At 37.6% G+C, this 121,896-nt stretch overlaps 1 protein-coding gene and 1 long non-coding RNA gene across 3 annotated transcripts; one reads left to right on the top strand and one right to left on the bottom strand.

The window, feature by feature from the left end:
* The first annotated feature begins 4,172 nt into the window (after positions 1-4,172).
* ATP6V1G3 (ATPase H+ transporting V1 subunit G3) lies at positions 4,173-24,415 on the top strand. Its single transcript, XM_077899735.1, has 3 exons — positions 4,173-4,386; positions 17,525-17,625; positions 24,202-24,415. Exons 1-3 carry the CDS (start codon positions 4,305-4,307, stop codon positions 24,373-24,375), a joined length of 357 nt encoding a protein of 118 aa, XP_077755861.1. The 5' UTR covers positions 4,173-4,304; the 3' UTR covers positions 24,376-24,415.
* Positions 24,416-49,576: 25,161 nt separating this feature from the next.
* On the bottom strand, positions 49,577-114,186 carry LOC144315286 (uncharacterized). 2 transcript variants are annotated; one of them, XR_013381031.1, is made up of 5 exons: positions 113,932-114,186; positions 92,612-92,737; positions 91,770-91,859; positions 52,816-52,894; positions 49,577-50,930 (listed from the first exon to the last, which is right to left on the bottom strand). It is a non-coding gene; the product is annotated as an uncharacterized LOC144315286 (long non-coding RNA). The 2 variants fall into 2 exon arrangements; XR_013381030.1 differs by lacking the exon at positions 92,612-92,737 and having other exon boundaries at positions 113,932-114,183.
* Between the last annotated feature and the right edge of the window lie 7,710 nt (positions 114,187-121,896).

The raw sequence follows: 121,896 nt of genomic DNA, 5'->3' as shown, positions 1-121,896 counted from the left end.
CTGTCTCTTTACTGATAAAGTCAATGTGATATGTGATAACCATACCTATGTGCAGTGCTACCATGAGAATCGAATGAGTTAACGTATTGAAATATGAAGTATAAATTGTTTACAATCAGACCCAGTTTTGAAACATAGTTGGCATTTTACTAGTGAATAGAAAAAGAATTGCTTGTCTATTGACACTTTAATGCTAGAAAATATCAAAAGCACAACTCAAAATCTAGGTTATCAGCAGATAAAGTTCTTCAAAATATGATTATCCTTAAAGTGTAAATTTTATAAATAAATAGTCACATCAGGCATTAGCCTGATAAAAGGAATAACTCAGTAATAGTAAGTTAAGATATAGGAATAATACACTAATAATATAATAAATAAATAAATATGATAAAAATAATCCATTGCTTGTGTGATAAAGTCCAAATTCCACTGCCAGGCATCTGGCTCTATCTACCACCATATGGCCCACTTCTCCTTGACTTTACCTTCTTGTTTGTTTTGCAATTTAGATCATAAGCTTCTGTTCAGCATAGTTTTATCTCTATGGAAGACCCTGTTAATATAATTTCAAACCAACACAAGTATATACTTATTTTCACTTTTTTTTTCACCCATAGCCCAGACTAAGATGAATACCTTCTTTGCTGTTTTTCTCTTTGGGGTGGTTTTTCCATCCCTCCTTTTCACTGGGAGGGTAATCCTTTGTGGGTCAGGAGAAAACAGAATCCATTTCCCAATCAGCAATTTGAGAAAAGTCAATTTATTAAGTTATGCCCAAGGTCTTTATCTCCTAAGTAGAGACTTCTCCCAATTTACATCTTTTTGTCAAGAAAAATTATGCAATGTCCTGTCTATATTTTTGTGCCGAGATCTTTCCATTAAATAAAAGAAAAAAAAGGCTTCTGCCATAAAATTAAAAATTACATGTTGTGATCGTAAAGAAAATATGATTAAGATTTTCTACCATTGATGTGTTCCCTGAATGTTACAGATATTTAGAAAGGGTCTAGCAACACATGAAAAAAATGCTCCACATCACTCTGCATCAGGGAAAAAAAAATCAAAAGCACAACGAGACACCACCTCACACCAGTTAGAATAGCTAAAATAAACAAGTCATGAAATGACAGATGTTGGTGGGGATGTGGAGAAAGGGGAACCCTCTCACACTGGTGGTGGGAATGCAAGCTGGTGCAGCCACTCTAGAAAATATGGAGGTTCCTCAAAAAGTTAAAAATAGAGCTACCTTATGATCCAGCAATTGCACTACTTGGGATTTACCCAAAGGATACAAACATAGTGATCTGAAGGGGCACCTGCACCCCAATGTTTATAGCAGCAATGACCACAATAGCAAAACTATGGAAAGAGCCCAGATGTTCCTTGACAGATGAATGGATAAAGATGTGGAATAGTACTCAGCCATCAAAATAAATGAAATCTTATCATTTGAAACCACATGGATGGAACTAGAGGGTATTATACTAAACGAATAAGTCAATCAGAGTAAGACAATTATCATACCATCTCACTCATATATGGAATTTAAGAAACAAAACAGAAGATCATAGGGGAAGGGAGGGGAAAATAAAATAAGATGAAATCAGAGAGGGAAACAAACCATAAGAGACTCTTAATTAGAGGAAACAAACTGAGGGTTGCTGGAGGGGTGGGGGGTTAGGGGTGGGGTAATTGGGTGAGGGACATTAAGGAAGGAATTTGATGTAATGAGCACAGGGTTTTATATGTAACTGATGAGTCACTGAACTCTACCTCTGAAACTAGTAATATACTATATGTTAATTAATTGAACTTAAATACAACTAAATAAATAAAGGGTCCAACAATATGATTGTATCAGCAGCAACTAACAATGGGTAATTCTTTAGTTTCATTGAACATCTAGGTTATTGAGAAGCTGTCATGACTACTACCCAACGTTACATGCAGGATTCTGATAGGAGTAGGAGAATATTGTCAGACTAAAATTTAACCAAGGCATTGCTGAGTTCCAAATGTTTGAATTTGCTAACAGTACAGTTGGCCCCAATGTGAATCATCAATATACATTACCAGGTGGTAGTGGCAGGAAGTGATGTCAAGCATTTTACACATTTCACATAATATATATTTTCTGTTCTAAATAGATGTCTGAAAGTATTACGTCCTCTAAAATGACTTGAGTTACATGCAGATTCATGTTATACTATTTCTGTAAACCGGTTTTAATGAAAAAAAATAAAGCACACAGGAGAGGATGAGAATTAGGCCACAAAGGTGTTCCTTGTGGACTAGAGCAGCCTTTGCTGGTGAGCGATTAAGTACTTTGTTCAAATTATGACAAAATCATATCTGTCTCTTCAAGCTTTTAGGAGACATTGAATTTTCCTATATCAGTGTGAAGGATTATCTTTCTCACAAAGTCCTTCCTATTTAAGTCCACTCCAGCAATCTCATTCTACCTGAATTATCCTTTCTTGATAATTCAAGATTGGCCCTCATTCAGGGAAATGCATGCAGGAGATAGTCGATAAATACTGTTGGTACAAAATTAAAGCAAGTTTCTTCTCATAATCGTTAACTTAACCATTCAGAGAAATCATTGATGGTCTCCATCCCTCTGTGACTATAAAAATACTAACTGATGCCTAAAACAAGCTCATCCTGATGCTAATGAACTAATCTCCAGTTTGCCTTCACTTCTCTCCCTATGGGTTGAAGTATCTGTTTACCAGAGCCATATCTGTTCACATATCTGTCTATTCCAATTACACTAATTATTGTAATTATGCAATAAAAATTAAATTTTATAAACTGATTAAATATGAATGCAAAAAGAAAGAAAGGTTTTCCTATGAAAAAGAGCTGTTCCTTTGAGAAAGATTTACTAAAGACAATGTACACATAACGCTGTGCCACAGGCATGGGTGATGGGATAACTCTAAACTATTAGGGGAAAGTTATTAAAATCTTAAAGAGGGGCACCTGGGTTAAACACCTGGGTTAAGGCAGTTAAGCATCTGCCTTCAGCTCAGGTCATGTTGCCAACGTCCTGGGATGGAGCCCAACTTCGGGTTCCTCTCTCAGCAGAGTCTGCTTCTCCCTCTGCACCGCCCCCCACCCTCCACTTGTGCTCCTCCTCTCATTCGGCATGCTCTCCCTCTCCCTCTCTCTCTCAAATAAATAAATAGAATCTTAAAAAAAAAAAAAAAAAAAAGCTTTAAAAGATTTAGCTCTCAGATTATTTTACAGTTATCTTGAAATCCAGACACCTATAGAATTCAACCTGGTGTTTATAGCTAAGGCAATTAAAGTGTAGTGAATGGAAGCAATAATACAGTCCTAAATCCCAATTTGCAGACCATTTCAGGAAAAAAAGAAAAAAAAAAAAAAACATCGATGATAAGTTAAAAGATTAACCTTTCATTGCACATAACAATTTTAGGTGCATATAAATGAGATTTTACGATTCTCGACTGTGATCAACATTCTCCTTTGTCCCAATCACTATTGGATTGAATCAAATCAAGCGAGATGGACTTCACTGTACTATCTTAGGACAACACCCAGTATAAGCAGTGAGTAATATAAAATGCATGCTTAGATTATTTTAATTTAACCTCAAAACCTACAGTTATCATTTCCCTTCATGTTGATTTTGTCACCGTACTAAGATCTCCCTGGAACTCCAGCATCCAGCGTTACTAAAAAAGCAAAACAATGCCCTGAAGAAATCTTTTCATTCCTATCACCTGAGGCCTACAGAAAGAAAAAAATAGATTCCTAGCCTACCTTCTGTGTACAAAGCCAGGAAATCTCCTTCCTAGCAAAAGGTTAATAAAATTTGCCCTCAGCAGATAAATGAATCTCTAGAAACAAATAAAGAAAAAACACTAAAATCAGAACTGTACGGACAAGGAACAGAGAAATGTCTTGCAGCTTGAAAGAAAAATTTGGTAAACAGGTCAATATTTGCTGGAAGAAGAAGGAACCTAATTTTCCAAAAGGTATCTTACTCATTTTTTATTTATCTCTCTTATTTCATAGCAAAGACTGAAATTGGCTGAAAGGACAAGTTCGTAGCTTCCTCATTTTGACTTAACTTGTTTTTCTGGATTCCGCCCTTGGGCTCTCCTTGGGGCCCAGCTCTCCAGCCCAGTCAGGCCATTTTGAAACAAACACCCATGTTTAGAACTCACCGTTGACACAACAACTGGAATTATGTGGTGATTTCTAAAAGGATAAATAGATCAACCACTTTCCAGATTTCACAGAAGCTACCTAACTCGAAGCAAGCTGCCATGACCAGCCAGTCCCAGGGGATCCACCAGCTTCTTCAGGCAGAAAAAAGGGCCAAGGACAAGCTAGAGGAAGCCAAGAAGAGTAAGTCTCCATGCTGTCTGACCCATGAGGGATTTGTCCCAAAAGGGATGAGGTGGGTGCTGTGAAATGAGCATGGACCTTCGAGGCAGGCCGACTCTGGTTCAAACCCTGGCATTTCCACACTCCCTCAGAAACTTTGGCAAGTTCATTGAAACTATGCAGTTGGGACTTCTGGCGGGGCTCGATGGTTGAGCCTCTGCCTTCGGCTCAGGTCATGATCCCAGGGTCCTGGGATCGAGTCCCACATTGGGCTCCCCATGGGCAGCCTGCTTCTCCCTCTGCCTGTGTCTCTGACTCTCTCTATCTGTGTCTCTCATGAGTAAATAAATAAAATCTTTTAAAAAGAAAGAAAGAAGCTATGCAGTCATATGTCCCTACGGCCAGAGTAGGCACAAAATTCTCTAACTCAGAGCCTTTGGCGAGGTCATGAGCTAAATGAAATCATAATGGAGATTGAAGTTATAGGGAGATATGACCTTAAGCCTTGTCTCTGCAACTTCCTTAATGTTGCCACGCCTCAGTTTCTCAATATTGTGAAATGGTTAAGAGATAGACATCTTTCAGACTGAATCTACTTACTAGTGAGAGAACTTGAGCAAGTTTCTTACCCTCTGTAAACTTTAGTTTCTGTTTCTGTAAAATTGTGATAATTAACAGTTATCGGGCTCATTCCCATCCCTCTCTTCATGGCTTTTAATATCCAATATTTTAATAATGTTTCCACTTTATTCTCATTTTCTAACTTTCTTTGTATTTACTCATGCATCTATATATTAGTACAGAATGTTCTCAATAAATGTCAACCCATTTCCTACTCCCTTTGATATTCACCACAACCATATGAATGAGATGTTACTATTATTTCCATTTTATGTATGCAGAAACTGAAGTTCATTATTTGTCAAAGGTCATATTTAAAAATAGAAAACACCATGCAGGCACCACATTTAATGCTTATCTTATTTATTCCTCATACCAATTCTTTCTGCAGAGATGAAAAGTGTTGCTTAGATAAATTATGCAATTTGCCCAAGGTCACCCAGAGAGTAAGTGGTATAGACAAGATTTGGACAGAGTCTGACCCTCAAGCAGAGATCTTAACTGTACTGTAAAAAATTTACATAATTTTTGTTATGAATAAACTAACATGTTGTAGATCAACGACTCAAATTCAAGTTCCCTGGGACAAGACCTATGTTTTTTCCACTCTCTCATACCACATCATAACTTAATCTATAATAACTTGTGCCATTTATCTTCCTCCTAATTGTATGTTTTGCATCTGCAATTTATTTATTTATTTATTTTTATTTTATTTTTATAATAACTTTAGTTTTTATTGGTGTTCAATTTGCCAACATACAGAATAACACCCAGTGCTCATCCCGTCAAGTACTCCCCTCAGTGCCCGCCACCCAGTCACCCCCACCCCCCACCCTCCTCCCCTTCCACCACCCCTAGTTCGTTTCCCAGAGTTAGGAGTCTTTATGTTCTGTCTCCCTTTCTGATATTTCCTACCCATTTCTTCTCCCTTCCCTTCTATTCCCTTTCACTATTATTTATATTCCCCAAATGAATGAGAACATATCTGCAATTTAATTCAAAGTTCAGCAAGATAGCGGCCATGTCTTAAAAACATTGTTTATGTGACTCTTTGGGTGCATATAGTGACAGGAATAGAGTAGGTGGGGACAAAAGCTTGTTCAAATGGATCGGATGAGGTGTGGGAACGGTACATCAGAATGCTCGGGAAGAAGCCAGGAGTGAGGCAGTGCTTAGTCCATGGGGGTTTTTTGACCAGGAGTAAAATCATTTTTCTTTCTTAAGTTGATTTCCCAAGTGGTCAGCAATGTAGGCACCAACAGCAAAAGGAAGACTCCATGTAGAAGGTGCTAGAAGAGAAAAAGGAAGGAGAAAAAAGTTAAGCCAAACTTTACCTACTTCTCCATTTCTTTTTCTATAACAAACCATGCAAATGACTGAAACGGTATGAATGCAGAGTAATTTTATAGAAAAGAAAGCAGTCCGGGACCTGCTGGTTGAAGTAGTGTAGAAAACTTCCTTATCTTTTATTCAAATTTCTTTTACCACATTTAAACCTTCCAGAACAGAAGAGCAACTTATTTGAAGGTGTTTTAATCATATTACCTTTGCTTCCTTGTTATGGAAGAAACACAATGACAATATCGGGCACATTGATCAATACTGTCCTATGATCCATGTGATGTTGACCAACTGTGGGTCTTTTCTCAAAGCCGTTGGAGAAAACAGGCTCTGTGGATCATGCAAGTTGTTTGGAGGAGAAGACCACTCAAAACCATCTAGACACAGATTTCACAGTAAAGAGAAAAGCCAAACTTGTTTTCCTTCTCACAAGCGAAAACACCATCCTTGGACAACCTCTCCTCAGAAGTCAGTATTGGAAAATTTGTATTGTCTTATTTTTATACAAAATGTTCATATTATTTGCCAATGACTTAAAGTCATTGTGGACATTTCCCCTGGTCTTCAGTCATAAATAGTCAAAGCAAACATTCGATCAGCAAGCGTAAATACCTAGGCCTTAAAAACATTCCAGAAAATATTTTTCCAAACGTTATTCCCACAACCAACCTCTACTCTCAGTTTTACAGAGCACGTCAGTCTACCTTCTTGGCCTCCCGCAGCACGGGCTTTGAGAACAGTTTTCACCAGATAGAAGCTGTTTTCTTACATAACTATCAGCAGGTAGCAGTTTGGGGTTACAACTTCAACTATTGCACCAATCATATTTACTTCTTAAGCATTCTACAGCGAAACAAAATACTCTTTGTGCCTGGTATTTTGTAACTTCTCTCATTTCGCTAGCTTTGTCCTTTATTAATTTATTTAATTTAGTAAGTATTTACTGAGTGCCTGCTTTTTCCAAGCCACTTCGGTATAGACACCAATGAGTAGACCTAGACTCTTCCTTAAACAGTTCCAGCGTGAGAAATACATAAAGGAGCAGAAAGGGGAGAACAGAATCATGATGTGAGAGGTACATATAGCCATCATTTTTATAGACCCATATATTTCACCTTTTTTTTTTCACAAGGTGATTCATTTGAAACTCTGACATACGAAGGCAGAATAATTTCAGATGAGAGCCAATAAATCACAGTACTGAACGCCATCGTGGGAAGTCTGTGTTCACTTTCTCTTTCTTAGATCCATTTACTTGAAAGCACATCAGAAATCTGCACATAAGAGTCCCTGCTAGAGAGGTCTCCTGAATATATATCTAAAAGAAAGGAAGAAAGAGGGAGACGGAGAGAAGGAATGACACGGGGTGGGGGGGGAGGACAGCAATTCACATGGTAATCATTTTAGAAAAATGCAAGATTCATAAGGTGGCATATTTATATATTATGCTGCAAAAATATTAATATATTCCATTAAAGAAGACGGCCTCAGATCTCAGCCAGGTTGTTACATAATACAATATAGGGTATAAATGCTTTGCCTTAAGGGATACAGATAAGGTTTTATAGACCCGACGTATCAGGAATTCTCCTGAAGGCTGCTACGTCTGCAGAAATTAATCATACAAGTCCCTACCCTCACGACACTCAGTCACTCACCTGCTACGAGGGAACATTGTGGCCGGGGTGGGGCGTGGGGAGGTTGTGAACAGACTCAAAAAGTTGGGATGTGAGGCAACAGAGTAGCAGAGCATTGGCTTTTTCTTATATTTCTGTGTGTAAGTCAGTTATCTTCTCTGAGTTTCATACTCTCTTTTTTAAATAAAAATGTAAGATATATATGATATATATAAATATCAGATATATATATATATATGACCATGATGTTTTAAAGATTAAAAAACTATACCTAAGATAGAATGCAATCAAAATAATAATAAATATTATTATTTAAAAATTTTATTTATACATGAGAGACACAGAGAGAGAGAGAGACAGAGAGAGAGAGAGGCAGAGACACAGGCAGAGGGAGAAGCAGGCTCCCTGCAGAGAGCCGGATGCGGGACTTGATCCCAGGACCTGGGATCACACCTTGAGCTGAAGGCAGACACTCAACTGCTGAGCCACCCAGACGTCCCAAAATAATTATTTTTATTTTTAACTCCTTAATATGTATACTTCTATATTACTATAAGCAATACAAATAAAGGAATGGAATAAAAGAACAAGACAAACAAGTTTCATTTCTTTTTACAACAGACTCGAGTTCTGGGTCAGCTTTTCCTGTAAGGAGGAAGACGTGGGCTTCTTCTAGTAGACACCTAGAAAAGCTGGGATGTCTGCCTCTGTTCACGGATTACAGATTAAATTATGATTATTAATTAAGGCAAAAATGTTTTATGGGCAAAATAGCCTTGCTCTTTGGTTAGATTTAGGTGGAATCACAGTAGCTTGACCCTATTTTAAATTATTTTAGTTGAAGTTAACACTTTTTGCCTTAAAAATTGTTCATTATTCAAAACATAAAAGTGAGTGTGTTGGTCCAAGACAAGTCACATTTTTACAGCAAAACATCAGACCTGCCCTGGAGCTCCAGGTGTGGGGAACTAAACAACTCCCGTCCAAATTAGAATAGAAATTCAAGATTCCATCATCAAGAGGAGGAACGGAGACTTGTGTTTCTCTCAAATATATGGTATTTTTACTTGTAGTCATGACCTTTTACGAGATCAGTATTTATTCCACTTAACCCGTTGCAAACTTGGAACACTCAACAGTTCTTTCGAATCAGGGCTCAAATGCGCCTGACTCCACAACACATAAAGAACCCCTTTTCTCCAGTTATTTGCAAAGGTGAACCATAGCCTTTCCCATAAACAGATGCTCCAACTGTCTCCTTTGGCAGCTGCCGAAAATAGTGTTTGTGTTGAACTCAAAATTACAACTTGCATTACAGGATATAGATCAAATGATGGAGTAAACAGTGTAAACATTCAAATCCGAAAATGAGAAAAACTGAACAAGCTGGGATATTTAAATTTTTCTAAAAACAACAATCTTCATAAAAGTGAAGAACACACCCAGAATTTCCTGCTGAGCTAGAAAATGGTCAGTGCTATCTTCCTGGAGCTGCTACGCGTGGTCGCGAATCCAGCTTTTGCCTCCTACTTGGTGGGTGAATTGGCCAGATTACCTTCCAACCTCACTGTGACTCAGTTTCCTCAGCCTCAAAATGGAGATAATAGTATCTACCCGAAGGAGTTGTCATGACTCCTTGAGTTAATACCTCTAAAGGACTTAAAACGCCACTTGGCACATAGCAGGTGCTCGATACATGTGAGCTATGAATACTCTTCCATTACTTACTAAAAAGAATTCTGTTGAAAAGTACAGCAAAATAAGAGTCCTACTGATCTCTTAAGCACAGCCTTCTAGGAGGACCTCATTGAATTATACACAAATGCAAAATAAACGCTTAAGACGCTATTTTGACTACTTCAATAATAGGTCAGCTAATACAGTGGGGCAGATTCGTTTGTGTGGGTCTATAAGATGCCAGCCACCAATATTTTTTAAATCAGCGAGTTGCCTATTTGTTTCCGAATATGCAGATATTCCAAATTGCTTAAACAAGCACCTTGATTTGATTTAATAAATTATCCTCTATGCAAGGGAATGCTTTGGTTCATGAAGACATGACTTTTAATAAACTAATAAAATAAAAGTTGCCATATTAGAATTTCATGGCCCTGTCTTGTGTGTTTTGTAGGCTTGTAAATTTTTTCTCTTTCTTTGCAGTCCGCAGACTAATGGGGTATTTGTAAGTATACTGGACTTTCAATTCTTCAAGTGGGTCGTATTAAAATAATAGCCACAGAACATTTTCATCTCATAATAGCATTTGATTATATCCAATCCAGGACCTACACAAAACTACCTATGATTTTTTTTTGAATAAGGAAAATACAAATACAAAGAATAGCACGGGAAACACCTAGAGAGCAAAGATAGGAAACGAGAGATTAGGGTCAGCAGAGAAGCTCTGTAACAATCACCAAAAGAGAGGTCGCTTTTCTGGTGACATTACTTTTTCCAAGGTTTGTAGTGGGTGAGCAAAACAGTCAATCATTGAACCACATTGGTTTTATCATAGTATTAATAGTTCCCCAAAGCCAAGAAAAGCTATTGTTACTCTTCTGCGTGGTGTAACAGACCAAAAATGAGGGTTAGTCCCAAATAGAAATCTCCAGACACTCCCACAAAGTCTTGTCTTTGTTTTCAAAACCAAGTCAAGGTCTCCTCTGTCCTGGCTATGCCTATTTTTGTCAGGTGGCTCCTGCACTTGGGTCCCCACTCTGCCTCGCACCCTCGGGTATCTGGCTTTGCTTCCAGTGCTCAGGTGACACTGTTGTCGGCCTCAGTCAGCCTCCGTATTGGGTTCAGAAGGCTTCTGTAACAATTATCACAGATACAACAATTATCACAGATTTTAAGATGGCTTAAAATAATGGAAGGGTATTATCTCACAGTTGTGGAGGCCCGAAGTCCCAACCAAGGGGCCGACAGGATTGGTCGCTGGCTGGAGGCACTCAGGGGGAACCTGTCTCACGCCCCTTTCCTGGCTTCCCATGATGGCTAGCAAGCCTTGGCATTCCTTGGTTTGCAGCTGCATCATTGGAATCTTTGTCTCTGTCACTACAGACCTTCTTCCTTACGTGTCTTCTCCATGCCTCTTTGTCCAAATCTCCCTCTTGATAAGGACACGAGGCAGCAGATGTAGGCCCCACCTTAATTCAGGGTGACCTCCTCTTAACTGGATTACTCCTCCAAACACCTGATTTCCAAGTAAGGTCACATTCACAGGGACCAGGGGTCAAGACTTAAACAGATCCTTTTGAAGGATGCAGTTCGACTCACAACATTTACTAATTGTCAGATCCACGTCACAGTCTTGAAGCTTTACCTTCTCTGTCCCCCTGTATAAGTGAAAACTTCTCACTGAAGTTGCCTGTACTCCCTGTGTTTATGTTTTTTTTATTCCATTTTTCATTGAATTTCTTTTATTTGAGTGTCATTACCACCCAATGTTACATTAGTTTCAGGTGAGAATATAGTGATTCAACTTCTCTATACGTTATGCTGTGCTCACACGTAGAGCTACCGTCTGTCCCCGCACAGTGCTATCACGTATTATTGACTAGATTCTTTACACTGTGCCTTTTATTCTTGGGACATATTCAGTCTGTAGCTGGGAACCTGTATGTCTCCTTCCCCTTCACCCATTTTGCCCATCCACCTACCCCACCCACCTCTCTGGCCACCATCATTTTGTTCCTTGTAGGTCTAATTCTGCTTTTTGTTAATTTATTCATTTATGTGTTTTTTTAGATTCCATATCTGAGTGAAATCATATGGTTTTTGTCTTTCTCTGTTCGACTGATTTCACTTAGCGTAATACCCTCTTTAATCAGACTTTTGCCCCTATGACTCCACCAAAGCTGCCTTTACCGAGACCACAAACATTGCTAGTGCTTTTATTAATTGAATATCTCAGTCACAACTGGACCCCTCTTTTATCTTTGAAACTCTTCCTTCATTTGACTTTGGGACACCACTCTCATGGTCGGCTTCCTGTCATCTTTCCAATCTCTACAGTTGAGATCCCAACTCGGACCTGTTTTCTTCTATATCTGGAGATATCTGTGATCACATCTCATCCCATGGCTCAAAACACCAGCTGCATGAATGATGATTCCTAAACGTGCTATTTCCAGCCCTCATTGCTTCCTTAATCTCCAGATTTGTGTAAACATCAGCCCCCTCACCATTGCCACAAGAAGTTCAATAGGCATCTCAGTTAAACTGCATTCTTGACTCTACTCCCAAAATAAGATGTTGGAGTCACCATTTTCTCTGCCTCTCATGTTTATGCATTGATTCTGCCTTCGAAATATATACAAGTTCTCACAAATTCCTCTGCTATTTACTATTTCCAGCAATCATTAACATTTATCTGAACTATTGCAATGGATTTATTTTTTTTTAATTTTTATTTATTTATGATAGTCACACAGGGAGAGAGAGAGGCAGAGACATAGGCAGAGGGAGAAGCAGGCTCCATGCACCGGGAGCCTGACGTGGGATTCGATCCTGGGTCTCCAGGATCGTGCCCTGGGCCAAAGGCAGGCGCCAAACCGCTGCGCCACCCAGGGATCCCTGCAATGGATTTCTAACTGGTGTTCCCTCTCTTTCTCCTTTGCCCTTAACAATCTATTCTCACCATGCCGGTCAAAGAAATCCTTTTCAATCACATAAAGTATCATGCCACAGCTTTGCTAAGACCCTTTCATGAATTTAGCATTTCAAGGAACAAAAGCTTTATCGTGCCCCATGAGCTCTGTTGACCGTGTCCCACTGCTACCCCTCTGATATCATCTCCTAACATTCAATCATCTTGTTCGCTTTGTTCCAGCCACTATAGAGTGTTTCCTGTTTCTTGAGCGTGTCAAAGGTTTTTGCATCTGCTGTTGGCCCTGATTGGAATGTTCTTCCCCTTTAGATACTCGCATGGTTAATTGTCTTATTCCTTCAGGTCTCTGCTCATATATCACTTCATCCAAAAGACATGACTTACCTAGATTAGCACCCACAGTCTATCTCTCCTTCTTTCTTCTTCATAGTACTTGTTATCTATACCATATCATCTACTACTTGTTTCTTATCTCCCTTTAATATGTTCAGAATACAAGCTCCATGAGAAAAGAAAGTTTGCCCGTTTATGGTTTTCACTGATGTATTTATAGATCTAGAAACAGTGTGTGGCACATAGAGGATATTCATAATATTGGTTGTTTAAATGTCTCTTTTTTCCATTCTCTGTAGCATTTGACACTGTTGGCCACATCCTTCTTGAAAACTCTTTTGGTTTCCCCTACTTCTCTGACCACTAACTCTCAGGCTCTTCCTGAGGGTCCTCCTCGACATTCTCATCTCTCGAATGTTGGCATCTCCCCAGATTGAGACCCTAGCTCTTTTTTCCTCTTCCTTCAGTACACTCTCTTTTGGTTTCAGTACAAATCCCACTGATATGACGAGCACATTCACAAACCCAGAGGACTGACATGCAGATCTCTGTCTTGATTTCAGAACTTGCTTCCGAATCCAAACTTGTCTGTCCAGATGCTCTCAATACCTCTATTTAGACGTCCTCAGGGAAGCCTAAAAAGGCTTTTCTAGTGACAGTCTGAGCTCCATTCCTCCAACTCACGGTGTATTCATTGTCTTTGTCCCTAACAAAGGTCCCTGGAAACTGGGCTTATTTTCCTAATAATGATTAAAAATAATCAAATAGATGTTCCTTGTCAAGCGTTTTATTTACATTTTTTTTCCTAATACGTGTAATGCTTCATTGCAACAGATTATTAAATCTGTTTTATAAACGAGAAAACTCAGGCTCAGAGTTATAAGACTTCTAATGTCTCACTGTAGTTGTGCCTCGTGTATAATTTTGATTCTCTTTTAAAATGAGAGATGAAACTCATCTTTCTTGTCACAAAAAGATTCCAGAACCAGTTGAACAATTCAGTCAACAGAAAAGGGTTCTCTGTGTCTCAAGGGCTCATTTGTATTTGGGACATTCAATTCACTTGGCCTCTCCTAACCAAAAAGCCAAGAAGAGTCCATACTTGTGCATCAACACCTTCTTCCTATTTTCACAGAAAGTTTGGTTTTAACCTGAAATTTTTTCATCCTTTTCCCACAAATCACCTGGAAATCAAACATCTTTCCTTCTCTCTCCTTCCCACAAAGTTTCCTGTAAAATATCTCAATAAGGGTATGCTGAGCATTAGAAATATTTGTATGACAAGATAATGTGTAAAAATGAATGGTGTTATTAAGGTGCAGGTGTTTGCAAAGAGTGTCCAAAATTGTCTTAGAAAGGGTCTCCCTTCCTTGCTTTAATCTCCAAAGTGGACTATTTGTCCTCATTGCTGTCCTGCCTAAAAAGTCCATTCATCTCTATCCTTCCTTCCTTCTTGAGAAGTCTTCCCTGACCTCCCTTGACAGCCTCCTCTGAGCCTCACTCTACATATCTGGTTCCAGTTTATATTTTTGATTTACCATAAAAACATAAGCCATAACATGACTATTGAGATGAACGGCAAGCACAGGTTGTCTAGAATTTAAGTAATGCAAATTTCCATAAATTTGTGATTTTTAACTGCCATGGAAAAAGTAGAACCAAAATATGTGTTCCGTTGTTTTCATACTTGATTAAATGTATTCTTCACAATTTTATGTATTTTATATTTTCCTTTTGGAAAGCCAGAGTATCGTGTACACATTTCCAAATTACACTGTATTTATGCCAACTGGAGGAAAGGACCATATCATATGCATTTCTCTATCCTCTGTTGGTAGCCCCATGCTGAATACAGTAGATGTTCAATAAACATTGAATGAATGATGGATGGACAAATCAAAACTGTCCTTTCCTGCACTGCTCTGGAGCACCTGCTTTAGTAGTATTTAAAATCACGATGCATAAGATAACCGCATTTTCTAAACCAAACATTAGAACATTTGGTCTGATAAACATCTAGGACCTTGTAGGAACTTTGGGACCAAATATTTGATTGTCATATTTAATATCTGGACTGTTCCATATGGTCCCCCCATGTTTGATACAGAAAGTATTGAGAAATAAGAATATAAGCCTAAATGCTTTTTGGGTCACAGCAGCCATATTTTTAATGCTCTTTTAATTTTAAAAGAGGAAAGAGGTATAATATTAAAATTTAGAAATCTTCATACAGAGACAGAGAAGCAAGCTAGAGGTTAATATGAGCCGATTTGATGCATGCATTTTGCTTCACCTCCAGTGAAACAGCAGGCTTTAGGCTCCCGTTTCTTCCACTGGATTAAATCAGGTGTAGCATATGCAGGCTCTCACACAGTGGCAGCTGCTGAGTCTGTCCAGAAAATGGCTGTGCCAGCAGCGATTTCCCTGTGGCTCTCCTATTTAATTGAATGAGAACCAGCAGGTGACTGGTGCCATGACGGGGGAATCACAGACATACTCTGAGCCTGTCACTGTGGGATGGAGCCGATATACAGCCTTTTGAGTGGAGCATGGATTCTGCTCAGGGATGGGGCACACAGAGGTTTTCCTGTTATTATTGTTATTATTTTTAACGTAGTAGAGTTGTGATTTTGAAACCATTATTTTTACATGTTATGTAATTAACATGGAGAGTTGTTAAACTAAACTAATTTATAAAGTGATTATGTATCTTACAACCCATTATTACTAGGAAAATGTCAATACATCTTAAGTATATTTTTGTCCGAATGTTAATGACAAGCAGTGGTAAGAGAGAGAGCTGGGGATCAAGGAATAGTTTCCCCTCCTATCATATGATGTATTTGTGTGAATAGAATGTGTTTGGTTGACACAAAATAGTTAGAAATATAGAGCATGAAGGAATCTGTATATATAAAATGCTAATGAGCATTAATTAAGTAGGAAAAAAGTAAGCATTGCTGTTAATGTTCCATTAAGCCTCAAGCACCACAAGAGCACTAATTTTCAGCAGATCTTGGATTTTACGGGGAGTAAATACAAAGCTAAACATCTGTTCTTTTTTTTTTTTTTTAATTTTATTTTTATTTTTTTATTTATTTATGATAGTCACACACAGAGAGAGAGAGAGAGAGAGAGGCAGAGACATAGGCAGAGGGAGAAGCAGGCTCCATGCACCGGGAGCCCGATGTGGGATTCGATCCCGGGTCTCCAGGATCACGCCCCTGGCCAAAGGCAGGCGCTAAACCGCTGCGCCACCCAGGGATCCCTAAATATCTGTTCTGAATGAGATTTACTCGGTTATGTTCAAGGACAATAGGTATTAAAAAAGACACATGCCAATTTATAACTCAGTGAATCTATCTTTACTAGATGATAGATGATAGATAATAGATAGATAGATAGATAGATAGGTGATAGATACAGCAACTAGCAAAGCAACTCATGCCTAGCAGGAAAAGAAATTTAGGAACCATTTACATTCAAATACTACAAAGATCTATAAAAATAAAGGCATATTAAAACATGTATGTGGAAAACAGAAGTTTATGTTAAGGTTTCCTTTTATGCTACTCAATGAGAACACATTTATTTAGTTCAAAGTCTACACAACATAACAGTTGACCAAAGTTATAAACAAAAGCTTGAGACATTATCAGAGAATGTTAAACAAGCAAAAGAATAAAGGCATTTAACTGAAACTGAAGGACAATAGATTCAGATAAAAATTTTTTTAATACAGTTTAGAGTTTCTTTAAAGTTTTAATGATCACAAAGCATTAGTACCTAACCCCCTGAATGTGGTGGGTGGTGGGGGCATAGCAGCAATTAATATCAGTCTATAAGCCCCCAAATTTATTCTGGTTGTCAGGAAAAAAAAACGTCATGTGCTTAGTTAATGATCCCCGCAGCATTGTATTTGTCTGAAACTTTCATCTGCATTGCTGTCTGCTGGCTTAAGGCTTACACCTTTGCTATTAATAAAAGAAAAGAGAGCTATTTAACTAAATCTCCCAACCATTAAAAACAATTGGTTTTACAGCCACTTTCAAGTCCCCCTCTGAGAAAGCTACTACAAAAAAATGCCTACTTTGATGTGCTGTGGGGCTTAATCAGACATTCTAGAGTCAACAAAATGCTAAGAAAAAAAATCCCAATAAAACGCTTTAAAAAATTGTAAGTCAGTTTGATAGAGTCTGAGTTGCATGTTTGCAGTGCTTTTGGAGATCTGCCAGTGTTAAATAGGATCCAGTTGGTGTGGACTGAAGGATTCCTGGCAGCAAATCAGGACAGAAAATCTGACCAAATAATGTCTTTTCGAATAAGTGACAGCTAAAATCTGTTATCTGGCTGTGACTGCTGTGAGTAAACGCGCAGATATTTTACTTAAACATGCAAGCGCGAAAGAAAGTTGTCAGTTCCACGTTCTAGAAAACCCAATTGACAAACTAAGCTATTTTTCAATATTGTTTTTTAATGAAGTTGGCCATTTTAGAAAAATTTATCAATAATGTACCTCACCTTTTTTTTTTTTTTTTTTACAAATCAAGTTTGAAATTCGATGTCTATTTTTTAAAAAATACATTCCTTCTATGCCACTGTTAATGTTCAGGAAAAGAGAAGCGACTGAAGCAAGCTAAAGAAGAAGCCATGGCAGAAATCGACCAGTACAGAATGCAGAGAGATAAGGAGTTTAGACTGAAACAATCCAAGGTAAGTAAGAAAGTAAGCACAGCTTTTTTTATGCGGCATAGATTATAATATCAAGGGGGGGGGAATATACTGGATTGAGCAGGTGCAATTCAACGAAGCCTCAACATCAAACTAAATCTAACACATTACAGAATTACTGATTTTACATTTCCATTTTCAAGGCCTTGGGATTTGCATAGAAAGTGTCCATCAACAGTTAATATCTAATATACAACACACATTAAAAATCATATTTTCAAATATCCAAATGGAAGGGCCTACTTAAAGTATTATTCCCGCCACAGATGATTGGCTAACACATTTTATTAAGGAAAACACTTCAGAAAACATATTTTTTGTTGTTGTTTATTAGTGTTTATACTACAATCAATAAAAAGTACTGCTCACCGTTCTAGAATGAGTTCTTCAGGACAGATCTTCGCTGGTGAATCCAAGATTTACACATGACCGAAGTAGTACTGTTGCATGGTGCTGAAAAGTCTTCTGTTATTTTTTTTTAATTTTATTTTCAATTGTCTGGCTTCTTTCAACAAATCATTCATGAAAATATTTTTAGGGACACCTAAATGGCTCAGTGGCTGAGTGTCTGCCTTCAGCTCAGGGCATGACCCCGGGGTCCTGGGATGGAGTCCCACATTGGGCTTCCTGCATGGAGCCTGCTTCTCCCTCTGCCTGTGTCTCTGCCTCTCTCTCTCTGTGTCTCTCATGAATAAATACATAAAAATCTTTTTTATTAAAAAAAGAACATATTTTAAAAGGATTTTCCCCCAGTAGCATTTTAAAAATATCTACAGTTTACAGTTAAAAATAATAATAAATGTATGAAATTTTCAGAACCAACATCCTTCTGTGTTGCAACATGCAATGGACTAAAAAAAATTATTAAATTCCATGTGTTACAAACTAAAGGTCATTTGATATGGTTTTTTTTTTCCCCTCAGTAGAAACATAAATAAAGCCTGACACTGTAAGGTGAACCACGAGCACTTTGGAAATCCCCTTATTTACAACTTTTATTTCAGTGGGAGTGGATCCAGGGCTGGTGGAGGTAAATTGAACCCCACGGCAGGAAAAACTTTTCCTGTGGGCTCTTTCTTAACATAAAAAGTCCTTCCTAGAACAAAGTGGACCACTCAGCTAAAATAAATTCTTCTTATCAGTGTTTTTACAAAGGAATCATAAACTCCTAAGTCTATACATGTGCATTCAGCCCTCCATGATCGGCCCTTGTCACTTCTGGAAATGTCATGCACTTACTTTTTACTATGAACCACAGATATTTTTTAAATGCTAATGTAGGGAAAAGGCATTTCTTTATATTCATATGAAAGATTTATTGAAAGAAGTCAGCCAATTGAAAAGGAAATCATAAGGAAATACAAGAACACTTTTCAGCAATGTGCAACAAGATCTACTTTGGTCATTTGTAACATTTTCTATTACTTTTGTCTCTACCTGCTCTATTCCAGCCATCTCTATCTTCCTTCTTCCTCAAACAGACTGAGCACACCACTGCCAACTGCACCTTTGCACATGTGATATTTGCTCCCTGGAATCATCTTCTTTTAGACATAGTCATCTTTTCATCTCTGTTCCTTTGTTAACTCTCCTTTCTGAACACCTTACTTAAGGCTGTGTCTTTCATTAAGAAAGGAATTCCCCATTATAATCCTATCATGTATCACTACTAGATATATTATATATTTACATTTTTTACTTATTGCCTATCTTTCCTTCTGAACTATAAGCACCAAAATGGCAGGTTCTACGTTTTGTTCTGTTACTTTCCCCAGCTGTGTCTGCTCCATAGTAAGTACACAATAAATATTCATTAAGAGTATAGGGTAACTAACATTTCTTCTGTGCCATTATCTTTCGTATTGAGTCCTGTCATGACCCATGACATATTGGGACCTGAGGAAACAGTCATCCTTAATACCAACCAGCATTTATTTTTCTATGCCAAATATTTCTGATGTACCCATTTCTATTTTTAAGTAATAACAAAACCGATCGTAATTTTAGAAAGTAGCTGGGTCAAATCTCTTGAAATATCATTTCTCCAGAAGGATCTCATAAGATGTAAATCTGGTTCAGGATATTTGTTCTCTGCTTTGGAAAATAATTAAAACTCTTCATTGCTCCCATAATTGGAGCTCTAAGCCAATTTTCCAGCTAGTTGATCAAAAGCTCACATAGAAAGGTCAACATGTTTAGGCCTCTGCTACTTCAAGCATATTGTAAAACCATTAGTACAAGATACTCTTTCCTTGGCATGACCTCCATATGTCAGACATATTGCTGTTCCTGTTAAATCCCATCATCATTAACCCAGGGCAAGGAGGAGGTCTGGGAGGAGACCCAAGAAGCCAGTTTTCTGCCTGCTGTGGGTGAGACACCTCGATGTTACTTTTTTAAGTTGTGTCTTAGCACTTGTTAATGTATGTGTTCTTTCAATTCCCCTGACATATCAACAGAAGCAGGTATCCCAAAGTGGGTTGTATAACAACAAATATTGTTTTAAGGATTTACTTATCACTTGCTTATCATTGCTACCACATTTCTTCTACTAAAGAAGATATTACACTGCTACAAGGAAATCTGGACAACAGTGGAAACACAAAATCTATTGTTAATGTAAGTAGAAGTTAGATGAACCATGAGTCTAAACAGAAGACATGAAAACGGTTGCCTGGGGCATACTGAAGATTTTTGTATCTTTAGTCTTTCTTCCTGAATTCATATCATGAAAACATTTTGTTTCCTCGAAGCAACCATAGACTGAGAATGCAAAACTGTGTTCTGCTTATGATAATTGGACCTGAACCTGAATCTCTGTTTTCTCTTTCTTTAAAAAAAAGGGGGGGTATTTATTTTATTTTAGAGAGAGAAAGAGAATGTATGAGAGAGAGACAGAGAGTGGGGAGAGGGGCAGAGGGAGAGAATCTCTAACCAAACTCCCCACTGAGTGGGAAGCCCAATGTAGGACCCATGAGATCATGACTTGAGCCAAACCAAGGGTCAGAAAGCTTAACCGATTGAGCCACCCAAGTGCCTCTCTCTGTTTTCTCTTGAACAGGAACATTTGAACAATTTGTAAAGTAACATATTGAATGTTGAAAGATTTTGCCAATTCCATAAGTCATTTAGCTTTAAATCTATATGCATCAATCTCAACATTGCAGTTTTGACAATTAACAGGGAGAAGTCCTTAAAGGGTACCCTTTGACAAAATGTACCACCCCGTGTCACACAATTCTCAATTGCTAATTTATTTCATGTCCCAAACATTCAGATAGCAGGCTTCTGCCAACAAGAGCAACAGAACATAGGTAATAAGTTCTCTATGATGCCTAGAGTTTTGATCAGTCTATTCAGTTCTACAAACAAGCATTGAGCATCTATGATGCTTCAGGCAGCATTTGCAACACTTACAACAGTGGACAAGGCGATTGACCCTTTATGCAGGTTATGTTCATTCCTTTACTTTCCTGTATGGCTTAAATCAACGCTATCTACATATATCAAGGTATGGAATTCTTCCTGAGGAATGCCATTTAAAATAGTATATGAAAAAAAAATAAATAAAATAAAATAGTATATGGAAAAAAATAAAATAATAAAATAAAATAGTATACAGTACCAGAGGACGGGTGGGTGGATGGATGAGTGAAATAGTGAAGGGTGTTAAGAGTACAATTATCTTAATGAGCACTGAGTAATATACAGAATTGGAGAATCACTGTAGAGTACACCTGAAATTAATGTTAATTAATATAACACTGTATGTGAACTATACTGGAGCTAAAATTTAAAATTAAAGTAAAAAAATAAAATAAAACAGTATATGGTTGGTCCCTGATATTGTAATGTCTAGGAAACACTGTAGAAAATCAAATTACTGCGCATCAAATGAACTCAAAAATAATATTATATTTAATTAATCAGGATGAGACATGAACTTTGGGCTACTTTTTCCAGTATTTCTGAAAGTGTAAAATGGATTAAAAATTAAAAAGCAGAAGCAACACAAGCAGTGAAAACTCAAAACAATAATCACTGACATTTACTGATTAGTTGTTCAGTGCCAAGTTCCTCGAAATGTACCATCTTGACTACAATCCTTTCAGAAAATCATGAATGAAGAATACCACTAATAGCAGTAGCTACCATCTTTGCATTAGAGCTATACTGTCAAAAAAGGTGGCCATTTCACATATTGCTGAAGAACTTTCAAAGTGTAGCTAGTCCATGGGGGTGGGATGACTGGGTGATGGGCATCAAGGAGGGCACATGATGTGATGAGAACTGGGTGTCATATATAACTGCTGAATCACTGACCTCTACCCTCTGAAACTAATAATATATGTGAGTTAATTGAATTTAAATTAAATTAAATTTAAAAAAAAGAAATGTAGCTACTCCCCATGAAGATGTTCTGTAAGTGTAAAATCATACCAGATTACAAAAATTTGGAATGAAAAACAATAATGCAATAATTTTATGTTTATTGTACATCAAAATAATAATAGTAAGAATATATCAGGTTAAATAAAATATATTATTAAAATTAATTTACCAACTTCCTTTTACCTTTCTAACGTGGCTGTGTAATTTAAAATTAGTTATATGACCTGTTGGGGCACCTGGGTGACTCAGGTGACTGAGTCTTTGATTTCAACTCAGGTCATGTTCTCAGGATCATGAGGCAGGCTCCTCGATCAGCAGCGCATGCTCTCTTTCTCTCTTTCTCTCTCTCTCTCCCTCTCTTTCTCTCAAATAAATAAAATATTTTTTAAAATTACTTCTAGGGCTTGCTTTGTAGGTCATATCACATTTCTAGTGGACAATGCTGAGATAAAGAACCTAAGGCTGAAATGAACTTTTCCAAGGTCCTACAGGATAGTTGCAGCAATCTAGCCTAATAATGGCTATTTTTAACACTGCTATAATAACTTTATAATAGCTTGTCTTCTAAATTGTTCAACACTAAAGACATTGGGTTTAAGACTTCTTTTTTTTTTTGAGTTTGGTAGAATCTCATTTAAGATAGTGAATTCAGAAGAAAAAAAATAGATTTTGGTAAGATTATTTTGGTAAGTAGTTCTCTTCCATTTTTAAACTTCTTCCTAACGAGGGAAATTCAGTCCATATGTCTCTGCTCCTTGTATTCTCACTTATCAAAATGTTATTTTATAAAAGTTATTTGATGTCTTAGAAGCTCTATTTCCTTAAGTGATTTTCTTTGAACTGGAAAGCCCTTATTGCATGGAGCATAAACAGAAGAGAACTTGAACCTGATGGCCTCAATTGTATTTGATTTCAAGTTTAGGACCCAGAAAGATAATGTGAATTCTAGAATTTAGAATAGTCTAACGACCCTGAAATAGAAGTCAATGTTAGTGGAGTCTCAGGGATAGAACTAAATGCATACCTTCCTTGTGTGTAAACACTCACAGAAGAGAAAAACAAACAAAAACCAGCTGTATCGCCTTAACAATACCATGTTTAAGAAAGGCTGAGTTTACAGAGGAGATAAATTAGGAGCTGATTATTTGCTTTAGCAAAGGATAGCTTTACAAAAGGCTTCACTGCAGAGTCCCTTTAAATTGGTAATTCCCTTTTGAAATTGTATTTTGGGCGAATCTCTTGGAGATAATGGGAAATACTGGGAATCCCTGCTGATGAAAGAGCAACCAGAAAGATACATTAAACTGCACCTAAAAATATAATGTCACCAAATGGACAAGTATATCTTAAGTTGAAAGAAAATCAATTTATATTAAAAATTTCTAAATTATACCTATTACCCCAAAAGAGATACCTATGCACGTCGAAGTGTCTTCCTGGACATGCTATGACCTTATTTTCCTGAAAGACAATACTCAGTTTAGATGATATATTTTGAAAATTGGCAAACCAGTTATTTGCTCTTTAAAAACCAGCAAAATGGGTTTAATGGTGTCTTTCAACTTTATTTTCCAGACTTTTAATTCAGAAAAATAAGCAATGGGGAACATACAGGAACCAAATTGCCACTATTTCAAATAATGAAAAATGTAATACATGAAAACACTTCCAAGTAGGGTATAATGAATGTGAATGTGCCTTCCATTTGTGCTGTGTGGAGACCAGCCTCAAAGCACAAGGAACTGGGATCCCTGGGTGGCACAGCGGTTTGGCGCCTGCCTTTGGCCCGGGGCGCGATCCTGGAGACCCGGGATCGAATCCCATGTCGGGCTCCCTGCATGGAGCCTGCTTCTCCCTCTGCCTGTGTCTCTGCCTCTCTGTCTCTCTCTGTGTGGCTATCATGAATAAATAAATAAAATCTTTAAAAAAAAAAAAAAAAAGCACAAGGAACTGACCATGGTTATCTTTCATTTTTGGGAACGTTTATCCATCCCACTTAGGATATTTGTGACTATATCCATTCTCTAAGAAAGTTCTGGAAAAATAATACACAATGTGTACCCCAAAGAAAAAGCATTAATAAATAAGCCAAAACAAGTTTAGTAAAGCAATTATACTTCAGTAGGATGTGTAGTGTGGTGAATTCTGTGTGTTTTATTTTGTTAGATAATGGGCTCTCAAAGTAATGTCTCAGAAGAAATAGAAGAGCAAACACTAGGGAAGATAAAAGAACTGAATGGAAGCTACAACAAATACATGGAAAGTGTGTTGAAACACCTTTTGAACAGTGTTTGTGATGTGAACCCGGAGATCCATGTAAACTACAGAGCCACCAACTAAACATGCGCCCTACTCTTCAATAAAGGGTATATGCATGCCACCTGGTTACTTGTGGTTCCGTGTTTATATTAAGAAATTTGAAATGTAAATCTTAAATTTCCATTTACATCTACAGATTGCAGTGTGACATAATTCACACATGAGCACTGAATTTAAAAGCAAACAAACAAAAAGTTGTTATATCTTTCTTGGTAACAGGCATGACTTGTCATTTGACTTGGAGTAAATCAAGCATGCAGAGTAACATATTTTTCTGACACTTGGCAGAAAAACATGAACCTAGCCACTTTTTAGTGAGTATGAGGTTTAAAAAATGCTTCTTTTTAGCAATTTACAGAATGTTTTCTTTGTTGTAGTTGTTAAAAGATCATTTTTAAAAGATTTATATCTCATACAGGTATAAGATGAACAGAGGTCAAAGATTTTATTTAAGTCACTAATCAATAGGAAACCAGCAAGATGCTACCACCAGTTCAAAGAAGAATAGCAAAAATGTCACAGATAAATGATAGATATTAGATAGATGATAGATAGATGATAGATAGATAGATAGATAGATAGATAGATAGATAGATAGATATAGATGATAGAGAAAGATTAATAGGTTGGTTATATAACCATCCTTTCTGCCTACCTTCAATTAATCATATATTCTTCTCTTTCAACTATTATTTTTTAAAAGAAAAAAGTAAATGATAATTAAATGAGCTGCTGGCATAAATGTTTAGGTTTGAAAACAAACAAACAGAAAAAAATTTAAAAACTCCCAGATGGTATGTGTTATGAATAGAACATTTGTGTCTCCCCAAAATTTATATGTTGAAACATAATCCCCAGGGTCACGGTATTTGGAAGTGGGCATTTTGGTAGGTGGTTAAGTCATGAGAGCAGAGCCCTCATGTTTGAAATTAGTGCCTCTATAAGAAGAGGACAGAGAGCTAGTTCACTCACTCTCTATCATGTGAGGATAGGAGAAGCTGGCAGTCTGCAACCTGGAAGAGGGTTCTCACAAGAACCTGACCATTCTCACACCCTGATCTCAGACTTCCAGGCTCTAGAACAAAGAAAAATAATTTTTTTTCTGTTATTTATAAGCTATCCAGTCTGTGTGGTACTTGATTATATCAGCTCCCCAAACTGATGCAGCTGTTTAGATTAGCCTAGCCATCTAAACAGTAATAGCTAAATTCTCATTAAATACCAGGCATTTTAGGTACGATGTCTAATTATCTCGATCCCATTGTGGTGGGTAGTGTTAGCACCCCAGTTTTACAAAATGGGAAATAGAAATTAAGGAACTTGCTTGGATTGCTTGAGTAACAGTGACAGGGGACTTCCTATCAGTCCAATGACTCCAATGTCCCCACCCTTCATTACTTACCATGTTACCTCCCCGAAAAGTTTTACAATATTTACATATTTACATCATTAAGAATCCTGAATACTCTGATCTTCCAATAACATATGCAGATACATTTTATCTCCAGTCTAAATAAAACTTAACTGGCAAATTTTAATTGTTACTAAACTATTCATATATTCAATTCCAAATATAAACTGAAATTATTCTAACTGATCATTGTTTTAGATTACTCTAAATTGGAGTTAGGTTTCCCTCTCTAGACAAAATTAAAACTTTACTATATAGTTTTGAATCTGAGAAATATTCAATTCCATATTGACATTAGATAAATAGAAGAAAAATTTTATTTCATTGGTTTTTCCCAGCCTTTTGAGCAAGGAAAACCGAACAGGTTAGGTTTTTATTAATTATTATTATTATTATTATTATTATTATTATTATTATTATTATTTCATGTGATGGATTTCCCTATTTGCCAGAAAGAGAACTGATTCCCCAATAAATGACTAAAAGGTATCAACCTTTCTTAAGAACAATGTCCTTTATTTTGGGGGGGAAAATGGAGGTAAGGCATCAAGTAAAGTTTCCTCCTTAAAATGAGGATAAAAACACTGATTTGAAGAGGTATATGCACCCTGATGTTTATAGCAGCATTATCAACAATAGCCAAATTATGGAACAAACCCAAATGTTTACCAACTGATGAATGGATAAGAAGAGGTGGTGTGTGTGTGTGTGTGTCTGTGTATGTGTGTGTGTGTGTGTATAAATATATACATATATATACATATAGAGAGAGAGAATATTACTCAGCCATCAAAAGGAATGAAATCTTGCCATTTGCAATGACATGGATGGAGCTAGAGTGTATTATACTAAGTGAAATAAGTCAGAGTTAGACAATGATTTCACTTACATGTGGAATTTAAGAAACAAAACAGATGAACATTGGGTAAGGGAATAAAAAGAGACAGGGATGCAAACCTTAAGAGACTCTTTACTATAGAGAACAAAGTGAGGGTTGAAGAAGGGAGGCAGGTGGGGCATTGCTAAGTGGGTGATGGGTATTAAGGAGAGCACTTGTGCTGAACACTGGGTATTATATGGAAATGATGAATCACTAAAAGCTACTCTTAAAACCAGTATCACACTATATGTTAACTAAATAGAATTTAAATAAAAAATTGAAAAAGAAGACTAAGGAGGAAATCAAGAGAGCCTCAGATAAAGGAAAACTAGAAGAATTTGCTGCCAACCGATCTACACTAAAAGTCATTTGGTCATTTGGATTTAACTAAGAAATAACTCATTAAACTAAGTTTGTGACAATATCAGGGGAAAATAAATGTTTTCTGGTACACAGGGTGAAAAAAAATAAATAATGAAATAAATAAAATAATAAAATAAAATATAAAATAAAATAAAATAAAGGGCAACCATGAAGGATATCCATTTCAACACAGATTTGGAGAATTTGACTACCCCTACAGAGGTAAGATACATAAAACAATGAGCAAAACTGCGCATTTTAGAAATTATCACATGAAAAGATAATTCTAAAACACACAGCCTTGTGATTTGCCTTAAATATCTCATGAAAAATGTCTTAAATATTTTGTCTCATGAAAATAGTCAAGATGTCAATTTTCTGGATAGGAAAAGCTTGAATATACATTTGGAACACATAAGTTAATAATACATTCCTGAGCCTACACAGGAGACAGGATGATAGTTTAGGTATAAATGCAATATAAAAACACTAAAATAGTATAGGATTTCTCTCACCAGTAAAGAGGCTACCACAGCCAGAAGACAGCGATGAAGACTGGGGGGGTCACTATCCTGTATGTCTGGTCCCGGCTGTGTCCCATACTCTCTATTTCCCGTTGGCAACTTGCTTCAATCTCTCTTGAGTCTCAGGTTCTTTTTTAATGTTTTAATACACAAAATGGCATTCAACTAAATGATCTGTATTGGGCCTTCAATATTCAATTTTACATACTAAATCAGACCATTTGTAAAAAACAGTATTCATGACTTGTATTTTTCTCATGGACTTCTGTAGTATTTGTTAATTTTTTTCATGACCCCACATCTATTCTGAACACTTGGAGCATTTCAGAACATCTGCCCAAAGTGTGCCTCTCTGGCCTGTGGACTATTTTAAGCTGAGGGCAATCAAGACCCAGCACACTCAAGAAAAACTTTTACCATTCCCTCAAGTCACCTGAAAGAATCTCGATAGGGGACCAAGCCCAGAAAGAGAGCTATTACCAAGAGGTAACTTCTGTACCTGAATGACCTGTGTGACAGGACAAACATCAAATTACTAAACATCTGCTCTTTTTTATTATGCTGTGAGTCAGGGATCCCTGGGTGGCGCAGCGGTTTAGCGCCTGCCTTCAGCCCAGGGCGTGATCCTGGAGACCCGGGATCGAATCCCACGTCGGGCTCCCGGTGCATGGAGCCTGCTTCTCCCTCTGCCTATGTCTCTGCCTCTCTCTCTCTCTGTGACTATCATAAATAAATAAAAATTAAAAAAAAAAAGAAATATCCTGTGAGTCACTGTCCTTCCTTTTTGAAGACCCAGGTTCTTATCTCATTCCTTAGTTCATGATGGCATTTAAAGAGCACCTGGGTGCCTCAGTTGGTTACACATCCAACCGACTCTTGATCTCAGCTCAGGTCTTGATCTCAAGGTCATGAACAGTTCAAGCCTGGCATTGGGCTCCAAACTGGGTGTGGAGCCTACTTTAAAAAAAAAAAAAAAAAAAAGATGGCATTTAAGCCTCAAATGTCCCACTGCCCCTGGGTCTTCTATTCTTAAGGGCCTCCTCTATGTGTGTAATTAAATTTGTTTTCCTTCCATTAATCTGTCCTATGTTAATTTGATTACTAGACCAGCCCAAGAATCAAAAACAATGGAAAAACTCAACACATTATGTTGGCAAAAAGATATGCTGATCTTCAGCATTCTAGATTCTCTGTAACTCACATAGTTTTGCATTCAGATACGGTTTCATATCTTTGCCTAACTGAATGAGTCATTTTTCAAGAGCTCTCACACTCACAGATGGCTGAGCTGCCAGGTTTTACTTTACATATGTAGAAGTTTTTACATATTTCAGAGGCAACTCGCTTATCTATGACAGCTCTCTCAGTCACAAAAAAATGTTGATTTTTTTGCATGTGTACTTATCCTAAAATAATTTTCCTGTTCATACAGGTCTTCACACAGAAATGGAATAATGTGGATGTATTTAATCCTCCGCTGTCCTTGTTTTGATCCTTGGCACAATCAGAAAGTACAAAGTGAAAAATGACTCCATTAACTTCTCACTCATTTCTATTGTATCCGAAAACAAAGCCATGCAGTTTACAGAAATGTAGAAGGGAAAAATGTTTCTTATTTTTTTTCTCTATATTAGCACACAAACACACACAAGTTCAAGAACTGCCCCAATAATTCAGCACTATTACTTTCTAGATGAGCAGAACTAGTAGGATAGAGTTGGCAAGAGGATGAAAACCTGCCAATTTTGAAATGTCTGTCCCTAGAATCAGGCAATCCTCATCATCCAGCCTAAATCAACAGAGCCCCATTGCCTGCAGTGGCCCAAAAACACATGAGAAGAGTGAAGACCATATAAACCACCCAGAAGACCCATAGACTCAAGAGCCATAATAAATTATTTTAAGCCACAGAGTTTTAGCGTGATGTGTTATGAAGCAAGAGTTAACTGATACACCCATTAGCTCTTGCTATAAAAAGGAGAGGGTAACAACTGTCTTGAAGGCTGCTGAGAGTTCAAGTGAAATCACGGATATGAGAATGTTTGACTGAGATCTGTGAAGGAGGACTTGGGGGAGGAAATGCATGGTAAGCAAAGGAGAGATACCACCGCAGGTTAACTATAACACTATGAAAGTAGTCAGAAAAATGGGGCTTCCACTCAAGGGAGGTATGCATCAAACATTTTTTTTTTCTTTCTTGGAATAGGAAGTGTTAGAGCATATTCATAGGCCAACTGAAGTTCTATCAGAGAAGAAAATATTTCTATGAAGAATAGAAGAAAATGATTGCAGAAGCAAAGTCCTCAAGAAGGCAATAAGCAGAGGATTCTCATCCCAAGTAAAAGAGGGCCTTGGATAAAAGTAGGGACACTTACATCAATAGGACAATGACAGTGGGGTTGACCTACAAGTAGGTAGGTAGATTTAGCAGGAGGAAGATGAGACAGTTCCTGTCTGATTTCCTGGGGTTCTCAAAATAAATATGAGGGAATTTATTGGCTGAGAATGAAGAGAAATTTTAGGATTGGCTGAGAGTGAACAGATATTTTAGGAGACTTATCAAGACAAGAGAAGGAGTGCATGACTGTTGTAGAAAGTGAGAAGATGGCTGTGTCGGGGAACTGTAACAAGACTGTCAAGCAGTGTTGCGTGTCCAGCTATGTTGTCACCCTTATAAAATGAAATAAAGTGAGCTGTGTGTTTTTCTCTGGTGTTGGTGAGCTGCTCAGGTGCAGGCTTGGGGAAGGCAGATAATCTGCTTCCACCTCTAACCATAGCAGAGACCTGACATCAGCTGCCTTGTCCTGCTTCTTTCAGCTCTAAAATTGAACTGGGATAAATCTCCTCCAAATGGACACAGCATTCAAAAACTTAAAGAGAGCAAGATTAATGGAAGGAGAGCATGAAAAGAAGAAATATGGGAGCCTAAGCACAGAGGTCACTCAAAATTTAACGATTCTCTTTTATCAAGGGGAAGAAATGTAACCGCTGCTGTTTCTACATGGTTCTCTCCTTTCCCATTTCTCCTCCATCCATCTCTTGGGACCGTTGGATATTGACACCACAGGGAGTTGCTAGTGTTGTGAGTTTCTTTTCTCACTTCAAGGAGTAGCCTGAAGGAGCTACTTACCAATGACATAACTGCGAGATCTTATATCCTGCACAATAGTAGTCATTCGTTCACTCTTTCATTTATTCAACTAAAATTGTTGAATCCTACTATATATCACACTTTGAGATTGGTACTGGAAATCCATCCATGGATGTTAGTTAGCAGGTTTGACAAGTCCCATATTCTTACTCCTACTTGCTCCTCTTGTGACTCAAGTCCTTACTTCCAGTTTAAGACTAGGTAAACGTTGAGTGCATGAGTTTCCCTGTGTCTAATTGTTTCAACCAATCAACCCCCTCCATGACATTGTGAATAAAAGCATATTTATTATGACTACCATAAAAAGAGGTAGCATCCTTAAGCACACCATCCCTGGGATGAGGCTGTCTGGATTCATATCCCAGCCCCATCAGTTACTAACTCTGTGACCCTGAGCATATTACTAACCTGTCCTGGTTAATTTTCTCATCTGTAAAATGGAATCGTAATAGGGTCACCAGAGAGTTACCCTAAGTATGAAGAATTAGATACCCACAAAATGCTCCGAATGTTACCTGGCACATAATGAGTGATACACGTGTTCATAATAATAATGTTAGTTATTATTGCTGCAGTTGAAAAAGAATTGCACCAATAAGCTTATTTAAGGATCGAATGCACGAGGAAAGAGGTAGTGGGGTGAGGAATGGCAGAAAATTACCTTAACTTACTTTTACAGCCACTTTACACAGACCATTGCCTCATTTTTAAAGTAGAGCAAGTCTAAACCATTTCTATTTGGGTAAGTAGAGTTCAATGGAACAGAAGTTTAACAAAGCCTGTTTTATCATGCTAGCATTTCCATTGAAAAATCATCTACAACTGTTAATTTGCTATCATTTTTATTAATGTGTAATCAATTAATAAGAACATATGTGCCACAGACAAACCCCGAGGATATTCAAATAGAGCTTACAGTGAACATGAGAACCTTGCCAATATTATAAAGATCTGTTGCCTAGTGGTATTCACAGTTTCTAGTCACAGTTCAGAAAGATGCTTTCCTAAGCAAAAATGTAAATATGTCTAAACACCCCAAATAAACCACCAGCACCGAATATAATATACATTTCAGTCTACACGGGAGGCAAAAAGTTTCCCACGGTGACAATATAGGAGTCAGCAAGCTTTGAAAGAGCTGTGATTTTGCTGATTAAAACTTGCATAGGCCACCATCTATGAAACGACTTCCAAAAGTGTCTGTGACCACACAGAAAGGAACAAGGAACTCTCAGGCAGTGAATATCCACCAACACAAGACCACTCCCTACCCTAGCTGTGAAGTAGGTAAATGTGTCGAGGAAAAATTAAACAGTGCCACTTTCTGTAACTCAAGTGAAGGCCTTGCAAATGGTGAGAAAGCCAAGGCAGCAGCGGCAGCAGCAGTGTTAGCAAGTGAAATAAAAATGTTAAGGCCAGTTACTATAATAATATGATATTCCCTTTACCTAGTTTCTCCTCTTTCCTTCTCTGCCTGGCCAATCCTGCTACTTTTGTCTTCTTTTGTTTTTTAAGTAGGGCTTAAGATTTGTGTGATTTGTGAAGTCTCACCCAGCTTCCCTAGGAAAGGGGGCTGTGACTTTCTCGGTGATGTTATAGTTCTATTAGAACACTTTCCGTATTGTGATATAGTCACGTTTGTCCTCCCTGAACTGTGCAGGGGCTATGTCTTATTCATCTTATCTCCTAAGGCCTAACTCAGTGCTTGGCACATTGTCTGTTAACAAGTTAAATTCTCGGGCAGCCCCGGTGGCGCAGCGGTTTAGCGCCGCCTGCGGCCCAAGGTGTGATCCTGGAGACCCGGGATCAAGTCCCATGTCAGGCTTCCTGTGTGGAGCCTGCTTCTCCCTCTGCCTGTGCCTCTGCATCTCTCTCTCTCTCTCTCTCTCTCTCTCTCTCTCTCTCTGTGTCTCTCATGAACAAATAAATAAAATCTTAAAAAAAAAAAAAAAAAAAAAAAAAAAAAAAAACAAGTTAAATTCTCGTACTAATCGTATTATTAAGACAGGAGAGCCCCTCGTGAACATTACAACAGGGATCTCACAGACTTAGAAGAGTTTTCAGAATCTCTTATTGGTCTGCCAAAAACATGAGGTTGCTTATGAGCTACCCTGGTGAAAGTGGGGAGGTGCAGGGGGTAGGGGTGCTACAACGGGGGAGCAGAACATGAGCCAAAGCCCAGAGGTGGAGAGAATGTGATGCAGGTGTAGAAAGCTAGCGTTTAGGGAGAAGGAGACTTAAATTGCGCTTGAAGAGGTTACAGGAGTGACTTTTGAAGGGTCTTTAAGGCCACATGGAAGTTTGTTCTTTACCTGAAATGGATGGGGAGACTTCAGGCAGCTGTAAACAGCAGAGTAACATGATGAGAATTGGCTGTGCATTGAGCAGAGTGCATCCGGTGGATTGGAAACAGGGACAAGCCTGGAGACCAAGGCTATTGTAGGGATCCAAGTGGGTGATAAGTAGTTGGTCCTTATCTACAGCAGGAATGGACATAAGAGGATAAAGAGGTAATAAAGAGGTAGGATCAACCTGATGAGAAATGGCTGGATATGGAAAAAAAAAAAAAAAAGAGAGAGAGAAAGAGAGAGAACATGACAGAAAGCTAAAGACTATAAAATATTTTTTAATTCAATTAATTAACATATAGTCTATTATTAGTTTCAGAGGTAGAGGTCGGTGACTCATCAGTTACATATAATTCCCAGTGCTCATCACATCACGTGTCCTCTTTAATGCCCATCACCCAGTTACCCCATCCCCCCACTCCCCTCCCTTCCAGCAATCCTCAGTTTGTTTCCTATGATAAAGAGTCTCTTATGGTTTGTCTCCTTCTCTAATTTCATCTTATTTTTCCCTCCCTTCCTCTATGCTTCTCTGTTTCCTTAATTCCACATGAGTGAGATCATGTCTTTCTCTAATTGACTTATTTCATTTAGCCTAATACCCTCTAGTTCCATCCACACCATTGCAAATGACAAGATTTCAATTTTTTGATGGCTGAGTAGTATTCCATTGTGTATATAGACCACATCTTCTTTATCCATTCATCTGTCATTGGACATTTGGGCTCTTTTCATAGTTTGGCTATTGTGGACGTTGCTGCTATAAGCATTGGGGTACAGGTGTCCTTTTGGATCAGCACTTTTGTATCTTTGGGGTAAATATCTGGTAATGCAATTGCTGGGTCACAGGGTAGCTCTATTTTTAACTTTTGAGGAACCTCCACACAGTTTTCCAGAGTGGCTGCACCAGCTTGCATTCCCACCAACAGTGTAAGAGGGTTCCCCTTTCTCCACATCCTCACCAACATCTGTCATTTCCTGATTTGTTCATTTTAGCCATTCTGACTGGTGTGAGGTGGGATCTCATTGTGGTTTTGATTTGTATTTCCCTGATGCCGAGTGATGTGGAGCATTTCTTCACATGTCTGTTGGCCATTTCTTCACATGTCTTCTTTGGAGAAATGTCTGTTCATGTCTTCCGCCCATTTCTTGATTGAATTATTTGTTCTTTGGATGTTGGTCTTGGTTTCTGCACAGGATGAAAAAAAAAGTTCTTTATAGATTTTGGATACTAGCCCTAAAATATCTATGCCACATAGAGCGATCTATATATTCAATACAATCCCTAACAAGATACCATCAGCATTTTCACAAAGCTGGAACACATAATCCTAAAATTTGTATGGATTCAGAAAAAAACCCGAATAGCCAAAGGAATGTTGAAAAACAAAACCAAAGCTGGTGGCACCACCATTCCAGACTTCAAGCTATATTGCAAAGCTGTGATCATCAAGATAGTATGGTACTGGCACCGAAACAGACACATAGATCAATGGTACAGAATAGAGAACCCAGAAATGGACTGTCAATTCTATGGTCAACTAATCTTCGACAAAGCAGGAAAGAATATCCAATGGAAAAAAGACAGTTTCTTCAACAAATGGTGTTTGGAAATTGGACAGCTACACACAGAAGAATGGAACTGGACCATTTTCTTGCACTATCCACAAAATAGACTCAAAATGGATGAAAGACCTAAATGTGAGACAGGAATCCATCAAAATCCTAGAGGAGAACATATGCAGTAACCTCTTTGACCTCAGCCGCAGCAACTTCTTGCTGGACACATCTCCAAAGGCAAGGGAAATAAAAGCAAAAATGAACTATGAGGACATCATCAAGATAAAAAGCTTTTGCACAACAAAGGAAACAATCGACAGACCAAAGGACAACCTATGGAATGGGAGAAGATATTTGCAATGATCTTCTAAGACCATGAAATTTTAAGAATTCAAGGGTTAAAAAACTGTGAGCATTGACAAGAGACAGTCCCTGAGGACAAAGGGGACTAAACTATTAACAGCCCCCTCTTCCACTCAGGGATGTCACCCTGCAAAGAAACCGAGACTAAGTGGAGATGTCACTAATTTACTGTGTACGAAATCCTATTGAATTTAAAATGGTCTGCTCTTACCCACCACAGCTGTCACCCCATCTTCCACCAGAATCTCGACTCCTAGTTTTTTTCTAAGCTCTCTTCATCTCAATCCCTGTTCACCTCCCAGTCTAGGCCATTACCTCTTTCCCCAGCCCCCAAACGATACAAAACAACACAGGTGGCCTGGAGACCTGGGAGGGTTGGTGGATGTACCAAATAGCTTTGCAGGTACTATCCACACATCATTCCACAGGACGTCTAGCTGCCTTCTCGCATATGTGGGTGGACTCTGCTCTGACCTGTGATAACCTGGAGGCAACTCACACCATCATCAGCTTTCTCAAGAGATCCCACAGCTCCAAGCATCTTATGGTTTTTATACTTTTCCTGATGATTGATGGAGTCAAAGAGATCCTTCATGCCCTTAAATGTAATATTTCCTTTGAAAAATTCCCTTTGCACATGCCTCTCCCCCCAGGTCTCTCTAGCCATTCCTTCAAGCTGTCATAGTTGGCCATCCTCAGTAGCACAGAGACCAGCCACCTAGCTTTCCTTCTTGTATTTCCTTTCTTCAATTGTCTTCCTTTCCTTGCCTCTTGCATATTCCTTGCCTCGCCCTTGTATATTCCCTGTACAACAAGGATAACTAAACATAGCATCAGCTTTTATTTCCAAAAAGCTTTTATTTCCAAAAGTAATATTCCCACATCCATCACTTCGCTTAGCAAAGAATCATCCAGCTACCAGGAACCAATCTCCACTAAGGCAGTGAGGAGATTTCAAATGACAAAACCCCTAACCTTCAAATGGTTACAATATACAAGTTCCCAGGATCATCCATAAAACGCTCTTTCTGCAGGATGCAATAAATCTTAAATTCCAGGAAGGAATGGTAACACTGGGTTTTAAATTTTTCTTCTTAAAAATGTGGATTTGGGGACACCATCATAGAGATTTTGATTCAGTAGGTCTGAGGGGAGGTCCATGAATCTCCTTAACAGGTACTGTTGGTGATTCTGATGCAGGAGTCTCTGCGTTGAGAAATGCTTGCAAGACTCAATAATTTAGCAATCATGTAAGTGAAAAGTTTGATTTCCAACTCCAGATGCTAGGAACAATCTGAGGAAATTCAACCCCCAGGTGTGTCAATGGCTTTTTCCCTTTTCTTTCCTTATGATGACGGCAGGACTTCTGAGCATTGGAGGAAGGAGAGAAAGGAAAAAGCTAGAAACATTTCTAATCTCATTGGGGTGGACATAGAGTTAAAAGCGTGGGCGGTAGAAAGGAACAATGGAAAGGGAATAAACAGCTTCAGTCAAAAAGCATAGAGGAGGAGATTTCCACACATAGAGTTTACATACACCGAGCATTCTTAATTCAGAGAATATGTATATTGGAATTAATTTTTTACTTCACCACACTAGAAGTTGTCATTTTAAGAAGATGAATAGAATTCAAGTCAAAATAGAGAGCACATGATGATGGCAGAGTAAAAATCAGATGCAAAATCTTATGAAAATGCACTGGAAAAGACATCAAGTTTGTTGAGTTTGTCTAAGCTGGGGAAGAAAAATTCTCCATAATATCTAAATACACGATATCTAAATAAAGGCAGTATGAGACAGTGCTGGGCATGTAGACTCGAGCTGGACAGTCTGAGTCAACTCCCAGATTCAATACTTGTATCTGTGAGAATGTAATACTTTGGATTTCTTTTTTTTTATTTCTTTCTTTATAAAATAAGGCTGGTGATAATGTATCTTATAAGACTGTTGCAATGAGTTGATACGTGTAAAATACTTAGATAGTGCCTGAAACACAAAAATGCACTTTAATACAATACGTGAAAGATATTGCTATTAAACAGTTTCATATTTGGCAGGATTTTATTTCCTTTGAATTTCTCCAAGCATGAGCTTGTGATGCCAGGGAAAAGAGTAGACAGAAAGAAGGAAGGAAGAAAGAGAAAAAAGGTTAAAGATAAGTTTGAGATTATGAAAATGAGGTTTAAAAACATGAATAATCTGAATCTGGTGTTAACTATGGTGAGAAGTGGCTAAAGATGTTTCATATAGTGTCCCCGTGTAGCATGAAATCTTCATTCACCAGGGACTTCCAGAGTCAGAAGTCTGATAGTTTATCTGATTAGCAGAAGCATGAAAAAAAAATTTTTTTTTAAGATTTTGAAGTGGGTTGTGCCCCGTAGCTGAGTAAAGGGCCCTTTCAACAGGATGGGAGGAGAATGCTTTAGAATTTGGAAAACTAAGAAGAGCTGCTTTTCCTCCAACTTTTTTTTAAAAACCAAATATCATCATCTTGGAATTGTCAAGAAAATAATAAGAGAAAAAGGATAGAAAAGAAGAAGAAGAAATGAGGGGTCCCTAGTGGCTCAGTCAGTCAAGCATCCAGTTTTGGCTCAGGTCATGGTCTCAGGGTCATAAGTTCAAGCCCTGTGTCGAGCCCTATGTCCAGTATGCTGGGCATGGAGCCTGCTTGAGATTCTCTCTCCCTCTCCCTCTGCCCCTCCCCACCCTGCTCTTGCTCTGTCTTGAAGAAGAAGAAGAAGAAGAAGAAGAAGAAGAAGAAGAAGAAGAAGAAGAAGAGATAAAATAAAACTTAGATAGTAGCATAATCTGTGTTTCTCTATTCTTGCTCACCTCCTAGTGGGCTACTTCACTGGACAACTATTTGGACTTATATTTTAGATGTGCTATCATATCTTGCTCTTTCCCAGTCCTAGTCTTCAGTATAATTCCTTTTCTCTTATTTACTTGTCTGTTTTTCTTCAACATACTACAAGCTCTGTGAGGACAAGAACCATGTTGAGTTTGGTGATAATTATGCAGTAGAATACGGTCCTGATTATAGTGACAGAGTTGAAGACTATTGGTTATCATGCTTTTGCTTTGGGCTGCAGTAAATTCCATTCAAACTGGTTCAAATAAAAAAGGAGATTTTTTTTTTTGGCTTAAGACAACTAAAACTTCCAATGACAGAACTTAATTCAGATAAGTCTTGATCAAATGAGGACATAAGGGCCTGGTTTCGTCATGGCATGATGATTTTCATTTTCCTCTGCTTGAACTGTTGTAGGGAGGGTTTCATCCTAGGGGTGAGTGCTGTCTGTTTACAGATGATGTGATCTTATATGTAAAAAACCCAAGGATTACCCGCAAAATAGCTTAGATCTAATAAATGAATTCAGTAAAGTTGCAGGACACAACATCAACTGTATTTCTCCATTAATAATGAGCAATCCAAAAAGGAAATTAAGAAAACAATCCCAGTTATAATAGCATCAAAAATAATAAAATACTTAGGGATTAACTAATGAGGTGAAAGGCGTGTACAATGGAAACAAGAAACATTTATGAAAGCAATTTAAAAAGACAAATGAACGAAAAGACATTCTGTGTTTATAAAGTAGAAGACCATATTGTTAAAATGTTAAAGTAACCAAGGTGATCTGCAGATTTCATGAAATTCCTATCCAAATTCAAATGAAATCTTTTGCAAAAATAGAAAAATCCATCCTAAAATTTGTAGGAAATCTCATGGGACCTTGAATAGCCAAATCAAAACTGAAAAAGAAGAACAATGTTGGAGGACTTACAATTCCTAATTTTAAAACTACTGATTTCAAAACAACACAGTAATCAAAACAATGCGGAACTGGCAAAAGAAACATACGTATACACCAGTGAAATATACAGACACTCTCTAATATATGGATTCTCTCTATTTAAAAAAAGAAGAAAATAGACAAATTGATCTTCATTAAAATTTTAGAAACTTGTGCATCAAAAGACACTAGCCATGAAGTGAAAAGGCAACCTGCAGAATGGGAGAAAATATTTGCAAATCATATATGTAATAGAAAAAAAAAGTAATACCCAGAATATGTAGAAAACTTCTAAACCCCAAAAGCAAAAAAAAAAAAAAAAAAAAAAAAAAAAAAAAAAAAAAAACCTAACAACTCAATCTAAAAATGGGCAAAGGACTTGAATAGACATTCCTCTTAAGAAAACCTACAAATGGCCAACGGGAATATGCAAAGACATTCTACGTCACCCATCAGGAAAATGCAAAATAAAACCACAGCGCGTTTTCACCTCACACCTGTTAGTATGGCCATTATCAAAAATCAAACAAAAAACATCAGAAAAGGCAGTAACAAGTGTTGACAAGGTCTGTAGAGAAATTAGAATCTTTAGGCACTGTTAGTAGAAATGCAAAGTGGTGCCGGTAACATGAAAAACAGCATGGAGTTCCCTCAAAGCATTAAAAATAGGACTACTATATAATCAGCAACCCCATTTTCTGAGTATTTATCCCAAAGAGTTGGAAATGGGATTTCAAAAAGATATTTGCACTCCCATGTTCATTGCAGCATTATTCAAATAGCCAAGAGGTAGAAATCACCTCCATGTCCTCTGAGAGATAAATGGGTGGAGAAAGTGTGGTGCCCACCACAGTGAAATACTGCTCAGCCTTTAAAAAAGAAGGAAATTCTGTCATGGGCTACAACATAGATAAATCTTGAGGAAATTATGTTAAGTGAAATAAGCCAGTCGTGGAAAAACAAATAACCGCCTGATTTCCCTTATATAAGATATCTAAAGTGTCAAACTCCTAGAAGCAGAGAGTAGAAAGCATTTGCCAGGGGCCACCGATTGGAGAATGGAGAACTGCTCTCCAATGGCTGTGGGGTTTTAGTCTCTAAAATTAAATGAAAAAGTTCTAGAAATCTGGCATACAACAATATATGTATAGGTAATAATACCGTACCGTACGCTTAAAATTCATTGAGGGTAGATTTTATCTTACATGTATGTTTACCAGAGGGAAAAAAAAAAAAAAACAAGCAAAAAAAAACCTAAGACACTTTGTGAAGAATAATCTTTTTGTAAATTTAGAGACAGAAAAAAAAAAATGCGTGAGATGCAAGCCCCGTGTGAATGTGTTCAATGTGAGACACTGAGAAGAGAAAGTTAAATAAGAAAGAAATTAAGAAAATTTATATTCTGCTGAATTATTCCTTATAAAATAGATAGCACATGTTTTACATTTTAGAGCTTGAACTTTTGTTTAAAAAAAATTCCTACCAGGATTTATACTTATTTGTATGAACAAAAGCAATTGGTACAAATGAAACCATCAAACAAAACCCATAAAGTGGTCATGGGACTTGCCTACTATTTAATTCTTCTTCTTCCACAATAAGTTTTTATCTTTTGGCCTGTTATCCCTGTGTGTGTGCATGTGTGTGAGCACATGTGTGTGAGTGCGACTAATTTCTTTATTCTTCTTCTTCTTATTATTATTATTTATTCTTATTCTTAAGATTCCATCTTGGTCACTTTCTCCCCCTTCACATCCTTTCCTTGTGCTATGGTGGCCAACTCCTCTTCTTTCCAGCCTCAGTGGTTCCCAAAGCCTCTGCCAGAGACCCTTATGGGGTCATGGTGGGGTCGGGGGAGGCAAAGCTATGGTTAAGGTGGACACCTCGTAGTTGAAACCCTGGCTCTTCAACCCGCACAGGTTCACCCCCAGCAACCCACAGCACCTCTCCAAGGCTTGGTCTGTCCATTTTGAAAAACAAACCACATAACACCCAACTTACAAATCTGTTGGGACCATCAGACAAGGTACAAAATAAGTATCCTTTCCTGATTTCACCTTCTGCTGAGAAGACAGCACCTCTCCGACCGCAGAGCTTAGATGGTCCACAAGACACCTCTGACTTCCATTTCCTTTCAAATACCTTCTAAGTGCCCTTATTGAGTCCTACATACATTAATTTTTAAAGTACCGAGTTCCTCGGTCACCCTTTGTAGCCTTCCAGAGTTTCCTTCTCCAGGTAAGTTGGTAACTTACCCTGCACCCTGCCTCCCTCTTCGCCGTGTCCTGGGTCACCAGATGCCCCCTTCTTTTCAAAACTTCCTTTTCAACAAAGTTCTCCATTTCTCCTGGTCTTGTTACCTGGGACAGGGAATGCAAAATTTGACCGTGGGTTGTTGGAAGCCTCTCCTTTTTGCAAAGGTGAATCACATCATATTATGAAGCCATTGTTAGTTAGGCTTAGTATTCCCACCAGGTGTGTCCTCCGACCAAGACGTGCTTACACCTGGGCAGGACAACCGAATTGTCTCCTGTACCCCCTCCCTCACACAGAATTATCGTAGAAGCCAGCCTCCGAGGAACGTACAGGAAAATTAGCTTGATTTTTCTTTTTTTTTTTTTAAGAAGAGCAGTCTTTTTATTTTCTCTAATGACAAATGAAATTCTTTTCCTTTTTCTTCCTTTTTTTTACTGTAGTCATTTGAACATTGTTTTTCAATCTCTGTTTGCAGAAGTAATGTTCTTCCTTTATTCTAATTTACTAACTTCCTTTTGCATGGCATTGCTCCTTAATTCAAAGAGTAAAATGTCTCATTAAAAAACCTTCCACCGGGCAGCCCCAGTGGCGCAGCGGTTTAGCGCCGCCTGCAGACCAGATCGTGATCCTGGAGACCCTGGATCGAGTCCCACGTCAGGCTCTTTGTATGATGCCTGCTTCTTCCTCTGCCTGTGTCTCTCCCTCTCCCTCTCTCTGTCTCTATGAATAAATAAATAAAATCTTAAAAAAAAAAGCTTCCACTGATCTCTTTAATAGCATCACATTTTCATTTCTTCCCATCTCTGTGGCTTTAAGAGCGTAATCTATAACTTTACTAGCCAACTATTGCTGAATAATGTTTTCATTTTTTATCATTCACTTTAGCTTTATGCTTTTACTACATTGTATTTATTCCCCAGAATGGTTTTACATGTTTGCTCTTCATTTCCTATTCTAATGAAGAAATGCTATTCTTTATTTGGGAGATTATTATTCTCTCTATTTCACAGGTGAAAAAAAAAAGGCTCCAAAAAGTTAAATATTTTGCAGAAGATGACCTAGCTATTCAACTTGCCGAGCTAAGATTTAAACTCATGCCTACTGAAATGTAGGCCAAACTGGAGGCATAATGCTACAGCAGAGGACAGGTGGTGACACCCCCCGCAAGGAAGGAAAGACACTTCAGGGAAGGTAGTAGCATTAATCCTCAAAGATTAAGAAGGAATTTGCTGCTGTAAGTGGGAAAGGTATGTCCAACAGAGAAGGTAGGCCTTGTCATCACAGTAGCTCTACTTCGTACAGATTTTATAAGCAGGATCCAACAGAAAATCAAAAAATGAATACTTTGTCATCTCATCAACATTCAATCTTTCTATTCTCTATATTTCCTTTTAATTAAGAGCATCGTTGTCCATCAATTGTGCCAATCGTGTTTCACCTTTTCCTCACTTACCTGCCACTGGAAAATGGAACGGAGAAAGACTTCCCCACTGGAGCTCCACCGTGCAGGGAACCCATTGTGATAACTTTGGACCAGAGAACCTCCCATCTCCACCAGTCCCATCGCAGCGCTGGCGTCCCGACCTGTGCCTTCTGTCCGCTCATCTGCTCCTCCCTGCTTTGATGTGACATTAATCCACATTTCCCCCTCTCTCTGAGTGCTTGTTTCTTGCTTTTGAGCAAGGCTCTAAAGAACTTCTCCATTATTCCCAGTTTCTCTTTCTCAGCCTATCCATTTTAATCCCCTAGACCAATCGCTCCAAATATTCCCAGGATGCCTACAGTCTGGGCCTCTATCCTTGCTGGAACTCTATCTCCGTATGTCACGTTAACCTTGTCTTCCAAGTAGTTATCTCATTTTGCTGTTTCTGATACAATCCATGCATTGAGTATGCATCAACCTGTGCATTCTATTAATCACTCTGGCAGCTCTTCAAGTTGATTTTGCTGGTCGTAGTCATGAGCTTGCCTCCTTTCTAGAATGCCCCCATCTTCATCGCTTATAGCCTAGAGTTCTCCACCACTATTCTCTGGTATGAAAGCATGAGCAAGACTTCTCATCTCTGGATTATTTATTTATTTATTTATTTTTAATAATAAATTTATTTTTTATTGGTGTTCATTTTTCTGGATTATTTATTTTTTGATGTCTTCACCTTCTAGCAGTAATTTGCTCACCTTTCATAACTATCTGCTATGTTTCCAAGTTTTTGAAACATTACTTTAGGGAAGGAAGACTATTCCACTATTTTTATCCTCTCTCTACCTCTGGCCTCCTACTGCTATTAATTACCTGGCCTCCTTTTCCTTTGGTAAGAATATGTTTCAGCCTTGCATCGTAAAATTCATTGTTAGTATCACTTTCTTTGGGGCTCCTGTCGTATTAAGTTTGTCTTTACTCAGTGCCTTTTACCTTAATGCAATGTTTTGTTCAAAATGTTCTGAAATATTAAGCTTCATTTTTGTGCAACAGCTCAACCTAAACATTCCCTTACTGTCTCTAGCAGATTATCATGAAACTAGTAGCATGGACAGCACTGTGCATATCTAATGAATCATAGATTTGACTCCTGGTGTTCAACTCTGATTTATATGGTCTGGGATACCTGGGATGTCAGTGCTTATCTTATCTTTTATATATCTTTCTACAGACACAACTAAAAGAGATGAATTAGGGATGATTGGATTCAGGATTAAAAAGCACATTTTGAAAATGTGAAGCTTGTCAAGACAAACGTTGAGACGAATTTGGTGGAGGCTCCAAGTGTTAAAATGAAATGAATGTGATTAACTCTCTGATAAGTTGAGGTACTTAGCTATTAAAAATTTGCATTTATCCTGTAATAACTGCTCAGATTTTATTTTTAAAAATTTTTTAAAGATTTTAATTTTTTAAAAAGATTTCTGTATTTATTTGAGAGAGAAAGTGTGAGTGGGGGTAGGGGCAGAGGAAGAGAGAGAATCTCAAACAGATTCCTTGCTGAGCACAGTGTGACACAGGGCTGGATCTCACCACCCAGAGATCATGACCTGAGCCGAAATCAAGAGTCAAGACATCCAACCAACTGAACCATCCAGGCACCTCTTTAAGATTTTAAGTAGTCTCTCCACCCAGGGTAGGATTTAAACTCACCACTCTGAGATCAAGAGTCACATTCTCTACTGACTGAACCAGCCAGGTGAACTGCAGCTTCTCACATTTTAAATAGTAATTGTTTGTTTTCTGCTTTGTCTTTAAAAATTTGGCAATTTGGGACACCTGGGTGGCTCAGTGGTTGAGCCTCTGCCTTTGGCTAGGGGTGTAGTCCTAGAGTCCCAGGATTAGGTCCCACATTGGGTTTCCTACATGGAGCTCGCTTCTCCCTCTGCCTGTCTCTCTCTGTGTCTTTCAGGAATAAATAAATAAAATCTTTAAAAAAAAATTGGCAATTTGTGCAAAATTATGTTGCGTATTTATAACGAGTATGTTGTATTTTGCAATGTACCCACTAGCACATGAACACACACACACACACATACACACTACTTCCCAAACCTTTGTCTTATTTTAACAAAAACCAAATATTAAATAAGTTGGGCAATCTGGAGTAATTATTGCACCCAGCTTTTAACATAGGCATGTAAATAAGTAGCGATCAACCCTGAAAACTGTTAAATCCACAGATAACATTGTGAACACTTTCATCACTATTATTATTTCTATCACTTTTTCTTGGGCCCAGTGAAATATGTTCCCATCTCTTTCAAAAAAACTCCTTCTCACATTCCAGAGTCTAACACTCTCTCATTTTTAAGTCATATATATATATATATATATTTTTTTTTTTTTTCAATCCAGGTCTCATACTTTACGGTTTGATAGAAAGAACCCTGGAGTCGAAGTCTGTTCGAATCCTGGTCTGACTCACATTTTCAACAATACTCATTAACAATTGCATCATCCTCGGGTCTACAACTTACCATCTGCCAGTCACAGAATCAAGTTCTTCCTATGCACTATTTTTTTTCAATCTTCATATCAACCTAGGGGGTTGATGTCAAATTTTGCTGTTTCCAGACAGACGTCATAGTCATAGATGTTGATCCTTCGCTGTGCAGCCAGCTGCCACTCTTTCTCAAGTGCTCTGTGAGTGGCTGGAGAGAAGTCCTCAGCTTGCCTCTGCTCTGGGGTTTGGTATGAATGCTCTCCGTTGTCAACTGCTGGACGATGAGAAGAAGGTTGGCAACTGGCCTACAACCTTCATATTACAGACCAGATCTGTTGAGATTGCCTTTCTCCTCGTTTTGCAGATGACAAAGCTAAAGCCCAGAGAGGTTAAATAATGTATGCAAGGTCACAGAGCTAGTAAACTAGTAAAATAGGGACTTAAACCCAAGTGTGTGTAATTCCAAAGAACATCACTTGAATGGTTTCATTAGCTAATATGACTTTGCCGTTTCAATTCTCTCACTCGGAAAAGGGGTACCCCTAACAAAGCTTCCCTCCTCCAACCTACAGTTGAGAAGATCATTGCTTGAATATGCTGGGATCTAGGATATCCATCCTACTATTCCTTAAATGCCTTATGTACGCACCTTATTCTGGCGGTAACTTCCCAAGAAGGGGCTTTTTATTTGGGATCATTTAGAAATCTTAAATCCAGAACCTAGGTCTAAAAGAAATTTTATCCCTTGTATCAATCTTTTGAGTCATGTTATATGAAGACCATGCTTTTCTGCTTTCAGAGTTTCAGAGACCGTATTGTGAGTTGTCATATTCTTAAGTATTAGGATAGATTTCTACTTTAAGCTGCATTAGCTCCATCTTTGTAAAATTTTAGGTTCAATTGTCTGAAGTTTCATTTTCTTTCCACTCCTCAGGCATGAAGCTTCACCCTCCGCTCGGGCTGGGTGGCCGCCCCCGCCCCCCTCCTGTCCCGGGCCTGGGTCCCATCTACAGAAGACCTATTATTCTCATTTCCCTTGCTTTTCCCAGCATTCAATTCTGTGATGCTTTCCCTCCTCTGCTTTTCATCCTAGGACTCAGACAAAGCTCTCTCTCATGAAGTGCTCTCTATCTTCATGAGCCATCTTCTTCCTGCTGCTCTCCTGGAACAATCTCTTATTTACCCTCAGCTATTGTGTCCATTTTCCTTTGTTTTCCCACCACAGCCAGAATCCTATATTCTTTCTTTTTTTTTTCTCTAACTTCAAGAAGCCTCTTTCCCATGGGCCCTTCCCCCTGACAGCCCCAAAGGCTCCCCCACCCCCATTCAGGTGAGTTAATGTGACTTGCTCCAGTGTTTTCTATCAGACCCTTTCATCCCAGAGCCTGAAGAGGGCACAGCTGCTTCTGAATCTCTTTTATTATAACAAGCTATGGGGATATTTGTCCTTCTTCACCGTGAAGGTTACAAACAGTATTACTGTGACAAGCGACTCTACAATGTCCTTGCTTCTCACACCCAAATCACTTAACAGCCTAGTGACCCAATGATGATAACCTCTTTCACCCTATGAAAGGCAGAGCCCTTCCCTTGACTTACCTGAAAAGTTACTCGCAATTAGCTGCTTGGTGCTTGTACCAATTCCTGCCTCTTGGCTCTTGATATTTATTTACTCCTCTCTTTCTGAAGATCTCCTGCTATTTTGATGCTTTCTCTTCCAGGTCCTCAACAAACCAAGTACCCCAGGTTGTAGAAATTTTTCTATATCCTTAGACTTGCACTCCTACTGTAATTTTTCCCCCACATTCCTAGGATATAGCTGTTATCAGCTGCATATTAACGGATTTAATCAATCTTATGGCTTAAAAGTCTAAAAGAGGAACTGGTTAGCTAAATCATCCAGAACAAGAACTGTTGAGTATTGCTTTGCCATCTTCCAGAGACCCTGCTTTCTATTTCTTTCGTATTCTGCTGGGCAGTGATGCTGCCCCAGCCATAGGCTCCCCTCTTCTGTTTGTCTGCTCTCTCATATTCCTCAGGACACGGTTGGCAAAATAATTAAGGACTATCTGAACCAATAATTATGACTCTTTGCTTATGGAGTCTCTAGTACCATGCTAATGGAAGGAGGGGGGAAAAGAGAGAAGATAAGAGCAAAGAAATTGAAAGATAGAAATTGAATTTTTTTTCCAGTTAAGAAGGATCTTTATTTTTTCCAAGAGAGAATTTCTTTTCTAATAAGCTGGATTTAATATGTCATCCCAAATGTTTCCTGATTTTGCAGTGAATTGCAAAGATGTAAATGTGACCCCAAAGTACAGCATTATACTGTGACAACTGTAAGTGGTAATACAATATTTTTTTTAAAAACTAGCTTATTAAGGAGACTACAAAGAAAGCAAAAACTGAACATAAATTGTTTTCTAGTGCTTGCTGTGATTCTAGGTGCTATGTCTGCTGCAACATGCACTGTTTAACCATCCCCAGATTGACTCTGATGGGGGAGGATTGGGTCACGTGACTATCTGGGCCCCAATATCTCTGACCAAGGACTAACAGCACTGGTTGGCTGACTTGTGTCAATTTTGTCATCATTTGAGTTGTGTCTGGAAGGTCTTTCATCAACCACATAGATCTACAGAAATCTGGGGATGATGGGGAGGCAAAGAGTGTTAGATAAGTTCCACTCCGGCAGGTATCCTATAAACACTGGCTGTTCAAACTATATAGTGTGCCTGAAAACTTGGTTAATGCTATCAATTAATCTCTGCATGTTGCCACAAAATTCAATCAAAATGTGTCATTAACTCAAGGAAAGCTTTAAAGGACGGAAATGTTTCACATATCAAAGTGCATAATCGAATATGTTTTCAGGACATTTGCTTCAACAGGAGTTTCAGAACGAGATTGACTGAACAATTATTTGCTAAACCAACTGACTACTTTCAGAGAATCAGCCCACTGATGTATTGCACATGAGATTATCATGACTTGTGAATTTTTGTTCACTACAACTTGACATACTGAGAAACAATCCCATGCTCAGGACTGTTGCAAACCAAGGATTTTCCAGAATCTCATCTTAAAAATTTAATAAAGACTTTGTATTTTTAAAAAAAAAAGCTGCAAAAGCAACATGTAAAATAATTGTCAAATCCTGGTTCAAATTAGGTATAGTTTAAATTTTATACAGTTCCACTATATTCAATTCTGGTTCTCGTGGTTTAGATAAGCTTCATCATTGCTGCCAAATTCAAAGGAACTTTGAAATGATAGATATTAGAAAACTTTTTATGTCCAATTTTATTACATACTATGAATAACCATTAAATATGTGCCTTAAATTTATAATAGGCCTACTTCTAATCATAAAACTTTACACACCCACTGCAGAGAAGTCAGAGGGAAAATAACAAGGAAATCAAATTAATTGATATTAGTGAAAGATAACTGTTATTTTCATTTGAACATATTTCATTGGCCTTTTCCTAGATGAGTGCCAGGACTTAACAAAATTGAGATCATATTCCCAACACAGTTTTGTACCTTCTGTTTTTACCTCATATATATCCACACATTATCAATAACTACAAATGGTCCACTATATAACTGTTAGATCCATTATTTTGTCATGTACTGTTAGATAAGTGGAATTATTATTTTTAGTAGAAAAATATCATGAATGAAAATACTATTTAATAAAGAATTCTCTTCAGGAGTCTGAAGAGAGTGGGAAATAAAGCATGGGGAAAAATCTTTCATTCAGCTAAATATTTATCTTAATCTCACTACAAAAGATTGGAAATCAGAACTAGACTGAGTATTAAGAGAAAAAAAGGAAAGATGTTGAAGAATTTTGAGTAATATTGTGTGGCCTTAATACGTTATTAGTCATGACAGATGACTAACAGAAATAAGTTAAAGATGGCTAAAAGAGAACTTGAAGAAGAAAAAAATTAATGTAATTATCAGGAAAGGAGAATCTAAAAATAGAGCTTTTGAGGAAGATAGCTGTACTTCACACGTACTGAGAGTGAAACCATCTCAAAACAGCCAAGTGGAAATATCTAATAAGCAATTTAAAAACTAGACTCAAAATTAGCTAGATAGCAAGACCAGAAATAATATTAATAGCTTTTATTTTACCTAGCTCTGACCATGTGGCACTCGCTGCGTACATACTTTCCAGTAACTACCTATATATACTGCACACAAGTTTAACTTGAGAGAAAAAGTCTATGTCTGGGGCAACTCAGCAAATGGAGTAAAAGTCAAGAGATGGGATATCTTGAGGTGTGATGGCAAGAGAAAATGAAGTCACTTTAGGACATGTAGGTGAACTGGTATCAATCATTTTGTGTCCATGTATCATTCATTCAAGATGAAAAATCAGTAGTTCCCCCAAAAGAAAGTCAAGGTGATGTTAAGAAGTTAGAAGAATGAGTGCCAGGCACGAAAAACAACAGACCTCACTACAGAAAATGATTGTTCCAATAACAATGACAGTCAAATTGAACTCAATGAGTTCAGGCATTGTACCATGGTTTATATCCTCACAGCAAATTTCTTCTTTTTTTTAAGATTTTATTTATTTATTCATGAGAGACACACAGAGAGAGAGAGGCAGAGACACAGGCAGAGGGAGAAGCAGGCTCCATGCAGAGAGCCCAACGTGGGACTCGATCCCAGGTATCCAGGATCACGCCTCAGGTGCCAACCGCTGAGCCACCCAAGGATCCCCACAATAAATTTCTGATGCAGGTACTCATAGAAGTTTCCTGAGTCTGAGCAACAAATGGTCACAAGCCACATGGCTTAAACACCCAGAAATTTATTTTCTTACAATTCTGGAGCGCAGGAATATGCAGTCAAGATTTCCATAGGCTGTACTCCCAGCAGGACGGGAGACTCCAGGGAGATCCTCCCTGCCTCTTTCAGCTCCTGCTGGCTGGCACTTTCCATGGCTGCCATGGGTTGTGGCCACCTTACTGCTACCTCTGCCTCTTTCTTCGCATCACTTTCTCCTCTACTGTTTGGATCTTTCTTCCATGTTTTATAAGCACACCATTGGATTGAGGGTCCAACCCAAGATGATCCATCTCAAGATCCTTAGTTTAATTACATCTGCAAGGATCCTTTTTTCCAAATAAAGTAATATTCATAGGTTCCAGAGATTAGGATGTGGAAGTATTTTTTTTTTGGAGACCACCATTCATCCCACTACAGTATAATAAGCAACTTTATTGTAATGTTAACTACGTGGAATGTGTGTAAACGAAAGCTTATAGGTTTAGCAACAGTCTCACAACTACACAGTGAGGACAGCCGTATTCAAACCCAGCTGGTCTAACTCCCATGTCTATGGTCTTACCCACCACGCTGTGTGTGATACACAGAGCACAGGAGATGAAATAATGTAGAATAATAGTCAGAATCAAAGATCTAAAAGAAAATGCTTCTACCAATATCAGAACAGAGAAAATGACCACCATGAACTATGGACGTCACCAAGTTGGGGTGAGGATGTATTGTTTGTTACCATCAAGACCACACTGCCTATACGTATTTGTTGCCTAAGTGAGTTGTTTGGTAAACTGTATAAATTTGATTTCACACTATGAGAGTCATAATTAATCTTTTTAAATTAATTTGTTTATTAATTTATTTGTTAATCTTTATGTTAACTTATAGATCCATCCCTGAAATAGATGGGCCTCAGTTGCTACAATTTTAGACAAAAGTTTAGTCCATAGAATAGGAAAACCAGAAAAGGAATTCTCCATGAGAATGGTGCTTGGACAATATAAATCTGTGTCTAAATTAAATTACTTGTTATATCTATACATTTTCTAGAGACATTGCTGGTGCGTTATTAATTACACACAATTACGTTGCAAGGTATGTGTGTGTGCATGTGCATGTGCGCATTCGCTGCTCCAAGTAGACTGTAAGACGGTTGAAGGCGGGCTTCTACTCTCAGTACGTAGGATAGCACCTTGCCTGTAAAATAAAACCAGTAAACATTTTTTGAGAAACTAATTTCTTGACCTATGCAAGTATCTGACCTATCAACATCAGACACACATATATTATTTAGTTAGTATAAAGCTGCCTTGCTTTTTTCTTTTATTGTCCATCATTTTGCTAATAGAAGATGACAATTCAAACCCTAGGAAATTTCCCCCAAGGGATGGTAACACTGGTTATGATACACGATCCAAACACCATTACTGCAAAATTCTAGTAAATACAACTTTGAAATATTGTTAATAATCAGTGTAGCACTTATAAGAATTGATCACATGAGGAATTCCAGGGCAATTGTTAGCTTACTATATTTGGGGCAGTGCCATTCTTCCTTGTTAAAGATGTGCTAAGACTGTTAGGGAGATCTATGCTGACCTTTTCTTACGTAAACATACCACTACCATAGGTAGCCCATTCTTACACACATATTGATTTTTCTCCTATTTCCCTAACTTTTCAAATACACAGACTATTCCTTTCTTAAATCTCCATGTCAAGGAGATGTTCTTGACCATCCCATCTGAAGTAGCTCCCATCTCCTACCACCTTGTTTTATTTTCCAATATTGTTTTATTATTTAAAATTGTCTTTATCAAAAAAATTGTCTTTATCAAAAAAAATAAAAAATAAAAAATAAAATAAAATTGTCTTTATCACTTCTATGCTCACTGGCATTGTCTGCCTTCCTTCCACTGTTTCTGTTATTCCTAGAGTGTAGAATAGTGTCAGGCACAAAGTAGGTCTTCAGTAAATATTTGTTAAATGAATTCACGAATAATCAAATTCAAACTCTTATGTATAATTAAAGCCCTGTGTTAGACTAATAGGGTGGTCTGCTTCTTGGCAAATACAGGAAAGACGTATAAGAGAAGAGGAGAGCTCTAGGTAGCTCTCAAATGACACTGCAGTTTTGGCTTTTCTTTCTGGTACTATTTTTTCTATGGGCCACATCTTTCCCTGGAGGTATTTAGAACCTTCTGCTATTTCAGAAAACAGCAGCAGAATTTTTATACTTCGAGAAAATAATTTTCTGATAACAGTCATATTGCTTCGTTTGACACTATACATTTAGCTGTAAGAGGTGTCACACTATAACTTAAAATTCCTACTTGATATCTAGGGTTAACCAAAATCTGTTAGAAATGATTGTCTCGTCCAGGATAATGTCGGTCTCTGCAATCAGACAGAGGCCCTTCTTCTCACTCTCCTCCAGCTCCTTTGCCAGACTACTTATTGCTAATCTAACAGTCGGAGATGAACTGTGACTTTGTCCATGTTATCACTATCACAAATTTAGCCTGTGTTCAGGACGCACTCTCGTCATCCCGTGGGTATAGGAACCACGGCCTCTCTTCTTTGCAGGGTTATTCTCTGCAATTGCCACAGTCCCTCACGCACAGACGGTCCTTTTTCTGTTGCACAAAGGAATTGTCAGGAAACAACTGCCAGTTCTCTGCTTTGCTCAGGTCTCATGTTTGACTCTAGGAAAGCAAATGTGTGTAAGAGACAGGGCTGGGTGTCTAGGACAGATGCAGGAGAGAACAGGACTCCCGGGTTATGCGCTACAGACAGAGTAACCGTGAAAATATTCCCATCCATTGTGTTAGGACAGATGAGGAGCATTAACCCAACCCACCCGGGTTGAGAAGTGGGGGCAGGGTAGGTATCAGATAGGTTTGAGGTACCACCTCTGGCTTCTTCACTTCTCCTGAAGAACAAAGTTTTGTCTACTTAAAAATACATACCAAAAATAAATTAATTAATTAATTAATTAATTAATTAATAATAAATAAAATAAAATAATAAAATAAAATAAAAATACATACCAAAAAAATTAAAAATAAATAAAAATACCTACCAAACAAATCACGTCAGTGGATGTTTGGTGTTGCTTCCTCTCGCCCAGTATGCAGCCAGGATCTTTTTCCTGCCGGTTCCTGTAGGTATAGATAGTGTTTTTACTTATCTCCTTGTCAGAGAATTAAATGTTCTCTTATTCTCCAAAATTCCCTGGAGAAAGGCAGGTTATATTTTCATTTACCTCTGATATCGGTAATGATTTTGTTGAAGGATGATGGACACTAAATGTGTATTATTTCTCATCCCCTCTGCCGTTCAGCCAGGATGAAGACTTGAGGCAGGCACTGCTTAAGACAGGGAGATAGCCAAGTCCCTGATCTCCAGAGACTAACATCCTGGGGATGCACAGGGGGTAGGAGGAGGCTGAACAAATACACAGGGTAATTTCAGCTAGTAATAAGAACTACACGGACTATAAGACAGGAAACAGTGTAAGTGGGAGGTTGAGAAGAGCTACTTAGCTAGAGTGGTAAGGAAAGGCAAAGACCTGGGAACAACAAGCAAGTGCAAAGGTCCTGGGGTCAGGGGTAAGAATACCTTGATTGAGTGATTGAAATAAGACTAGTGTGGCTGGACTGTGAGAGAGACAGAGAGACAAGACAGAGACAAAGAGGGATATGACAGGATAGTGCGAAGGTGGACTGACACCAGTTCTACTTTTTATCCCAAATCCCATAATGCATTACAATCACTTTTTCACGTGTGCATCCTGAAATTCTAGCTGCTGAGAACATATTGACACTTTTTTAAAATTTTCTATTAATGCACACAAAAAGTATTGAAAATATTGAACTGTGCATGAAAAAGAAGCTGTGAATATTGATTGACGATATGCAAAATGTTGGAAAAGCATCAGAGATGAGAGAGAATACTATAAATATTTGATGTAACCGTACACATATGACTCTCGTTCATGTTAGGTACTATGGGCCTTGCAAAAGCACGAACGTTATTAAATGCATCCATAGATCCTAAGTCAACTTCATGAGGTTTTAACTTTAAACCCTAAGTATCTTTCTTCATAGGCACCTCTTCTCAAAAATCACATTCTTAAAATCACATTTAAGGTATTTATTTTGGCTAACTTTTAGTGAGCTCTTAAAATATCCTAGTCACTATGCACACTCTTTATATGATAGCTAATTTAATCTTCCCCACAATCTTATGAACTAGAAATCATTGATATTCCCATTTTGTAGATTATTAGGGAACCAATAATAAGGTTAGGAAACTTGCCCAAAGTTACACAGAACAACACTACGCCTGCTTACACCTTTTAAATCTGTGGTGAGGTCACTCCAATTCAACCTGCAATGTCCAGAAATAAAGTCAGCCATCAAATGAACCTAATGCTTATATTTATAAAAGGAATATTTTCCAGATCATTCTTCTTTTATAGAGGTTATACAGAATTGCAGGTAACTATTTCAGCTCTCAACGTGTGCAAAGAAAAAAAAAAACACTTCTATTTTTCTCCAATCCAATGTAAATTTAATGTAAACCACCTGTCTTCCTCTATCTATCTATCTATCTATCTATCTATCTATCTATCTATCATCTATCTATCTATTTATCTAATAGGGACAGAGCACAAGCAGGGGGAGTGGCAGGCAGAGGGAGGGAAGAACAGACCCCCTGCTGAGCAGGGAGCCAGATGTGGGGCTCCATCCCAGGGCCCTGGGATCATGACCTGAGCTGAAGGCAGACGCTTAACTGACTGAGCCCCCCAGGTGCCCATAGTCACCTGTCTTCCTAACAGCATCTGAATCTCAGTCAACCTGGGGTGCTCCCTTTTCCCTGAAGTTAAAGCTAAGTTTTCTCCAGTGTCCAGGCAGTGGGGGGAAGAACATCCCTCAAATTGATTGCATTTGCATCTGTTCCTCAGGAACCCACAAGAGTTCCTACTGAGTCATTTCTTGTTTATGCTCCCCTTGGTGGCTCTAGAGCCTACTCTGCCTGCTGCTCTAATCTTCTGCATGAAAGCATGAAAATCGTCTGCTCCCGCATGCCCTAAGAGGCATGGTAAGCTTGGGTATGGTGCTACCCAAGGCCATTGTTCATACACATTTTATTTCACTGATCTTTAACACTCAGGACACTGGGAACTCCATGAGGTGATCAAGACCCTGGACACATCCTGGAGCCACTTCCTGCCCAGGGTCTTCCTGTACACAGAGCCACTCCTGTCCTGGGTCTTCCTGTACACAGAGCCATTTCCTGTCCAGAGTCTTCTTGTGCACAGAGCTCCACCTGGGAAGGGAGCAACCAAAGTCTCTACAGTTAGACTCCTCCAGACCCCTTCTGGGATATTTTTGCCCTGATCTGGGAAATCAGCCAACACTTGCATGAGGTACAGGGCACTCCTCCTTTCTCAAAGACCCACAGTATCAATGTCCGCCTCTTAGTTTCTCTTTGTCCCTCCCTGAGGCACCCTGTCCATACCTGGTGATACGCGCGGAACTTACATCATGTACTCTCCAGAGTCTATTGTATATTTGGTTTCACGAGTCCCATCAGTTTCTGTCTACGGTCTCTGCTTTGTAAACTCAACAGCCAGCCAAAAAATTCAATGTTAAGATTTTTCTGTTGCTTTACTTTTTCCTTGAGGCAATGCATATCTAGCTATTGAGTCCATGAAAGGCCAAAAAGTAAAAGAAAATATTGGAGAAATTTATCTTTATATTTCAAATATTATATTATGGCATAGATGCAGTTGGTTAGCTCTCCAAGAAAAACCATTAGTGAATATAATGTGAGAGGATATATTAGTGTTTACCAATATCTCATCTTTGGAGAAATAGCAATATTTTTGTTTTATTTTGTTCTAGACAGAAATACTAAATGCCTTGCTTCAATTCCAAAGTGTGTGTGTGTGTGTGTGTGTGTGTGTGTGTGTGTGTAGGTGGGATGGTTTCCTATATCCCATACCACCAAACAATTGTTGAACACCAGTAAAGTGTCTTACAATTCAACTCAATTACAACACTATCTTGGCAAATTGAACACCAATAAAACATAAATTTATTAAAAAAATAAAAAATAAAAATAAAAAAATTACAACAGTATCTACCTGTAGATAGCATCAGGGCCCACAGGTTAGGGGCTCAGTCCTACAGGTCTGCTCCCCCATCCTTCACCTTCTCACACACACTTCAGACCACCAGTCACACAATTCCAGGTCATCACCTGTGCTTCTGAGCAACCATCTATAGGCTAGAGGTTCCTACAACCCCCTTCTTGGGTTCAATTCCTCTGCTAGAGCAGCTCACAGAACTCAGTAAAACATTTTACTTACCAGATTCCAGGTTTATTATAAAAGGATATAACTCAAGAAGATCCAGACAGAAAAGATGCAAAGGGCACCATATAGGAAACTTCCATGCCCTCTCTGACCATGCTGTTCTCCCAGCACCCCTCACCAACCCCAGAAGCTCCAAATCTCGTCTTTTAGGGTTTTTTTTTATCACAACATTGTTTATTATGTGAATTTTTTACAATACAAACAAAAAAAATACAGAAATTCAAAATATGAATATAGCTAAATGCAGAATGGTGACTTTTTTTTTCTTTTCAAGAGGCCATGATTCCCATTTCTAGTGAAATAAAGAGACGGCACATAGGTAGAAATAGGTTGGTCGTTAGCTTCACAATTTTGCCTAGAAATGAGCTATAAATGCATTTTTCCCCCTGCTACTTACCATAAAGTAAGTAAAAAGGGAATTAAAGGAAAGTTTCCTTTTTGGTTCCTACCATATGAAAGATGCTACATTCTATTTTAATGATGTATTTAACAGCATGACAAAAATTATTATTATTTTTTTGTTCTTGATGGAGATTAAGATGCCTTGTCTAGGTTGTTGTGTACTTAGAAACTAACAGCTCTAAGTACCTTTCCTACATTTTCTTTCTTTCTTTCTTTCTTTCTTTCTTTCTTTCTTTCTTTCTTTCTTTCTTTCTTTCTCTCTTTTTTTTATTAAACAGATGTCTTCATTTTTTTTTTTAGATGTCTTCAATTTAATGCAAGAGAACATTTTACTGTTGTCTTTTAGGTTTTTATGGAAGCTTCCTTACAAAGGCATGATTGATCAAACCACTGGCTACTGGAGATTGATTGAACTTCCAGCGCCTCTCACCTTCCCAAAGCAGGGGGAGACCTGAAAGTCCAATCCTCTAATTATATGGTTGGCTTTTCTGGCGACCATCCCCCTACCTTTAGGTGACCCAGGCACATTCCAAAAGTCACATTAACATAACCAAGGGCACATTTGTCACTCTCATCACTTAGGAAATTTCAAGGGTTTCAGGGGCCCTGTGCCAGAAAGGAAAATGAAGACCAAACATATATTTCTAGTTTATAAATCACAATATCACAGATATAAAAGAGGACAGGTGACAGTAATACCAATCTCTAAAACAATTTATAAAAATGTATTCTTGTGCTATATTACTTTTAAACTATCCACTGCCTGCTTCTCATCTAACCCAGAGAGTATTTTAAGGAATAGAATATGATCTTCCTATATAGAGTTAAGAATTTACCAATGTTCTCTTGAGTCTATTTCTTTGGTTACAATTCTTCTTAATGCCAAGGTAAATTCATCCTTTGCAAGAATTCCCTAATTCTTCCGTAATCACAATATTCCCTGAAGTCTCCTCTCAGAGTTGATCTACAGCACACAGTCCTCCTTTGTTGTTGTATCAAAGGATGACCACCAACGTAGTTGACAAACCATACTCCTGTGTTTTGGGTCTTTTTTCCTTTCTCTCACAATGAGTAATGAATGGGATTCATGTAACTAATTCAGCCCAGAGTCAACAAAATATCATGTGGGTAGGATGCTTCTGCTATAAAGAAACTAGCATTTACTTGGAAATTTCTCTCTGTCCAGTACCAGCACAGGACCACTGTATAATCTGCTTTCTAATTTAATTTTGAAACCAGATTGTAGCATAGGTATTATTATCTTCATTTTACCTGTAAGAAAACTGAAGAAGCATATCATAGTTTCATAGTAAGGAGAAAAGTTAGTATTCAAACTCATGTATTTTTTAATATGCATTCATGTTTCTTCCTCTTCACTGAAAAGCTGAATATCTGTTAGAAGAAATAACAAGAAGATATGAAAGAGTGGCTCTTGAGTGATGAAGAGAAATGTCCATAATGAGCAAAAATATGGGAGACTGTAAGGGAACATGAGAAAGGAACTTAAGCATAAATTTGAGTTGGAGGTACCACAGATCTTCAAGCTTATGGGAATTCCTATTATATTATAACAAATGAAAGACAAGAAGACCTGAGCCCAAGGCAGGGCAATGATCGAGAGCCAGGAGAAGGAGGAAAATCCTAGGGATGTCAGTGATGTAGATGGATGTATACTGCTTTGCAAAAAATGGCACATACAGAGCCACCAGCGGGCACTGGTTAACTGGCTTTCCCACGTTGGGTGCAAGAGTCTTGACTAAAGTTTCAGTTGGATCCTACTAGAATGGGTGTCCTTTTTTAACCGTACACCTAGACTTTAGTTTTTATTCTTTATCAGATTTGGAAATTTTATAACAGTTTTGTACAGAACAACTAAATTCACATTTACTAAAGGATAAGTTTAAATGTATGTTCAAAGACCAACAAAAAGTCATTGTTTTTTATTTAACTGTCCAGCTAGAACTCCAAGGTGGTGCTAGTCGCAGATGCCAATCCTTCCTCAATGAGGTGAGGCTCTTAGCCACGTGTATTTACAAAAAGTGCTTTGGTCTCGGTCCTATCCAGGTGCTTCCGTTGCCTCTGCGTGTGCATGTGTGCAGGATTGTGTACACGTTCTGTTCTTCTGTGTTTTATGCCAAAGAACTCGTTTCGTCTCAACTGGATGCCTTGCCCTGTCTATTTGGATGTGCTATCAGTCTTGCCATCTGCAATCATCAGCATTCTTCAGCCATGGTATTTCCATAACTTTAGCTTTTTATCTTTGTTTTTCTACGTTCTACTGCAGGGATCTACACACATGTGGAAACCTGAAAGGATGACACACTCTTCCAAACACGCACTGGGAATGATCTCTCCACAAACTACTATTTTAAGCAGGATTTTATATGTTGCCATGAATTACAATAGGAAGAGAACAACTTCTGGATTAATGTTCCCTCCGTAAATCCCTCAGTACAAAACAGAAAGAAAGAGAAGGAAGAAAGAGAGATAGAGAGAGGAAGAGAGGAAGGAAGGGAGGGAGAGAGGGAGGGATGGAGGAGAAGGGAGGAAAACATGATTATTTTTGTACCACTGAAGGTTTCTTACACCTGCAGCAGTTATAGTTAAGGCAGTCTGCATTAATTCATCTGAATTTGCTATTTTACCATCGCACGCTAACTTATTTATAAGCTATAGAAGCACACACAAAAATAAGTTTCTTGAACACAGCCATAAACCAATGTTGATTTTTAATTTCCTTTGAAAAAGATATATTTTATTGCCTACTTTTAAAATAAAATTCTGTTCTGTAATAAAATGAACAGTGAAGTACCATCTTCTAAAAAAAATGCAGAGAGCTGGCCATTTCTGATTTTTTTTTTCATTTCTGATTGTTTATAGAAAAACTAAAATGATTGAGGAAGAACAGATAGCCAGGTAGGTACAGGCATAAAACTTGGTTGGGTGCTCATGCTGATACTTACACAAATCACACTTAACTATGTTATGCTAATTCTAAAATGAATTTGATCAATATATAACATTAACCTTCACTGTCTTCACTTTAATCTTGAAATGTCTCTTTACTATATTGCTAGAGTATTTTGTAAATTCATTCATTCAACAAATAAACCTTTCAACAGAGACTGCATCCAAGGCTCTGTGCTAACTTCCAGGTGATGCAAAGATAAATGATTTCCAGAATCTACGCACAAAGGCTAAAATCACATAAATATCATAGTTTCCTTTATTTATTTATTTATTTATTTATTTATTTATTTATTTATTTATTTATTTATTTATAACATTTTTGAAAAGATTTATTTATTTGGAAGAGAAAGCCAGTGAGCTTCAGCGGTGGGAGGGGCAGAGGAAGAGAACCTTCAAGCAGACTGCCCACTAACGGGGAGCTCCAGAAAGGGGCTCAGTGTCGCAACCCAGGGGATCACGGCCCGAGAGATCATGACTGGAGCGGAAACCAAGAGTCTCACGCTCAACCGAGTGAGCCACCCTTGTGCCCCTATAATAGAGTTTTACATCTTCAGTGCCAAGGTTGGGTTTCATAATGCACTGCTAAAGTTTAGATGAAAAGGAATGTTGATATTTTCAGGAAAGCAGGAAAATGCAATTTCAAATAACTCTTGCTCTTTGTTCCAGAGATATACAGAAATGGTCACCGTATTACCCCAGGGTGGATGGCAAGTTCTTTCTGTCTAATTTCTTGTGGTTGGAACTCATTTGACACCAGCTCATTTTTCCTGCCAGCACAGTCAAGGTGTTCCGTGGGTTGCACCGTGAATGCAAGTTTATGCTGTGCTGGTGGAGTGAGGCTCCGGGCAGGAGGGCTGGCCCACAGAGTGTGGACAGACCTTGCTTTGTGCCACAAAACACAACAGCTAAATCAAACAGGGGCTTTTGGTGGATGATAAAACCTCAATGCAGTCAAACAAATGTGTTCTAACTGCAGTGGCAAATATTTTCTTCCTCCTGGCTGCCAGCTTCTTTCAAAGAGGATTCCCAAAGGCTTTTTGTCTTTGGTTTAGGTTTTGTGGGGGGCAAATTAATTCATGATTTGTTGTTATTAAAAAAGAAGGAAAAAAAAAAAAAAACAAGGCAAATCAAAACAAAACAAAACCCCTCTTTCTCCAACCTTCCTTAAAATACCCACAGGAGCCCACCCAATGGAATGGCCTGAAACAAAACACTTTTGTTCAAAGCCAGTAAGGCTGGCGACCTGCAAGGTCTGCCCATAGCTACCTGTATCATGGGTAGCTGCAGAGAATTATGCAAACTGGCAAACTGGGTACATTTCACTGTTTTTACAACAATATGTTTTATTGTTCTCTCGCTAAGTTCTTTGCCGAGGGCAAGGAGCACTGAAGTAGCTGGCGGTGGCCCAGACACAGCTGTCAGCGGGAGCCTTACCACTTCTGGCATCACTTTTTTAGCCAAGAGGCACTGCGATTGCTTACCAACAAGTCACGATGAGTTGATAATGCAGGTGGACTAACTCATAAATATTTCAGCATTTGAGCATCTTTTTCCATCCATAGCGACCTAATATTACAACGGGTCCTCTCCTATGATGGGCAATTAGAGACAGGTAGGAGCAACTCTTGAAAATCCAGGAAAATAGAGCTACTCTTCACTAAGCACACTGAATGGCTGATCGACCGGGGCTGGAACAGAACACTACTGAAAATTAAGCTTCGTTTAAACACTTTTCTTAAGTCTATACTATTTGAGTATTTTTTGATTGTGAACTAGTTATTTAAAAACATGGATTTGCTTCTCTAATGATGTTAAACCCCCAAAGTGAATTACCTGAAATGAATCTCAATAGGTAAGAAAGAGGGAAAAAATGGATTGTGTGTGACTAGAGGCAATCCATAGGATGGTACTTGGTATGTTGAAAGAAGTCCCCCCTTGAATTTTCATCAACTCTTCACCATTTGAATTAAGTGTTTGACAATTACTAATATTTTACTTAGGGGTATCCCATTAAAATGGATTCTTTACCATCTTCATAATGCTTTTTCCATTCTTTAAAGAACTATATGGGCTACAAAGCCTCGTGTAACATGTTGCATGAAGAAGGTTCCACAGCCTCTCTGGCACGCAGCTTCGGCCACCTTCTTTCCCTGCCCAGGGCACTTAATTCTTCCCCCCTTCCCTACTCTTTTTCTTAATGTTTCATCCAAGCTTTCAGAACACACTAAGAGAAAGGATCTAGGGCACTTGCAGCTATGGCAATGCCGTGGAGTATGTGAGCCAGATTGTGGATGCCAACCCTGCAGCTCACCGTATATGGGGCTGATCCTACTTCACGGTGCTGCTTGGGGATGAAATAACACATACAAGGCTTCAAAAATTTTAAGGTGGAGAGAAGTAGGTGTTATTGTATTTCAGTGACAGAGAAAATAATGTAAATATGTCACATTTTGTGCTTTGATCGGAAATGCTTCCAAATCCAGAGTCTTCCTTCATTCAATTTTAAATCAAGTGCTGAAAATACCAGAATAATTTCATTCTGGAAGGGAGGGCAACCAAGGCAAAAACTTTTTGGTATATTGAGGTTGGTTTATGTTCCCGAAGCAGAAGCAAAGTAATTTGCTTTTTCTCTCCAGTGAACATTTTCCTCTCTGGATTTTCATCCCAAACACACTCGGAGACTAGATATTTTCAGAAGTATATAGAATAAAATAATAACTGTCTTCAAAAAAATAAATAAATAAAAGTAACTGTCTTCAGGTCCTTCTATTTTACCACCCTGTTTAGGTGGGACAAGACTTAATTTGTCTAAGGTGGCAACTTTCCTCATTTAGCTTATGCAACACTGTTTGGTTTTATTTGTGGGTTCATTTCAGGCTTAATACTTTTAAAAGGAAAGGGACACATGTGTTTCTGGTTATGTTTGGGGGTTTCTTTCCAAGCTGTACATGAATCAATGATCTCTCACACCAATAAGTGTCATAAAAAAGCAAATACCCGATAAACTGTGAATAATAATCCAAAAACAGAAAATGCTAGCCTGAATCAGCCAAGTAACTGGTTTAAACAGAGAACTGGGGGTATTGTGTTCACAGCCAAAGCCGGATTTGAAATTTCTCTCCCAGTTGCACTGACGATTCTTTCTTGAAGCACTAGATGGCACTATGAATTCACTTAATTTAGACCCAAAAAAGCCCATCAGTAATTTCAAACAGAAAAAAAGATGAGAATTTTCCTTAACTGATGTGATAGTCTGACACATATTCTTAAGGAGATGAATTTATATGATGTAACAGTTATTACATTAAGTTTCAGTGAAAAAAAAAGCAGCATCTTCTTTCGGCAAAGGAAATGTGACTGTTTCTACGAACACACCCCAGTCAAATCAATGCTCAAGAGTCGAGTCAGAGAAGAAGAGTCAGACATGCATGTTGGCTAACTTGACTACTTTTTGACTTTTTTGACTACTTGACAGTCAAAACAATCAGGCCAGTTTGTGTGTCAATACAGCCTGCAGTTTTCATGTTATAAAGTGAACTTCTGTGTTTGGTAGATTTCTTTGCGGCTGCCTTTGTAGTCTGGCTGGTTAGTTCAGTTGGTTAGGGCACTCTACTAATGAGGCCAAGGTCACCCCAGTTTCCATCCTTGCCCGGGGGGTACGTTCTCCTCACAGAGAGGAAAGGCTGTTTCTGGACTGAAAACTATGACCTTAACTCTGACCAGCCATCTCATGAATGCCTGATCTTCAAAGATGACTGCATACGAAATTCCGGATGATCAGAATAAACACATCATTACAAGGAGATAAAAGCAACTCAAAGTGTATATCCTATTAACAAGAGATCTGCAGTGCCATTTTTTTTTCTCTAGAAAGGACCCCGAGAGTGCTTCTACAATCAACTCTGTTAACTAGCAAAGTTGTATTCCTTGTCCATCCATTCGAACAGTGTTAAGAACCCTCTCTAGGCCAGGCAGGGCACTAGATATTGAAGGACAGGGAAGGAAGAAGTGGCCAGTACCACAATGACTTAGCAATCTCATTAGGAAGATAAATAGGTAAGCAAATGTTAGATAATGTGACAAATACCATAATAGATATTTACATAAACTGCCAGGAAGCAAAAAGAAAATCTGACTTCCAGGCAGTCATATGAACTAGATGGTAAGGGATTGATGTGGACAAGAGCCAAACGTGTACAAAAGCATTCAGATGAAAAAAAACAGCACGTGGGAACGGAGGTGTGTGACACAGAGAAGCATGTTGGAGGACACAGAAGTGTTTCTTGTGCCTAGAATTTTGGGTATGTGTTGGGGAGTGGCAGTAGTTGAGCTGGCAAGGAGTCCAAATTAAATCAGATAAGCTTTACATGATCTTAAATTTAAAAATCGATGAAACCAAAAATATAAATATCCATGAATCCTCATGAACATGAATAAACAGCTGAGTAAATAAGTAAATGGGGGAGATGGGATAAATCTCTCATCCAGAAGAATCCTGAATAATGTATGCAGAGACTACCCCCTCAAGGAGGTGGAACATAATTTCCCTCTCCTTCAGTGTGGTCTGAATATAGTAACCTTCCTTCAGAGAGTACAGTATGGAAAGAGGGATAAAAGAGTGAGTGACCATGGAAAAACCTGGCGAACACCCCTCAGCCAGGTTGATTAAGGTCAACAATGACAGTGAAAAGTCATGTTCGTGGTACTTTAGCACCATGGCCTTCTTCCCCAAAACCCACACCTTCAATTTAACCATGATATCAGAAAAACCCCCATGGAAGAGCATTGTGTAAAATATCTGACCAGTGCTCCTCAAAATTGCCATAGTCATCAAAAATGAGGAAAGTGTCACAGCCAAGAGGAGCCTAAAAAGACATGACAGCTAAGTGTTACGTGACATCCTAGATGGAACCCTGGAGCAGGAAAAGGACAGCAGGCTAAGACCAAGGAAACATGAAGTGTGGACTTCACTTAATAGTGTACCAATATCAGTGCATTAATTTTGATAAACATCATACTATTATATGACATTAATAAGAAACATTGGGTGCAGGATACAGGAGAACCCTCTACACTATCTTTGCAATATTTTTTTTTGTCAATCCAAAGCTATTCTAAAGGAAAAAGTTTAAAAATCTGAGTAGCAAATTATCATTTTGAATAAAACTAAGGTATTATTTTTTTTCAAGAGCTATTTGTAAATGTGGGAGCATTCTCTACTTCTACCTCTCCTCTAAAAGGAAGGAAGGAAAGAAAGGAAGGAAGGAAGGAAGGAAGGAAGGAAGGAAGGAAGGAAGGAAGGGAGGGAGGGAGGGAGGGAGGGAGGGAGGGAGGGAGGGAGGGAGGAAGGAAGGAAGGAAGGAAGGAAGGAAGAAAGGAAGGAAAATTGAACTGGACTTTGGCTTCAAAAATATCTACACATTTTGAGAGCCACGTAACATACCCATGTAACACAATAAAGTGATTATAAAATAACTGATGGAAAAGCCATTGTCAATCCCATCCATGATCAATGGGCAAGGATGGGGAATAGATACACAAAATACTCACCAGAGATTATGAATTGTATTCCCATATTTTTCCCCAGTGGGATGATTGAAAACACACCAGTAAAATTCATATTAGACATTTCAGTTCTCCAAAGTCTTGTTAAAAGAAAAACAATCAAAGGATACCACTTTAAGTTAGTATTACACGGCATACAAAGCCTGGGCTTCTTCAGGCACCAGACACGGGGAAGAGACACGATGGAAAGCATTTAGAAGGAACCAAGAGAGACTCCTTCTTCTTTATGAGCAAACATGGCTCATAATGTTTAAAGAATAAAGACTGTGAACAGGATAAACTTGCTGCTCCCATTTCCAGCTGAGGAAACGAAGGCTCAGAAAACTTGCTCCCACGACAGCAGCAGTGGCAAAAGAATGGCAGTCTCGGGCTTGTTTTGCAAAATGTATTCTCTGTACATTGTGTTCTATGTAAGTGGTATCCCCTGGAATTGTCAGGCCTGGCGGAGCTGTAGAAGTCAGAGCAAATCCAGGTCTTCCGAGCTCTAATTTTGTGTACTTGTTTCTCATTAGGGACAGTTGAATAGGGACTATTTACCCAGTGATATTTTTGTTATTGCAGAAAAGCAATTGTTTTGTTCTAGATTCTTTTTTGCTCACTCTGCAGCTTGCATTGGCAATGAGAAATACCATCAGTGCACCAATCCAAGGGCAAAAACATGATGTGTCCCTTAGTCAGCAATTGAGGGGAAAGAGCATTTATTTCCAGTAATACTTAATAAGCAATGCTTAATAAGGTTCATTAATACTGAGGAAAAAAAATTTTTGACTATCTCTTATTATAACTCTCAGTAGATTTGTGATATTGAATTTGTCTTCCTACTTGATAGTTACTCACTTACATGCTGAGAAGTTTCTTTCATCTAAGATACTTTATGGAAAATTTTATCTTTTGAATTATTTCTTTGAATTATTTTGTGACTTTGAATCATTTTGATGATTAACAACAGTAAGAAACACATTATGTAGTGATACAATAGACTCACACAGGCATACACATACATTTAGCTCAACTCACAAGGCAATATATATGCTTCATTTGTACAATCGCTCATATTCTTTTTTATTTTATTCTCATCCATTTATTAAATTTAATTTATTATTCACTAAATAATGAGACCCTTTAATTTCATATCATGACTTACAGTTTAAAGAATATTACCTTGAATATTAATTCACAAAATATATCCATAATATTACTAAACAAAAAATCTTTTTAGACTCCTTTATATTTTAGGAGTTATACTGAAACAATGCCAGGTATATATTTAGACTCAATGAGTTTTTTCAAAATTAAATAAATTAATTAACTTTCTAACTAAAACATGTTGGTCATTTGCTGTAATTGCTAACCAAATGATTTTAACATGCCTTGGACACTGACTTTTTATTTAAAAAGCACATTAAATATGCTATCAGTAAAGCTGATAAATATAGACATAATTAACAGAGATATATATCATAGACTAGATATAATACATATCTATTAAACTTCACTTCTGGAAAATTGCCTAAATGGCATGAATCCTAAGTGTTTAGCATCCTTTTTCAAAAGTAAATGAAGTAGTTGAGGAAATTTTCAGTGCTGATAAACAGGTATAATATACATAGAATCTAAATTAAAATTATATGAAATCTTTTCCTAAACATAAACTTGAATCTTGATTTACTTTTTATGGAAATTCCAGAAATGAATGCTTCTTAGATTCAAGATGAAAATATCTGAATTTCTCTCTTCTCCTTCCATCCTATCTTCTCCCATATTTTCCCCTCTCCTTTTTCCTTTTACCTTTTCTTTTTATTATATGTGGCCAGATATAGAAATAAGTATAGATATAGATGTGTGCAAATATATGACCAGTTGTATATACATACTTAACATATGTTCCCTTACTTTTTCCACTGAGACGGCCATGGGAACCGCGGTGTCTATGCTACAATGAGCACACGAGCAGCCAGACGTTGGTTTCTGAATACTATATGCTCCTGAGCTTCCCACAGAAATGACTTATTCCAGGGTTTGGGCAATGAAAATATCAGATGAGCCTGAACATCTGGTTTTACCAGAAAGTAAGAAAGAGCTCCAAGAATGGTGGGAATGGTGGGGACATGCTGTAAGAACCCAAGAATCAGCTTGAAGAGATTTCCACTGGCAAAATCTGAGATAATTTGACCATGAAGACCTGAGAGTAATAGGTAACTCAACCCATTAAATAAAATAGGAACTCAGGAACTCATATTGGCACTAATTCATCAAATTGAGAGACTGATAAGGAATGGGATATTGCCAGAGTCTGAACATACCACACCACCAAATCCTAATTAAGTTACAAAGAAAGGAATATAGCTTCACTGTGAAGAAGCCTGAAAGTCCTTCTTTAATCAAGTGAGCAATGTGAACATGCCCATTAGTGACATGAACTGAGGTTGTAAGCCCCAGACAGATAGAATGAGGGAAACTCAGTGTCATTTCTGTTCTATTCCTACCAAAGATGCAAAAGTTGAATATCATCAGTTAGAAAGACCTGATATATTTCCTTATTTGCTCAACCCCTCTGTATATAAGCCAATCTCCTAACCAAGCCAAGATAGTTCTTGGGCTCAGCCCCGCCACTGGCTCATCAGCTCCGCAGCCACGTTAGCCCTTAACCTCGCTGCTTCCTTCAAGCAATGGGATGGATGCTCTCTCCACTATCTCATGTTAATATTCACTTGGGAGATTTTTACTGCAATTTTAGTTTTATAAAGTGTTTCTATTAAGAGATGGAGATGGTGTTTATTGTAGAAACTTGGCAAAATTTAGAAAGCACCGTCTAGAATTACCGGTTGCATTTTACAGGTAATACAGACTAAATATATATACTAAACATATAGATATATGTACTACACTTATACACTATATAAGTCTATATACTAAATATATAAATATATATAAATATAATACTTCCAACTTTTTTCTATATAATTCTTGTTAGGTAGAGAGGTGTTATAAGGTATTTCATATTATCAAATAACATCTCATAATTTTCCCCTTAATACTTCTTAAATTTTTATGCTAATAAATATTCTTTTACAATACTACTTTGATGACTGCATATTATTTCTCATATTAATTTAATCAAAGTTTTGGACATTGGGGGTGTGTCCAAAGTTCTTCTATTATAAATAGTTCTATATGTGTATACTTTGCATGTTCATGATTATTTCCTTATGAAATAAAATTTCTGAAACAAAAAATTCACATTCATAGCATTTTGATATTTATTACCAAAATGCCCTCCAGAAGCATTATAGCCATTTTTATTCCTACTGAGAAGGTATGAGAGATCCTATTTCCCACAGCTTTGCCACATAAGCTACTATATATATTTTTTAAAGATTGTATTTATTTATTCATGAGAAAGAGAGAGGCAGAGATACAGACAGAGGGAGAAGCAGGCTCCATGCAGGGAGCCTGATGCGGGACTTGATCCCAGGACCCCAGGATCACGCCCTGGGCCAAAGGCAGGCGCTAAACCGCTGAGCCACCCAGGGATCCCCAAGCTACTATATTTTTTTAAGGATCTTTAATTTGTAACTTTATTTCTTATAATAATTTGATTTTTGTGAGATTAACCATTTAAAAATGTTTATTGGCTTCTTGTGTTTCTTTTTTATGAGTTATTTTAACCTTTTTAAGCAATCTTTGGAAATTGTCTTTGTTGAAAATTTATATTCATTTTCTGAGTTCAGTAATCCTAATCAGATGCTATAATCCTCTATTTCAACTTAGATTTCCATCCCTGTCCTTGAGAAATTTGTAGAGCAGTGAGAGATGCAGACATGTAACAAAAACTACAACACAAAGTGAAAAGTATTTTATCAGATACTTTTAAATTTTGATATTGGAATACACTCGAAGAAAGCATTAATTCTCTATTGGGGGTCAGAAAAGTCTTCAGAAAAGAAATGACATTTGAGCTGGACTTTGAGGAGAAATGAGAGCTTTCCAGCTAGATAATTGGAGAAAAATATCTAGTGCTGAGGAAGAACCATGATCAGACACTTGAAGCCATGAAAATGAATGGCTTGTTTAGGAAACAATGAAAAATCTGATATAACTAGAATTTGAAATATATATACCTGACTCAACATACTCACACACACACACACAAGCACACACACACACACACACACACACACGCACAGTATATATGTACATAGTTTATATACTCAAAAATTTCCATTTTAACAATATATAATTGTAAAACTCACATTCTACTTTAATTATCAAATGCCATATACAATTAATGAATGTAAGAGATATGTTCCTTTCTAATTTCCACTGAGGTAAACATTTTGAACTGAGTGGTTGCTTTCACTTAGTAGCCAAAACCTTATAATTGGGAATCATTTACTCAAAAAGATTTTTGATGTTGATCCATTCATCCCTTTATTTGTTTTTTAGTTGTTTATAGACCATCTATATGTGAGTAAGCAATTTTGAAATTCAGAGAGCCCCTTTACATTGTTTTTAACAAATGTGTGAAATTCTTATGAATCTGCCACAAATTCATTGATATTAAGATATAGTTATCCAAACAAAACAATAAGTAGTCTTATACTTCTAACAAAAATTTCACCCAAAACAAAAATAATTCTGCAAATTGTGGTGCCTTGGTGACTCAGTTGGTCATGTGTCTGCCTTCGCCTCAGGTCATGATCCCAGGGTCCAGAGATCGAGCCCCACATGGAGGCCCAGGTCGGGCTCCCTGCTCAGCAGGGAGTCTGCTTCTCCCTCTCCTTCCATGCTCTCTTTTGCTGTCTCTCAAATGAACAAATAAAAAATCTCCAAAAAAAAAATAATGATTCTGTCAATGATATTTAACATGTAATGGCCCAAATCTTTTCCTTATGTTTCTACTTTTAAGCATATTTTATTTGTCGTGTCTTTTAAATATCTATTAAGAAACTTAAGTAGAAAAAAAAAAAAAGAAAGAAACTTAAGTAGAATTTTAATTAAAAATTAAATTATTTTCCTATACATAAAGATCTCAAGCACCTTGTCTTGTGTGTGTTCCTTACACAGGTAATCTCAAACATGTATGAAACATGCTAGCTTCAATAACAAACTATGTGAAACTTGACAAATATATCTTAAACTCTTAAGTTTATATAAAAACACTAAATCATAAATTAAAAAGTACTTAACTGAATTCCTCTTCTGTGAAGGCAGTTGGAAAATGCTGCTGGGAGTGAAATTGGGACACAGCCCCCATAAGTACAAAAATTTGCAATCCAATTAAAGAGACAAAGTGGATACCAATGACAAAAACGTAAATAACAACACAACAGTTAAATAGTTAATTATGAGAACTACTCGAGGCTTGTAACAAAGCAATATGTTATTAATTGCCAAGTGTGATACATATCCATGATGTATTAAAATTTCAAACAGGAAGAATTCAGAGTGGAGCCAGAATGACTTTGGAAGGTTCTTTCTCCCTAATTTCCAGAAAATGAAACCAATAGCATACATCAACATCTGTTAAATCTTTTTCCCCATCCTGTAGAAGATATTTCATCTACTTACTTTTTCTTTGTTCTCTTTTCCACTGCCATTTCTATATAAAATGTGGCAGTTTAAATGACTGTGAAGTCTATAATGTCCTTTGAAACATAAATCTCTGCCAAGTTGTTCAGATTTTGCTGACCACACAACTGACTCCACCATTTTGGCTGAGTCAACAGTTTCCTATCAATTTATTCAGATGGATGAATTACTTGCATGTGTCACTACCCTGATGTATACTCAGGTGAGATCCTCTGAATTTCCCCATCCAAGCCCACCCACTGGCCATAACATCAGCATACATCCATTTCCCCTGGCTCCCTGACACAAATACTGGCAGGGTCAGGAGGCTAAGGTGAGTTGTAGGTTTCCAATTTGCACACCACCATTGCTGGATATTTTCTCCAACGTGATTCCTTCTCAATGTGAACCCAAACTTGACATTCATTAATATAACTATAACTGCATTCATTTCCACACCTAGATTAGTCATAAGAGTCTCTCACATTTGTAAAAAAAAAAAAAAAAAAAAAAAAAAAAAAACAACAATGTAAAAGAACTCTGAATTTCAAACTGCTTGTTCACACATAGGTGATCTATAAACATTTAAAAAATAAATGAAGGGATGAATGGATCAGTATCAAAAACCTTCTTGAATAAATGATCCCCAATAATAAGGCTTTGGCTGATAAGTAAAAAGTAACATCCAGGGTTTGAAAACATCATGTTGGGATCCCTGGGTGGCGCAGCGGTTTGGCGCCTGCCTTTGGCCCAGGGCACGATCCTGGAGACCCGGGATCGAATCCCACATCGGACTCCCGGTGCATGGAGCCTGCTTCTCCCTCTGCCTGTGTCTCTGCCTCTCTCTCTCTCTCTGTGACTATCATAAATAAATAAAAAATTTAAAAAAAAAAAAAAAAAGAAAACATGTGCAGTCTAAATATACACAATTTTTTAAATAAATAATAAAAAAATTGGGGAATTCTAGTTTGATATATTTCTCTATTTTTTTCACGTATATGCTTGTGTGTATAACAAACATTTTCCATGTAAGGAAAAGCCCCAAGACCACAATCCAGAACTGAATACTAAATAAAGTCTTAACAAAATTGCACTGGATGCTGGCATAAAGGTCCTAAGCAGTATTTTGAAATCAGGGAAGCTGTTATTTCAGAGTTTTAAGTAGCTGCAGCTAGTGGACATCATTCAATTAGATTTAGGTGCCAGGAAAAACTATGACTCTTAATGTAGGCAAATATTTTACAGGACAGTTTGTCTTCTGTTTGCAAACCAGAAAAATGTCTTTCAATCTATGAAGTAATACATGTATCATACAGGAAGGAATTTTATAGCTAAGCAGATTATTCCTTCTCACACCACATAACAATGCATCTAGCTAGGCCAAGTTTTAGATATAATGTAATTATGGGGAATTTTCCTACAGACCACATGGAAGGTTTTTTTTTAAAAAAAAAAAAACAATTAGCAAGGGTCAGAATAGAGACACCTAAATATTCTGGGAATGTGCAATCATGAATTTAGTGACTACATACAGAAAGTAAAAGTAAATATCAGCCTACTTGTCTCTCTTATCTACTCTCAGCTGCAGTGCTGGTGCTTGATTGCTGAAGCCATTGGCTACTACGTGCAAGTTTCATTTTTATGGAGGCGGCCTAGTCTAACAAGGGCAGACCTTCTAGCAGTTGGTCAGGGAAACCATGATTCATTTTTTGTTTTACTTACTCAGTAAGACACTGTAGAGGGACAAAAAAAATGAGATTTTTGAGCATCTACACCCAGGAGAAGTAATCTGTTCTTCCCATCTAGCCGTACCCAAAATGACACCGAATTTTAACAAAATGTATTATCAGTTAATGAGATAATAACAGTATGCCTTGCTTCTAATGCAGTTCTCTAGGCTTTGGCTTTTCTTTGTTCTGTTTTGGATGGAGAGTCTTTTTGAGTTTTATTTGTGTTCTCTTCTTGTTGTATTCAGAAGCTCACCACCAACAATGTCCAAGTTTGAAGGAGAACTATTATGCCCTGGCATGTAATTGTTGGTCGGCTTCCATAGAGACAAGGTGGGAGGCCATAGAAAAGTCACCACACCTCAATTCACTAGGAACATATTCTCCCTAGTAACATAATGGGAATAAATGCAGACCCCCACATCATTATAATAAACTCAGAAATGTCCGATTCTTTTGTTGTTCTGAAACCATCAAGTAGTAAATGACACTTCTAAAAAATGTGTCATGGATAGAGATTGAAAATGTTACATTCTAAATGTTACAAAATAAAGAAATGAAATATTTTTCGTAATTAGATATGATCTTTTAATTTCGTCAGATTGTTCTTTAGTGAAGCTCAATTAATTTCAGATCTATTATCTCAGTTCCCTTTACAACTTTCCTGTGTAATCAATCCTAAAGATTTTCACACCATTATTTTAAATTAAATGAGTCAGAATTCAGTATATAAATCCATTTGGATTTGTTAAAAATGGTTGAGAGAGACAACAATATATTTCAATGTCATTTTGATTGTGTTTTACATGGTTTGTTATTGATAGGGGTTTTCTCATATCATCCAATTTCTTTCAAAATAATTTATACGTACCATAACATCTGGAAAGTGAAGATTCCTCTTTTTTTCTTCCAACTCTGTTTCTTTGCTAAACCTTTCAACCCCACAAAAAATCCTATCTTAAACATTGATTTGGCTATATTATTTCAACTTACATAGATATGATTTCAATTCCAAGTTCTACTTCCCAAATATGGATTTAACTGCTGATCATTTATATGTTGATCCAATTAAAGATACAATGAATCTGGTTGCATTATCTTCTCTAGACACCTGCAGTCACTCAGTAATACCGCAAAGCCGTCCAAAGCTCTAGAGGGTCCTCTGCTACTAAAAGCAAGACTAAAATGAGCGTCCAAATATCTCCATGGGAACAACAAAGCATACCAGGATACTGAGCAATATGCTTGGAAGACTAAGTGCATTTTGCTGAAAGCCTCCATAACAAAGTACAGCCTTTGGAAAAAAGAGATTCTAACAGGGGCCATATATATAAAATCAAATCAACTGCTTATTTGGAAAAAATCTTTGCTGTACAAAACACTGATCTACTCTGTCTTAAATATGTATATTACATTGATTCAATTTCTCATAATAAATGGAATATGGTTATTTGTTCTGTTAATAAATGAATTGGTAACTTCATATTTAGAGCATAAACCTTGGCATCAGAGAAATTTGGGTTTGTATCCTGGTACAATTACTAATTGTGTGATTTGGGGCAATGGTCTTAAACTCTCTAAATCTGTCTCCTTTTTAAATCGATAATAGTAACTACTTCATAGGATTACTCTAATGATTCAGTGAGATAATCCATAGAAAGTATTTAGCACTTTTTAAACCTTGGTAAGTACTCAATAGATAACAGCTACATTAGGAAACCTATGCCAATCCCCCCTAGAAAGACTTCTTTCACACATTACTTCTGCTTCGGACCCTTCAATTAACATATAACAGTACGTGGTTTAAGTTTCTGCAGTTTTTGTGGATAGGTGATCACTACCACAATCTTTTCCACTGTAATAGTCCAGTCACCATCCAAGAAGTCAAATTAGCAGCTAGAACTAGCTAGAACGTTCCCAGAGTTACCTACAATGTTTTATTTGTAAACACAATGTTCACCCAGAGCCCTTTGGTTTTATGTGATTAAGTCTTAATACTTTCCAAGCAATACCTGGAAAAGTTGTGAGCAACAAACCAAGAAATTACACAAGTCGCTATTGGATAGGCCCACTACTCATCACCAGCTACTATCAGAGTTGTCTTTTACTCTACTAGCAGAGCTGGTTCTGGCCCAGAGTGGTTCCTGGGTAATCACTAAAGGTGTGGTTAGATAACATCTGCCATAAAATGCTCCCCAGAGAGTCAAACAGAAAAAAGCATAAAATGCCATAATGCAGATCTTTGGTTCCTACAAACCTATGATTCAAGGCTTTAATTCTCAAGAAACCTCGGATGTCATTGACATGAAGCAATTTGTGATTGTTCCGTGGCACAAATTTGAGAACTGATACTCATTGAGAATGAGTTACTAACTAACCAGTAAGCCCAGTGGCAGCTTCAGCATCTCTTGGCTTTATGGTTCTCCCTCCATCCTCATGTATACATTTATCCTTATTAAGGAATAAAGAATAAATAATTTAATAAATTATAAATAAGTAAAAATACTATTTAACATTTTTGGCTATTCTAGTTTCTATATCTTATATAGAAATTACACCACTACATTAGATTTAGTAAGGCTGGGGGTAATTTCCTCGGTAATATTGAATGTTATATCTTATCCTCCAAAAGGTGAGGAACCTTATGAGACACTACAAAATCACTGTTTCAAAAACACTTCTGATTTCTAATATTGAAATACATGATTCTCATGTATGTAAGTGCTGTTACACAGATCAATTTTTCTTTTCATGCATTGATTCCAATACATTGCTAATTCTGTACTATACAATGCAAACTTATGGATAAACGTAGCTAAGACAAGACATTTCTCTCTCATCTGAATAGAAATGCATCTCCCATGTGTAACAAAATCAGCATATCTTAAACTGGGAGTATTCACAATAATGGATGAGACTGAATTCAGCATTTTATAGTTAATTTTAACATAATTTCAAAACCAGATTTGAATTTTATACTGTTTATATATTATATATTATTATATTATATATTATATATGGGATTATGTTGTGTATATTATGTATGTCATATATTATTTTGCTATTATATTTATATAGGCTGTCTTAGTTGGATTGTAGACTGATCTGTATGCAACAAAGACACAGGATGGATTATTTATCCCTCTTATGAGTCTGAGTTACCTTATGGCTCTGTTCCCAAAGTCATGAGAGGCTCATACCCTTTTCCTTCATGATACTTTGCCACTCCTAGGGAGATGACTCCATCCACATGGTCCAAGATGGCTCACTACTAGGTCCACATTTCTTTCAGCAGAAAGGGGTAAAGAAGAAGGGGACAACATACCCCAGCTCCTTAAAGCATGGCCTTGAAGTTGTTCACACTACACCTGTTGCATCTCGTTGACCGGAACTTAGTCACATTGTCGCTAGATCCATACAGCAAGCTGGAAATGTGATCTCTACTATTACCGCAGAAGATATTAAGGGACAATCACAGAGTCTATCACTCTGCATCATTGACTTCTTAAATGTTAAAAGATAAATGGCAGTCAAATTGAACAAATTCGTAAATATTTTATGTTGATAGTTTTTCACTTTATCTTAATTTCAAGCATAAGAGAATAGAAAACACAGAGATAATGAGTGACTATATTGAGCATTACTGGTTTCAGAATCAGAAATTGTTGGCCCAATTACCTCTATAGCCGTTGGTTAACTTGTTAGTGTCACTTAAGCCTCGCAGCCTCCTCACCCATATGAGTATCATTTACTCTATTGGTCCAGTTTCCTTTTATAATAGTGAAGATCAGGGAAATAGTTCATTGGAGTTAGGAATATGAAAAGGAAGGCATTAGACATATTCAGCACATAAATAAATAAATAAATAAATAAATAAATAAATAAATAAATAAATAAAAGAAATGATGGAATGATCCATTGGGTACACATCTTGAATGTAGAGCAATTTGCTGCTCACGTATAACCTAATGATCCATCCACACTCAGCCCTGAAGAAATGACATGAACTCCAGGCTGCATATCACCAGCCGGAGGTCTCAATATCTGATTCATAAAAGAGAAAGCAAGCATATTAAAGTGGCAATTTTTATCTATACTTCTACCATGAAGGAAATCTTTCCCTTCAGCCCACTCCTCTGACCCAAATACATTTCTGGAAAAGATTTGAGAAGGCTTGAAAACAGGTAAATATATAAAGAATATTTAAAAGTAAAGTATGAAAAAGGAAAAATGAATACAGCAGAAATTAAATATGTAAGTTTTCAAGGCAAGAGGAAAGAAAGAACAATCACTTAGATAAGGGGAATGAATGTGAGTAATAGCTCTACAATTCTCTGGCAAAATACCAGGAACAAAACTTGAACACTGATGGAAATATTCTTAATAAGTAAATTCAGCAAAAGGCCTTTTATTGATTTTAGAACAGACTTAAAATTTGACATTTTTGGTTGTTAATCCACATTATTATGTGTTGATGCTCATGCTCAATAAGGAAGTTTAAACCCTATCCATTGTGCTAATAAAAATAATAGGAGCCATTATTGGAACACAAGAAAAGGCCTTTATATAAAAATATGAACACACGCTCGTGCACAAATTGTAAATAAGATGAGGCAAAATCAGAGGATTCTTAATAATTGCTTTCAGGTTCTTATGCTTTTGCCCAGTTTCTTCATACCAGAAGTCAAATTTATTTTTTACATATTTCACTTTAAAGTGGAAAGGAAAGAGTTCAGGGCGTGGAGAAGGGCTGGTCTCTTCATAGCATTCCATTCACATGAGCAACGCAGATTTGACAAGATGTGACTTCTTACTTACCAGGTGGGAAAAGGTGTGGTAAACTGATCCATTGGACTTGCCTTTAATTATGGCTTTGCTTTTCCTTTTTTTTTTTTTTTTTTTTTTTTGAAGCCTACCCAAATGATTCTAAGAAGAAATCTCACAACTATCATTCATTTTCTGAATACAAGTTGCTTCTTGAATGGTACAATGATGTAGGTTTTACCATTAATTCTGATCCTGAGGATATTTATTTTTATTGATTATTTAAAATAGTAGCTGTGTTTCACATTAGATTGTATTTTTTTTTTTTTTTTGTCACAGTGAGATATTCATTGAGTATCCACCAATCAAGCAGTTTAAATTCTCAACCTTCCTTTATTCTTTCTAAAAACATGTTTGGAGAATATTCCATGTACCTGGGCTATTCAATGATTTCATCTTGTATTATTTTTTTCTCTCTTCCCCTATGACCCTCTGTTTTGTTTCTTAAATTCCATGTATGAGTGAGATCATATGACAATTGTCTTTCTCTGATTGACTTATTTCATTTATCAGAGAGAGAGAGACAAATCATAAGAGACTCTTAATCACAGGAAACAAACTGAGGGTCGCTGGAGGAGAGGGCGTGGGGGATGGGGTAATTGGGTGACGGACATTAAGAAGGGCACATGATGTCATGAGCACTGGGTGTTATATAAGACTGCTGAATCACTGACCTCTACCTCCAAAACCAATAATACATTCCATGTTAATTAACTAAATTTAAATATATTTTTTTAAAAAACATTATCTTACTATGTCCCTCAAATTGATCATACATCCTTGAACCTGATGACTTCCCATCCTCTCCGCTGCTGAAACTCTGATCTCTTGTCTGGAACTGTTAGAACAGTCTCCCAGCAGGGCCCCTTACTCCTACTCTTGCTCCCTGTGATGTTATTATTCTCTCAGCAATCTTTTATAGTATAGTCCATCCCCACTTAACACTCTGGCGTTGCTTCCCACTGGAAATGGCATACAACCCTAATTCCTTACGTGCCTATAAGATCTTACAAAAACTAAAATAAAAAACTCCTATCTTTCCGACATCAACTTCCACCATCCCTTTACTTGAATCAGTTTGCTCCAGGTACTTATCATATATATTCCTCAAACACACATATCTTATTGATTTTCATGGCCTTTGAACCTCTTCCTTCTACCTGAATTCTTTTTCTCCAAGATGGCAGCTTAGTTGGCCCCTTTTCCTTCTTCAGGTGTCAGCCCTAAGCTCACCACCTCTGGAAGCCTTCCCTGACTACTCCAGCCAAAGCCAGATGGTTAAGAGTTGGAAGAGTCACCGTTGATAATGTTGCCCATACTATGATACAGATGATCAGAATTCTATCAGAATGCTAAAGAGAATTGATGTTCAGTTGTGTGGACTTGCATGTTAAAAAGATGAGGAGACCGTAATTGGAAATTGTAATGAAGCAAGGTATTGTGAAAAGAGCGTAGGTTTGGAGTAGAATCATTTGGGTTTAAATCTTGGCTCTTTCACTTATTAACTGTATGATGTAATTACTTACATGTTCTGAAACTTGGTTTTCTCATCTGTAAAATGTGTATAAAATATCAAACAAGAGATGTGTTTTAAGAATGATATAATGTGTGTACCTGGACTATAATAGCTGCTCCACCTAATGGGGACAGTATTGTGTTTTCCTTTGTTTCCCTTATTCTCATATGTTAGGCTTACTATGCATGTTGCTTGAGGTATGTTATAGTTGCTTCTCTAAAGGAAAAAGTAACTAGTGTATAACATATGGCTAAGTAAATTAGGATAACAATGATTCCCAGTTATTCTAGTAATAGATGTTTGTCAAAAATCACCACGCCCAATTTAACTTCCAGACTGAGTCACGCCTAACATGAACAAAGAAGAAAAGTGTGGAAAATTATCTAATTGGATGGACCAGCATTTTAAATATGGAAACTAATTTGAAATATTCAAGTCCTGTAAGAATGTGGCCATTCATTTATCCTTTCAACAAATATATATGAAGTATTGGACACTAATCCAAGTGCTGCAGAGGCTGCATTATGACAAAAGAGGGGACAAAGTCCTCTGACCTGTGGATCTGGAACTATACACCACCTCATCTTAGAATCAAATAAGATTTCATCTATTGCCTTGTATTCTTGGCTTCAAATGATAAACTTGGGCCCAAGGGACTCAAATTCTATTGTCAGCTCCATCCATCATTCATTATGGGATAGGGGGCTAGTGACAGTTTCTTTGAACCACAGTTTCCAAATTATACCTGGCTCTATCTACCTAAAGTGCCTATAGTTCCAAAACACTATGATTCCATAATCATATGAAAATCGGAAGTTAGAAAGCTTGCCATCAAGAACTACTTCATTCCTTAATGTGTATGAATTTGCTATAATATTTTTGCATCTATTTCCCACATTAATATTTAGTACTGAGTTAAGAGGAGATGAAATGTATTTAATTATCTTAATTTTTTTACTCTAAATTATGGCCTAAGATTCTATCCACTAAATCTTACATTTTCCTTTCAGTGCTCTAAATGCCAGTATACATGTTTGTCTAAGCTTGGGGGATATTGCAATATCAAGAACTTTCTTTTCTCCAAAAAAATAACCAAGAAACATTTGTGTAAGGGCCAATTGTCTGGGTTCAAATACTACCTTCATGTAAATAAAAGACTATTTTCCCCCAAACATAGACTTATTATCACCATTATGACTACCTGCATTGATTTGCCAGATGATTCATTTTTATACAGTTCAAACGTATTAGCCATCATAGTGATCATTGTCAAGCAGATGCTATGGCTTATTATTTTATGGCTAAAGAAAACTTTTTTTTCTTTTTTTACCCAAGTAACAACGTGGTATCCAGGTTACATCTTGATAATCACTTTAGAACTGAGAGTAAAAAATGGCAGATGGAATTTTGTTTTTCTTTTTCCTCCCCATCTTCCTTTATTCCCTCACATTGTCAGGACGGCTCCCTCCATTCAGATGGCAAGACTGTTGTGAATGAAGGCAGACCTGCACCTCCGGCAGTCTCTCTCCAGTTCAATTATGGTGCTTTTGCGGGACTAATTAGCATTCCTCAGAGCTGGAGCTCTTTGAGTGACAGGTAACCATGGAGAGTCACACTCCTGTAGGTGATCAGCAAGAGTCTAGCTCTTCTTTTTAATTAAAAATTAGAAAAGCCTTAAAGAAAAAGCATAGCATTTACTGATGTATGCCGTTAGCCCAAGGTTGCCATGCTAGAAAAAGAAAAACAGTAGTGTCAGAAGAAAAACTGATGCCATTTCAAAAGGAATAGAGGAAAATAACCATGATAGATAGATACAAGAAATATGTTTATTGTCTTCCCCGAGAATGGATACCCAAAAGGAAAACACAAAAAGGCAAAAGCTCATCTCTTCCTGACAGTCCATTTAGATAATAATGCTCTCCCCTTCAACACTGGAAAAATAATACTATATTTATTAACAATAGGAGATTTTTTTGGTCATTTACAAAGTATTAGAATGGGGACTTTGGAGTAACATAAGCAGTTCATGCTGGATAATTTATATTTGATATCTGGATATATTGATCCAAATGTGGATTGCTGCTGATGAGAAATATAATAACAAAATAAGAAGGTATTGGTAGCCTATTTCAAACCTAAGAAATATTGGAAAAATTCCCCAAGTACACAAATATTGGATCTGATCTTGAGAATTGATGTCAACGTACAATGGTGGATCTTTCCAACAAAGTGAATATTCTAAGTAGGGCAGAGGAGGGAATTAAATATTGTCACCTTGGCTTGGCAGCCTAGGCTTAGAGAAGGGAAAAAAAAAGAAAGAAGGAATAGAAATTTTATAATATGCTAAGGGAATATTGGTATAAATTGCTTATTCAAAAATAAGTAAGTTAATAATTTAGATAATCAGAGTCAATTTTAATTTCCCCTGAACTAAAAGGAAACTTCTCTGTTTTTCTTCTGGTTCATCTTATAAAATATTTAATTTTAATAGGCCTCTCCCTTTCCTGTTTTTACCCAAAAGCAGGATTATTGTAAAAACACTCTGTGCTGTTATTTCTGGCCAGCATAAAGCCAGGAAGCTCTTACAGTCTTGTGGGAGTACCTAATCTCATGAGTTTACCAGTTTTATTTCAACTATGGAAGTAGGGAAGGTTACAAAGCCACAGTGAATTCTTCAAGAATTCTTTTATAATAATTTCTACTATGAGAAGAATTCACTAAAAAAAAGAATGATAAAAATCAGTTTTGTTGTAGTCATAACTTTTCTTTGATTCACATTCCAAAAATTGGGAATTTTCTTCTAAATTGTGGGTTGAATGAAAAAAACAAATTTTAATCCCAAAGACTTTCCACAATATGTGAGCAATGGTCAGTGTTCATTGTCCATCAAATCACTCATAATTTTCTATTTATTTGAATGCTATTTCTTAATAAGCACTTTTTCTCAACTTTCAAATTTTCACAAGAATTTTTCAGAAAACAGATTCTTACCTCAAGTTTCATAAATCTGGCCTCAATAAATTCAGTGTGTTAATTACTCTTTAATTTGAAAATACAAAGAAAGATTTATGTCTCAAGAGTCTCAAAGTTTGTTTTATTTTTTTCTGAAATTCTTTTATACCCAGAAGGATTATGCTACAAGAGTAAGAAATTTTTAGCATTTTGTTTTGAAGTATATTATATTTGAACCATAATGGAGGAAGTAGCTGTTGGTTCCATAGTCACCTTCTTTGATATTTACTTCTTCCATGCATAATGTGTATAAACGTTCCTTTTAACAATGAAATCGAATCTGTAGAAATACTGAGTTGAACAGTTGAAGAAATCATTGCACATTTGAAAGCAGTCTCTTAACAATCAATGCCCAATAATACTGCATGGATTTGGAATGTTAACTGAGATTCATGACAATTTCCAACTATTATTAAAACAAATAGAGTTATAGATATTTAGAACTGTTTTCATCTATATTCAATCACGGATTTTCACAGGCTGATCATTTTTAGCTCTCTCTCTACATTTTTATGTAGATACTGAATGGAAAAAGAAATTTTGCAAGTATGGACCCCTTTATATAAGAGATTTATAATAATGAGAGGGAGCCAGAAATGCTCTCATGCTCAGAACTGTTGGCATAGTTGATCTCTTATCTAATTGCTTTGCATCTTGCTTCATGACTGAGTCTTCCTTACTACAAAAGAGAGAAGAAATCAGCTGCTAACAAAGGTTATTAACATTTTTAAGAAAGTGCTGGTGACCCAGAAGCTTGCTATTGTCCCATCATGGAATATTTCTGTTTGGTTTTCCTTCTGAATGTAGTCTTTCAGATTTCCCTAGAATCACAAAAGGTCAGAAGCATAAAGCTGCCTATTGATGTAGTTTAATCTTCTCATTTAATAGACAAAGAAACGGACACAGAGAGATTAACTGGCACCCAGCTAATTGGTTTCAGTACTAGAACTGCCACTGAAACTCAAGGTTCAGATTTCTCTCACCAACAGACTTCTCCAAGGCTAATTCCATTCCACTAGACAGACTTTCTCATTAGATTCCACATATACTTGTCATGAGTTGACTCATGAAATTGAGTCACAGAATCAACAAATAGCATAAAAGCCATGGCTTGCAACATCTTACTTACTATATTGCACCCTTCACTAGGTCCAAGACTTTGCTTATTTCAATGTCATTAACCCATGAAGATGTTGAATCCATAACTTCAGCTGGTATGGTGATATTCTTTACCTTTGTGAAAACCATGACATTTTCATATGGCTTTTAAATATATGGTACATTCACTATTACTTCACCATAAAACATTGGTCTTGGAATGCCTGGGTGGCTCAGTGGTTGAGCGTCTGCCTTCGACTCAGGGCATGATCCCTGTGAGGAGCCTGCTTCTCCCTCTGCTTGTGTCTCTGCCTCTCTCTGTGTGTCTCTCTAAATAAATAAATATTATAAATAAATAAATAAATAAATAAATAAATAAATAAATAAATAAATAAGTTTAAAAAAAAACATTGGTCTTTTGGGTGGAAAGGAAGAAAAAAAGAAACCACTTTTTTGACCATCTAAGATGCTATTATTTTAGATGTCTCTACATTACTGAAAAGAAAATTTTTTGATTAATTAAATTAAAAAATAAAATAGGCTAGATATTTCTTAAGAAAAGTAGATTTTTCATTACAAATCAATATGAAAAATGTGCATTTGAAAAATAATAAATATCCTTAAAAACATATTTTATTTTTGTGTGTATGTTATGTTTAGAAGAATAATATGCTAGATTTTCTTTTTCTCCACTCAGTTAACACAGTTAGGTCAGAAAACCCACAATATAAAAATTGAGATCCCATTCCCATTCTGTGTAGAAAACAATTATATTTTTATTTAAGCCATTTTTTCTATTAAAATCTCTTTGGTTCAATTTTTAGTAACTATCATTTCTTCTATTAAGAATAGAATTTCTTCCATTAAGATTGGATTGCTGTATTGTACCATGGATAAGGATTGTATGCTAAATGCTATCTAATTTGAACATATGATACAAATTCGGAGAAGTCAGTACACATACAACTGAATCACCATCAAATAAATTTATCATTTTGTTTCCATTCTAGCTGCCACACTCAAATAACTTTCAAAAGACAGTAAAAGCATTAGCAAAGAAAATAAGAAGCAGGGCCTAAAAATAATTATTATATGAGAAAAAGGTTGAAAAACATGTATCTACATTTTTTAAAAGGGACTGGAAAGAACTTAAGGTCTTCTAAAATAATAATAATGATTACAATATTGAATCAAATTAATATATAAATATGTATGCTTTAAATCCAGTGAGTCATAATTTTTAGAATTTTCTCCCTCATCTTCCAGTCTTAGTTCCATTCCACAAAAGTAGTCATTTTTAGTGGTTTTCATGTACCCTTCTAGGATATTTTATGATAACATATTTAAAACATGAAGTGCTTTACTACTGAAAAAAAAAAAGTTGACTTTTCTAAATGGCTGCAAAGGGGAAAAGTGGGAAAAGTAGGAAAGGTAGAATGGGGAGCAGAAGACAAATGTAAATGAAAATTGAGCCTTAATACAAGAATGGAGGGTTTTTGAGGAGAAATATGGGGAGAAATCCCCATCACATTGGAGATACTCAGGAGTCAGCTGGATTATCAACCCATGGTAGCAAGGAGAAAATTTTGCACAAAAGGACTCAAACATTGTATGAAAGCTTTTATGTTCTCTCTGACCACACTGTCCTATGGAAATTAAAATAACACATACATACACACACATTCACCATAAATAATGTTATAGAAGAAAATGGTGATCTATACCATTTTAATGGGATTAAATCAAAAGTTTCTTTTGTCTTAAAACAAATGTTTTTAATATAGTAAATTACCTGAAAGCCTAAAGAAATCAAAGCTATAAAGAACATTTCCAGATTTCCTTAAAAATAAAGAAAGAAGGAAGAAAGGAAAGAAGAATAGAAAAAGAGAAGGAAACAGGAAAAAGAGAAAGGGGAAAAAGATTGAAATGTCAAAACAACTGCTTTGCATTTCAGTATTTCTGACATTAATATTAAGTAACATTTAAGTGTCACTGGTTTGGGGGAGAGTAGGATAAACTGAAGAGAAAAATGAGTTTAATGAGAAAGAAAAGGAGGATAGAGTAAGAAGATAAAGGGATAACTAGAAAGCAGAGAGGGAAGGAAGACAAAGGAAAGGCAAAAGAGAGGTGGTATGTTCTGGAAAACTCCCATGGCCACTGATGTCAGTATCCCTCGGCAGGACCAGTAATCTTTCTTAAAGATAAAACAGGACTTTGATACTTTTTCATTGAGTCATCCAAAAACGTTTCTTTTCGAAAATCAGCTCAAGTAAAAGCAAATATTTTCAAAAGTAAAGTAGCAAATGTGCTGTTCTCTTTCAGACTGTAATTTATTAAATTTATAATATTGTTCTGTGAGGTGAAAATAGCTCAACATACTGAATCATGTTTTTCTTCCGATAAATTTTTCCAAGTAGTCAAAGAATAAGATTATGATTATACAGAAGTGCTGTCACTTAAGATACTTAAATTACTGTACATGGCTAAATGTGGAGCCGACCTGCAACCTATGCAATGCTTTTTACCAGAAGTCGAATAACGTCAGCGTCTATGAAACTACTGAGTTCAGCTCCTTAATCTCCCTGCTGCCGAACAGCCCACTAAATCTGTCTGTAAAATTCACACGTGCCCTGCGTGTCAGCTGCGTCCTAGTGTATCCGAGGATGGATTTTCCATTGAATGTTACTGCCAAAGCACTTTTTCTTCTGGCACCAGTAGAGAGACTGAAATACACCTAGAAGCTTAGAAAATAAAATATATGATGAACTCCAGTAATCCAGGATTATGTGGCAAAGTGTAAAAAAAAAAAAATTGAGATGTATGGACGTTTGAGGAGATCAAATTCTATTAATTTATCCGGAAACAATTATATGAGATTCATCAGGCTTTTCAAAGGTGAGGTAATAGTTACTGAAGATTGTTAGATCTATTAGAGCCCTTTTTTTCCACCACGTTTGCCCAAACTCTTACTCAAGTAGGACCTTTTCTTTAAAGCAAACTCTTAAGTGTTGGCAATTTGAAAAGTGGTTTATGAAGGTCCATGGTTTTGTTCTGACCATAATTCAATTGGAAAAGTAGCTTACTAATTTCTCTATTTCACACGTGACGTATCAAGTGAGATGGTTCAAGGTGATGAGCTCCCTAAAAAAAAAAAAAAAAAAATCTATTTACAATGATATAGTACTCTCTCTCTCTCTCTCTCTCTCTCTCCCTTTCCTTTCTCTTTCTCTCTTTCTGTTTCTCTCAACTAGAGCAATACTCAGTTCAAAGCACTAAGCTACATTCTCCCAGGAGGAGAGATTAATCAAATATATTTAGATAATTCCCGTTGTCTAAGATCTTAAAATTTAGTAATGAGATTTAAGTACATATATACATATGTGCCTACACACACACACACACACACATATACATACACACATATATTTAAATATATATATACACACACACGCGAAAATATAATCTAAATTCAAGAGAGAAGTGAGGAATGGTATAAAGAAAGCTAGAAAAAAAGAAAGTATTTTAAAATCACAACTGGGAAAGAATATGTTTTCCCTGAAAGCAAAACAGAGAAGTAGCTGGAATTAGCAAAACCTTTATGGAAAGGTGGCATTTGAAATGAGGAGGTGGAAATTCTAGGCAAAGGGCACAGCGCAATAAACAATATAGTGTCATCTGGGAAACAGTGACTTTAAGAATACAATACGCCCAAGGGAACAAAAAGGGGACGACAAGCTATTCGCTTTGAGCTAAGGGGTTAGACTTGATTTTGTTCAAAGAATAAGCCTCAATGAAGGCTTTAGAAAGGAGCAGTGAGATATCATATAAGTCAAAGATTTATAGTCAACACACCCCCTTTATTATTCATCTCTGTAAGAAAAAGGGAATGGGTTACAACATGGTCTCCAAGGTTTTCTGTGAGTCCGGGTCCTGCCCACCTCAGCCATCAGCAGCACTATCTTCAAATGATCCTCCCCAGTTACCCATTCTACTTCCCAGCTCTACAGATTCTAGAAGTTCTCAAGGCATCTAAGACTGGGAATTTAACGTCTATGATATCCCTTCTTTCTGGAACACCCTTCTTCCTTCTTCCTTCCCTTCTCCCCCATCTTCTTGTCCATCTGGCTTATTCCAATGTACTCTTTGAGCTCCACTTTGACTGGACCCTCTTGCTCTCTTCCACCACTTTGATTATACCTTGACTATAACCCTACTGTGGCACTTAGTCCAACTCTACTAAAAATATATTAGTCCAACAAATACATTCTCGTTATAGCCAGTGTCCTAATTCAACAGCAGGGGCCAAAATTCTTTCTAAAACCTTAGGTTTCTGTGTTTATTTCTGTAAACTCATGTGTGTTGTAAACAGAAAAACTAAAATCTCTTTGTAACACATTGAAGTGTACCTTTAGAAACGATAATTATTATTTGTCTCATTAAAATATCAGCTGTACCCAGGATGTTCACCACACAAGTTCTTATTCCATATAAAATTTCTGAAATCGGTCCTTACACAGTGAAAATATACAACTTATGCTGAATAATTAAAATGCTTCTTTTTGGTTGAAGGGAGGGAGCTGAAACATCGAAAAACTTTTTACTTCAGTTTATTTCTAATTCTCTTCATAATCCTCAAGTTCATACAAACAGCCAGTGGCAAACTGGAGCTAGCACATCTTTTAATTATTTCAGAGAAGACACAAGATTCAGCTTAAATGATTCAAAACTATTACTGGCTTCAAAAACAAGCCTGTCTTCAGCAGTCATTAAAATAAGCACTATCTTATGTTCACGAGGACTAACAGACATCAAGGCAGGCTAATGAATATCAGAGTGTGAGTTTGATAAAAACCAGGTGGCAGCTCAAAAATCTATTTAAAATTCCCTACTTCTCCTTCCTATTTCCCTTTTTATTAGGTGTTTGTGGAGAAATACTGTCTACACAAAATTCTCAAGGATTGGGAAGTGGGGGGAAAAAAAAAGAAGTCAATGATTAGGTGCTCAGAGTTTCTCAAAAAACATTCTGTTTCAACCTGGATCCAAGCTGCCAACACTACTATTTCTCGTATTCAATAAAACTCCAACCAATTTGAAGAGTCTTTCCTCTTTTTTTTTTCTTCTGATCCTCCTACCTGGTTGGAAACGAAATTTTAAACAAAACTGATGACCAATTAAATGGAGCACACTTGTACACTTGTGCAGTGTCCACAACTTAGGAAAGCAAGACCAATGAATCATACGTTTTAACGTAAACGAGAGTGCATAACTATAAAGCTACAGCAATTCTGCTGTTGCCTACAAATGAGTTCTCTAGTATACAATGTTGTTCTCTTCCTGCCCTAATCTCTCCTTTTAAATAATTGCATCCAGATTTGCCACCCGGAAATTCCTGTCTTCTAACTTTGGCCCACGAGACTCAGGCAGGATTTGAACCCAGTCACCTGGCTTCAGAGATGGGCTTATAATCAGGTCTAGCCGATGAGAACATTCTATCACCTGGCCATAGTGGTTGGTTCATGGATAAGTACATGACCTGGGCCCTAGAATCAAGATCATTCCTAAGACTTCTGTTAACTATTTGGAAAGTTAACAGAATTTTCTAATCAGACTGCCAAACTTAGCATGGGATAAGCCTAGAACTTTTAAACTTCTTGTAGTCACCACACAGAAGGAATCATGAAGGAAGCCAGTGAGAAGGAAAGAGAAGATAAATAACGGGGAGGACAGCTGCCTAGAAGGGGACGGAGGAAGTAAGAAAAAGAGAAAGATGATTATGTCATTTTAGCTTCTGGATCAAGCCCTATCTGAATCTATCCTTGTATTTTTAAATTACAGGTCTTAAAAAGTTACCTTTTCTTTCAACGATTATCTGAATCGATTTACTATCACTAGGAACTGAAAAATTACTATGAATACAAGCACTAGAAACAGAAACAGAGGAGAAAATAAGCCTGACCGTTAAATCAATGAACAATGTAGACTTATTCTGACAGATGCTTATCTCTTCCAGACCTAATTGCATAGATGGCCATAAGGAAATGAGTATAATTTGGTAGACTTATTAGGACTTCAGCCAATCAGATTTTATAAGTCACATAACATTTTTGTGGATTATTTGAGTGTACTTAATCACTTGCAAAACTAGTCTACATTTACATTTATTTATCTATGTCAGTTTTAAGCTAGAAAATAAAAATACAAACTCAGTCAATGAAAAACACACAAGCTTTGATGCAAATATCTGGCAACCCAGGTGACAGCATATCATATTCATTTTTTGTTTGTAAGAAACCAAGTTATGGCATTTTCTCTACATTTGTATTATGTTAATTTGGTCCTTGTCTGGCTGTGATGCTGCTACGCATATTAAAATTCAACACAGATAAAGTAAAATAAGAAAGAGTATCTTCAGTGGGGAGAGGAAGGAACAGAAAGTGAACTAATGGAGGTAGAATGATAGGCAATGAACCTGTTTTGACTCTCACACTTTTCTTCCACCAAGAACATTAAACTTTATTATCTTATATTTTGATGGGGATTGATGAGAAATTTTATTTTGCAAAATTTAAAGTAAATTTTTAAGTACTAACTTTTTAACATATTGAAGTCTGTACTTTTCTGACTATGAAAACAGTGAGATTCCATTAATTACATATTATGGTATTTTCTGGCAATTCTTAGTACCGGAAATACTATTTTCAAATGAGAAACTGCATTGTGATGACACCAGCTTCCTTTTAAATAGGATTCACAATAACAGCAAAAAGATGACTTTCTCTTTCTCTCTTTCTCTCTGTGTGTATGTATATATATATGTGTATATATATATACACATATATATATACTTTAAAATATATTTTATAGCAATTATATATATAATCTCAATGTTTTGAATTGAGAAGAATAAAACATATGCAGAACATAAGGATGAGTTCATAAAGAAAATGTTGTCATATTTTTCTCAGGCACTTTTGGTTACCTATCTGTCCAATGGGGGAGGTCTGGGATGTAAAAAGAAAAAGATAACAAAAAAGCAGAAAATGAGAAACTTTCTTCCCTGACAAGAATCAATTTCAGATCTATTTAAGCAGAGGACTTGGGAAAGCTGGTGAGTAATATAAATAAGGCCTTCCTTGTGTTTAAATATCAAAGATCATTTCTGGGTTTGGTCCTGGCTTGGTGTCCAGGGACTCCGTCCCAAAAATGACACAAATTTTCCCATTTGTGTATTAAATATTTTTAAATGAACTAGAATAAAAGGTGGTAATCAAAAAACCAAATGCTTGAAATCAGTTTTGTGGAGAAAACAATCGCTACTGATTACAGGGCCCAAGATTTGGTCACAGACGTTGGAAACTAAAATGCACAGGAGAGAAAGAACTTTGAAGGGGAGATTAAGGAATTGGGAAACCAGTTAAATTTATTTCCTATGCAGAAGTTGACATTTCTAAGAATGATGATGGCAACAGAACAGAAAAATAAGGCAGTGAGTGAGAGGTGAAAGTCATGAGGAAGGAGGACGAGTGGCTCATAGTAGATAGATGAAAACAATTAAGAAGAGATGGTGGAAAAGAATGTTGTGGCCTCCAAAGAGCCAGGATGTTGAAAGAGGAAGGAGATAGCTATAAAACAGCAATGAGGAACCAAAGGCCATGCCTCTTCCACCCCCTAACCTTGAAGTAAAGAGGCAGGAGATGCCAATTCACCCCTCTTTGGTAGATTCTCCAAGGAAGAAGATGCTCAAGCTACAAAGTTTCAGTTGATGAGTGAAATGATATTCAGAAGAAGAGGCCGATGGTATAGACGAGTTTGCTAATCCCAGAGTTGGAGTTCCAGAAGGTTTGGGAAGGAGGGAGGACAAGTGGAGGATTGGTTAGATTACCGAGTGGTTCAGAGCTGCAGTGAAAATGAGCAGCCTGTTGGAAATGGACCCGTGGGCTTCTGATCAGAGATGTGAGACATGGTAACTCAACTGGCAGCAGGAGGCTGAGGAGGTGGTTCGAGAGATGAGTTCTTGTCAACAAGAATTCTAACTGAATCAGGGATGCCTGGGTGGCTCAGTGGTTGAGCCTCTGCCTTCGGCTCAGGGTGTGATCCCTGGGGTCCTGGGATCGAGTCCCACATCGGGCTCCCTGCATGGAGCCTGCTTCTTCCCTCTGCCTGTGTCTCTGCCTCTCTCTGTGTGTCTCTCATGAGTAAATAAATAAAATCTTAAAAAGAAAAAGAATTCTAACTGAATCAATATCCAACAGGTCATTATAATTTAGTTGCAACTGACATGAGCTTCTGAAATCTTATAATGACAATCTCTCTTTCATTCTCTTCAAGTTTCCTGAATTCACAATATGCTTTCCATTCTGGCTTATTCCAACTAGAGTTTATAGCCTTGATCTTTAATCCTACAAAGGTTTGTAAAGTATAATGTCAAAGAATTTCTGGCAATCCAATTGCCTCTGTCCCTTAAAGGCATCTAGAGATCATATAAAGCTTACATATCAGCATCAGCATGAAAATTTTCCTTAGCATCTTTACGGGAGAAGAAGATGATGACACAACTAATGCCTGAGTTTTAGTATTAAATCCACAGAGATAAAATTTCCACCAAAAGTGAGGAGGATATTTCATGACAGGACTAAAGGAGTGGAGTGAAATTACCAGTGTTGGCACAGGCTCCTGGTAATAAGATAGGCAAAAATCTTGGCTCACAGCACACGTGTTTGCCTCAGCCACCCAAATTAATCAGGAGCATAAACCAAACACCAAGTACCTTCAGTAGCAACAACTCTAAGCTACCAGCAACCAAGGAGGGACTGAACGAGAAGAAAATTCTGTCCAAGATTCACATTCCACACTTAATTGGCTTTCCTTTTACAAAAGGAAAAAAGCAATACCTTCTACGAGAACACACGTGCACACACACACACACACATACACACACATACACACCCCCAAGATGCCACCATTACCTCCAAGTTGCACCACAGAGTGTTATTCTCATTTGGATCTGTGATTTGTACTGTCCCCTCTGGGTTATCTGGAGGATAGAAACACAATGCCTGGAAATGAAGATGAGAATGTATGAGTTAGTCTTTATTAGTATATTTGAAATTAGTTACGGGCGTGTCTGGGTGGCTCAGTCAGTCAAGTGTCTGACTCTTGATATCAGCTCAGGTCATGATTGCAGGGTCGTGAGGCTGAGCCCAATGCTGGGCTCTGCACTGGGCATGGAGGCTGCTTGAGATTTTCTCTCTCTTCCTCTCCCTCTACTCCCCACCCCCAGGCCCTCTCTCTCTTTCTCTCTAAAATAAACAAATATAGATAAGTAAATAAATTCAGTTGGAGAAAGGAAGTCCTAGAAATAAGGTAATATTATACCTGGAATATAGTTATTATCTTGTGAAGGTAATTTTCTAGGAAGAATTTGTGGGATTGGAAACATAAGAAATTTAAAATCAGCCTTTAGGGCTTTTTTCATCTAAATATATTTACATTTTTCTTGAGTAACTGACCAAAGAGGTGGGCTTTTTCTAGTTTCTTTCCATGCTTCAGATATAGTTTATAGTAATAATGGAAGTAAGAGGTTTGATGTTAATGGGCTTTTGAGAGAGGGCAAGGCTTTTGCTTGCCCAATACTTAGACAGTTTTAACCTTTTGTTGTAAATCTAAGAACCTCACTAAATGAAGTGCATTTTAAACAGAAGCTATTTAGAAATTACAATGTCAGGCCTAGGGTCTGTTTTTATTTCTCGTTATTTTGATATTAAAAACTGTCATAAGGGGATCCCTGGGTGGCGCAGGGGTTTGGCACCTGTCTTTGGCCCAGGGCGCGATCCTGGAGACCTGGGATCGAGTCCCACGTCGGGCTCCCAGTGCATGGAGACTGCTTCTCCCTCTGCCTGTGTCTCTGCCTCTCTCTCTCTCTCTCCCTGTGTGACTATCATAAATAAAAATAAATAAATAAATAAATAAATAAATAAATAAATAAATAAATAAATATTAAAAAATAAATAAAAACTGTCATAATTAAAATCTCATTTATCTGCCCTATTATTAATTTCAAAGCACCTTGTATCAGTAACTTCATTTGATTCATAAAGCAATCCTCCAGGTTGGCAGGGGAGGCTTTATTATAATTTTCTTTGTATAAATGAGGAAACTGATTTTTTAAAATGATATAACTACTTCAAAAAGTTTAACCTGGAATGCAGATCATCCGAATTCAAATCTAGGACTTGTAATACTAGGTCTTGTGACTTTGTCATCATGATAGTGCCTGATTCACTCTTCACTGTTTCTTTAGTCCGGTAAGTATAATAGTCAAGAATATGTATTCATTGCATCTGTTATTTTTAAAAGCCTAAAGGTCACATGCACATTATATTCATTTCTCAGGGCTGTGGTAACAAATTCCCACAAATCTGATGGCTTAAGAGGACATCAATTCATTCTCGTGCAGTTCTGGAGGCCAGAAGTCCAAAAGCAATGTTACCAGGGCTGCCCTCCTTCTGAAGGCCCTAAAGGAGAGCCCTCCCTTCCCTCAGCTCCTGGCGGCTGTCAACCAGCCTCACAACTGCCTGCCCCAGGCTCTGATTCTCTCTTCACGTGGCCTTCTGCTCTAGAGACCTTCTCGACAACTCTTTTTATAAGGACATTTGCCACTGGATTTATGAGCTATCCTAGTGCAGATGATCTCTCGTCTCCAGATCTTTAATTACATCTACAAAAACTACTTTTCCAAATAAGGTCACATTCACAGGTTCCAAGACATGGACATATCTTTTTGCAGCACCACCATTCAACTCACTCCAGACGCTTATCCACAAATACTACTAAATTAAGATGAGACAGATAGGGTTACTATAAAATACCTGATAATTATAATTGAAAAACTTTGAGTAATATTTTATAGTGTCTATTTTTTTTTCTTAAAGAGAGAAAAGAGACACAGAGAGAGAGAGAGAGAGGCAGAGACACAGGCAGGGGGAGAAACAGGCTCCATGCAGGGAGCCTGATGTGGGACTTGATCCCAGGACTCCAGGATCATGCCCTGGGCTGAAGGCAGGCACTCAACTGCTGAGGCACCCAGGTGTCCCTATAGTGTCCATTAATATTTATTTATTTATTTATTTATTTATTTATTTATTTATTTACTTACTTACTTATTTACTTACTTACTTACTTACTTATTTATTTGACACAGAGAGAGAGAGCACCAGTAAGCAGAGTGGCAGACAGAGGGAGAGGGAGAAGCGGGCCCCCACACTGAGCAGAGAACCTGATGCAGGGCTCAATCCCAGGACCCTGGGATCATGACCCGAGCCAAAGGCACATGCTTAACCGACTAGTGTCCATCTAGAAAGGAAGTCAGAATCTGAATAACTAAAAGATAGAAGCCATTCATGGAAGTTATATCAAAACTTTTAAATACTTAAAAATTTTAAGACATATATAAAATTTGTCAGCTAGGTTTATAATAATGATTCTAATAAAGTAGAAATAAAATGCCTATAGTGGTAAGGGTTCAGAAACTATTGAACTGATGAATGGTGTTCCCATTCATCAAGTCACAAAGTCAGGGGACTCAGCAGACATGACCTCTAATCCCTGACATCCAATTCTCCTTACCTTCCAGACACATAAGATAAATATATATCCCTGCCTCTTAGGTGTTAGGAATGACAGAAATTATAATTGTCACTTCCGGGGAAAACCATTTAATTACTGGCACTTAATTCTGTACTTCACTTTGTCTCTGCGATAGCTATTGAAAAACCACATTGCTAAAGAAGGGCAACATAGAGCCATGCCATGGAGAGTAGTTCAGCTGCCCTGAGAATTCTCTGGGTTCATAGTACACCTGGCATGAAAGAGAAATAAATCTTTGTGTTTTAAGCTACTGAAATTTTGAGTTGTTTGTTGGTGTAGCCCACCCTAATCCATGTTGACTAAAACAGTTATTTATACTAGGAATAGATGCTGCCATTGCAAGAAATCTAAAATATGTGACATAGATTTAGTGTTGATCCTACAGGGGTAGCAATTGTGAATGGCCACCTTCTGTGAAGGCTAGGAGATGGAAATCAATCATATGCAGGGGCACAAAATAGCAGGTCTCAAACACTGAGAGCTATGATGCATGCAACACCTTAGAGCAACCCCCTGTGCATGCTTTCTGAGCATCAGAAGCAAGAAGCAAGGGGATACAAGCGAATGAGTCACTGCAGGGTCACCAGTTAGAAGTTATTCACCAATCCCAGTTCAGTGAGGCTATTTGGGAGCCTCAAGAAGTTGCAAACTCTACATACTAATGAAAATCCAAAATGAGTGCTCCTGATCTCCATCCAAGAAGCCCTGAGCCAGTCTACAAAGGCTGTCCCTTTTGCGCTTTCTGGCTGCCTTTGATACTGTAGTGTCAGGCCCAACCAACCATTTCAAAGGGAGTATTTCTCTAGTGAAATGCACCCATAAAATCTTGCTGCTGATTCCAAATTAATTACAATTTCTGGCTAAGTCATCCAGATCTCAGGTCCATTTCCCATGGAATTCCTAGGAATTAGGATCTCCCCACTGGGGGAACAGCCCTAAGCCAATGGCCAACTGTTTCAAGGAGATAAAAGTTGGTTGCCCTGTCTCAGAGTAGGACAGCTTTTGATGTGATTTATCCTCCAGAGCTCCCCATGGGATCAAGCTGAGGCTAGACCTCAGTTAAAACCACATCTTGGGCCTAGATTCATCCTGAATTTTCTCATTTCCTTGAAGATTTCACCTGTGAGTGGTCCCTTACTAAATACTTGTACCAGAGTCCCTCTCTCAGGCTCCGCTTCTAGAGAACCTGACCTAAGTTACCCCCAATAAAAACTTCAAAAAAAAAATCATATACAGGGGCAGATCATTTGGTAATATTATCACCTATGATAATTTATAGGATAGATCTTATGCCAAAAAAAACTTGTTGCTCTAGAAGAAAGATTAAATATAAAATTAGAGTGTCTGCAGATTGATGTCAGCTGCAATTGGCAAGGTATCACAAAAAGAAAAATAGATCATCTCATAAAATAATAGACGATTGCAATTAGAAGCAAAAATAAATATAAGAATAAAGAATTTTGGGGATTAGTAGGGTTAGAAAATGCTACTGCTTCTCAAAACCTACTTTGTGCAAAACAGAGCAATGAAATCTAAATATTAAGGGAAGGATCAAATCAGGGATGGCTACTGCATCATATTTAAATCTGGGAATGGATTAGGTCATCTCAGAATAAAGATATGATTAAAAGTGGGACACCCCATCTAACCTTTCAATTGATTAAAAATCTCTAAGAAAAGGAGACTGAAAGTATGACTCTCCCCTGAACCACAACATACTTAATGGAATTGCAAATATGAAAGGGGATGGGGAGGGGGGGGGGGAGTTGAAAAAAAGAGAAGAAGAGGAATGGGGAGAAAATAAGAAAGCAAATATTCCAGGAACCAAATCTCAAAAAAACCTTATGGGTGTGGAACTGGTACATGAAACTGTGTAGAATCAAATAGATAAGAAACCTATACAAGTTTTGAGAGAATTTCACTGCCAAAGGAATCCCATGACTGGACTCAAAGAGACTGTAGCTGTTTATAAGTTAAAATCACCCTTGGTAACTAACCCAAGGTAATGGGCCCAGAGAATTGCTTATTTCTCAATTTCTTATTCCTTATTTTCCCCAATGCCTGTTATTGATGTGACAAACAGGAATAAAGAAAGAATGAGCTTTCTTTAAAAAAAAAAAAAAAGATTTTATTTATTTATTCATGAGAGGCTCAGAGAGAGAGAGGCAGAGACACAGGCAGAGGGAGAAACAAGCTCCCTGCAGGGAGCCCAACATGGGACTCGATCCTGGGTCTCCAGGATCACACCCTGGGCTGAAGGCAGTGCTAAACCGCTGGGCCACCCAGGCTGCCCCAAGAATGAGCTCTCAAGTGTGAAGTCACGTATCAGCAAGAACAATAGACTGGGATCCCCGTCAGAGAAGCTGGGATCCCGAGGAATATTCCCCACCTCCCAGTCTAGAGGGTCCTCACAGTGACTGTCCATCCGCTTCTCTAAATTCCCATGTTGAAGTTCAGTATCATCCTTACTCCTTCCCAGTCTGTGGATTGTGAAGGGAGAAAACAACTTTTCCTTTTTAAGTTTCTGTGTCTCCATATCAACAAGAGCCACATTCTTCTCTGGGATCATGGACTCCATGCTGGCCGAAGAGCTTTTGGATCATCTCGCTCATGGAGGGCTTGAGTGTAGGACTGGGCCAGAAGAGAGGAAAGAATACTTGGGTATCAAGAGAGCAGTTGGGCTATGGCTGATTTCACAACTGTTCACTAACACCAACTCCCACTTCCAGGCTCACGAGAATTGTATTCACCCCTACAAGTTGGGGATAGCCCCGTGACTTGCTTTGGCTAATTAAATATGAGCAGAAATGAGGTTCATCAGGTCCAAGTAAGAGCATTTAATTGCAGGTACTTGACCATCTAACTCCTGTTCCCTGTCATGACAATTTGGAAGCACAGGGTGATAAAGTGTTGCCATATTACAGAGCAAGTGGAGGAGTACTGCTCTTTGGGGTGTCCCAGACCCATAGAAAACTTATGGGAGAAAGTATTTCTGTTTTCAGCTACTAAGGTTTCTTTCTTTGTCACTATAGCATTATCTAACCCATCTTGACTAACTCAGTATCAATACTAAAATTTGAATAAATGTGTTCCTTACTGTTATTGAACCGATTTTTTCAACAGCTGTTATATATGCTTTTGTAAAGATTTTATTTTATTCATGAGAGACACAGAGAAAGAGCCAGAGGCAGAGGGAGAAGCAGGCTCCCTGTGGGGAGCCCCTTGTGGGACTCCATCCCAGGACCCCGGGATCACGACCTGAGCTGAAGGCAGATGCTCAACCATGCGCCCCAACAGCTATTATATTATAAAATAAAGTATCTAATAGATGATCTAACAAACTAGAGCTTCAAAGTGATACTCGATAATACGCTGCATTATGTTATGCCTTGTTTATCTTTCCTTCAAAACAAAAGAATAATTTTAATTATGTCAAGAGCATTTAAATAGTTTGATTTTTTAAAAAGGTTGCATTCTAAATCCTTATGTTAAGTGGCACTCCCTCTCAAAAATCCAGGTAAGAATAATCTTTTTGAGTTTTGTGTTTTTGTTTTTGTTATGTTTTTAAGACTGACCGTGCTTGGAACTTTAATGTCATTAGAGTCTACTTTTCAGCATGAATCAACCTACCTCAAACCCCAGGCATTTCACTTGATTTGGTGAGTAAAAAAGTGAAAAAGTTTCAGAGACCAAAAAAATTACTTAGCAATAAAATATGTGAGAAACACGTTGACAGTTTCTCCTCTCTCTTTTCCCCTAGCTATAAAATGCATTTCTTCTCCTCCCCAACTCTGCTATCACTTTGAAAGCCATCCAATAAATTGGTCATACCTACCATAGTTACCTGGAGGCACAAAGGAGAGGGAGACATCGTTTCATGAATTGAGATTAGGGTATCTTTGCCAAAAACCAATACGTTCTTTAAAGCCACATTAACACTTTCCAAAGCCAAATAAAAAATGCAAAGAAAATGCAAAGTTACCTTCTTATTGGTGTCAGCTATTTGAAACAAAATCTGTTACCGTCAAAATGTCCCCTGGCCCGCAAGAGTAGATTCCATGGAGCCTTTGCTGACAAAGAAAACCCTCTGTAATGTCATTTGTCACATTTGCTTTCCTGCCTCTGTGTCGCTCAAGCCAAGAGTCTAGGCAATTATCCCTTAGCTGATCTATGGGCATAATCTGTGGTACATGTCTTAGTTAGAGTTATATTTTCGGGCAATTTACCTATGGGAGCCACCAGTCACACCTGCTAATAAAGGTTTTCAAGATGCCCCAGCTTGAGCCTGGCCAGCTCCCAAAGGAAGGGTATTTCCACCTCTAAGGACAGCCTTACCCGGAAGGCTCACATACGGGTCACACATTGCCAGGCGTGCATGTGTACACCAGGTCTAGTGTAGACCATACAAAATCATAGCCCAGCCCTTTGATTCTGTGCTGTCTTGTCCGTGTCTGGATGACTTTTCAGAAGCTGACAGAGCTTTTACAATTTAATTGGCGTTGACACCCTTTGAAGCCATGCCTTGAGGCACTAAGGGTCATTGTATGCTTTCTCTGTTTCTCTCCAATGGCTCCACTTGGCTACCTCACAGCCTGTGGTGCCTGGCTGGCCCCTGCACTTTTTATTCATGTTCATACTTGTTCGGGGTCCTGTTACAAGAGCCCTTGTTAAATGCCCAGCAGGCAGCAGTGAATGGAGATTTTGACTATGTGGGATTTGAGGCCTCTGGCAATAATGGAGAATAAACTATAAATATGAAAGTATCCCTGTTGTGGACTGTGTTGTTATCACCAAAGATTTATTCCAGAGGACCTCAGACCTAAGGGACTTTCTGTGCCTGCTCGTGGCTGTAGGTCTTACAATTAGGTTTCTGCCTTCCATGCTGGGGATTCTCTAACTATGACTTTTCCTCTATCATCATTTCCAATTTGGTGCCTTCCTTCTCTTAGCAACACTCCCTCCTAACAGTTGTTGGAATAGCATTATGATTCTGACTCGCCTTCTGACTCCGTTCCCTCCAAGTTTAAGGAAGAGACAAAAAGATTGAATCCTGCATTGTTTTCAGGCTCAATTCTGCAAAAGCGTCTTTTTGTCCCTTAAGGGTCATGTTTAACTTTGTTCTTAGTTCCCAAGAGTGACAAGTGGAGTAACTGTCATCTTTTATGGAGTTTTGCTCAATTTGCTGTATTTAAAAAAAAAAAATCAAGACTTCCAGAGTTATCAGCTGCCTATAAACTTACAGGCTATCAAAAAATTTTTCTTGTTCACAAACCCCATTAAAAAATATTCTTATGTATGGAAGTGTTAAGATCTCTGGAAAAGCTTTTGTTTCTCCCAACCATCAAATTTATGTGGTCTACAGTGACTATATTAAACAAGACAGATGTTTGAATTTTTTGAGTAAACTACAAAAAAATAAAGAAAAGACTATCAATTTTCATATTAGGCTGCTGTTCTACAGATAAAATATATCAGAGACAAAGGGCATTCTGAAAATATTTGTATGGATGATTTACAGGAAATAACACGGATTAAATAAAGGACTGCCTTAAATGTTCCTTTTTTTACATAATATAATTCTACTGAATTTCAGGTCATTATAAAATCAATAAAGAAGAAAATAAAAATAGTAATACCATCAGTCATAATTTTCTAGTGAACTGTGTAACTAATTTCCTCCAAATATGAACACATTTGAGGAAATCTCACAACAGACATGATTTCTATTTAAAACCATATTTCTAGCACAAGATTTAGGTAAAGATCCTTTGTTTCAGCAAGAAATAATTAAACTTCTTCAAAACTAAAGAGACAGCTTTTTAAAAATGAGCTCAAAACATCAAAAAGGATTATTTAACTGGGTAAGGAGACATTTGAAGGACAAGTTCATATTTCCACCTGTGAAACTCTTCCAAATGAAAGATGACCTGCTGTTCTTCCAATACACCAAAGCTGGGAAAAGATAAAACTATTTCCAGTTTTAGGTAGTAACAAGGAGCAAAATTAAAAACAATTATGAACTTGCCAGTAATGAGAGATAGATGGTATTAGAATGTACAAGCAGGACTGAGATAGGACTCAGGTTTTCAATTTTTTGCAAAATGTCAGATGTAGAGGAGACAAGCAAGAATCATCTCTGTTCACCTGCCTCAAGGGCCAGTGTTTCCATTGCCACACTCTGACAGTTGTAAATCCCGTGATTTAGGGAAATCACTCAATTTTGTGGAGGTGAGAGGTAAAGTGGGTAATATATGTGCCAAAATCTATGACAGAACAATGAAACAACAATTAGAATTTTATTAGATTTTGTTTTGTTTTTGTGATCTTTGTTGGTATTTTGAGACATGGTACCCCCATATTTTATCTTCTGTATTACTGAAAGGAATCTCCAGAGAAAGAAAAGTGTTTAAAAATGCCAGGTATGGGATTATAAATAATAAAATACAGATTGATATCGAGAGAAATACACCATGTCGGGAACAGTAGAATAATGGATAAAGTAAATCAGTAGGACTCTACTCTCAACTCACTAGCATAAATAGCAAGTGTGACGTCTTTCATATATCCAGTCATCGCTTTCCTTTGAGTACCTATTTGCAGGTCCTGTGCTGGGGATATTAAGAGGAATAAGATCTATATAATGTTCTTAAGCTTATACTTGAGTAAGCTCCTTCATCCTGTTTATCCCCTACTGAGACCCATATAGGTATCGACTGAGATAAATTACAATAGTAGGGGCACCTGCGTGGCTCAGAAGTGTAAGTCTCCAACTCTTTATTTGAACTCCAGTCATGATCTCAGGGTCATGAGATGGAGCCTTGCATTGGGCTGCATGCTGAGTGTGGAGTCTGCTTACGATTCTCTCTCTCCCTCTGCCCACGATTCTCTCTCTCCCTCTGCCCTTGTGCGCATACACTTTCAAATAAACAAATAACACTTTATTGAGCTTATTTGCTTATTGATCTAGCTCTTCACTAGACTGTAACACCTGGGGACAACAGAGGATGTGTTTTATTCATCTTCGCATCTCAAGCTTTCTCATACTGACTAGTATTTAGTGGGCATTCAGTAAATGCATTCGAAATGAGTACTAAGGAATGACAGAATGGATGAAAATGAGTACTAAGTACTCATTTGTACTAAGTGAGTGTACTAAGGAATGACATGAGTACTAAGGAATGAGTACTAAGGAATGACAGAGTGGATGAAAAAAATGAAAAGTACGGATGACTATAGTTACTCCTTTTTCAGATCTCAGAGAGCCATTCTCTGACAGCAGTAAAGTGACCTCTGGTTACACGCCACCACATAATTACTTTATGTATTTTTTACATTCACTTGTTTATTCTTTGCCCGAAAGTTGCATACCATCAGGAACCTTGCCACTCTTGTCCCAGCACCCAGCCCAAGTGCCTGTCACAATAGGTGTTAAGTGAGTTAATGGGTTTATTATGAAATAAAGCAACTATATGGGATCACCTTTCAGAAGAATTAGAAAGGACTCAGTTGGAAGTATATAGACTTTGATATAAAACCAGCACAACAAGGTGGAGATATATCATGCGATTTGCTGTAACATTTGTTTGGGAACCAAATAAAGGTCAGGGTTGGGAGTCACAGATACAGATCCGGGAGTCAACTCCGTTAGGTTCAAGACTTGACTCAGAGCAAACATTAAATAAATGTTTGTTGAAAAATTGCTGACGGCAGAAATCCTTGAGAGAAAGGGATCAGGAGAGCAAGTGAAGGAAAATGTTTTATTCCTCATTGTCACATTTCCTTTTATTACTGTAAAAAAAAAAAACAAAAGTCCAGATTAATAAGAATCCAGAGAAAACTAAATATACAGAAAACGTGAAACTTTGCTTCCATAATCACTGAGTCAAGCTCTGTGTATGTATATAGGATATGCAACCAATCTTCCATTTACCAAAAAGCTTGGTCAAACTACTGGTTATTTTTAAATAATCACTGGTATAGTAAAAGCCTTGATGAAATTTATTAAAACCACTATTTTTTTGTGATTGTTTAACCTGTATTAATTTAGAGACCAACAGAATTCAGAGCATCTGGGCTAGCTTATATTATTCCTTCAGAGAAAGACCTTCACTCTGCCCTGTCCTATGTCTTTATAGATGATTACAGTAAGAAATACCTTTCTATTTTATTTTATTTTATTTTATTATTTTATTTTTGTAATATTATAGTTGAAGCTTATAAAATCATAGAGCAAAAAAGGAAACTAAGAGACTACCTTGCATAATGTCTTTATTTTGAAAGAGAGACATTTAAGTCAAGGAAGGAAAATAACCATTTTTACAAGCTTTTCAATATATTTTTTTCCTGTTGTTAAAAAATAAAAATCAAATGATTTGATAGATTTTCCTTTTTGCCTCAGTTGCTAAAAACCTTAGAGCCACATTGTCCACTCATGGTTCTTAAAATACTCTAAGCATTGTGCTTTCCTGGTGATCTTTGTCCTATTTTTTAATAAAAACAATCATCCTAAATTATAACTTAATCCATAAACCACTCCAATCTATTTCAAAGAAAAGGCAAGGCACTTAAAATAGTAATTATTTGTAGAATAAAAATTTTATTCATAAGTGAATTATTATCATGTGCTCAGCTAATAGGGGCCATACTCTTAAAAAAACTTTTTTCTTGTGATGCCTGGGTAGCTCAGCAGTCGAGCATCTGCCTTCCACCCAGGGCATGATCCTGAGGTCCGGGATCGAGTCCCACGTCGGGCTCCCTGCACGGAGCCTGCTTCTCCCTCTGCCTGTGTCTCTGCTTCTCTGTGTGTCTCTCATGAATAAATAAATAAAATCTTTTTAAGAAAATTTTTAAAAATAAATAAAAAATAAAAATATTTTTTTTTTTTTCTCTCAGGGCACCTGGGTGGCTCAAAGTTTGAGCATCTGCCTTCGGCTCAGGGCATGATCCTGGTCCTGGGATCGAGTCCCACATCGGGCACCCTGCATGGAACCTGCTTCTTCCTCTGCCTGTGTCTCTGCCTCTGTCTGTTGTGTCTCTCATGAATAAATAAATAAAATCTTTAAAACAATATTTCTCTCCAAAATAATTAAGAATTATTCCAAATCAAAGGCATCAGCCAGAGAACAGTGAACCTATTGTTAATGTCATAATTGAAAATATTTTGGCTTAAAAGTTGTTGTAAACAGTATGTTAGGAGAGAGGACACAGGCACATTCCTTTCTGACAAATGAGCATCATCCAACGGACCTCAAACATTCTGGATATCAACTGAAAGGTTGGAAGAGAGTTCAATGTCCAGCTTTGGCCCTTTTACCCAACTTCTCTAGCCCAGTTTTCTTATCTTTAAAGTGAGAATAAAACAGAACTTATTCATAGGGTTTTCATGAAAATTCATAGCCTTTAAACAGTGTCAATAATGATATTGTTATTCTTATTCTGTATAAGCATCAATTATGTACGAGGCATTGAGGTTTAATAGCCAGAAATAGTGTAAGTCCTTGACTTGAAAAGATAACACCTCCCAAAAAACCCATTAAGTTTATCTAAGAAGATGAGACTTTTGATTTTTTTAAATTTAATTCAGTGCTATTTTATCTCAATGAAATCTAACTTTCAATTTAAAGAGTGACATCACCAAGATGGCAACGTAGATTATTCCTGACTTCACACTCCCTCACAAGAAAAATAACTTACAGCTCTTCAAGAACAAGACATTACTGAGAAAATCCTAGAGCATGGTGCTGAGGCTGAAGCACTCCTCTTATACCACAGAGACCAAAACAGATTGCATTAGAAGAGTGAGTGCAGGGACTCCTGGGTGGCTCAGTAGGTTAAGTGTCAGATTCTTCATTTTGGCTCCAGTCATGATCTCAGGGTCATGGGATTGAGCTCCTGAGTTGGGTTCCACACTCAGTGGGGAGTTTACATGGTATTTTCTCTCTCTCTCTCCCTCTGCCCCTCCCCACTCCAGCCCCCACTCTCATTCTCTCTTTCTAAAATAAATAAGTCTTTAAAAGAAGAAGAAGAAAAAGAAGATGATGATGATGAAAGGTTAGAACAGCAACTGCCCATTGACCAGGTCCCAGGACAGGACAGTACTACTTGGAGAGGTCTCCCCTGAGCTGCCAGTTACTCCAGGGGAAAAAGAGAACAAGGTTGGGGTGGTAGGCAACGAGCCTCCCCCAGCCCTATGGGTCACTTTGTGGGAGCCCCTACTTTGATTCTGCATTATGGGAATTGCAGGAACCTGTGGGGCTCAACCACTGGGAATCTATGACAGAAAAGTGGGGTGGGGCAACCAGCACCAGGGTCTTGGCGGACTGAATTCACACCTGTGCTGGCCACGTGGCCATCTTAGCCAGCAGTCTTGCTCATCTGCCAAACTAAAATGAGGATGTCCTCACACCAGGGAACTGGGAGGGATACAGATCTCCCTGATTCGGACCCTTAAATGAGACTGTTTGCCAGCCCTATAGCCTCATTTGCTCCCACCCAGGCAAGGTGCTAAATCACAGCCCCAGCCACCATCAGGGATGCCTTCCAGCTCCTCTGACCAGAAGGGCTGAAGACAACTCCTGGAAGCCCTGCCTGCAGCCTGGCAGAGAGGTGGGTGAGCCGAGCTGATTGCCCCAAAGCACAACCAGTACCAGGCATGGAGGCATCCATGCTACGCACAGGTGGGAGAGTAACTGCTGGCAAGAGCTGAGGTAGGAGCTCAGTCCTGGTTCAGCCAAATGGAGAGCCCGCTTGGGAAACTGAGAGCAGCTGGGAGCATTTCCTCCTCCTTTCCACCCAGGCAAGGGGGCTGAGCCGTAGCTCCACCCACTGTGGAGAGTGTCTTCCTGCCCACAAGCACAAAAGCTGGCAACAATCCCTGGAAACTATGAAGCCCAACCGTGCTCAAGTAGGGAAAGGGCAGACAGGACTTTTCTGTCAAAAAAGATAAAAGATAACAAATGTACATGGGTGTGGAAAAAGAGTACCCTTATACACTGTTGGTGGGATTATAAATTGGCATAGCCACTATGGAAAACAGTGTGGAGGAGCCTTGAAAAATTAAAACTGGTACTACTATATGATCCAGCAATCCCACTTCTGGGAATATATTCAACCATAATGAAAACACTAACTTGGAAAAATATCTGCACCCTCATGGCCACAGGAGCATTATCTACAATAGCCAAGACATGGAAAAAACCTAAGCGTCCATCAATGGATGAATGGGTAAGGAAGTGGTGGCATAGACTGTAATGGACTATTATTCAGCCATAGAAAAACAACAAACAAGGAAATCCTACCACTTGCAACATGAATGGGGCTCGAAGATATTATGCTGAGTGAAATAAGTCAGACACAAAAGACAAATGCTGTATAATCTCACTTATATGTGGAATCTAACAAAACAACAACCACCACCACAATAATAAAAATACCAAACGAAAAAGAGATCAGATCTGTGTTTACCAGAGGTGAGGGGTGGGGGATAGAGGAATTGGAGAAATGTGGTCAAAAGATAGAAATTTCCAGGTACAAGATAAATTAGTATTAGGAATCTAATGTACAACACAATGACAAACACACACACACACACACACACACACACACAATGACTATGCTTAATATGGCTGTGTGATGCATAAGAAAATGAAGAGAGTAAATCCTACAAATTCTGATCATGAGAAAATTATTTTCCTTTCTTCTTTTTTCTTTTATTTTATTGTATCTATATGAGAAGGTGAATGTTAGCTGAACCTATTATGGTGATTATTTCACAATATATGCAAAGAAACCGTCATGCTATATACCTATGACCTTATACAGTGATGCATGTCAATTATATCTTAATAAAACTGGGAAGAATAAATTTAAACTTATAAGAGTAATGCCTACCCTCTACTAGAGTAGTTACAGTAGTTTCTTAAGAGAAATAGAACTTAATATGAATGTGATAGAGAATATTGAGTTATTGTTTCATGACTCATTCATTATTTGCTGATTTTCCTTTATTTTAGATTTTCAAGAAGACCATTTATTCAAACTGAAGCTTTATTAATACTAAGGTAAACAAGTATTTGTTTCACATAGTAAACATGAAATCAATGATGTTTTATTCTCTTTAATACAAGTTTAAATTTTTGAAGTTTCATGATTAAAGATGTACTACTAGTTTACATTTCTAACCTTTAATCCTAATATGTTTCTTTAAATAGTAAACACATCAGATGGTAAATACTGGGTTTTTTCTTTCTCATTAAAAGAGGTCAGGTTAAAAAAAAAAAAAAAAGAGGTCAGGTTAGAATATGAAAGACTCCTAACTCTGGGAAAGGAACTAGGGGTAGTGGAGGGGGAGGTGGGTGTGGTGTGGGAGTGACTGGGTGATGGGCACTGAGGTGGGCACTTGACGGGATGAGCCCTGGGTGTTATTCTATATGTTGGCAAATTGAACACCAATAAAAAATAAATTTATAAAAAAAAAAAAAGAAAGAGGTCAGGTTCTGTAGTATCAGGCTTCCCGTGATGAAGTTCAGACAACCTATGTCACTACAGCAGGTAGGGGAAGGGGCCTTGCCCATAGAAATTACCTCCAGACAATGAGGTAGGAGATGGGTTCATGATATTATTAAAATATGTCATATTAGTTAATTTAAAAAATTATTATTGAGTCCCTGATATGCCAAGCCACCACTGTAAATAAAATTATCTTTTTAAAAAGATTTTATTTATTTATTCACGAGAGACACAGAGAGAGAGAGGCAGAGACATAGGAAGAGGGAGGAGAAGCAAGCTCCATGCAGGGAGCCCGATGTGGGACTCGATCCCGGGACTCCGGGATCATGGCCCGAGGTGGAGGCAGATGCTCAACCACTGAGCACCTAGGTAGCCCTGTAAATAAAATTAAAAACTCGATCTCATGGGGCTACTTTCCATCAGAGAGCAAAAGTGAATGAATGAATGAAATGCCAAGTAAAGATAACTGCTAGAAAGAGGAAATAAGTAAAGTGAGGGGACAGAGAGCCATGAGGAAAAAGGGGAGTAGGTGATAGAAAGAGAGAGAGACTTTAATTCCAGTAGTGTGGGGACACGAGCCTGTAGACACACGGGCAGGAGGCAGGAAGCAAAACCTAACAGAGGGTAAGTTAGAATAAGCAAAAGTTACAAAGCAGTGGAAACAATGACTAAACAAAAATAGAAGAGAGGACTCTTCTACTTTTCTATTTTATGTCACTGTGGATGGTGAGCAGTGACAGAGAGGTTCTCAGTCCCTATAATGATGGGGATCCCTTACCCCTCGATGCTTAGAGATGCTAAGATTAGATCGTAACATTATGGTGTAGCCAGAACAGTTTCAATTCTCCAACCTTGACTATGCAACTGTAATGGGAATGTTCTCCCATTACTTGCGAGGCATAAATTCTGTGCTTATTAAGACTGTTAACTGGGACGCCTGGGTGGCTCAGTCAGTTAAGTGTCTGCCTTTGGCCCAGGTCGTGACCCCGGGCTCCTGGGATGAAGCCCCACGTAGGGTTTCATGCTCGGTGGGGCTTCATGCTTCTCCCTCTCCCTCTGGCAGTTTCCTCTGCTCCTTCTTTCTCTCTCTCTCTCCCTCTCTCTCTTTCTCTATTTCCTTCAAATAAATAAATAAAAACTTAAAAAAAAAAAAAACCTTTCCGAGTCTTATGAATCTATCTCATGAATCATCAACCAGGTCCTATAGAAATGTTAACACTCTCTTTTCCATCTTAAATATCCACATACCCCCAATGTCTTTATTTACAGAATCTTCACAACTTTTTATACTCGAATGTGTGTCATTTTTAAAAGATAGAATATGATGGTGATATATATATATGTGTGTATATATTTTTAATATTTATTGAGTACACCCTTCTTCTAACTCTTCTTCCTTAGGTTCTAAGGTAGCCAACCTCCAAGATGGCCCCCAATGATCAGTGCCTTCTGGTATTCAAACCCTTATTGAGACTCACTCCACATTGAACCAGGGTTAGTTTGTGTGATGAATAATAGTATATGGAAGAAGTAATTAATTACTATGGATGTTGGGCTTGAAGACTCCACTTTCAGTCTTGTGCTGTCTCACTTGGGCATTTTCTCTTTCACTCTCTCATCCTCTCTCTCCCTATCTCTAACTCTCTTCCATCACAAACCATGGGGGAAATCCAGCTGCCAGGTTGTGAGATCATTCAGACCACCCCTGGAGAGGTTCACACAACAAGGATCAAAGGCCTCCAGGGAACAACCATTGAGGAACTGGGGCCGCCCTCTGAGATGATTGCAACCCTGGCCAACATCTTGACTACCACCTTGTGAGAGACACAGAGCCAAAACCACCCAGAGAAGCATCACCCAGATTCCTGATTCTCAGAAACTCTGTTGAATGTTTATTGTTTTAAGCTGCTACGTTTTGGCTGTAATTTTCATACAGCATTAGATAAGCAATAGATAACTAATGCATCAACTATGGCCTGTCATCTTCTTGACTTGCCTCTCTAAATTCGATCTTTCCACTTGCCTCTCTAAATTCCATCTCCATCTTCTGTAAGTGTCCTTTTCCTTTGGGCATTATTGAAATGTTGATATTCAGCAGAAATATTGTCTCTGACTTCTCCTTTTCTTACTATTTCTGAAAGTCCCTATTTATACGCAAGACTTAGGGTCATCGATTCACTGATGGTTCCCAAACTTCTATTTCTGGTGCTGATCTGTTTCCTAACAACTGTCAACCAAGCATCTCCTCTTGAATGTCTTTAAGACACATCAAACTCCGGGGACCCTAAAACTAAACCTATTATTCTCTTCAGACCTTTTCTATTTTTTTTTTCTTGCATCAGATCTTAAAGACAATTCATGCAATGGCCCAAGTAGAAAAATTCCTCTTCCTCAGCATTCACTTTGACTCACTTTCTAAGTCACATAATTTCTAGTTTTATCCTTTCACAATTCTATCTCTTCATTTTCATCCTTATTACATTGGTTCAGACATTCTCTCTCTCTTTTACTTCTCTAGCTCTTTTCTTTACCCTAAAGCACTGAATAGTTTTTCAAAAACACAAACTAGAGAAGTCACTGTAAGAAAGAGAAAAAAAAAGAACAATTTATGTATCAATGAAAGGCTAAGAATTGCCTAGAGGACACTAGTCAAGATTAACCAATTCTAATTTTCCATTATCTTGAAATTACTTCTAAGTATTGTAAGTTTGAGATGGCTAATAGATATACAAATGATGGCCTGTCTGATAGTAACTCAATCTATTTCCCCTGTTCAGTGTGGAAAAGCCAGTTTTAACTCTGTTACACATTGATTTCGACATTCCTTTACTCCATATAAATTTGTGCTTCTTCATTTATGAATCAGTTTTAACATCTGCCTGGTTCCCTCATGAGTTAAATACTTAACATGTGTTCATTTTTATACCTGTACAAGAATAATGATTTTACTTTTTTTTTTTTTTGAAAAGTATCTTTTAACACCTCTTCTTAGATAATGTCCCTAGTACATATGGGGTCAAGTCCTAACTCCTAACTGTAACATCCATGGCCACTGACAAGCTGCCTCCTATTGAAATCCCCAGTCTTCTCTGTGGCTACTGCTATATGCAGCCTATGCTCCAGCAAGAACACTTGCTACATCTTGAATATTGTACTGTTTTACTGGTTTGACTTTTCCCCACAGTTTTCCCTCCTTCTTGGTCTGGAAAATCCTGTAAAGGAGGAAAACATTTTCCTCTAACTTCTTAGGGTCCCAGGCTGGGTCTGAAAATTAAGCTGACGAAGACAGATTGACAAGAGAAAAGCATACCCATTTTAGGGCATTTTTACAAGTACATGGGAGACTTTACAAGAGAATAAAAACCCAGAGAAATGGGATGCCTGGGTGGCTCAGTGGTTGAGCATCTGCCTCCAGCTCAGGGCATGATCCCGGGGTCCTGGGATCGAGTTCTGCATCAGGGTCCCCACAGGGAGCCTGCTTCTCCTTCTGCCTGTGTCTCTGCCTCTCTCTGACTCTAATGAATAAATAAATAAAATCTTAAAAAAAAAAAGAAGTGATCAAGCAGGAAGCTTTTATAACTCTTAGACAAAGAAATAATACTTTTGTGAAAAATTGACAAGAAAGAGGTTTGGGCTAGGGATAGTTGATGGTGAAGAGGTAACTAGGAAGATAAGAGTTAGTTTGACAAGATGTGTTTATACAGATTTCCTCATCCCAAACTCCCTGTCTCTGGTGATAAAAATATCTTCCTTCCTCTCGATACAGGAATGGTCCTTTCACATGAGAGCTTTATGACCTGCTTCAGGGAAGAAGGGGGAGGAGGACAGATTGATGTCCTTGCTTCTACTGTTCTCTCAAATTCTTTCAGCTTAAGATATTCAATATGCCAAAATGCCATATTTTCAAGTAGTGTTTGCTGAACCCCATCAATGCCTACTGCTCTGTCAAGCCCTGCCCACCTCTAAGCAGAGATTAACCGCTTCCTATTTCATGCACCAGGCACTCATTCTTTCTGTTGCTGTTTACAAATTTCTCAGTCTCAATAGAATACTTATGGTCAGAGAAATTATGCTCAGTTTACCACAATAACCTCAGTTACCACAGTTTCAATCAACCAAAGACCATTTATTGAACATCTGAGATATGTAACGCCTGTACAAGATACGGTCACAGTATAATAAGTGAGAAATAGCCCTTGTCCCCAAGGAGCTCAGAGTTTAATTGAAGGCAGGACCCAAATTTCGTGTTTGTAGTTAAATAATAATCAATGGCTGTCAAATATAAAAACATATCCTGCATTGTCTTATTCTTTCCTTTAATTTCCCATTATCTCTACGGTACCTTTCTAGCCTACACTAGGTAGCCATTTTTAATTGTTCCCCCAAGAAAGAAAAGACATCCTTTGCCTGAAGTAGAGCATAGAAGCCCCAAGGCAATTACTTCTAAATTGGGTTGAGCCACACATGTCTTTTGACAAACAAAAGAATGGGACTGCTTTTTGAAGATTCAAGGAAATGGAACTACATTGGCTCTCCCATTCTCACATCTAGTTCCAGAGAACTATAGATCCTCAGGAAACACAGTTTGCTCAAATAATTAATCAATTAATTATTGGATGGATGAATGGATGGATGGATGAATTAATAATGAGCCAGTTGAGTGCTGGGCTATTACTTTGCATACTCTACGATATACTTCATTAGCCCAACTCAAAATATATTAGTTTCTATTGAACCATCACACATTGCTGCTTTCATGAGTTACAATCAAATGAAGTATCAAGATTTGGACATGGCTTCTCCCCTCTCCAGCCTCAACAAATGAATTAGCATTAAGTCAGATCATCTTTATTCTATAGTTGTACGGTTCACTTAACTTTGCGTTTGACTGGTTCGATTTCACTTTATAACTTTCAATCAAGCCTAAAACTCCTTTAAAATATCTTCATTCCTTCATTTAATATAGCATAGGAGGTTGAGCTTCAGAATAAAGGCCATCTATAATCTTACTCTCTGTATCAGCGTGACTTGACTATCCCACTGTCTGCATCAACATAATTTTAAGATTCCAGGGATCTCTTGCTGAGAAAGAAAAGTTGCAGGTAACTCCTTTGCTAATGCCACAGACTTCCTAAAAATTCAGCAATTTTTGAAAAGAAAGCATCAATGACAGTTTCTATCCCAAAGCTCTTTGCCTCAAAATCCCTATCCAGCCACGTCCACTAATCACAAGCTATTATGTTCCCTGCAGAGGTCTAACTAAGCCTCTGCACAGAAGACCTGCCTCAACCAGACTTCAACATCTCCACAAATGCCCCAATTTTATCCTCCCCGCTCTGAGAGAGTACCGATGCTCTAGCTGTTCAGGTAGTATTCTCTCCTACTGAACAAAAAATAAATTCAGTTTTGCCTCATCACAGACTGTTTTGGTGATATTTTTGTAGAACAAGCTTTTGACACTCGAATCATGCATAGAGCTCCTACGGACACATATGGAACAAAAGAGAATATGTTCGCATGCATAGATAGCCAGGTGAGCTGCATTATTTCTAATAGAGAGGAAAGTCCTGCCAAGTCCCCCTGCCAAGTCTCCTTCACACCCACAAACCACCAGCAGGGACTCTTGAGTTGTTCATTTTCTTCATAGTTGACAATCATGATTTCTTTTCTCTCTCTCTCTCTCTTTTATTTTTATTTTTTTGAGAAAGAGAGAGAAAGAAAGAAGGCATGCACACAAGTGGAGGGGGGTGAGGTCAAGGGAGAGGGGGAGAGAATCCTACCCATGTTCAGCTGGGAGCCCATGTGGGGCTTGATCTCACAATCCTGAGATCATGCATGACCTGAGCCAAAATCAATATTGGAGGCTTAACCAATGGAGACACCCAGGCACTCGATAATCATGATTTCTAAATGATGCTCTAGTTGTGATTAAAAGCATCTACAAACGGTAGAATTTATCTATACATGGATGAAATAATAATGTCTAATAATAATATCTATTTCTTAGGGTTGAACCAGGATTAATTAATAGATGGCAAGTGCTTAGAACAAGACTAACACATAGCAGGTGCTTAATATATTATGTAAGAAGTACTTTATCTTTATTTAACTCATTAATAAAAATATTGACTAGGACTACATGAATACAGGATTTTAGCAATGTTAGGAAAGACTTCCCTTAGTTTTATATAGATCTGTTAATCAACACTCTTTCTGTTACAGTATTCAACAAATTGCAAATTTAACTATCACATAGTTTAATTGCTCTAATTTATCTGCCAAAATATCTAAACATAGAAATTAAATTATCTAAGCATAGAAACATAATATTTAAAGTATTTTCCTTTTTCTTTTCTTCTCTTTTTTTGTTTCATTTGTTTGTTCATGAGAGACACAGAGAGAGAGGGGGGAAGAGACACAGGCAGAGGGAGAAGAGGCTCGATCCCAGGACCCCCAGATCACAACCTGAGCCAAAGGCAGATGCTCAACCACTGAGCTACCCAGGTATCCCTAAAGTATTTTCCTTTTCTTAAGTGTAACAACCCTATCCAAAAAGAAAAAAAAAAAGGAAACATGATTTGTGTTTAATTGAATTATTTTTATGTCTGCTTTCACCTTGGAAGATTTTCAGGAAGACTGGAATGCACTGTTAGCAAAAGAAAAAACTCAAGCAGTGGGAGAGAAGGTGGGCAGAACAAGGAATCAGGGGCCTTGAGGCATGAGGACTGAGTAGAGTCTCCTTCTGGGGGTGTGAGGGGGTCTTCATTTACCTAAACTTGGGTAAATTAGGTAACTTAGCTTCTTGGCAAACACTGGAGATAGCCTTTAGTTTGCCACTTTTTTTCTTTTGTAAAATTTGGAGTTGGGAGAGAGACACTAGATCAGCATTCCTCAGGGTTCTCATGTTTCTAAATCTGTCTGAACAACCCAAAGGCAAGAGATCACCAGCCTGACCTATGGATTTATGAGACTCACCTCACCATCTTGTGGCTGGGACTTCAGAACAGGCTTAATTTCCTCCTGGCTCCAGCGACCTTCACACAATCTCTGAAATTTACTTCCTTCAGGCTTCGTTTCCAAAAAGGATATTGAAGGAAAAATATGGGGGGAAAAATGCATGCAAAAAGTTCCAGGAAGTTCACAGTGCCTGCAGGAGGCAGCTGCGTTAGACATGCAAACCTGCAGTCTTTGCTGTGTATCGCCACCAAATATGGTGACATTTCTAGTGGGATGTCGCTACAATGATGACCTGCTTTTTTCCATTTCCTTATTGAGGTCTCAGCTGGAGCATAATGTTATTGCTTATGTTTAATATTATTCCTAGGCCTTAAGAAAAAGGAACTATTTTCTTTTTATAGAAAAGCTGTCTCTAGAGTAGCTATATGAATATTGTGTTGCCTCTTCATAATGCTTTTTTAAAATACTGTAAGTATGAGCATAACACACTCAATCCATGGGAATCTTTCAGTCTTGAGCGTGGAAATGTTGGTTAAGGCTATTATGGGTCCCACGAATATTTTTTTTATTACAAATACTCATTTTCATGCAATTCTACAGCCCTTAAAAATTAGGGAAATGAGTCTTTTAGTTAGGAAATTATTCAAAGCTTTACATTTAAAACACATGTGAGGTCATGGGGTTCGATTTTCATTTACGCAAGGCAGACTGAAATTTTCTTGTCTGAAACATAAAGAAAACCTTTTCTCTCCCTGTTTTGGAAGTTACTTAATGAACAGAATAACTTCTCTCCCTTGTGAACCATTTCCTGCTACCACTGAGGAAAATGTAAGATAAAGAAAGAAGAGCAAGAAGAGAAAATGCAATAGAGAGAGGAGAAGGACCCCAAATACAAGTATAATAAAAGGACTTTGAAGACAGCAGGGATACAGAATTCAAATCACAATGTGAAACAAATAAAGTTACCTGTTTATGTTACACTAGGTGGAGGATGGGAAGAATTTTTTTTAACAATGCCGCTGCAAAGCTATCATTTCTTATCGCAATTAGATAAATAAATGCAATAAAGCTTTCTCTTCTGCCTCAGTTTATACAAAATCCTAATACAAGAATAACTGAATCTGACTACCAGAATGCCAGGTAAAAAATATAGAACAGTGGATAAGTGTACCAAGCAGTACCCTCCTACCCAACATTCCTTTTAAGACAAGCAAATTTTCCTCAGAAAATTAAATTGTTTCTAATTGTGCATTACGAGTGTTTGAAAAGATACAAATAAAATGCCCTAGTTCCAAATACATTTGTTCCAACAGCAAAAATAGAATGAGTTAAAATATTATAGTATTAAATTATAAGTGTGTAAGAGAGAATCATTTGATGTTAACATTTTAGCTTTAAAAAAAAAGGAAACAGTTTGTTTAAGCTTATTTGCCATTAAAATTAAGCCTTGTCATCTTATTTAGACCACAGATGAATTTATTAAATCTGTATAAGCAGAGGAACAGTGCATCTGAGTCTGGCATATTTGAAATATTGCATATTTTAGATTAATGGAATTTGATTCAATAAAGTGCTACTTTAATCCTACATGTGACTATGTGGAATTAACTAAATTAGTAACTAGTAAAAGCATGTAATAGCACTTATTCACAGAGAGAAAGTATGAATTTTTTTAAAGACTTGCATTTCCCAATTGCTTTCAGAAATTTTGCTTGTCTACAATTAAATTCGAATTTTACCAACAGCATGGAGAATGTCCATCTTGCAACATACTTATCAACACTGAACATTATTGTTTTATGAATCCTTACCAGTTTAAATCCTTCCAATGATACTGTTGTAACTTTAATCTATAATGCTCCAATAAATACAAATATAGACATATACAACTATTTTCTATTTATTTTTAGACTTTTATTATGGCACATTTAAAAATATGGAAAAGTAGGAAGTCCAGTGTGTTGAACACTGTATATTCCAAATTCTCATCACATGAATTTAACAATTGTTAAGTTTGCCTTATTTTTCCATCTACTTGTTTCATCTTCAAAAGATAAAATCCTTTTTCCTCAATGCCATTTTCAACACCTCCCCATAAATTACAGTCATTTTAATGCAATCTAATGCACATACTCCATTGTCCCCAGTTTCTCAAAAATGTCTCTTAATACTTGGTTTGTTCAGATCAGAATCCAAAGTCCACACATTCTGTTGATATGCCTCTAAAGCCTGTAACAGGCCATTTGAATTAATGCTTATTTGTTGAAAAAAACTGGTTCATTTGTCCCATAGTAATTCCACGTTCTTGAATTTGGCCGATTATGTCCTCATGGTATTGTTTAACGTGTTTCATTAGTTCCTGTGTTGCTCGTAAACCACTCATTATATTTAAAATCTTGATTAGATTCAGGCTGAACTTGGCAAAAATGACTTCAAAGATTGTGCTGTGTAGTGTACATATTGCATCGCATCAGGATGTTTCTGTTGTGAGTGCTCCATCTTGAGTGCTTTATTTTATTTTAGCTGCAATTCTTTTATAAATAAGAACGTTCTCTTCTTAGCTATTGCTTACACTGAAAAACAGTCCAAGGGAAAGGTAATACCAATGCTTGAAACTTTCCCTTTATTTATTATGTTTATAACTTTATTATCTCACCAAACACTAAACTTGACCACTTAGATTTTGTTTTGGTTTTGAGGGTTATTATAAATTCATACACTTCTATATATTTGATTTGGTCAATCCTCTACAGGTAATTTTCTTCTTGGTGATGACATTGCCCATCTTTGGCAAGTGAGAGTCCCTTCGAGTTGGCTGTGTGTCCTTTGTTTTGTATTGTCCTTTGTTTTGTGTGTCCTTTGCTTTCCATTATCGCAATAGTTGTTCATAGCTTCTTTGCTATCAAGCAGGCTTGTTTTGTGTACTTCCTGTTCCTGGTTTAGAATCAGCCATTTTCCCAGGAATCCTTGGTTTCCTTTCATGTGAAATCATATTAAGGGATCATAATCTCTGCATTAGAGCTATTTACTGCTATGATTTTGTTACTAATTATAGGTCTTTCAATGTACAGAAATAAGAAGTACATACTTTTGATAAAGACCAAAATAAATTCTAAGTTCATTCTAGTATTTTCAATTTATATCAAGTATCATATTTTACTTAAAAACTGCATTTTATAATTGATCTTGTTTCTCTTATTTTGAAAACCATGATTCCTAAAAATATCACAGTAATTATTTATCACGATACATAGTTTTCCAAAATCATAGTATCAACACCACTACTAATAACCCCTCTGAGTGCAATTTAAGAGTTATTGTTTTTTTTTATTTTTGTCTTAGGTTTGTACAGTTAAAATACTGTTTTAAAATAACTTGAAGCAATCATTCTACATGTAGTTATTTTAGCAACTTGCTATACAGTTAGGTTCATTTGCTACAATGGATTTTTGATTTGGAGGAAATTTTTTTATATGATTTGATTTGATTTTAACTCCATAAAACATTAAATGGTCCCATTCCCAAAGCTACAAAACAAAGTACAGAGAACTCTAGCTTTCTACTTTCTGTCTCTACATTCATATCAGTTTTATTACTATTTGGTTTATCATTTCATTGTTCCTTTTGAAAGGCAGACAAAGATATATGTATGTTCATATTTGCTCCCTCTGTTTACACAGACTACAGTATTCCATACAGTCTCTTCTGCTTCTAATAAATGTCTTTTTATAGTTGCACTGGTTGAGTTACAAAGTCAGTGATCTCATTCCTAGGTATTTATTCAAAGAATTATAAACATATGCTCACATAAAGTTTTCTACACAAATGTTCTAGGCAAAGTCATTCATAATAGTCAGAAGCTACAAACAACCCATATGTCCATCAACTAGTGAAGGGATAAAGTAACTGTGGCATATACAAGTGATGGTCTGCTACTCAGCAGGAAAAGGAACAAATATTGGTACATCCAATAATATGGTGGATCTCAAAAATATTTTTGCTAAGTGAAATTTAAAAAACAGGACACATCATATATATATGATCTCATATACATAAAATTACAGAAAAGGCAAAACTCACCTGTAATATCAAGGCAGCAGATCAGGGCTGGGAGCAGAAGGAAATGACTGCAAAGAGACATGGAGAGCTTTTGGGGGCAACATAAATGTTCTCTTGACTTCAGTGTTAGTTATATAAGTTTATACATGTGTCAAAACTCATCAAACTGTATGATTAGAATGTGTACATTTTATGTAAATCACACCCCAACCAAGTTAATTTTTATTTATTTACTTTTAAAGATTGTATTTATTTATTCATGAGAGACATGGAGAGAGAGGCAGAGACATGGAGAGAGAGGCAGAGACACAGGCAGAAGGAAAAGCAGGCCAAAGGCAGACGCTCAACCACTGAGCCACCCAGGTGTCCCCAAAGTTAATTTTTAAAAAATGATTTTTACTCTGCTGTTATTTGTGTCATTCTCAAATATAAGCTGAAGGAAACAAAACAAAACAAAACAAAGATACTTTAATTCTATAAGGACACACCCAAGATGGTTGAAGAGTGTGGATCTCCGATTATCTAGCTTAAGGTATGAGATAACCTTTTTTGGAATAACTGCGGAATTTTTCTTGTAGGCAATGCCCCGAAGTATTTTTTTTTTTTTTATAACTGAGCTTTGGAGCTTCTGGAACCATTGTCTGATGGTCACACAAGAGCATGGATACGTTGATGATTAAGCACAAACTCATTTTCTTTAGCATTCAGCAGAGCTAAGGGTAAAATCAATATCTACTTATAAGAAGATATCAATAAAATGCACTAACTTCCCAAGTTAATCATATGTTGCTATTTTTGTGTAGTTTATAATCCCTTAGGTCTTTTTTTATGGAAAGAGAGAAAGAAGACATAGTTTTCGAACATCTATTATGGAACAGATGCTCGGTTAACCATTGTCATACTATGTGTTCACACAACAACCCAGCATCGTGCATGATACTAGCCTCATTGTATGTAAATGCAGCACGATTATTTTATCTGACAACTTCAAAGGTCCTAATAGCTTATTTTTTTCTCACAGTACCTAATGCCCATTCCTATAAAATCAACTTTAATGAAAGTTTTGGGTAAGGGCCAGACCTAGGCCTAGACCATGAGTGGTGGCCTAGTGCTATGGTTAGAAGGATAGGTTCACCTTCAGAGAGTAGCTCCACCACTCACGAACCGGCCGCATCTCCCTGGGCAAGTCACTCAACATCCCCGTGCCTCCGTTTCCTCATCTATAAAATGGGGAATATTTCATTTCAAAGATGCCTACCTTCTGAGGCTTTTGTGAGGAGCAAGAAAGTTCATACGTGGAGTGCTTGAAATGACACCATAACAAACAGAAAACTCTGCAATCGTGAAAACAGACTGTGACACAGAGCCACGATGGAGAGAACACATGTGGCCGCTGCAATGTGCACCTAAAGTGAGAACATAGTGTTTTGTTTTGTTTTGTTTTAATATTTTATTTAAATTCTTTTTTTTTTTTTTTCAAAAAAAGTGATGGAAGGCGGTAAATGACAACAAGAAGCTAAGCCTTCAGCCCACGTGCCTGAGGATTGGCTGTTTCTTTCCAACTTCTTGCCTGACCCCAGTGTAGAAGGTTACAGCATTTTTATCACAAAAAATCTTATCACTGTGCTTTGGGAGCATAAGGTGGTGCTGTTAGGTTGATTCTAGTTTTCTCCCCTTTTTCTGCCCTGTAAAAATGTTCTGCTAGCACTGCTAGTTCTGGAGCACTGCTACCTTGGCCTGGAGAAACTGCATTTTCAGATCTACTTCAAAGCTAAAGCTCATCAGAACCATTGGCACAGAAGTGAAGAGCCTGAATCTGGGCAGCAGTTCTGAGAGCTTTGGCATAGTTGGGTGGTGGACAAACCAGACAGCATTTCACAGTTGTTGTGACAGGTGACACAAAGGAAGAGCTAAACACAAGCTTTGCCAAGAGCAACTTCCAGCTGAGACACACTTTACAGAGTATCTACCAGCCTCACAGAGGAAGGACGCCGTTTTGCCAAATAATGATAAGGACTTGTTCACTCCAAATTATAAGGGTCTCAACAGAAGGCTTTAGTTGGGGTGAACAGTTGTGTGTGTGTATGTTTGCAGGCTTGCTTAGCAAGATCAAGAACCATGTGGGATAACTTGAACGTAAATTAAGTAAAATAGTCTGATTATCTGACCAGATTGTAGATGCGAGAATGAGGCAAAAATCATATCCAAATATAATTATTCAAAAGATCAGGTCCTAGAACTCTGTACATGCTTCCATCTCACTAAATAACTAACCTTTGTATACATTGAATTGATGGAAGTGATCTCCACTGAGCAACCCCAGCGTCGTGTTGTTGCTTTCCCAACTCTCGAACCCCTGGTTCGTAACATTATGGTTGACAATCTGACTAGTGATACTAGCGGCTGCTACTAGTACGGGTGAAAATCCAGGCAAGCCCAAAAGTTCTTTATTCAAGTCCCAGAAAGGCAGGGACTATTTTTACAAATGTTGGTGTTAGCTATGACAACTGAGAATTTATTCAGATCAAAGCTGTGTGAAATAGGCAGAGTTTTCTGTTTTGAGATCATTCTCGTTCAAGGATTTTGTTCTTCCTCCTGTGGAATCATTACCCACTCATTTAATGCCTTTATGCTACATCACCCATGTGCTGAGTCTCTGGGGCTCTCTCCATGCCCCACTGGAGGCTACAGGCATATCCTGCCTATTTCTCCCACTATTAAAACTTAACAACCATAATTTGTATTCTATCACAATCCTGAAATGCATTTGCTGACATGTAGAAAGAAATGTCATCCATTATATCGTTCCATGGCTGATAATATTTAATTTGCCGCCTCTCAGGAATAGTTGTGATTATACAAGGAGCTCTGGATGCTGGAAAATGCAATGTCTTCATTATTATCGACTTTGATAGGAACTTACCGTATGCCGGCCATGAAAAGATTTGAATGCATTTTCTCCATTTCTGAAAGATTTAGAAAATAGGATTTTGTAGGACCAAGAGTTTGAGGACAAAGATGGGCAAGAGACTGGAGACCATTCATCTGCGGGCATGGGGCCAGAATTGGAATTAATAGGCTGTGCTCTGGCATCAGAGAAACATGGCATGGTGCCACCTACTGGAAGTCCACACAAGTGCCTCAGGACTCTTGTCATCTCAAGAAGGTCTTGTGTGACCACCCTGCTCAAAAAGTATAACCCCTACCGACCTAGTCTCTCCTTCCTTGCTCTAGTATTTTTCATAGTTTGCCAATATCAATTACAAAAGTGAGAAGGATCTGAGATGTTAACCTCTTTTCACAGTATGGATGTGTATATACACAGTATGCGTGTAATTGTGTGTGTGTGTACAGATTTATAAACACACACTAACAGAATAATGAGGTTCTAGATTCAAGACAAACTTTTACTTACTATATGTGTTGCCTTGCATTTCCCATAACAAATTATGCTAAACTTGTTAATCTAAAACGATGGAATTTTACTCGCTCACAGTTTGGAGGTGTTGGCTGGGCCATGATCCCTCTGAAAGCTCTAGGGGGGGAATGTGTTATCTGCCTCTTTCAGCTTCTGATGGTTCCAGGCATTCTTATCTAACGACCAGAGGACTCTAATCTCTGCCTTCAGGTCACGTTGCCTCCTCCTCTTCTCTGTGTGTCTGTCTCTAAACTCCCTCTGCCTCTGTCTTGTAAGGATACAGGTGACTGCATTTGGGGCCCATTCAGGCAATCCAGGATAAATTCCTCCTGTCAAGATCCTTAACTGAATCACATCTCTTCCCCACACAAGGTAATATTCATGGATCCTAGGATTAGGATGTGGACATAGAGTTTTAGGCCATAGCACTCTACCCACTACGCTCACAGAAGATGTTGTGTATGCGCCCCACAGGGGGACCTGATCAGTCTTCATGTTCTCTCATG

Source organism: Canis aureus, chromosome 6 (assembly GCF_053574225.1).
Source record: "Canis aureus isolate CA01 chromosome 6, VMU_Caureus_v.1.0, whole genome shotgun sequence".
Lineage (NCBI taxonomy): Eukaryota > Metazoa > Chordata > Mammalia > Carnivora > Canidae > Canis > Canis aureus.
This window is presented reverse-complemented; position numbering and strand designations above follow the sequence as displayed.

Coding starts and splice junctions, on each gene's coding strand:
- ATP6V1G3 (XM_077899735.1), top strand. CDS start 4,305: ATGACCAGCCAGTCCCAGGGGATCCACCAGCTTCTTCAGGCAGAAAAA. Junction 4,387..17,524: donor GCTAGAGGAAGCCAAGAAGA/GTAAGTCTCCAT, acceptor GTTAATGTTCAG/GAAAAGAGAAGCGACTGAAG. Junction 17,626..24,201: donor TTAGACTGAAACAATCCAAG/GTAAGTAAGAAA, acceptor TTATTTTGTTAG/ATAATGGGCTCTCAAAGTAA.